Below are 120,703 nucleotides of genomic sequence, written 5' to 3'. Positions count from 1 at the left end.
TGATTTCATTCCAAAGGTAAAATCCTCCAGTTTCTGAAAATGTGCTTGTTTAGCAGCAAAGACTGCTTCATGCCAGAACTATGAAAATCACTACAAATCTCCTACATCTTGTCGACCAAACCTCTAGGAAATTGGTGACACCTTATGGCAGTTTGGAACTTTCTGTAAAATAAACTGAATTATTGAATTGTGCAGAATTTAACCAAACTAACCATGTGGGCCATATGGACAAGATTTAGGACATTTAAATGTTTATGCACAATGCTAAGCTACTTTAAACTAGCTCAGACAGGTTTGCTACTATTAAGAAGTTGGAAAATGTTACGCAGTATGTCTTTTGACAGGTGATAGTTTGGGCATTTCACTGTACAACTATAAATGAATGATGGTTAAATTCCATCTAGCTGCTTCAGTTTCAGGGTGTGAAACATTGCATTTAGGTGAGCCTTTTCATTAAACATGTCTTGAAAATTCTAAAGTTAAGGTAAAATTACTTATTTTACTTCATTAAAGAATGCAGAAATGCATTATTTATAATCCTGCTTTTAACTGCTGGACACATGACACCTATTTTTGCTGCAAAACTCACTCAATGTGCGTGTTTTTGTCGACATTACACTTATGTATGTTGTAAATTGCACCATTCCACCACAAAAATATGCTTGTAAGCTCACATTTCAGATTTAAGGTGAGCGCAAAACAACATTTTGCACATAAAAGTGAAACCAAACTCATATCCTTCTGCACAGTGCAGCTCAAACATCCAAGTGAAGCAGGAAAAACATTTTTCACTGCAGGGCCGACTTTAAAAAGAGCTGCAGTTGAGCTGGAGCCTCATTAGCTGTCTACAGAGAGTCATCCTGGCAGACATGTTGCCATTGCATTTTGGTACTGCAGTTCCACCAAAATAAAAGTAAATCTTCCTGTCCTCACATGACTGGCATCATTACAGGACAGGTTTCATCTTCTAACTTCAGCTCCTGCCTCGGCTGCTCTCTTGATCTTTCTGTCTCCGATGTTTTGCTCTTTGTCGCCATCTTTGTTGTGTTTTCACTGCTTCTCGACACTTTGTCTTCTGCTCTCTGTCTGTATAGATGTGGTATTTACATGGCACTGTGTGTGTGTGTGTGTGTGTGTGTGTGTGTGTGTGTGTGTGTGTGTGTGGAGTTGGGGTCCATTAATGTTATTGCAAACATGTGTGAGGCAGAAGAAAAAGAGCTAATGAGTATGTATATACAATAAATGTGAAAAATGTGCGTGACCATGAGAATGGAGCACAATGGCAGCATGAAACCCACCAGTCCAGACACTGACACAACATTTTCTCTGACAGGCCCGAAGACGGTGACGACTGTCGGTCATAAATCAACTGTTCCATCTGGGACACAGTGAATAGGCATGGAGAGGAAAATGACCGGGAAGTGACACAACAGCCACAATCAAATTCTTTTCACGTTTCCTGGAAAGTAGCTGAAGGCTACGAGCGGGAACTGCCCCCGGAACAAGAGTCCCCTCTGACAGAGGAGAAAGGGGGACATTGTGGTTCGGGACCCAAAGGTCACCACGGCTGTTAGGCTGCCTGGACTCCTGCTGAGTCACCAACCAGAGGAGGACGACCAGGACTAACTTGTCCACTTCCTCCGCCGTACATTAGTCAAATATTAGTCACAGCGTCCATTTAGATGATGAACATGAGGAGAGGTTCTGCCGTCCAGATACACTCCGGGGCCCAAATGTGTGTTTCTCAATCACAAAGCCACCTGATGTGATTGTATGCTAGACTCCTGCGTCAGAAAGACTCCCACTGAGATCCTGACTGGTTTCCACTGAACTGATACCAAACCTCCGCCTGAGGGCAACGCTTCCTCTGTGGAAAAAACAAGCTGCCCTTATAGTCTGTTTTTTGTTCTGAAGAATCTTATCTGAAACCTTATTGAATGCCGACTGGCCAAAATGATCTGATTGTAGTTTTTTTATTTTCTGAGAATCGGGCAGTGAATTCACATGTAACCATATCAGTGAAGTGGCTGCTTTCTGTTTTCCACATAACATTCTTCATTCATCAGAACTTAAAGTCAGATTGTTGCTAAATGACATAACATTACACAGAAAAAATCTTAAATTAGTGATTGTTATAGTTATAATTTTTGATGTTTTTTGATTGTACTGCTGCATGTATGTATTTTTCAATCTTGCAATGTGAAAAGTTTACGTTATTCCATGGAAGACTCCAAAATAAGTGCATTCAGTTAATGATAACAGCTATATATTCATATGTTTAGCATGTTTATACTGATGATCATTCTGTTTATACTGTAACATGCTGTAAATAATGTACTTCATGACAGCTTTTGCACCTTTACTTAGATGCTAATCTGCATTTTGTTGTCTTAGTACTTGTACTCACTGACACTAATGTAGAATCTTATAAACACTGGTCTGACTTCCTTTGCTGTTTCCTCTTGATTTCATCATAAACTTACACTTTTTTGCAAATTTACATTTTTTTTTTACACAGGATGGTAGCAGTTTCTGTTTTTGGATTTTTTTTGTTGCTGTCATTTTTAAAAATTCCTTTATTTTATAGGGCTTGCATGTCTTTAACCATATTTTTGTGCTGCTCACTCTTGCTGTGATATATGCTTTTAAACCAAATTCTCTTTGGGATACTAATAAAATTGAGGTTATGCAAATAATGCAGCACCATGGAATAAAAGTCCTTTTTAAAATATAATATAATCAAACAATTAAGAGTATCTTCAAGATGATTCATTTTGCAGTAGGTCTTTATTAGTGCATTTCACTGTACATCTATGACATGACAGCTGGAATCTGTATTGCTGCTTCAGTTTCAGGGTCCTGCTATGGCACATTGCATTTCTATCCACATATCTAACTGGGACACTTAAAGGAAATTGTTGTTTTCTCACTATGACGAGGCAAAACGTCTGCTCAGAAATAGGCCTGTTATTTTGACTTTGCGGTCTGATGATTGGATAATCCATCCAGAATTTATGTGCGTAATTAGACAGTTGGGTTTTCTGTTTACATATTCGATGAAGTAAATCTGGACTGAAAGGTCATATTGAATAAATATGAGGCATATCGGCAGTAAGTGAGGCGAGTTTGTGGGTGTTTTTTGGGGGTTTCGTGTTTTGACTCATGCTTAGTCAGGGTCTATTTAGAAACAGTGAGTGGTGCTTTCATTACAGTAGTTGCAGCAGACTTCATGCAAACCAAACAACATCTTAGCAGCCATTCAAAGGTATACTAGCTTGTTTTTCTATATTTCTTTCAAATAAATCCCCTTAGAATAAACTATAATAATTAAATATTAAGAATTTAATCACCTTTGAAGCCAGTTTTCACTTTAAAGCTCAACTATGTAACTTTCTACAGCTGCCAAAGTGCTCGTAATTGCAAATAAGTCTATTCTGCTTAGATTAATCTAATGCTAGTTACAAATAAAGGCTGATTTTAAGCTTAAAAAGTAAGCCTCCATTCTGCCTGGCTGAATTAAGAGCCATCCTTTGGTAGCAGTCGCTGGCACATCCAATACAAAAATACAGCACAGTAAAATATCTCAGGGATTGATTTAAGTGTAATAGGATTTAGGGATGCAATTATTCATCACATAATAGTACAAGTTTGACATAATCCAGCATATCTGAGGAGGAATTTAATGGGAAAATCTAGTAATTCAAGTGGAAACAAAGGGTGGCTTTATGTAAAAACAAGAAAAAGGGCCTGTCACATAGAAGAGATGAAAAAAAATAAGAATGAAAAGGACACTTTAGGTCTGTCAACCTTTCCTCAAAGTGACTCAACAGCCTCCAGTGGTTTAAAAAACTGCAAAGCAGAGACCTGTGGCATGGAAAGTAACAGAGACAGAGTGATTCAGTGAAAGTGGCTCTGACTCTCCTATCCATCACTGAAAGGGGGGAGAGACTTTTAAAAAAAGAAAAGGAAAGAAGAGCAGGGAAAGGACGGAAAGAGGGGGAAATGACTGGCGACTGTGTGGGAAGAGAGAGAGAGGAGGGGCTTAGAAAGTATGAACTTGTGTATGATTTAGCTGCAGGAAGCATTAAGAAGGGGAAAGACTGCAACCAGGACGCGGTATACTCACTCTTTGAAGGCTTCTAATGAGGACAAGTTGCTTCATGGCTTCTCTGACTTTTCACACTTCTTCTAGTGAGCTCCTTCCCTCCGGAGAGTTGTCTTTTTATTAAAAAAAGGGGAAAAAAAGAAAAAAAAATCCACGGACCTTGAACCCGTGCTGTTTTTCCTTCTTTCTTACTGTGCGTAATTTGGATCCAGGATCGAGGAGGAAAAACAGAGGCGACACCACAACAACACGAGGAAATCAACGCAGAAATTGGATCTAAAATGAAAGCCGTCTTGGATTTCTGCTTGCTTTTCCTCATGCTGCACACTCCCGGCGTGCTGTCCTTGTCCACACGTAAGTTGCACCCAGATGTGTCCATCGATGCGCAAAAGTCGTGGTCCTGCTTTTGGGGAAGGAGGTTCTGGCGAGGTTTTGGGTACAAGTGCTGCACTTTTTGGTCACCTCAGTCCAACGTGTCACCCAAAGATCTGAGTGTAAACTGCACTGGGTGACACCGTGCTGCTCTGCTAGGCTTGATTTTAAAGATTAAACTGTTTTCAGACAGTGCTGCAACACTTTTAAACCTTGCGTTAGTGAATGCACACACTACAGAAACCTTCATAAGGATGTCGTGCTGTTTTTGAAGATTACAAGCACTGGTGCTGTAGGATAGAAGTGTTATTCTAAAAGGATGTTAGACACTGCAGAATATAAAGAAACACTACTAGCCTTGGTAGGAAAACCTTGGCTAATATAGTGGTGTCATGTGGAATAAAAACAGACACCACAGGACCACAGATACAGGGTTTCCATATGATGAAGAATGGACATAATATTATGTTAACCCTATGCTGAGCTCCCATCGAGTGATACTGGATTTAAAGTATGTTTCCAATGCAAAATAACACCGATTCCTCAGATTCTTTCCTAAGTTGCCTTACATAATAGAAGCCCACTTGCTTGGGACACATCCTGGATCCTCTCTGCTTGACTTCTGGTTACATTAAAATAGGACAAATGCCACTTTGTCTGCTTGACAGCTCCTGTTATTGATGTGCTCCTGCTGTAGTATATTGGTTGTATCCCTGCAGAGAGAACTCGTCTCCCATGAGGCCGAATTTCAACAAGTCAGGCCATAATTCGTTTAACACATGGAGAGCGTGGGGCTTTATGAACCGCATCAAAACAGTGACATCATTTGCTCGGGTTTTGGAGAATGTTAACCACCAGCTTAATGCACAATAACGTAAATAAATCAAAGTTATGTCCGTTTCACCCGTTAAGTGGCTGGATTAGTTTTTATGGCCAGCTCACTGGCAAACAGCAGCTCCTCAGAGAGGATCTCCTGTTATTCATCCTGTTTGAAAGGCACTAATAAAAGAAAGTACAGTTTTAGGGGTTTAAAGCAGACAATGGGCCTTGATCATAAGCTTCCCCACTGTTTATTATAGGGCCTAATCGGTCATTACTGTTTTATTCACTGTAATAATGGCTGGTGCTTCCCTTTCACTTAGTGTTCTGTGGTTTGCAGATGCCACTAAAGTAAAACAGTTTTAATGTGGAATTTTCCTACTAACATATAATTAGTTTTTAGTGCTTCTCATGATGTCATAAAGTTCAGGTTTATATGTCCTTTTAGCAAATAATGAGATATTTATACTGGATATGATCATGTAAGGCCAAATTTTTGACTCCAAGATACATGAAAACTTTCCCAAAATAGTTTTTTAAACTGAAATTAACTTCTTACACACACATTTGCCACTTCTCCTGCCCGTACTTGCCCTATTTTGACTTCACGTAAGACAAGATAAGATAAGAGTGTCAGTTAAAAACCTAAAATGTAAATCTATGTGAAAAAACAAGAACACAAAAGCATCCGCTGCTGTTTCTTCGCTCTCTTTTCAGACGACGCTGCATGGCTCATTGTCACCAAATGTTGCGTGACTTCTTCCACTTAGCTCGCTGGCACCGGCCCCTCAAAAAGTTACAAATGCTCGTCTATTGTAAAGCAGACAGAGGAAAAGCATCGGCTTTCTTTGAACCGCTGCATGGGTGAGTGAAGAGTAAACAGTTCTTTAGTAAAAAGACGGGATGTCATGTACCTTTGAAGAATGACAGCGTTAAGTCCACATAAGTCAACCACAGACTTAAAAATCAGTCACTGGAGACTTCTTTGCATTACATTTTCCTCAGTTCAGCTCCATCCTCCTCTGTGCCGGGGTTAAACTCATACCTTGCCCTGATGAGAGCTGTGCTTCAAGCAGCCTCAGCCTCTCCAAACAAATAATATTTTACAAGCCATTTCCTCCAGTGAGCGTGTCGAGCAGAGACAATAAACAGCAGTGATTGTGTCTATCACTGTTGTGTTTGAACTGCACGAGAAGGGGTGTTAGAGGGCTTCGCACCCCGCTCCGGGGCAAAATCCCGTCCCCAGCGCCCAGAATACGTAAACACTGATTGTTATTCAGCTGGATCAGCATGTTATTGGCTAATCACAGCGCTCCTTTAGTCCACTGTATCCAGTGACAAAGACAAACTGCCTCCGTGCATGTGTTTGTTTGCGTTCATGCGTGTGCATAAATGTGTGGAGATGTTGTGTCAAAGCTGGGGACGGGGTTATGATATTAATGTTGGACTGCAGTTAGATGTTGAATTAACGTCTTCAAAGGCAGCTCCTCCACAAAGGACCACACATTGTCTGTCAGTGGAAGGTGGCTGGCAGCTGAATGGATGTAGCCTCGGGCGAAGATTTGTAGTGGTCCCACCAAGTGTTGACGTGCTCACTCACTGGCCTCTCAGTCATTTCTTCTCAGAAATCATCTCACTAACATGTTTTCATAGTCTTGGCTACATGGCAATGCTGTTTCCTGAAGAAAATAATCTCTTCTGTTCTTCTTTTTGTCCTCTAATCGTTTTGTTTGAGATCAAAAGCTCTGCTACTCTGTACCTGTAATCTGACATTCAGCTGTCAGATATGATCAAATGACGAATATTCTAACCAGTTATGTATTTTAAAACCTCCCTTTGCTTGTTTGCCAGCTGCTTTACATGACCAAAAACTGGAAATACGCAAAAAATTCATTACTTCAGTGGCAGGTATTTTAAAAAAAAAACCAAAACATTTGTAGCGCAAAATAATGCACATTTTACATTATTTCCTAACCTTTTCTATGGCAAATCCAGTGTTTTTACTTATATTTAGTAACACACACATTTTATTTTAATGCAACAGGTAAATTAACATGCAGAAACACAAAATTTGCTTGAGAAAAGTAATCCATTTTAGGCATTTTCTTACTTGTTGCCTGCACACTTATGCAATAGAATCATTGTATTTTTTTGCTCGATGATAGTTCCGGATTGCCTCAGCATCAGAAATTTTGGTGTGAGTGACACTGATATGTCCACTTTGTCCTTAATTGTTGTCTCCTGAATAAGAACAACCACATATTTTGGCTAAATCTTGAATGTTAGTATGAAAAAGGCAAACACTTAACTAGCCCTCTATAAAGCTGAAGACGTCACTGTAAGATAGTTTGGATTATTTTATCTGCTTCAGACGTAGAAAAGGCCCATTCAGAGCGACAGAAGACATTATGCTGGTGTTTTCACATGTTCTACATGGCAAGTGAAGTGCATTCATTATGTGAAATTCAGTATTTCAGTGTTTTCTCATGAAGGTAGTGTCGCTGTTTGTTAGCCGTAAGAGCAGGGGGAGACGGTACGTTTGCTATCAGAGGCTGATGACAGGCTCATATTGGCCTGTTGAGAGTCAATGGAAACAGCAGCCAAGGACGTAGCCGAGCTGTAGGAAGTGGTGGACGGACTTGTTAAAACATTGCAACCAGGGGCTCAGAGTAGCAAACTGCCTCCATGACCAATGGATGTTTCAAAGGTAACGTAAAATGCACCTGACTGCAGGGAGGCTAGTGTTGATGGTACAGACAAAACAAAGTGGCTACACTCACTTTCATCAGTCGAATCTCTGCTGAAGAACAAGGCCCTGGCAAATATATTTGATCTAAAACATTTTCACCAATATCTCCTTGTAAAACTACAGTAATATAACAAAAATTGCAGCTGGGACTTCTGGGAGAAAACAAGGGCATTGCACAACTTGCAGCAACCAGATTGAAGAATGACAGAGTGCATTCATTGTGACAGTTTATGAACACATCTCAGAATTTAAGGATCAAATATGGCAACTGAGCTGACTTCTACTGCAAGCCAGGCTCATTATGACTCCGTGGGAAGTGGAACACCTTTTTGAAATAAACATAGGACTGGACTCACTGTGATCTGGTTCTGTCTGGAGTTTATCAGTCTACCCTCACGTGATAGTTTGTGAAAAGACAACTAGAGGAAGTCTGCATACTATGGGGAAGACTACTGATAGTTCAGACAGCGATTAAGAAACTTCTTGAGGCCCATGCAAGGGTTTTGTGGAGGAAGATACCGACCTGCAGCCACATGTAGCGGCCAGACGTGGATGCACAGAGTCTGCAGTGAGACGATGTCAGGTGTGCCAAAGCAAACCATGCTGCCTGACCCTACCATAGATTAGACAACATGGACGTTTGTCAGTCTGTCTTAGAGGAAAAGTTTCTGATTGTTGTTAATTCTTACTGTCAGTGGATTGAAGCTTTCAGTGCAATCACAATCTTTATCTATGGCAATGGAAAAAATTGATTGCTATCTTTGCTACCCTTTGAATTCTATGTGTGTGAGCCATAATGGCCCAAGCCTAGGGAATGAAGCGTTTTTAAACTGGATCATCAAGAATGTATCAGCTGCATCCACTAGCTATGCAGGACGTGCATTGTGGGTGGTCAGTGATAGAATCAGAAAGATGGGAGTTGGAAGCCTTGAAAAAAAATGGTCAAGATTTCAGGTAAAATATCAGCGAACCCCTCAGAGACTCACTGGAAAAAGCAGTTGAGCTACTAATGAATCTGAGGGTCATGACCAAACTGGACGCTGTGAGTCCCTCACAAACAGAGAAGAATGAAAGGAATCAGGTCAAACAAAAACAAAACCATTAAAGGAGCAGGACGGAAATGGATTTACACCACTGAAAGAACCGAAACAGTGCCTTAAGTTGATGAAAAGAAACCAGGATGAAATGCTAATACAGGTCCAATAAAGACCAGAAACAGCCTCCTACAGAACCTACAGGATGAAGACTGTCCTGCAAATTCAGCTCCACCGGAGCCAAGAAACACCGAGCCCAAGACTCTGGCATAGGACACCATGGGTCTGGAATCTGAGGAACAGGGATTTGAAATAAAACCATGTTATATTCATGCTACAGAAAAACACTGTTGCATGGTCAGTAGCTAGAGTTGTTGACTGGGGAGAGAAGCTAGGCAGTTCCAAGAATAAGACTAGGAGTGGAGAGTTTTGTTATGTTGAAACTTTAAGGGAAAGATGAGATAACAGCATGTTACGTTGTCTTCAGTCACACATTAGAGCATCTGGATTTCTGCTTGAATGCAGGCAGGATCTTTTTTTAGTCACCAGCCTAAACTTTAGATCAATTTCCATCAACTGTCTTCCTCTAATATCCGTCTCCTCCCGCCCTCTTCCAGATGTAGCAATCATCTACCCCCAGGACCCTGTGCTTCGCATGGGGTCCAACCTGACAGCCAGCTGCTGGGTCCACCCCGACCTCGGCGTCCATGCCAGCTCTCTGTTCTGGACACTGAACGGTCAACAGCTGCCCAGCTCCCTCTACAGAGTGCTGAGCCCCACCAACCTCAGCGTGACGCTGGCCGGACTCAACGCCTCCAGGCAAACATCCGGCGACAACCTTGTCTGTCACAATCACAAGGGACACATATTGGCTGGCTCCTGTCTTTACGTTGGGAGTAAGTTCAGGTCTTGCATGTATAACCTTAAAATAATCTCTGAGAGTAATGTATTTACATTTGCCTCTGTGCTTCACTTGTGAGGAGATGTTTTCACATTACAAAACAGTGCAGGAGAGGGCTGAGAGGAGTAATACACCAAAGAGACGAGTGGAATGGAAAGGAAATGGGAATAAATGGAAACAACAAGGAAGTAGTGGGCAGATTTTTAAGTGTCCCTGCACAGTTGTAGCTCTATTTTATGTTTAGTATTCCTGCCTTCAGGCCCAGCGAGAGGCCTAAATGAGTGTGTCACTGTGAGATGCTTTGACCACCTGTGTGGTCCATTACTCGCACTATCACTCATAGGGTATGGACCTGACATTTTACACACATACAAACACACGTTTGTACTGCTATACTTATGAGGACTAGAATTACATGTAAAAAATGTTTTAAGTTTAAGGCAAACTCGATCCTGTGGGCCTTATAATAACCTTATGATAGTACTGTTTTCTCCATTGGGAATCCTTACCTTTAAGAAGCAGTTCGACATTTTGAAAAAAACATGCTTGTTTTGCTTTCTTGCCAAGATGTAGATAAGAAAATAAAAGTCACTGACCCATTTGTGAAGTAGCCTTGTTGGCTTATCTTAGCATAAGAAAACTTCCAAGAAGTCCAAAAAGTTGTCATCGCAGTTAGTCGACCCATCCAAGAAATATTCCAGTGCATAAACCTCCATAAAACCACAGTTTTTGTACAGATTAAACAATCAAGATTCAGAATATTAATTAGTGACTTTTAAAGGTGCAAGCCATTGGGCTACTCGCTTACTACTTTATCCAGTCTGTATGCTAAGCTAAGCTAGCCCGGGTACTGGCTTCAGGCAAACAAGCCCTGACCAGACATGAAAGCTGATTTATTTATTTTTTTTATAATCACAGGTGCTGAATTCAATATCTCACTGCCCTGAACACTAAAACCTTGCCTTAAAGGATAATTGTGCTTTTCGTTTTATGGCTTGGGTCTCATGTTTGTAGTTTTTGCCAGCGTCTCTGATCAGTTACACCAAGTTTGTACTCGTCAAAGTAAGAGTTAAGTTTGATAGGGCAAGAAACGTGAGTGGGCAGATGATCAGACAGATAAAAAAAACTGATTATAAAACCAACTGTATTTGGAGTTGCTATTGATGTCCTGCACTGCACAATTTTCCAGTACAAATAAGTCCATAAACTGCAACAGATCTTCAGTCTTGGTAATATTTTTAATGTTTGTACCATCATCTCACTGCTTTTTGTTTCTTGCCCCATCTAATTTCTTTTTTAGAGGTGATACTATGTTAACAGATTTTTAAGGGTACCATGTTATTATTACCGATAAGAATTATGACCAGAACTACAAAATAGGAGCCACAATGGGATAATTATCCTATTTGAAGAAGTAAGGAGTGGCCAAAATGTCCTCGTCTTTGTTGCTTCCTTTCTTGCTTTTCCCACAGAGAGAGAAATACATGTTGATTTTTAGGGCTGGAAGAGGTGATGACATGAAAAATGACTTTTAAGGAGACAAAAACTTAACCACAAAGAAACACGTCAATGCATTTTTCACAGACACACACACACACACACACACACACACACACACACACACACACACACACACACACACACACACACACACACACACACACACACACAGACAAGGAGATGTCAGGATCTTAATCTCTGTGTGACACTGGTGTTGAGCACCCAGTGTTCAGACAGACGAAGAATGTTGGCAGGGATCCCAAGTCTGACCAAATCAGACGGCACACATAGACACACAGCCCAATTAAGAAAAAAACTGCAATTTCTGAGGAACACTACTAGTGAGTGAATTACTCTCAGGAGGATAAGGCTGAAGTAATGACTGGAGGTAACTCTGTACCCTCACTGACCCTCATTTTCCATCCACCTTCCTTCTTTTCCCCTGCCTCTTCGACTCTATTTTTCTCAACCTCCTCTCTTTCTCTCTCTCCATTCTCCTCTGTCTTCTTCCCCCTGACTGTCTAACTTTCTACCACCTCCACCCTATTCTGTCCCAGTGCCTCCACAGAAGCCAGTCAATCTGACCTGCTGGTCCCGGAACACGAAGGACCTGACTTGCAGCTGGGCTCCGGGAGGAAAAGGAGAGACTAATATCAGCACACAGTACCGGCTCAAGTACAAACTCAGGTAGACACACGCTTACTAAAGCTACACTGCAGAAAATATTCAGGGAAATAAGTCACATATTGCGCTATGGTATTAGTTTTCTCATGTATTAATCTTTTGAGCACAACATGTTGTGAGTTAACTCCTTGAACCACAAAACCTGCCGGTACGTTTGAAAGACATGTTTTCTTAAAAAAAACAATCGCCAAAAATAGACCATTTGTGAGAGCCAGAAACTGTTAAAACATAAAGAATTGTCATATTTTTAACTTTCCAACAGAACTAATAATATGTGACGTGTTGTTCCGTTGGGAAACATAACCAACTTTATGCTTAAAATGAGGATAACTCATCAAAATCACTTAATTTTACGTGTCATCTCAAAATTCACAAAGTATAACATTTGCTCTAACCAGATTCTGTGAAAAACAGAAAAATGTGTGCTACATAGCACAACTTTGGAGTCATTAGTGACTCAGTTGCAACCTGCAGTCACATGACAAAAAAATCAAGTACATTTCAACTGAACTGCAGGCTGCGTTCACATAGAACAGATAGGACCCAAGTATATGAACAAATCAAAAATGTAAGTAGTTTAATATCTGTAGTATTTAGATTTACCACTTTTCCCAAGTATTTGTAACATCTGTGGACATTTGGGAAAAAAAATAGCAAGTCAAAGAAATTCAACTTTTTAAAAAAAAAAATGATTTCAGCATTATAACTTTGTTTCACCAAACAAACAGCATTTTTGAGTTCTGTCTACTTCTAGTCATGGTTGTGCTGTTTCCATAAAGGTGCAGGACTTTATATTCCAATGAAAATTAAACCCACGGTGAGTAAAAATGTGTTGGGAGCAAAAAAAAAAGGGTCATAAATTGCTCAGGGTTGAGAGGACTAATAAGGTGCTACTTCACATTTTGCACAAACATAATACTGGGCTGTTACTGTAGGTCAGTTTGCATCAAGTTGGATCAAGTGTAGCTTATGACAGAGCAGATAACCATACTGTTAAATGCAGTCTTTAACCTTTTATATTATAGTAACACTCTTACAACAGCCCTATGAACACCACTTTGACCACTGGAGAAAAACAGGACAGTCAAAAGGTCAGTTGACTGCATTTCTGATCAGCCTGTTTTATTCAGAAATTGAAACATGTAAAGACATGCAGTCACTACGTCTGAAAATGTAGTGAGAAAAATGAAAGGGTCCAAAAGGGTAAAACTTCCATCGAGGTGAGCCAATTGTTTCCTGCCAAAATCAACAGATTTCGATTTTTTTTAACAATCCCGACATGCCACAGAAAATCCACAGAAATAAGCTCAAGACATGTTGGAATCAAGACAAAATACTTGATCTTTTTGGCATACCTTATTTTTAAAAGAAGAATAACATCAGTGGTAGCCAGTGGGCACACCCCCCCCCCCCCAAAAAAAAAAAAAAAAAAAACACAACATAAAAAAAAGTTAAATTTCATGAGATTTCTGTTCATCTGGGAACAATACATTTTCCAAAATGAGTTTCAGATGGGGTGCGAGTTCTATTCACATTTTTAAATAATTAAATCAGCAATTTATAAACACCAAAAGGGAAATGACTTGAGATGCAGCGCCCACAGGCGTGCCAACTCCGTGGAGATTTCTTACTGCATTCAGATTAGTGTAAATAAAGACTTAATAAAAACCCCAGTGCCAGATAAACTCCTAACTACTAACACATTATACAGTGAGTTGTATATTACAGGCATTGTTTGAGGATGTTGAATGCTGTCCAGGGTTGTTTCAGTGCTTTTTGTGTTCCTCTCAGATGGTACGGTACGGAGAAGCAGTGTGAAGATTACACTCACACGCAGCCGTACTCCTGCAGCATCACTCAGGACCTGCACCTCTTCACGCCCTACGAGATCTGGGTGGAGGCCTCCAACCAGCTGGGCCGGGCTACTTCGGATGTCATCACCCTTGACATCTTAGACGTGGGTGAGTCGGAGAAGAAATGAACTTTGATCCTCTTGCTTTAACTGCTGCTCTCAGAGCTTAGATCTTGGTGTCAATGAGGCCTCAGGCTATAATCCAGGACAGTGGATTTCAATGTGAGTGAAGCAGCATGTACCTGCGAACCCTCAACCCATGCTACGTCAATGACTTGGGAGGAGTTAAACCCAGTGCGTGTCCCTTTCCTTTGCACTTAATTTGAATTTTCAGTAGCTTTTTTTCAAAATAATACAACGAACGACTATTTGAAACCACACAGTATCAGTGGAAGCACAACCAAACATCTGCAAATGAAAACAGAAAAATTAAAGAGTAAACATTAAAACACCAAAAAATAAAAGCAAAGAAATAAAGAGATAAAGAGCATGAACATCTATGTGACATATCTCGCTTTTATGTGGGTAAAAATGTTTTGATCTGTCTTATGTTGGTAAGCGCTGTCTGGTTTAGAGACATGGCTTACCTAGTCCAGGATGACATGATGTTAGCTAGCTAAATTCATCAGATTAATTCTCATCCAGTTAGCTTAACTGAATTTCCAGTGTGATTATAAATTGATAATAGAAAAGTCTATTACGCTTCACTTCACTGTAACAAGTTTATATTTGATTCCATCCAATATCAGGAACGGTAACGTGGCTGCGACTAGCCATCAGGGTTTAGAAAGTGATGTATTCTTAGGCTGGGTAGTGCATTGAAAAAGATGTAAACTTATAAATTATAATAAACAATAGCCCACATATTGAATATATGAGGCATTTTTGGATTTTGGGACACACCCATCTCTTGCAGTGCTTTAAGATTGCCAGACAACCAGTAATTTTAACAGCCATTTGAATAGATAAAACTACTGTGATTGTGACAAAACTACTGCCAAATGTCACCACAGAGATCAAATAAGACATTAAGCTGGAGTTTAGGCCACAGAATGGTCCGGCTGCACCTTATTATCACCAGCAGAGCTAAGCCCAGGATGCAGCAATGGTGTCCCTTCAGTGTAAGTGTCCAGGGGAATTGTTTTACAATAGAATATCCTTCATTAGTCCCACAAGGGGAATTTTGTTTTGGTGCAACATCTGCATGCAGGGAGGTAAGAAATGTCATTAAAATGGCAAATGTTTTGAAAAAAAACAATAGCATGATCGGTTGCTAGCCTCAAGGTGGTTGTTGCTGCTTCCCATAATAAAATGAGATTTTGCAAACAGTAATGCATAAAAAACAAAAAAGAGGAGACGGTACTGTCTAATGTAAGGCCAATTTCAGCCTTATACACATAGTCTACATCAGACCAGTCAGAATAAGTTTGGGGTAATGTGTATAAAATGATGCATAAAGCATGTAAAATATACACATCTGATGAGTTGTGGAGCCCTAAAATACAATGAGTAGACTAAAATACTTCTCCTAGTATAAATATTCATTATTTTTTATCATTCTGTGGAGCCCCTCAGGAGCTGTGTCCGTGGTAATGTTTAAATATACATAAGCATGAGGGAAAACTGGAAGCCAAATGGTTCATTCCTTGCTCCGTTCGTCATCTCATCGCCCCTCCAATTCATCTTGTGACCCCAGAGGTGGTGTTTATAATTTAATCTAGCTTTAAGATATCAAAGAAGTGTATCACAAGTTCTCACATCATCATCTCCTTGATTCTTGCAGACAAGACACTGGCTTGACTTCTGTGGCTTTTAGAGAAAATCGTTCACATGCGCTCATCTGGCTTCCCACTGATAGGAACTGAACGGTGTTGCCTTTTAAAGCTTTGTTTTGTGGTCTGTTGCCTAGCTTAATGCGGTTTAAGCAAACGGAGCATGCGACTCGACCGAATTCTTCCCTTCTCTCATTATCCCCAACACACGCGCTCCTGGAAACATGCATGCCCACACCTGGACAGGCGTAGGTGTGTGACGCCTGGAGACGCCCTCTCTTTAGATGAGCTCATTTTCTCTTTACTCATGCTCACTGGACACACACACTAACACAGAAACACACACACGCACATCCAGAAAAACACTCGCTTAACCCCCTTTTATGTAGCGTCAGAATGTTCCGGGCCGATCCTCGAAACTAATCCCGTCTCCGAGGCGGCTGCAGACCCCTGAGGCCCGAGAAGTTTGGGCTTTGAGGGCTTTAAGATTTGGACCTGAAATAATACAACTTGATTAGCTTGGAACTCTTCACCTGGGTCACTCCTAATGTAGTGAAAGAAGCCCATATAGAGGCGAACATCACTGGCAAGGAAACAAGTGTCCATCAAACTGCAATTCCTTTTCTTTTTCCTAATGTATGCTCGCACACACCTGTTTACACACCCCGAGGGCAGGGCAGTGCCTCGTAACAGTATAGAAACCGAGAGGCAGGCAGAGTGTGGGCGGTTTCTGGATTTGTGTGTGTGGTTTGTCTCGCTCAGGTTGCCCTGGTCGTCCTTTTCATTCAGTTTCCACAACAGTGGCAGGTCATAAAACACAGCAACCACACCTGCGTCGAGCCGCCGTGAGTCACTCGTAGCTACGGTCACGTCCAATCAGTGATGAAGGCGAGCTGGAAACACCTACAGCTTTTCTCTGCATTCCTTCAGTCAGAGGGAAGCCTGCGAACCGAGAGACTAGAGGAAACTTGCATCGTTGTTTAACTCTGACATGACGACTTGCTGAGGAATGACATGACATATGTTAACAGTGATTCATCAGTAATTTGTCATGTCTCATTGACTTTTATGGCAAAATGCATACGGTGTAATGCATAGGGAAACACATGCGCTCTTATTTGAGGACAAATAAAATTGCTTTAAACACAGACACTATTTTAAAACTATTTTCTTGTAACTTTTTTACGACAATTGATAGCATCTGTGTACCATCTCATTATCTTGGAATTTGTCACCTTTTTTTGTGGTTCTGGGATAATTATCATTAAAAAAGTATTACATGTTGAATTATCTTGTCTTTAAAAGATAAAAATATCCAAATGATAATTATTTTGACATCAATCAAACATTTAATAAAAACAACAAAATAAGTAAATAATAATAATCAAGATAATTATTATTGATCATATTAGTATTATTATTTATATGAGGCTCTGCAAATCAACAGTCGTCAAAAAAGTCATAGCTGATTGATAATAATAGTAATAAAATAATAATAATAATAATAAAAATTATTGTCTTACTATAATTTTGCGTTTAATTAATTTAAATATGATTATATTTTGTACATTTTTTAATTTAAAGACAAAATATTATAACATATTTTATTATTATAAATATTAATATTAACAATAATAATAACAATAATAATAAGCATCTTTAAATTATTACTTTTTGACTAGTGTTGATTTGGTAAGCTTTATATCAGTAATGATAATTGCTAATTATTGAGTCTCGCCAAACCAACAGTTGTCAAGAAAAGAAAACAAGAATTGGATAATGTTTACAAAAATATACATTTAGTTACTTTAATAAAAAAGCAATGAAAGTTTTTAAGTATTACTTCCATCCCTGAGTGAACAGTTTTACTCTCAGGCCACAGGTCCAAATATCAACCAATAGGAAGGCAGGGAAGTAAAGTCCCTGCAGCCGCAGAGGTTTAACACAAATCTGCAAAACATTCCCTGTTGCTTCCAAAACTTAGTCGCTGTTGAAAACAGTGGAAAACATCAGTTTTTTATTTAGCCTCTTTATACTGTCATCTGAAATTTGGACAACTCTGTTTAGAGAGAACTCAACAAGTAAATCAAAGTGAAAGTGGGAAAAACAGTAATGTTCAAAACATGATTCTAGAGAAAAAGAAAATAATGCCTTAAGATTAAACTTTTAAAAAATATATTGTTATTGTTTGAAGATAATTAAAAATGTACTCATGCCTCATTTACATAGGTGTTGAGATCTGGAGATACAATAAAAATCTGACATCTTTTTTCATTCATTAACCCTAAAATAATTTAAATAAATAAAGCCACTGTAGTTTAGTGTCTGATATTGATAAAGAAAAGGAGATAAAATCACCTGGCAAAACAAGTTCAAGTGCTTTGGTTATATCAGTGAATTATAGTTTAACTAGAGCTTTAAATGTGTAGTTTTCTTAGTTTTATTCTCCACTGCTGCTTAAAAAAGTAAATATTCTCCCAGATGAATGACAACCGTTACGTTTTTTAAGCTCTTGGCGATCAGAAACCAAACCTCTAAAACTATCGTGTCGTTCTCCACATTTTCAGCTCCTCTGAATCTTTTCCATCTTCCTCTTCCCTCCGGGTCTGAAGTTAATAATGAAATAATCTCAAAAGCTCCAAACAAAACGCAAGTCAAGCTAAAATAATGGTCTGTCGCCGCATGTTTGTTTGTCGAAAAGATAATTGTTGTCAGATGAAAAGGCCTCCTCCGGCTAACAGAGCAACTCTTCAGAGACGAGAAGGCACCCAGAGACCGCAAACCTCCGTCAGCGCTGAACAATCCTTCTACACATAAAGACATCATCCTACCGCTTTAAATTAACATCGAATGGGTTTCTTGACCCCGCAAACATGACCTTAGGATGTAGACCGAAGCCGCCGAGTTGTCACAGTCAAGGCTAAAAATGAAAATCCCTTTGTTGCAATAAATCACAAAAATGCAGAGTTTGTGCACCGCAGAATGTTTTAGCATCTTTCAGCTCATTGTTTTGTTTTTTTGCCGCTAAACTTTAGTGATCTAATCAACCTCAACTCAGCAGCAGCAGCAGCAGCAGGCAGATGGTTTCATTATTTGCCCTGCAACAGACAAACAGCAGACAGACAAAGCTGGTCACCAGAGAGGAGCATCTCTACTAAACCAAATCAATCAACCGATCTCTGTATATGTAGAAAGGTGTGTGTGTGTTCTTCACTTTTTTCGTCATCCGTTCATCTGATGTGCATCAAATTTTGCAGACGTGTTGCTGGGAATTTGAAGAAGTGCAGTGCAGTGTCAAATGTATCTGATGATTATATAAACTAGACCAGCGATGAAAGTAATCCATTGCTGTGGCAGACAGTGATTAAATTCATCTGTGTTCTTTTGAATTTGAGATTTTTCTGATCAGGAATCTGACAAATAGGGTGTTAATGTTATTTACATCATATTAGAGCAGTTACCTATAAATTAGATAATGGTGATTTGATGATTGAATAAATCATTACATGAGCATTAATCAGTAAAAATGGTAAAAAAAAAAAATGGTGTGTGCATAACCATGAAATCTTTGATTCCAACCAAGAGCTTCTCTGTGACACTCTACTGTCAATATCAAATACAATGACATAAAAGAAAACAACATCAAAGTCATTAAAAAAAAATTGGAGGCACAGAACACCGTCATAAACACATCGCTGCTCAGTAGTCAGAGCACTCATACAGCAAAGATGATTTTTAACGTCAGACTTCATTTCAAATGTTGAAGCATTGCCTCTGAATCCAAATCCATTATTTTTCATTTAAATTACTAAAAAAACTCACCATTTATCAGAACCAGAAAAAGAAAGAAGTGTTGGATTTTGACACACTTGTAATGTCCTGTTCTGTCAGAAATCTCAGCTATAAATTGTGATATTTCCTCAGTATCAATTTATTTACATTTAAAAATTTACTAAAAAATGAAGCGTTTGTTTTAACCGCATTCTGCCCAAAAAAAAAAAACAACTACTTTTTAAAAAATCTGAGCTCCTCGGAGCAACTGTGACCATTCAGCTGTGACAGTCATGTAGAGAGTTCTCAGATGAACTGCAGGCTGTGTTTATGCAGAGCAGAGAGGGGAGAAGTAAAATCTAAATAGTGAAATATTTATAACATGTAGAACCATCATTTCTTTTCACCTTGGACACGTAAAAAAATTATGCACATCTTGATTCTAGTTTTGTTTTAGTTTTTGTATAATAAATAATCAAATAATTTAAAAAAAAAAAGATTTATAGCATTATAAGTGTGTTTTACTGCAAAGAACAAATGTTTGAGTTCTGTCTACTTCTATTCCTGGTTGTGCTGTTCTCATAGAAATGCAGGACTTCTATGCATTGCTGTAATAAAATGAGCCCACAGTGAATGAAAATGTGACAAGTTTCTAGTAATATCTTACTGTCCCATTAACCCTAAATGGACTAAATCCACTTTTCCCAACCAACAGTGTGACAAACCTAAAGATATTCTTATGAGAAATAGAAAATTGTTGGACATTGATGTCTAAGAAGCTGGAATGAGTTGAAGTTCTTACGTAACAACCTGTTCTGTCTCGTCTTCCTCCAGTAACCACCGACCCTCCGTCAGGTGTGACTGTCAGCCGTGTCGGCCAGTTGGAGGACCAGCTGAGCGTCCGCTGGGAGGCCCCACCTGCCCTCAAAGACTTCTTATTTCAGGCCAAATACCAGATCCGCTACAGGCTGGAGGACAGCCAAGACTGGAAGGTAAAGGACAAGGACACATGGTTGTAAGGATGTAAATCTGCTCTCTTTGTCTCGATATATAACTGCAGCGCTGTCCCAGCTGTTTCTCATCCTAATGCTGTAATCACCCCTAATCTAGTCTGATTTGAGGCCTCCTCTGCCAGGAGAATTAATAGTCAGGCCGGTCAAAAAACTCTCATCACTCATAAATCTCCAAGTCAGGTTTTGATGTGGAAGAAGTCACCGTTAGTAGCTCTAATACAAGCCTGTAATGAATGAAAAACACAGTGCGAAACCTTCAGCCGTGCAAAGATGGTGCTTCCCAGAAATCATCTTCCTCTGGGTAAAGAGCGAAGATTCTCCTGTAATTAAGGGGGAATTACACTGACTGTAATATAAGCAAGTCCTGACTCGCAAAGTGGAAAAAGAAAAGGAGGGGAGTGGAGAGGCGGCGGACGGATGATACCGTCTCGAAGGAGGAGAGAGAGGAGACTTTAAATCCGAGTGGCTTTAAGGGCTCGGTGGTGAAAACAAAGCGCCATTTCCCTCTGAACCGGCCCTAATCATGAGGTCATGCTGAGGAATGGAGGGATACATCTCAGCTGTTAATGTCTTCAATATGGCTGTAAAAGACGCTCAGCTGTAACTTCTGCCTATTTGGCTTCCACACATCACGTCGTTAGCCTTCTGATGCCTGTAATTTCCAGGTTCTGTTTTCTGCTGGAGTCCTGCTTAACAAGTGTTTACAGACCGGATGCCAGAGAGAAAGTGAGGATTATTAGCAGAGATTATTTCTCTTCTGTCTCCCTGTTTTCGCTGTCTGTCTGTGACTACCTGTATGTGTGTTCCAGCATATCCAGCCCTGTAATAAATAACAGAGAGCAGATTTTACCCAGCAGGCACGGTTACATTAAAATAGTTTCATAAACATGCTAATCAGGAGCCACCAAACAATGTGGTGTTCATGCATGTTTGGGTCTGTGCATGGTTTGCGGTTGTGTTTTCTGCATCTTGATCCTGCCCTGTGTTTCAGTTTATGCCCATTGGTATTTAATACTGCGGTCGGACCTCCAGCGCTCAACTTCTTCTGTGTTTGTGTCTTTTCTTCGTAGGTGATGGATGATGTCGGGAATCAGACTTCGTGTAGGTTGGCCGGACTGCGACCTGGAACAGTGTATTTCGTCCAGGTATGGTGAATATATGTAGGTACTTGTGTCCACGTCTGTAATATTTACTAGCTGTTAATTAATGTCTTATTTTCTCCAGGTTCGCTGTAACCCTGTAGGCATCTACGGCTCTCGCAAAGCTGGGATCTGGAGCGAGTGGAGCCACCCGACTGCTGCTTCCACACCCCACAGTGGTGAGTACACTCTCATATGGACACTCAATCCTCCTTACGAGTGGTTTGTTTTGAGGAGTTCTTTAAGCATATTTGGCCCTTTAAGAAACAATTCGTAGCATTAAAATTTGTCTAATGTCATGCCGTGCATCCCACAGTTGCTGGAAACCAGCTGCCACACAGGAGGTGCTGTTTTACAATTCTTGTTTTTTAAGTTTTGCCAATTTCAAATAAGGCAGATTGATCAAATCAAATCAAGAATAAAAGCCCAAGCAAATTTAATCATTGCCAAACCAAACATTTCAAAATCAAACCTTGTTTTAGCAGCAGTAGGTTGCAACAGAAATTATTTCTGTATGAAGAACATCAGGAAGTTGTGCTGTTTGCCGCACTGGACATCGTAGAATTGCGGACTCTCGTGATTGCTGCCCCCCCAGACATAAGTGCTGTGTAAAATGTTATTGTAAGTGATGGGAATAAAGACCACAAGTATGAAAACAAAACCCAGTTCATAAAAACTTCATTTTTTTTTATTTTGCAAGGGGTTTCTGCAAGGGTGAGCTTTAAAAAAAGTACCACAGTGATCAGGGCAAGGAGGAAAACTCAGAACACTCAGTTCCTTTAAGTTTGTCTCTCTGTCTTCATTTTTTCCTGTAACTCTGGTAGGAGAATTTAACCAGTTACATTTGGGTTTTTACTTTATTTTTCAGTTTGCTAATATAAATATTCACACTCAGCAACCCAAATACAAGCTGTGAAAATCCAGCATTTTGATTTTGAATGGCATCAACCTTAATTATACAGTCTCACAATTTTAAGATGTATTACCACAGTTGCAATAGCAGCAACAGCAACAGCACTTTACTTTAAGTACAAATGCTTACAAAGTGAATCAATCGCTTCGTACCTTTCTTGATGTCTTTATCAGCAAATATTGAATACATGAGGCAAAATGTGCCAAATCTCCTTTTTGTCTTCTTGAAATAATATCATCTTCTTGTGGCATCTTTTCTGATTTAAAAAAAACAAAAATGGGGAATTAGCTTGAGCCCAACATCTAATAATAATTAATTTAAATTTTCTTGTGTAGATTTTTCTGGATTTTGGGTTAAAATTGTGCTTATATTGGATGAAAACCTGATTTAAGTTGATTTATTTATTTTTTTTGTGCATGAAGGCCGGAGAACTTGTCGCGAAAGCCAGTTACACTCATTACCCGTCTCCCTCCCTGTTTACCTTCCCGCAGAGCGCCTGATGTCCTGTGACTCCAAGTCGAGCGGAGATTCCAACTCCACCCTGCGCAGGGAGCTGAAGCAGTTCTTCGGCTGGGTGCGGAAACACGCCTACGGCTGCAGCAGCATGTCCATGAAGCTGTACGACCAGTGGCGAGTGCTGATGCAGAAATCCCACAAAGCTCGCAACCAGGTAGGTAAGCATCGCTAAGGCAGGGATGAAGCACATGCACGCACACATGATGATGATGATACAAAGTAAAAGCAGACTGTTTTGCAAAACGCTGATCTCTAACTGAATTTGTCTTTAATTTAGGTTCTCCAAGGGGATAAGTCATAGCACATGCCGGCTTTACGAGCAGAAAACAAGTCAAGAAAAAGAACTGAGTGAATGTGATCTGTTTTTTTGTCTGTGTGTGTATGACAAATGAGAAAAAGAGATTGTATTCGTATAGTGGAATTATAAAGACAATTTGCTGCAGACGTCTTGTGCGGATACCAGCTGTGGCTGCAAGAGGACGCCCAAAGGAAAAAAGAAACGATAAAAAAACGGTGGGATTTTCTGCCTGTCTGCATCTTTTGCAGTCAATACAAGCACTTGAAAAATGTGCGGCCTGGACGGACTGAGAAGGTGAACTCATCATGGACATCCTGGTATCATGGCATGGCAAGGAAGGGACCGTGTGGACTACTCTGCTCTCACAAATGATATTGTAGCATGAATAACCTACAAAAAAACAGATTCAAACTCACCAAAAGTGTTGCCCAGGCGTCTGAAAGTATCCTGAGATGCTTCGGGGTTTCTCCTGTGGATCCAAAGCACCATCTAGTGGCCGTTCAGCACCCGTGGCTTCACCGATCCTGCAACAAATTTATCATACAGTATTCCTCATTCATGCTTTTGTTACATAGGTGGATAATTTGCCAAACTGCTTCACTCAGGATGCGTCTGTTTCTGTGTGACAGTATGTGACTGATGCCATGGTGGTGTTTGGAAACATTTCACTGCGTTTATTTTTGTACTGAAATTGTACCAGCATATTTAAAAGTATAAAGTTATGTTTTAATTCTTAAATTATGTTTAGTTTAGTAAAGACTGTACAATGACTGAAGTTGTTATCGATCTCTGATGATGTTCTATATAAAAAATGTTGCCATAAACGGAGGGGTTTGGAAATCAGTTGTGTTACAGTAGCAAAGCAGAAGATTGGGGGGGGAGAACCAAAAAAAACACGACTCGGCTGTTTCTCATTTTGGTCCAAACTGAAGTTCTTTCCACACAGCGAGTGATGTGGACAAAAACAACAAATATCAGCATGTGGAACTGGAGCAGCACTTTATTTATATCTCACCCCAGAAATAAGCAGATGGTCATTTGTGTGACTTAGAGCATTAATATCATCTTGAAGAAGAGGAAAACCTTTAGAAGATCTGCTCCATTAAATATTTTCCATTAACTCTTTATGTTGTGTGATATGAGGTTCTACATTTAGGCATAAAAGCAACATTACAGTGAAATATCTCCATCTAAAAAACTTGGAAGAAAAGACATACTTTGAAACCAAAGATATCTCTATAAGATGTGTCACCGTCGCTCTCTACGGATTAGCACACACCCTGGCATTTAACAAACAAAGTCATTTAACAAACAAAGTCAACACAAGCAGTATAAAAGCCTACACACCCATTACAACAACTGTTATGTAACATGTCTGATCAGGATGACAGTTGATTGTCCTTCACTTTTTTATTAGGCTTTTTTCATCTGCAAAGTTGGATGAATTTCCAGCTTTTGTCATTCCTATTGGTAAGCCGACTTTGGAGGCATCTATATGAGTCTGCAGGGCCTTTCTTTTCTAGCACATTATGGGTTCAAATTTTTTTAAAAAATACACAATAGTGACAGGCAATCATGCAGAATATACCAAACACATAAGAGAATTATTGCAATAATAGAAATTGCAGGTCAAGCTTACAGTATTTCAACAACCACGTAAAAATGGAACCATATGGGGAACCAGAAATCTCCCTAAATGTCTACATGTAGGGAAAAACGGTTTAGTAAAAGCAGAAAATGTTTGTAGGTATTAATAGAAATATAAGGGCCAAGGAATCACTCTAAACCTCAACAAAGTGAAGCATAAAGATGTTGTCTGCCTCTAAATCTATTCATTCCAGTCTTCAGTTCTATTAAAACAATCTACTAAACACAATTTACTGTAGATCTGTGAATGAGCTTCTGCTAAAAAAAACTGAAAAATTCATTTTGGAGATAACAAAAAAAACTGACATCTCCCGAATAAATCCAAGCTGCATCTCTTCCCCACAACAATGAGTTCCACCTTCTAACACAGCTGCATTGTTTAAAAGTTTATATAGGAAACCTGAGCTATTAGTGGTGTTTCCTGTCAGGACCCACCTGAGTTCTTCTCTTTCTTGTGACACAGCAGACTCTTGTTACCGTACTTGTGACCAGTCAGTCATTAGTGCTCAATATTTAACCACTGTGGGCTTTTTATTGGTCATGGCTCTGCTCTAGAGGCTTTAGTTACCTTCAAGAATTGGGAGAATGGGAGAGCAAGAGGGGGAATTTCTACCCGATACTAGTTAATCCTCCTCAGAGCTTTTCTGACACTTTTCATATGATGTGTGGGTTCTAACAGACCAGTCCCATGTGGAATATGGAGGAGTTTTTTGGCTGCACACCCGATCTTAGGTTACAACATTTTCCTCAATCAAGAGATTATTTTTTCAAGAGCACTGAAGCAACTTTTCATGCATATATTTTAGACACTTCTATCTCTTTTTTTGGCCAAATATATGCATATTAGTTTAACAGTCTTAGTGATATTGTGGTCTATTTGTTTATCACTAAATTCCAGTATGTTTCAACCTCAAAGATGAGAAATACTGTTTTTAAGGTTCTGGCACTGGTGGAAGAAACATTTCATCATTTATGTGAATTAAATCAGCAAAACGACATAAAAGTGCTTACTTACAAGCAAAAATCCTGCATTTAGAATTCTACTTAGGCAAAGGACATGAGCAATTTCAGAAAGTAATCAGAAAAATGACTCCTGTGACTCATGTTTTTCTGGATTAGGGACTGCACTGAAATTATTAAGGGTCAAAAAAAAAAAACATCGTTGGTGATGGTTGCAAATTGTAGTCTTAGGGCAGAGTCTTTTATTTTTATCTGTTACTGCTTATATTTCCTTGGGGAATTTGTTGTATTAAAATAATCAAACAGGTGCATTAACAACCTGAGTTGTTCAACAGGTAATAAAGTTGTATTTGACCATATGGGGAGTCCTCTCTATCTATTTACTAAGAGGTGTGACTTTTGTTAGAGTTTTAAAAATTAGACAGCATATTTTACCCCATTCTTATTTCAATTTTTAAAATTAGTAATATTGAAGAAGATTTTGCTGTGTAATAAATGAAAAGGTAAGATTCAGCCTCTTATATGATTAGCATGATTGTTTAAATGGAAAAAGGTGACAAATTTAGAGAGGCTGCCTGACGTAAAATACAAAGAAGAAACAATGAAACACATGTAAAGTACTTAATTACTGTTCTTAAGTACCATCTAAATATCCATAATGCGGAAAATAACGGCTGATGTTTAATGCTTAATGCTATTCATTACAGTAATTTTCAGCTTGTCAGATATCCACTTTCAGCTTCAAACCATTGTAAGTCCTTTCATTTTTAATAGCATGTGTGCTAAGATGCTGTTACTTACAGCATGCGTACTGTAGTGGGAGGCTCTCCATGCATGTAGCAGTGTAGTAACCTAATGCCCTGGAATTGAATGACAAATTAACTTCATCACATGTTACTGATATGATTAGCGTTACAGCACTCTAAGATTCAACATCAACGGCGCACTTTCCCTTTGAATGTGCACCTGATGAGCAGATGCATCTACAGAGCAGAGTTGGTTCTTTATCAAACTTTCTTTAAGATAATCCCAAAGAATCAACGGTTCTCCTCGTTTGAACTTTGACTTTTTGTATCCTGGTGGAGGTGGAATGGAGAAAAGGAGGTGGAGAACAAGCTGGGGCATTCCAGGTCTTCGGTCAAGATAGGATTTCTTCACCTCACGGTCATGAATAATTCAGCCTGGGAGGCCGTGGCTCACCTGGAAAGAGCCACACAAGAAAGGGAAGCGTCTGAAGTGACAGCAGACCCCAAAAAGAAGAGCAGAGGAAGAAAGAAGTTGGCAGAGCATGGAGGAGGTGGTGAAAAAACGGCCGATTATCTCTGCAAGAGAAAGAGGTCAGTTTGAGAAATTTGTGTGCCTGCGTGAGGCTGTGTGTGTGTGTGTGTGTGTGTGTGTGTGTGTTATACATGTACATGGGTTGTATTATAGCCTAACTGTTTTTGCTCTGAAATCTCTCACAGCATTACACACTCGTTGCTCCATACTTGTTTGAGACTTCGACTTTTGTTTAGAATTCACTCCCAAACAAGCAGAGGAAGAACGTTAAAATGCATAACCATAGAAAATAAGTCAAAGAGCTCCATATGGAAATCATCAGAAGCAACGCAGCCAGAGCCAAAGAGCGGCGGGTGGTGTTATACTGCTGGTAGGAGCTGAATCTGTTGCATCATTTTCATCGATGTTCTCCTCCTGGTCGTCAGGCCCGGGCCCTGGACGCTACGCTCTGCCCCCTACAGTTGGATACATGAACCATGACTTTACAAAACCCAGCAGCCCTGCGTACTCCTTCCACAGCCGCATGAGCAGCGCCAGTGAGTTTTTACATCCTAATTTGTAAATCTCACAGAAAACTATGTGTTTTATTTGTTAAGCTGGTCGGTGGTGGCCTAATTTTGACCTTAAAAGAGTAATGTTAACTTTTTTGTGCAATAAACACTTACTACTAGACCTACTTACACCTACATTATAGTGTCTTATAAATGCTAAATTGTATTGTTTGTGGATTTTATTTTCTGTAGTGGTGTCTGTGGACTCTAGCCCAGGACCAAGGTACCTTATTGATGCCAAAGTCACCCGGTTTGGCCGCATGGAGACCCCATCCTACTCCATTTTGGGCAGAGGAAGGCTTATAGGGAATAAAGGTGAGATAAATGAAACACATTTTCCACTCTGATTTAGGTAACTAAAGAAAATTCTTGCTTTAACCCCTATAAACTAATCTCTGTGTCTAAAATGTATATATTTATTAGTTTTTCTATGAAAAAAAACCCTTAAATGTAATCCTACACTGTTGTTTTGTCTATAATATGTAGATCTACGAAGTCCTCCACCACTCACTATAGCTCAAACACACCAGCTAAACTTCAACTCTGCTCCAACACGGTAAAACTGCTCTTAGCTACACAGTGACAAGTTGTAACATTTTGGTAATTCAGTCATATGGTGACACATCTGGTGTTCGAACCAGAAATACTCGATACATTACAATATTCCGTGAATGATATGTCATCCAGCATAGAAACAAACAGCATGTGGACGTGTTAACAAGGCAAAAAAAATCTTCACCATAGGGGGTCTTTGAAGCATCATTTTATCAAAAGATGAGAAAAAGATTAGAAAACGTTTTCAAGCTGTGTTTTCACAAGAGTCACACAATCAGAGATTTTGCTTCTTTGCTCAATTGAACGATAAACAGAGAAAATAATTGTTTCCTAACCAGTTTCTGTTTATTTCTTAGGTGAGCCGTTCCAGACTCCTGGACCAGGGGCCTACAGCCCGGAGAAGGCTCCACCTCTCAACGCTCACCGCAGACCTCCGTCCTACACTATCGGCTCTCGGACCAGATATCGTTCTGTGGATGCCGTACCAGCACCAAACAGGTGAAGACACAGGGATCAAATAGATTGAAGATTGAATAAACCCGTTGAATCCAGAACCAGCTGAAAACTAGTGTGTGAAGCCAAAGTCTGCTAGCCTATAGCTTAATCCTCTGTGCCACTGAGCTGCATTGTTGTCAGGTGATTAAAAAGACAGTAGTGAGACAATAGCCCTCAATAGATTGAAGCACAGTGTTTTTCTTACTCAGTTCCACATGCACCATTCTGCTGTCATAAACTAATAATGTATTTGCTGTCAAATGTGTATTTACTCAGATTTTCCAGGCTACCATTTTATGAGTTCAATGTTCAGCGAGTCTCGCAGTGCAGAAGTATCCACTTCTAGTGACTACAACATTGCTAAATCTCTTTAAAGTCATATCCAGCACTCACTGTACTTGGTCAGGTTAGGAAGAGATTGTGGATTGGTTTAAAACAGAAAAAAATTTGCAGTGGCTATCGTGTATAAAGATGAATGAACTTTCTGTGATGTTAGACATAGATTTCCTGAGCAATGATTTTGAAGCTCACTGTGGTGGCTCCAGCTGTCACCATCTGGGCACTATTTAAATCCGAACTAATGTAAAAATGAGCAAAAAAAGTGAAGCACAAGTGGAGCTGAAGCAAGACATGCAGATGTCTCTGGGCCATGAACTGTCCTGTGAGGGTATCAAGCTGTCACTCAAAGCGGTCACACCCTCTATTATGTGTAATTTCACACCTTTATACAAGGTAAACAGGTGAATCAATAAAAATCCACCCTGCGTACATTTGTCATGAAAGGGAAACTAGCTACAGAGAGCAAAACTCTTTTTTGCACCAGGCTGTAAACATGTTTACTATTGCCGTGAAGTTTGACATTGTAACATGGAAGGCTATAGACAAGGTGTCACCAACCTTTTTGAACCTGAAAGCAACTTCAAGGGTACTGAGTAGTACGAAGGGCACCTTGTTTGATGCAAACTTCCTCAATAGCAAACTTGCGCCATCATCTTTAAACAATAATAATAATAATGAAAATAATATGTAAAAAGATTGTCTGATCACATTTATGTTAGTTATTCCTTACAATAATTATTAACAACAATTTCCACAACAATGACGGTAGGAAACACACACACACACACACGCACACACATACACACACACACACACACACACACACACACACACACACACACACATACACACACACACACACGCACACACACACACACATATATATGGAAATCTGTCCCAATATTTAAAAGTCAGAGGTATCCCATCTCTGAAACTTTGGTAAATATCTTTCTTGGCAGTTTTGTATAAATCTTCATATTTGCAGCATTTTGTTCAAAATCACACCAGTTACATTTCTGTGCAAATTATCACTTCTAACATTTTTAGGAAATCATTAACTGTCATCAAATCATGCTTCATTTGTGCAAACCACTACCTTTGTAACATTTTTGAACAATTCATGAACTCTGTCCCATGTTTGTACAAATTATCAGTTATGTAAGAAAAAAAGTCAACTCTTTCACATTTTGAAATGAATCCTATCACATTAGTACTAATCACCAGCATTTTTCACCAGCATTGCAACATTTTTAACAGATCATAACAACAAATTATTACATGTTTTCAACAAATTATTTTTCACATTTTTGTGTAATGGCAGTGTTTTGAATGACAACAGTGTTACCTCTTTCTTTGTCTATAAATGTGTGTTAGTGGGAAGCCTGGCATTGCAGAGCTTATCATGTCTTACCTTTACCTTGCAGCTCACAGTTCAGATGGTTCAGTTTCCCAGTGATGTCCGTTAAAAATGCCAGTGCAAGAATCCACTCAGTGTCCTCAAGCACCAAGGTGTCTTCCCCTTTGGATTGCATCAACTCTTTGATTTCGGCCAACAGTGACAAAAAACGCTGCAAAACTGTTCCCCTGCTGATCCATGGGGTTTCTGTGTGTAGTAACAGGTCACCATGTTTAGCTGACAGCTCCTCCAGCAGCATCTTCAATGTCCTGGTTGTTTGGCTTTGGAGCCATTTATGATCTTCACGACACAAGTCATCACATGATCAAATCCGGCCACTTTTGTACATACATATGTCCTGCTGGTGAATGATGCAGTGGTAATGTAGGAATGTTGGGAAGTCTGGATCACCTCTCCGCGCTACCAGGTGGCTAGTTAGCATGGAAGCTTTGTGGCGGCTAGTATCTCCACATTGTGCCGCTTTGCCGACGCAATAGTCGCCCTGCAAATAGGACACATACATTTATCTTTCACTGTCGTGAAAAAAAACTCTTCCTCCTAGTCATCGTGAAAATAGTGTTTTCTCTTTCGCTTCTCTGTCATGTTTTGGGGCTAAAAACCACATGTAGCTTCCCAAAGTGTCTGCGTCCGGATGCTTCTCCAGAATGACGTGGTGGTTTGACATGCGCAGTGAACTTTGACTCGGACAAGGTCAAAGTTCATTTACACCGAAGACATTTTTGTTTTTTGTTTTGTTTTTTTTTTTTTTTTAAATATAATAAATATTGTAATTTAAAATCTGCAATAATGTAAGTATTTTTGATTTAAAAAGAACGGCAACTATAATTTTTTATAAGGAATTTCATGGTGACTAGTGTTATTTTTAGAACATGTGTCAGGGGCAACTCACGTGGTCTCTGCAGGCAACCAGGCGCCCGCGGGCACCGTGTTGGCTACCCCTGCTGTACGCACTGACCTACTTTTGGAAACAGCCTCAAGTGGCCATCTGAGGAACTGCACTTATGTGTTGGCTTGATTTTTCTATCCTGGAGGTTGCATTTTGGCCACAACTTGTTTATTAATATTAATGCTATAGGACTTTTACATACAGATGAACCTTTGTTGCATTCATGTTTTGAATAGCATTCACACAATACTGATTAAAAGCTTATCAGCAACAGGCATAAAATATCCGTATCTTGCAATATACTGGAGTTCTAGATCAAAGGTCATTGCCGACATTGACACATTTGCACACCAGGGGTGATGCATTTTAACCAGCAACCAGCAATGCACTGGTTTGTCACAGCTAAACGGGGAAACAAAAGCAATGAAGTACACTACAGTAACTACAACCATAGGAAGCAACCAAGGAAAAGAAAAACTCAGAATTTAAAGGAAGGATTGCAGGTCTGAGAAGAAAATGCTTTGCAATGAGGATTACGTCATAAACATGTGTTGACAGTGTAAGTATAATTACTAGAAGGAGGATACAAAAGTTCTGCCCTGCAGGTTTAAACAAGAACCCCAGTCTTTCTGTATCTTTTACCAGACTGCTTTTATTGCCTAAACATAACCAGAGAGAGGAGACAGGATGCAAACTGTATTCACAATTCTGCATCTCGAACATCATGCTAAGTCCATTGTCAATAATGAATATATTTATCAGTTTTTTTTAATCTGTTCCTTCAAATCTACACATTTCTGTCTTCAATGTACCAGCTACAATCTCCCGAATGTCCTGGGCTATCAGGTTCCCCACAAACCCTCCAGCGCCAGCTATAGCTTCTCAGGCCGGAGGACGGTCGGAGCTCCCTCTGAGGATCTCTCCATGAGTCCTGGACCAGGAAAGTACAACAGCACCAACCCGGACATTTACCGCCAGCGCCAACCCTCCTTCTCCATGCAGAGCCGGACTAAGAGGCCCAATTATTCCTCTGCTATTCCCGGACCAGGAACCTACAGCCCAGAGAAGTTTTACACGCACCTCCCCAGACCACCATCTTTCACTCTGGGAGTCCGACACTCTGAGTTCGTCACACCACTTGTGGTGGATGTAACTGACTGACTACTGTGGATTTATTTCAAATGCCTTATTTTTATTCATTTTTTTTCACATAATATTACTCATACATCATTTTTTTTAAGATGAAAAACTCAACACAAACCCCCAGTAAAACAAAATACAATAACAATTTTATTTCAAATAGGCACAGTATACTGTACAGATCCATTTATTCCTTTATAAATAAAACCAAATAATAACTTTTGCTTTGCATTGATTGTGCAACTAAGAACGAAACTGCTTACTTCACTGCTAGCTTAACATGCAATGGGGAAATAAAAGAGGAAGTGAGTGGGAGTTCCTATGGTTTTGTTCTTGGTACTGTGATATTTACAGGTAAACTCCAGTCGCTGCACTCGCCCAGACCCAGCAGCTCTTTGGCACACACCTGGAACAGGTAGGTCCTCCCTGGGGTCAGACCCTTCAGCTCAATCTTGGTGTCTTCAATTGGACCCAGCTGGAGGAGGAGAAAATAAATAAAATCCATAAAACTTTAACATCTGGTGTTTAAAAATCAACAGGCTTGTGTGATGATGAAGCACATTGTCATCTGTAGAGAGAAGAAACTGCTTTCTAATCAGCATCTGTCTGGTGTAAATATCTGCAGTACCATCATCTGTTGAGTCACAGTTTGTAAGGGTTTATAAGAAGTAACTAAAGGATGTATGATTTATATTAATGGGAACTTCAAGCTTGCCAAGCTGAAAAATCCCTGCAGCTAGTTTATAGTCTCTGTTTGGGATTAGTGCAGTTATAAATGTTGACATTAGCTACAAATTAGCTAAATATTAATCTGCTATTAATATGTGGATTACAAAGATAAGACAAATGTTCTGGTGATGCATAAATTTGGTCTTATTCAGGGCTTACAATAAACCACTAAAGCCCTTTAAAACACTTATAACGTACTCATTTACAAAGGATGACTTTTTAGATTGTAATTATTAATTAAAATATAACACTTCTGAACAGATGTGTTAGCCATTTAATATTTTATAGCCAAAGGAAAAGCTACTGAGCCCATGATTGAATATTGTAATGCTTTAAATGAAAGTAGCATCAACCAAACTACCAACTGTGTTGGTAAAAATACAAAGATTCCACTGATGAAGGGAATTTTAAAAAAACATTTTCGAGGTGGCCTAAAAAATTTAGGTAATTTTGAGCTTCAATGTGTGAAATCTTTATACATTTTGTGCCAAATATGGGGTTTTTAAATCGCAAGCAGTTTTATCCAGTATGTTTTGATGAAATTTATACATACATCTGTGCTCCTGTTTTCCCACTGGTAGTGTATGTGGTATTTTAGGGGGAAGATGTCCAGGTTGGTCCACGTAGGAGGAGGAGACCACTGAACCAGCAAGTTTCTGATATTATGAGGGGAAACCCGGACATCTACCGGGGGATCTGGTTTCACTGCAGAGTAAGAGAGAGAACAGAAGTTTAGATTAACACAGGCTTGTCTTTTCAGGGTGCAATCAATCACAACAAGCCATGGGTAGATTGAATTGTGCATAATTTCATTTCTCACCTATGTCCTCCACCATAAAACTCATTAGATGGGAGCTGCTGCCACCAGAATGAACTGCTGTGATGTTAATGATGTAGTCTGTCAGAAGTTTCAGGTTGGGCAGGTGGCAGTGCCAGAGCTGGAAAAAAAGAGAATAATATGCAAAGATGAAAGTCATCTCAGGAACTTCACATTGATTATAATATCTTATTTTCATCACCTGGGAAATATTTTATATTCATTACTGACATGTTTTTTTTTTTTTTTTTTTTTAATTAAAGTTCTAAAATATTTTTAAAAAATGTTCAGAAAATAAAAATAATTTGCAGATTTTTGCACACTAACAGCTTCATTTTTAAAAAAAAAACAAATAAATTAAATTTACATGCCTGACATAAAATCCAGATTAAACATCTTATTTTTATCATTTGGCAATTTTTTTTAGTACTTACACATTTTTCATTATATTTTCAAAATATTAAAAAATGTTCAGAAATAAAAATAATTTGCAGCTTTTTACTCACGAATGGCTTTATTTTTTATTTTAGAAAAAAGAATTTAATTCCTATATCTCACATTGATTATAAAATGTTAATTTAACCATTTGACAAATATTGGATATGTATTACTTACATGTCTTTCATCAGGTTTCTAAAATTTTATAAAATCTTCAGAAAATACAATGAATTTCCAGATTTTCACTCACTGAAAAATAAAAATTAAGCCATAATTTTTATTTTTTATTTTTATATATAAATTAAACTCCTATACCTCACGCTAATTATAAAATCTTATTTTTACTTTTTGGCAAATATTTTATATTTATTACTCACATCTTTTCTCTTTTTTTTTTCTTTTTTTTTTGTCTGCATTTGTTCTCATTGTTTAACTCCACAAAAGGGGAGTCAACATTGTATGAGATCGATGCATATTTTAGTCTTGCAGCCAAATATTTTAATATTTAGTGCATGTGTGTGACCATCACCAGCCCTCCCTGAAAGCTAAGCAGATATTCTTTATTAGAATTCCCTATTATAAGCCAGGGAGGGCAGTGCTACACCTCAGTGATGTGTGGGGGAAACAAAGACTGGACAGGACGAACAGGACAAACAGGACGAACAGGGATAGAAATTAACAGGCGGTGCTATTGCAATTAAAGATTGTAAGGTGGTGTGTTATTCCCAACTACTAACTGTCAATCAATAAAAAAAAATAAATAAATAAAAAAATTTAAAAAAAATTTGAAAAAGAAAAGAAATCCAAACCAGCACAAAAGAAAAAGAGATATCTTTTCTTAAATATTAAAAAAGCACATCTGAAAATAAAACATTATTTGCAGATTTTTGCACACTAACAATTTCATTTATTTTTTAAAATAAATTACATTTCCACACCTCACACTGATTATAAAATCTTACTTTAACCATTTTGCAAATATTTAGTATTTATTACTTAGATGGTTTTACATCTATTACTAAAATATTTTTAAAAAAATATTCAGAAAATAAAAATTATTTGCAGATTTTTACTCACCAACAAATTCATTTGAAAAAAAATGAAATGAATTAAATTCACATAGTCAAAACGTAAAATAAGATATACAGCAACTGTATGAAGCAGAGTATTGGGGCTTATGCAGCAAATCTTGGGAGTTTCCACAAAATCTTCACGTGATTTGCATAATTAGTAACCAGTGCTGTTTAATTCGTGCTGACTTACTGTTCCTCAGACTCACAAGACAAAATTGAAACCAATCCACGGTCTTTTGCAAGTTTACCAAAAAACTCTAAGTAGGGATTTTCCAAAACGCAGTAAAATCCACTTTAAACTGGAGTTTTTGTGAATCAGCATTACAGCATGTAACCTCAGCACTTTAATATACTGTCATGCTCCCTGTAAATAAGTCCTGATTACTTTCATGTATGTGAAAGTCGGAGTCTGTGCTTTCTGTTGGCTCAAATGTAAATAAACTAGTACCTGCTCAGAGGCGGATGACGATGCTGAAATCGAAGCAGAGGATGAAGAGTCAGGTGGGATGAGATGACAGTGCTGGGTGCTCTCCTCTCGGTGTCTCTCACTGATAAATACAAACATTTACATACATATAAATGAGCTTTTTGGAGACACTTGGCAAACGGAGGCTTTTCTGATGAAAGGGGTCAGTGGGTTTTGGTCAACAGCACACAGGAAACAGACAGTTTTTAATGCACATTTACCTGTAGGTGGCAATGTAGTGCATTGGCGGGGAGTGGGAAGCTTTCGGCCAGGTGCAAAGAGTCACATTTGGGTAGCTCGAACACCAGCAATGCACTGTGGGAATGGAGGGAGCGTCTGGTGGGAGAAATGACATTTAGTCATCTACTGTGCAGCATGTAAAGGTATGTTTCATATTAGACCCTTGCTTTGACTGTCTTATTTATTGTCATTGATTTTTCTTGTCATTTAAAATTTAAAGGTAAAATAACGGTAAAACTCTAAAGACAGATCATAAACACACAGATTAGAATTAATTTTGCATGTTAATATAATATAATATAATCATTATCACTACTAATGCATTCAAAAAATTCTATTTCCAGAGGCAGGAAGATTAAAAAAAAAAAAAAACTGCAATGAAAGGACATGAGTAGTATTTAAAACAATGGCATGAAAAAAACAGCTGTCATGACAGAGCAGAAAAAGCTAAATTTAGTACAAAATAATGGTTAATTTTAGCATACAGGTTGCAAACACACACACATACGACCAACACCACAAACTGTGAGCTCATGTCCACTCAGCCTGGTACTCACTCCCTGATGTTGCAGTAGCTCTCAGCAGGTCCAGCGCTTGACTTCCCAGGACACACATGAGGACAGTAATGGTGACACACACACTGCTAGACATCGCAGCCATCACAAGAGGAATAATTATCTGATAATGATTTGTCTGAATAGCTGTATAAATGTTGACGTCAGCCCGTCACTTGCGCAGGATAAAAGTCCGTTGCTCCTTCGCTCTGTTTCTCTCAGTTATGGTCTCCTCCTTTTTTCTCAGTGTCAAAGTTCAGAGATAACAAACTGCATTTCAGCCTCGTCTGTGTGTGTCTGAGCTGAAGCCGATCGGCGCTTTAAAAGCAGCTGGGGTCAAAATGAAAGAGGAACAGCCAGTCAGTGTGGTGTATCACAGGAAAACCTCCTTCAAAAAGAACCGTTTTGCGTTGCGTCTGCTGATGCATCAGGTTTCCTTACGTCATAAACAAAAACTTTGCATCACACCTGCTTTAATATTACATTTAATTTAATTACAAATGAAAGATTTCTCCTCAGGGGACATGGATTAGATTTACAACTGTACAAAATAATACATCAGTGAATATAGTAATTGTAAAGTGGCAAACAGACAAGAAAGTCCCTGTGTGACATCACCTAGATGTGCTCTCAGGTACTCTCCTCTGATAGTTTCGTGCTCCACTCTGCCATCTAGTGCACATGTTAGGAAACAGCAGCTACAGGATTAAATTCAATCTTTACATAACAGTCTTCGAGTAGCTGTCAAAAGTTTGGACACACCTTCTCATCCAATGCTTTTTATTTATTTGTATTATTTTCTAAATTGTAGATTAATACTGAAGATTAACACTTTTTTGTATACAACATAATTCCATATGTATTCTTTTATAGTTTCGATGTCTTCAGTATTAATCTACAATGTACAAAATAATGAAATAAAATAACTGTCCAAACGTTTGACTGATAGTGTATGTCTTCTGCACCTTCACAGTCCAAGCTGTCAGACTTTTTCTTGATTGTCTCTGTGAGGCCATGACAGCTTCTTGGTGCTCCATCCAGAGAGGGAGGTACCATGGAGGATTCGACCCAGTGCCGGAGCCCCATCTCTGGGTAAGCTAACGCCGTGAAGCCCCCCGCTGGAGGTCCGCAGAGAGGTGAAGGCCTTACTGATCCAGCTGTTTTTTGATTCCTGGAGATCGTTGGACAGGATTCCCTTCTCGTGCTCCAGCTCCTGCGTGAGGACGACACGAGTATGAGGACAAATAGAGGGGGAAAAAAAAGGACTTTGCTGCAATGCATCCACATTTTGTCACGCTTTTGTATTTCTCACAAGCATGTTGTACTATTCTATTGAAAGATGTTTTTATATAGTATCAAGAAAACTCATTGTTTTTGTCCTTAGAATTAAACTTACATTTGATATTCACAAACAGCATACTAGTGTAATTTCTATTAGTTAGCCTCCAACTGATGTATTATAGGTCATTAGAATACTTATTTCAATATTGTAAATTAGTAAATAAATAGCAAATGTGTAATAAAAAGACATATTTAAAAAGATATGAATTGCTTTAGTCAATCTATTAAGCCTACTTTGCAATAGTGCATGAAAATCAGTTCTACGTCTTAATGCTTAAATTTAGACTGATCAAAGCATATGTATTGTTCTGTAGTGTATTCAGGAAAAAACATATAATAACGCATACTTTAAGTTCTCTTGCTCATATATACTTACTTTCATTACACCAAAATACTTCAATTTAGGATCAAAATGTGCTTGAAATGTATCTACAGGCATTCAAGTAGGTTTCACATTTTATTGTATACCATTGTAATATTCTTATACAAGCTGTCCTGATTTCAGACTTTTGTTTAAGGTGTCAATTCAAAAGTAGGATTAATCAGCAAAGAAGCTTTGGTGAAAGGAAAAGAGAAAGTCTTTGCTCTTACGTTTTTTCCTTTTTCCCTTTATGTGTGAATTTCTGCTATTTCTTCCCGCACTAATCCTCTTTGTCACTTCTGCTTTCCACTGCTGTCAAACACTCCTCACTAAAACACCGACTGGGGATCCTGTACTACTTTCTCTCTTCATGGGCTTATGCCTAATGAAAATGCAGCACATCGGTGGGGCCAAATGTCCTTGTTAGACACCTCAAATTGATCTCTACCAAATTAAATTAAAGGAGGGCAGGCAGGTACAATAATTAGGTTCTGAGGGTTAAACATACTGGAGAGTAGCCACTTTTACTGTTGTATACAGCTAAAAGGCTGATACCTATGCTGATATGTGGGAAAATTATAGTATAGAAGTATAACAGTACAGTATAGCACAATGTAGCATAGTATGGTATAATATAAAATAGTATAGCATAGCATAGCATAGCATAGTATAGTATAGAATAATGTAGCATAGCATAGCATAGTATGTCATAATATAATATAGTACAGTATATCATAGTATAGAATGGAATACCATAGTATATCATACCATAGTATAGAATAGTGTAGCATATCATACTATAATATACTATGATATAGTATAGTATATCATATCATAGCATTGCATAGCATAGTACATCATAGTATAGCATAGTATAGCATAGCATAGCATAGTATAATATAGAATAGTATAGCATAGCATAGCATAGCATAGCATAGCATAGCATAGCATAGCATAGCATAGCATAGTATAGTATGTACAGTACAGTACAGTATAATATAGCATAGTATTACAATACAGTACAGTACAGTACAGTACAGTACAGTATAGTATAGTATAGTATAGTATAGTATAGTATAGTATAGTTTAGCATAGTATAGCATAGCATACCATAGTATAATATAGAATAGTATAGCATAGCATAGCATAGCATAGCATAGCATAGTATAGTATGTACAGTACAGTACAGTATAATATAGCATAGTATTACAATACAGTATAGTATAGTATAGTATAGTATAGTATAGTATAGTATAGTATAGTATAGTATAGTATAGTTTAGCATAGTATAGCATAGCATACCATAGTATAATATAGAATAGTATAGCATAGCATAGCATAGCATAGCATAGCATAGCATAGCATAGTATAGTATGTACAGTACAGTACAGTATAATATAGCATAGTATTACAATACAGTACAGTATAGTATAGTATAGTATAGTATAGTATAGTATAGTATAGTATAGTATAGTATAGTATAGTATAGTATAGTATAGTATAGTATAGTATAGTTTAGCATAGTATAGCATAGCATACCATAGTATAATATAGAATAGTATAGCATAGCATAGCATAGCTTAGTATAGTACACACTAGTCTTGCATAGCATGGCATAGAATAGCATACCATAGTGTAGTTTAGAATGGTATAATATAGCATACCATAGCATAGCATAGAATAGTATAGCATAGCATAGAATAGTATAGCATAGCATAACATAGAATAGCATAGCATAGCATGTAATAGCACAGCATAGTATAGTATAGCATTGGATACCATGGCGTACCTGCAATATTGTCAATCATATGGCTATCATTTGCCTGGTGCATGTTTAATGATTTATTTTCATGCTTGTCGCTAGTAAAAGGTATGTTTGCAACAAAGGATAATTAGCTTCTGAGGTTTTACCTGGATTTGACTACTTAGATTCCCAATATGTTTGAGTGTGTTCCAGCAGTGGCCTGGTCTTACCTGGATCTTGCAATTGGCTTCCACCATCTGGAGCTTGGTCTGGACCAACTCCCGCTCCAGTGCCCTAATGTGAGCCCTGAGGGACTCCTTCTCTCGGTGCGCCCTCCTCTGCTCCTCCCTTCGAGAACAAGCATCGTTCTCCTGCATGCCTTGTTTAGCCATCCCTCGGCCTTCTGTCTCTCCTGCCGCTTCACAGCTCTGACCTGCATCGGACAGATCATCTGACTCGACAGTGTGTTGGCAGCAGGAGCAAGCCCTCATTACACTCTGCAAGGTGAGAGGTGGGAGAAGCACAAAATGAACCAGATGAAACTTTTCTGCCCCAACCATGATGAACCACCAACTACCTGCTGTTTTAGATGATTTCTAATGAGAAATTAAAGCAACTGAGGCATTAAGAATTGTTGTATTCAACACTAAACATGGCAGAGGTAAAAGGAAAGTGAAAGTAGGGCAGATGACAGCAGAGTTGCACAGGGAGAGCGCTACTCTCACCTTGAGTGAATCTAACTCCTCTCTGTGGGCAGCCTGCTGCTCCTCCAGACGATTTGTCAGCTGAGAGCAGATCTGAGGGAAAGAGCGTCTGATTTCAACAGCACTGAGCAAACCCTTCGCAGCAGCAATTCCTTATTAATGCATTATATCTGTCATTATATATTTATACACTGTTAGCAGCCTGTTTTTCAGTTTTCAGATTGAAGTCACAATGCCATCAATTCTTTGCACCTGCTTGTAGTCTGCAATGATACCCGACGACCTTTTGACCTCTAGCTCGGCCTTCTCCAGCTCTCTCCGAAACACTTCCTTTAGCTATCAAAAGAGAAAAATGATTTCATTCATCTGTGCTTACAACAGCTATAGTGACTTTAAGGTGCTATAGAACCATCAAACATAAGAAAATCTTCATTCTTACCATCGCAGTTTCTTCCTCTTTGCCTCGCTTCTCTTCTTCTGTGGCCTGCAGTCGACGTCTCGCCTGCAGCAGATCTTTTGCTAGTTCATCCACTCTGTCCTCCGCCTGCAAAAACACAGCAATCAGATCAGGTTGTTATTGTAATCGGGATTATGTTCAGCAACCACAACATGTCATGCATACAACTGCACTCTAAAAAATAGCTGAAGGAATATATTCATATGTAATGCAAGACAAAAATTCTAATTTACTGATTTAAATCAACCTTTTAAGCTGTAAACTTTATTTTGAAAGGTTTGATTGACATAATAATGTTGGCAATGACATCTGCAAGTACATTTTTTAAAATTTGCCAAATTAAAACCTTGTGCTCATAACATGAAAATAATTAACTCATAAACTTGTGTTTATTTAATCAATCATTGAGTGATAATTAGTAATATCTTTGATTTAAGGCTCTAGATAATTCTCCTAACTCACTGTAGTTTGCTGTTTGAACATATCATTAAAAGTGGCCTTAACTCAAAAAGATTGATATAAACTGTGTTAAATTAGATTTGTTAAGCCCAAACCTTATTTTTTAGAATGTATAACGACTCTGCTGTGGCATATATTATAAGTTAAACCCACATTCTTACATTTTTAAACAAGATGACAAAGAGCTATTGTAATGAAATGCAAATGAAATGCTGAACTGTAAAAGTTTTATGAGGGTCACAGTTTGGTCGTTCCCTGCGTGGCTTCTCCAGGCTTCTTACCCTTTCGTGAAGGGCAGTAATTAATTGTACCTTGTCCAGAGCGCTCCTCAGAGCGACCTTGCTGGTGATTAGTCTGTGGGCCAAGTTGTCATTTTCCTGCTCCAGACGGTGGCTGGTCTGTTGAAGCTCTCGGTTTTCTTTCTGCAAACCGCACAAAAAAATCTGTCAGGGGCTGTAAACTTAAACTCCAGCATTTCAAAAGCTAAAGAATCAATATCGGGTCATTTCAAAGGAGTCAGTGTTGCTTTCACAAGTTTTTCTGACCAGGTATTTTTCCAAAGGGTCGTCTTCATCTTCCATTATTTGAAGCCGACATTCCTTCAGTTTAGCTTTCTTTGTTGGCACCTGAGGGGAGAAAGTCATGGCTAATTAAACACAGCAATAAAAATAAAAATTAAAAAAAAATGTCACATTTGAATGAGCTGAAGAAAGCTATCTTCTTCAAACAGATATTGTGCCAGATGTAGGATAAGTGTGACAAATGGAGAACAGGCCCCAGAAAGAGATCCAGATAGGGATAAAAACCAAGATAAGATAGAGAGCACATGGGGAAATGAGGATTTAGGATGCATGAAGGAATAATAGCAGAGGGAAGGATTTTTTTCAAGCTTGAAATGACAATTTTACATATCTGAAATAGCTAAATTGAACAATCAGAATTCATTTCTTTATATCTGGAATCACAAATCAGTCCTGCAGAGGAATGCCTTTTGTGTTGCGCTCGTGCCCATGAGCCACAGTTTATGTAGAGAACGTAGGAAGACCTTTAAAATGTAAATTTTTGTATGTTAACGTCTTTAAATTGACACTGAACTCAATTTTTTTCATGTTTAGGTTACTCAAGCAAATCCAAGACAGCCGTTTAGAATAAGTGCTAGAATCACGTAATCGCTTTTAGTCAAAACAGGATGATCTGAAATATGTACTTGCAGGAAAAATGAGCCCAGTGAATGTTGCATGATAATTTGCATATCAAATCTTCTGCATTTTACTGTTGGAGCAACTCAAGGCAATGGTTTTTTTGAATTTCTGTAGTGTTAGGTAGTTTAAAGTATAACATCAGACCATGTTTTATATAAATCACCAGATTTTCTGCATGTAAAATCTTTTTCAGCTGCCAAACAAACACAGTGGAGCTAAAAATGCAACATAGTCCCACAAAATGCAGCCAACTAAGTGGCATGAAATGAAAATGCTCAAGTAAAGTAAAGGTAGTGCAACCCTACTTCACTAGTTGAATTTAATCCATGCAACAGTGATTCTTACTGTGTTTTTAGGTTCCGCTTCAGCCACCAGACAGGCGAGGATCTCCTCCTCGCTCATCTGGTCAAAAGCATGGACGTCATAGGGCATCGCCATGGACATCTCCTCCATCATTTTGCCCAGATTTATACACAGCTGCTTCCAGTTGTTGAGTGTAAAACCTCTGATTCCAAACAGAGAAAAATCCAGCTGGAGTGTCAAGTTTACCGTCAGGCCTGAATGGCAATTCTCGAGTGAATCAGAGATGCAGAATGAGCTCAGAAAGATGCCTTATTTATACTCGCAAAACAAGAGGTCAGTCCGGCATGTGAGTGGAAAAAGGAAACAACAGGATAAAGTCCAAGTCGTCCGTATACATACAAGGAAACTGTCCAAAGGTGAACAACGGAGAAAGATTGTAAAACAGGCAATGTGTTGATATAAACACACCTCATATGTAGAACCACTTGTGGTGTCAGGTGAAGTCGTGTGTGTCCCAGGTAAATGGGCAGCAACAGGTTCAACAGGGTTTATTTGAGACCTGAGAGTGTGTGAAAGAAAGACAGCCCCAAACACACCCACAACACTTGCCTTATCACCTAACCTGTTGACGCTTAAACAAACACAACAACACCTGTTTATGAGCCTGCACCTTTCAAATAAATCAAACCACCAACATGACTCTGATTTTTTTGGTGATAACGAGCACAAACAATGATTTTTTTTTTTTTTTTTTTAAATTCACACTCTAACCTGATTTAAAACAGTGTGAACCAGCCAGACTGCCAACTGCTTATGCATGTAAGGAGTTCATGATGTGGTATTTGTGATATTTCACCCGGGGCTGTTGGTGTAACACAGATCTGTCGTTCTATTATTATCATGGGCAGAGCAGCCTGACAGGGAAGGAAACGAGTCCAGCAGGTAAAGTGATAAATACCAAAGCATGAATGCAGAATAACAAAAAGGATTCTGCTCCTCCGCCTGTATATGACACCCACTTTTCCCTCCCCGCTTTACTCTAAGAGTCACTTTCATGTGACGATGCAGTTTCTCCATCAGTTCTGAGATTCCTCACTTAATTCTGACTCTGTCATCAGGAACGACAGAGAAACTCAAGCTTTACTTCCCCTTCTTCAAGCTTCAGCTCATAGCTCCTTTCCACTTCTGTCTTCAATTTTACTCAAGCTCCTATTCCGCTCCTCTTTGTGGTTTCTTTCAACACTTCCCACTATAATGTATGTCTGTGTTTTTTCTTTTCTTTAACCAGAAACTACGATTTCAACATCCTGTGTATCTACTATCTGAGTCACTGTCTAAGAAAAGACACACAACACTAAAAAAAAAAAAAGTCCAGGCAGATATACAAACATTTATTCCTCCTCAAAAAAAAAGGAACATTTTGTGAAACATGGTGGATTTTTCTCACTGTATCAGGGTATATCAAAACTATCAATGCAGTAAAATCTGAAAAATACCAATTTTTAACAATCAGGAACCTAAAAATAAAAACTTTTCAGTTCTGATACAGCAGTGGTGCTTTATGTGGTGCAACAAACCAGTGAGCACGAAAACTTAGCTTCCTTTACCAGTGAACACCAACGCCAAGTGGACATCAAATAAACCAAAAAAAAAAGAGCAGTTTTACACATATAACATAGCATTTCTGTACAACAAGAGGCTGTGAGGTAAAAAAAAGTCGGGAAATGTGATGAAGTCAAAGCAATGTGATCTGATAATATACTGAATAAATATCCTCTATATGTCTTTGAAATAAAAGTCTTTGATCGGTAATAGTCACTATCATTGTACTTTTTTTTTTTTTTTTTACAATTTTCCACACTTTTCACACAATTCATGGGCATTTTTGAAGTGAAATTTCCATTTCCACGTGTACATTCCCAGTCTCTTCTCAGTGTGTTCCTGTGTTGCATCATCACAAAGAATCTAAGATGAAAAAAAAAAATCTAATTCGCTAAAATACACCTAAACCCTGACATTCCTCACAAAAACTACAATACTCCTTAAAAAATATATAGATTCAGGCTTACATTGTGTAATGACACTGCATCTTATTACTATACTGTAGCAGATAGCTTATTGATACAAAACTGAAGCTTCAAGATCAAGAAAATATGGTACATGATTGGAATATTTTGTTTCTGCCTCTCTAAAACCTGCTTTTTACCACTCTGTAAACATGAAAAAGTTAAATACATCAACTTATATGGAAGACACAGCAGAGAAAACCTCCATGTAGTGGTCTAGTTTCGTTATCCAGAGGTGAGAACACAAGCAAACTAGACTCCTTAATGTAACTACAAGATACACAAAATAGCTTAAAAACTCGCAGTCCTTTGTGTATTTCCTCTGGACGGAGCTCCGTTTGTAGTTTCTACAGTTGGAAAACAAGTACTCCTAAAGGAAAACCTGTTAGCCCTCATGTACTGGAAGCTGAAGGGGACGGAGGTGGAGAGATTCACATTTGATCCTTTCACCAGAAAATGGCGGGGAAGAGTAACAGAAGCTAAAGAAGCTGTGATTTGGGTGGTGGTCCTTGTAGAATTCTTGGATTTTAACACCAGATGTGCACAAACTGTGGAGACCAAGGTGACTGCTAAACCCCATCTGTCTCAACTGTGAGCTGATATTCTAATATTTAGATTTTCTAGAGTAGAAAACTTTAATCGATACCAAAAATTTCCTTGGCTTTACAGCTAAGAAGAAGGGATTTCCGTGGCTACTCATAACCTTATTTCAGTTGGCTGAAAAATGCATAAAAGTGTCCAGTTGTGCTTTCGGATTTATACTCTCCAAAACCACTAATAACTAATCAGTGATCAAGACATTGTTTTGCTTCCAGGGAAAATGTAGTTTTTATTTCAAACGGGTATTTTCAGAAGGCAAGCAGAGTTTTTTTTTTAGTGCCTTGCTTGTCTAATTCAGTATAACTGAGGTTTTGTAAGTCATGTTGAAATGCTGTTTTGAAACATTTTAATGTATTAAAGTTCATCTGTGAATGTTAGGAGGTATGATTATGGCAGGAATGGCATTTACAGATCATTGTATACTAATTTCCCTTCAAATTTCTTTATAATTCAGTGCTTTAGGGAAACAGAAACTGTTCTGAATTACACTTATGAGCAACTCATTCAGGAAATTCCAGTGTCTTTTTTTCTTCTAAATTACATAACAACATGCACAAAACTTATCAGGAAATATTTTGGAAATTACTATTAATATTTAGAATATTTGTAATTATTTGGAAAACTAAATATTGTTGGATTAAAATATGCTTTCATAATGGGAAAAAATAGAGATATTATATACTCTGAATTTATATTTTTTAACCAGGAAATGATCAATAACATGGACTATGAGAATTCATACCACCTACACAGGAGCAGTTTTTCAGTTGGTCACTGTACTACATGCGTTGCCACATTTGTCCCTGACTAATTTCAGATGTGGCTTGAATGACTGCATTTATCCAGACGTGCTGACAACTAAACTCATACTGGATCACAAATATGATCCAGTTACAAAAAACCCCAAAACAAAACACATTAGCACCCCCTGTGACGTGGCCCTGTGTGACAGAAGTTGAGGTTGTACTTGAGGTATGCAGCATTTCCCTGCTGATCCAATGCTGTTCATGCTGCAGCTCCCAGAGGGCTGCTGCATGGATGTGTTGCCCACACAGGGGCTCCATCAGTGGGCTCAGCTTATGGGTCAGTTCCCTGGATGAATAAGTCTGGGTAAATCTGTGACATGTGCAGTAATGTGAGCGTATGTGTAATTGTGCTGTATCCTAATACCTGAATTTAGTCTGGAGCCAAAGGGGAATGTGCTGGATGGCGTTTACATGGGTGTGTTTACCGTGCAGCAGAGGTCAGACCTGGGTGCTGTAGGGGCGAGGCGGGGGAGGAAACATGTCCGAGGGGTTGTAGTAACTCAGAGGTGAGGAGCCCTGCGGCGTGACGGACAGGGGAAGGGAGACGGACGGGTTCTCGTAGTAGGTGTGGAAGCCCAGGCGCTCCCCTCCGTTACGCATGTCGTCGGTGAGTCCGGAGCGGACGGGATAAGGGGAACAGCTGGGGCAGTGGTTGTGGTGGGAACCCGAATCCAGCTGATCCAGAGAGACGGGGGTGATGGCGGCGCCGTCCATGGCCAGGGCATTGCAGGCGTTGCAGGGGAAGTGGGAGAGAGGGTCTGGTCCCACCACGGAGCCCACGTCCACCTCAGAGTCATTTTTCTTACAGCAGTAATACTATGGAAGGTTGACAAAGAAAACACCAGAGGGGGGATAGACAGAGCATTAGAGCTGAAGTGGTTTGGGTAATTACTGTCTTGTAAAGCATACTGTACTGTGAACCTCGACGATATTGAAGGAGTGGCTTGACACTGTGGGAATTGGGCTTATTTGTTTTGTTGCCAGGAGCTAGATGAGAAGATTGATACCATTCTTATGCTGGTGTGTTAAAGAGACAGTCCACATTAGGACCTGGAAGCTGAGAAGAGGTCTGTGCATTGGTTTGGAAGATACGTCTGCTGGATCACTGATCTCCCCTAATTTCAAGTCTGCTGTACTACTTAATGTGGTACTTTCACAGTACAACACTAATGTACATGGTGTGGAAAAAACACGGTCTCACCACTAGCTGAACCAGCTTATTCAAGGAATATGGTTATACTTTAATATAGCTGCAGGCAGAAGGAGATTAACCTTAAAGAACAGAGCCAGACTAATACATTATTCAGCCAATATTGACTTTTTACAGAAATATCAATATCAGTTATTTGTTGTCCACTGTTTTGCCAATGTGAAAATTTTAGTTTTTACAAAATATAATGCAAAAAAGATGCTTGGGTTCATTTGAAATTGTCATCATGACATAGTTTTTCCAGCAGAGCAAGCTCCGACTCCACTGTTTACAATCCTTCATGGTTTGTTGTTAAATTTGTGAAATACACTGCTGGAGGAAAGTTGATACACAATGACTCCATCTTTTTTTCCTTTTCAAACACAACTCTAAATTGTATCTACTGCATACCGGTATATATCAAAATATCAGGCAATATGTTGATTTTTTTTTTTGTTACACCCAAAAATTGCACCGGCTATAAACATCCAGTGTGGGTCAAGCTCTACCAAATAACAAGCCTCTCTCTAAAATTGTCTATAAATGGCTCCAAAGCTCACTAATTAACATTTTAATTTAGTTTTTTTAGTCAATACAGAACAGTAGTGAAAAAATATAGTCATCACAGCAAGGTTGCCAAGAAACCAATAAAGATCCTGCACAAAATGAAAAGAAAAAATGTTCCATCTAAAACAACAAATTGTTTAAGCATTTGTGTGTGTGTGTGTGTGTGTGTGTGTGTGTGTGTGTGTGTGTGTGTGTGTGTGTGTGTGTGTGTGTGTGTGTGTGTGTGTGTGTGTGTGTGTGTGTAAGATTTAAAATGGGATAAAACATGTTAATTGGAGAGTTGTTGCTTTAAGGTAGAACTTGGGAGAGAGACAGATTTGTCTGTTTTCCAATGCTTAATATTAAGCTAAGCTAATCCCTTCCTGGCTCTAACTGGCACCAGGAGGACGCCTAAGTAAGTATTATAATAAGCTGAAACAATAATACAATAAAAACTGAACAAAATGAAAAAGTCTCTCTGCTTGTAATGTCAAATTAAAGCAGATAGTACAGTTGATGTATGTGTTAAAGGAAAAACACTGCAATTCAAATTAAGCACACCTCAGGAAAACCTGAAAAACCTGAAACTAAAATTCAGTTTGAAAGTAAAACTAAGAAAAAAAATCCCAAAACCACTACATCAAAAGTGAACATGCATAGTCAGATTAGGATCAGTTCAGTTTTAATAACCTTGTTTTCATCTCACTGAGTTGTAAATGTTAAAAATATATCAAACTGGTAATGCAGTTGTTCCCAATGACAACAGATTAATGACCTTTTGAGACTGTTTCCATCCTCCATGCATTTTAAAATAAAAATGAAATTGTGCAAGACATTCCAACTTTTCTTCTAAACCAATTTGTCATTATATTCACACATCGCAAAGCTCAGTTACTGTTTTTGTACGTCATCTAGAGATGCTTATAGACCTTGAAAAAAAACCCTCCTTCCTTTGAATGACTGAAAAACATGGACACATGAAGCTACCTGGAGTCTACAGTAACAGAGAACTGCTACAATGCACAGCAGTATCACTCCGGCGAGAATTCCTCCGGTTATAACAATAGTTCCCGCTGACATCCGACCAGCTCTCCATCAAACCCTTCAGAGGAGACAATAGACAGCGAGAGAGACAAAAGAAACAATGAAGAACAGGCAGCAATGGAAATTTAAACACAGAGAAGAGAGCTGGATTTCAGACGAGATGAAATTTGCTGTAGAATATTCAATATACTCACATCCAAAAAAGGTTTCTATAATGCCTGAAAAGAAAACCAATGTAGGCTGAGTTAGTACGTTCATGTACCATCGTGATGTAACTGCAACTGATGAAACATGTTGTAATTAGTTGGCTATTGTGCAGCTGTTATTAAGCAGATGGGTTGTTTCAGGTCCCACAGAGGCGTCATGGTGTCTCAGTGAGTTGTCAAACCACCACAAGCCTACAGAACAGCTTTAAAACTCCATGGCGTCTATTCTGCAAGTCTGTGAGACTCTACCGGAGAGATGAACTCCATTCATCTAAAACAAATGCTCTCATTTACTGTTTGGATGATGCGGTGGAGACATGTTGCTTCAAATTCTCTTAATTGTGTTTGGTCGGTTGAGACCCGGCAACAAGCCATAGAGTATGATTCACACAACTGTTACACTCTTCAAACCATTTAGTGAGCGCTGGTGCACTGTATGGAAACATCTGAAGATGAGATGATTCATGCTAATCTTTTTTCTGCCATCATTTAGACTGTATTTCCCAGAAAACTATACCTAATTTGGAGCTATCGGGAAGTTCTGAGTGCTACAATATCTCCCACTGGGTAAAAGCAACTGAAGAAATGACCACTACTCATGTCAGTCACAATATGACTGAACAATACAAAAAAGACAAAACAAAAAAAATACTGTGATCTTCACATGCTGATTTTCGTGTGAATTTTCCACTGAAAAAAAAATCAAAATGAATATATGAGTTTTGCTGAACCAAAATTACATTTGAGAACATGATTTATAACGTAGGGCATCTCCGTGGCACAAAAAGGCTTCATTTCTAATTCTAATTCTAATTATATATGCTGTGACATTTCTTATCCTTATCAAAAAATTGCAGCTTCTGTGATTTGGATTTCTTGGATTTTTTTCTTATATAGTGATTATATTTCAATTCATTATTCAGCCAAACCTGGCAAAATGAGTGGAAAAAACACCACACATGGCAGTTACAGCTAAATAAAATGCAATATAAACAACAATAAAATCAATCTGGCAAATTTAAAAGCAACTATACACAGTAAGTCTGTATCTAATGTAATTTTTTTTAAACAGAAGAAGCTAATTTGGTTACCATATCTGGTGTAACTACAACACTGGCCAAAAGGGGGAAATATGTGGACAATATGTGTAAAGCAAAAACTTTGTTCTTGGGGAGGATGCAATTAGCTTAGCTTAGCATAAAACTGCAAGGATGGGGAAAGCAGCTGGCCTGATCTCTCTGTTTATACCTGAAGTACAGGGTTCTGTGCAGAAACGGGTCTCCATTCAACAGCAAGGAGATATAACTCCACTAAAACCACAGAGCATACATTTTACATTTCTGTTTACAAATGAAACGAACGATATACATCCACCATCGATTCTCCTATATGCTTGGAAGGGGAGGGGTGGGTTCATTCAGTTGGTTTTCAGCCTGCTTTGAACAGCCCATTGTGTGGAACATAATGGCCACCATTATTCTGCTGTAGAGAGGAAAAACACTCTGTCTTGTTTGTACGTCCCCAAACCAATCACTGCATAGCGAAGCAAGGACGCAGCTTCGGTGTTCCCTCAAAACAGTGATGGGTGAAACTGTTGCGGTGGAACATTTGCATGCAGGAAGGGGAGAACTGTGATTGAAGTGAATAATCCTGAATCCTTGAAGGCACAGTGAGGTCTGAACTCTAATAGGGAAGATGGACACTTACATTAAAAGACAGCAGGAGATGCAGAGATGGAAGAGTGTGAGAAGAAGGGAGGAAACCATGACAGGTCTGTGGAGTGTTACTGTCAAAACCACCTCTCACTGGAGCTCCTGCAGGAGGAGAAAGAGGTTGAGAAACATATTGCACAGCTGAGTTGATAAGTAAATTCAGTGGTGATTATTCAGTTTTATTTAGCCTATAAATTCTAAGCAGTCATATGTTACTAGAACATAAAGTAAGTCAGTTATAGTCTGAATGTTTAAGAGCAACAATAACGAGGTGTGCTGAATTCCAATAAGAGCGCTTTGGGTGGGAAACAAACACTCAGGATGCAGATGAATTAGCATGCTGAATGCAGCAGCACCTACCGTGAACAGCGGCCATATGGGCAGGATGTTGTATGCATATGTGCAGTACTGTTGCAGCATACTAAATCTGATATGTACGTGCATCTCATCCCGTCATTTGGATTCAAAAGCACCTCTCAAAGTTGCAGGGAAAGCCGTCACCGTGCAAACTGGATAGTATTTGCTTGCTAAGATGCACACGCTCGAAAAATACACACAATTTAAAGCCCTTGCAAGAGATGGCAAAAACATGGTTAAGTCAAGAAAATATACAGTGTAGGGTGTTGGTTTTTCTAAATTTCTCCAGCCTTGTCTCCACTATGCAGGAAAATAATCTCAAACAAATAGCTCTGATTGGCACAGAGTCGCATATAGAGCAAATATGGTGCAAATGAAAAGAAATCAAGACATCCACACACATAATTATCTCCAGTGCACACAGCAAATGCACTATCGAGCCTCAGATAGACCATCTTACAAACATGTCTCCCTCTGACAATGAGCACTAAATTAGCTGCGTGCAAGAGATATAGACTATGTCTCTGGGTGCCTGAATTTCTTTTTACTGGCAGTCACTTGAAAATGCCAAATAAACAACCCAAAACACCTAAATTAATGCACTCAGGGAGAATGACCTATTATACGGGCATGTAAAATGCATGAATTTGACATTAATTTAGACTAAATTTAAATGGCTGAGATATTCATTTTCAAGCACTGCCATTATAGTAATTACAACAGCAGACGATTATGTTTATCTACTGTTCAAGTTGATTAACTGAAACATCCGGATATTTCTCAGCAGAGGAACAACATTTAATCATGCCAATTAAATTGATTTAAAAAAAAATCCAGTTTGTTTCTCATTACTGGTGTTTTAATGTAATTTTCTGAAAGCTGTGCAACTCTCAAAGCTGTAATTTGTAGTGCATTTGAGTCTCATTGCCTAATCAAATGGTTTAAATGTTCTGGAATTTGATATGTTGACAAAAGTGGTAGCAAGAAGGTTCAAACAAATGCGAGTTTAGGGTTCAGTGGTTTGATCTGCTGCCTGCTTTGGAGTCGAATCCAACAAAAAGGTTGCTTTCCTGTGTCTCTTTGGCTTTTCAGTTGTCTGAATGGAAACAAAAATGCAAGGAGAGTGGAGGTAGGATCATAAATCTGATCATTTAACACTGAATGAACTGACTGTTCTAATGCACCGCAGTTGGTGTGTGTGTCGAAATGAGCATGTGAGCTTCACTTCCAGACAGCTCTGCCGGCTGCAGCATCTTCCATTGCGTCATCATACTAAATTATATACACCACGGGCCACGATAATGTCGTTAAAAGCAATGTGAAGTCTCTCATGCTCCTCGTATCGCCATCTCTTCCCTCTCCGGCTCACTATCTCATGTCTCCTCACTCCTACTTATGTTCTTTCTTTACTCTCTTCATTCACTCTTTCAACCGCATCCTCATTTTTCAACACTCTCTACTGTATACCAGTGGCACATTTATGGAAAAATAATGGCACTCTCTGATGTGAATCAGCCCAGACAAAGAAATGGAATCTTTCAAGAAACAAAAATAAGCGATTTTGACTAACATGCAGCCAAATTATGCAAGAAAGGGAGCGTTGAGGTAACGCCTCAGATTAGAGATTTTCCAACAGACTGGAGAGACAAAGACGCCAAGTGACAGAGGTTGGAAGATTCAACTCTAACGCTGTCAGAGTATCTTATCCAGCACGGTTTATGTATGACTCCCAGTGGGTTCAAAGCTGTCTGATTCAGCCGAGAAACACGCAAACACAAATCTGAAAAAGCGCACACACACACACACACGCACACACAGCGCCACACAAAAACCCTGAGAGTTAACTGTGGGCTGAAGGAAGTTAGAGGATCTACCAGAAAATCCCGTCAGTTGCTGAGTTGGACAACTGAAAGGGATGAAGTAGGATGAGAGAATCCCAGAGGAGCCAACAGGCATCTGATTTCCACAACAACAGAACCTCCTCTAAGTCATTAATCGTACCGAGTCCCAGGTGACCCGGAGACTCTAGTCGTACATCGTGTATCTGTCAAGTGAGCTTCAGTCGCAGTAAGTAAAGGATCCACTCCGTCACTGTACAAGAGAAGGGCTGAGGAAAATGTGTATCCCTGAGATTTGAGGGGATTTTGAGGTTTGCCAAAAGACGATGTGATGTGATGTGATGTGATGTGATGTGATGTGATGTGATGTGATGTGATGTGATGTGATGTGATGTGATGTGATGTGATGTGATGTGATGTGATGTGATGTGATGTGATGTGATGTGATGTGATGTGATGTGATGTGATGTGATGTGATGTGATGTGATGTGATGTGATGTGATGTGATGTGATGTGTGTGAGAAGGAGAGAGGCCTTCAGCTGTCAGCAACACTGCCACTCTTAACTGAGGACAATACTTCAATTTAGGCTGCTGTTGTATAATCACTCAATTATTTTCTTAATTAACTGATTTCTGAAGTCTAGAAATTGGTCAAACACTGACAGTAATACTGCTGAATGTCTTATTTTGCCCGACTAACAGTCCAAAAGCCAAAGAGATTTAATTTATTCACATAAAAGACTAAAAAAAAGCCCTAAAAATGCTTATTTAAGAAGCTGAAACCAGAAAAGTTCAATTTCAACACGATTGTTGAATGCCAACTGATTTCAAGCAAAAATTACAATATCATTTCCAGTCTCTCAAATTTGAGCTTTTTTCTGTGTTATTTCAAAGTCCATGAAATGTTTTTGAGCTTAGGCCGACTGACTGGACAAAACAAGCAACCTGAATGCATCACCTTCGGCCTCAGGAATTTTCCCTGGACATTTTTCACTATTTGCCTTATTTTGAAGGCAATAAGAAGGATTATCAATGGATTATTCGATTAATTCTAAAAAGCTAAAGCCTGTAGACATAAAAACACAACAAGAGAAGTTAGAACCTCCTGAAGGCATGTCCGTAATTAAGATCCAATCATGGCACAAATATCTGTTTTCTGGGAAAAGCAATGAATGAATTTACAATGAAACAGGATAAACCCCTCAGCAGCTTGAATTAGTTCACTTTTGGAGCCTTGTTTATGTTACAGCAGAAGAATTCAACAATTATTTCTTTGTGATAACTTCTAATTTAAACAAGCAAGCATTTGAAAAGTTTCCAATCTCTGAATGGCATCTTCTTCACAGGAATGCCCAGTAAAGCTTCAGAGCCATTCACGAAATTTGGTATTTCTCAGAAACAAACTTTTAACGATTAATCTTGCACCATTTATAAATGTAGAATAATTTTGATCTATCAATGAGGCTAGTGTTTCATGTGCAAGTGTTTCTATGTTACGGAACAGTGAGGACATTGTGTTGTACTGCCATACTGTGATATTTAGGGTTATGAAACAACATTATTCTTCATGTTTATCTTATTTTAAACCCTAACATCCTGCCTTAGTACACAGATAATATGTTCATTCTCTCCCTTGCTCTCTTTCCATCACATGCAAAATGCACATCAGTTGTGCAGCTGATTGTTGAAATGATTAAACTTTTGTTTAGGCCATCACAAAATCCTCTTCTTTCAACCTCCACAGAGTTCCAACTGTTAAGAGAGGTGGAGAGGTTTCACCTTCCACTTGCAGAACTATATTTAGCAGTTTTGTCATCTCTTGACAGGGTGAAAAGCAGCAGATGAGAGGCAGAAGAGAGAGGTGTCATATTTTAATTCGTTTTTCTCTGTGGGAAATGAAACGATCCTAGCAGTCAGCTAAATGCAAATGCATGAAAACACACGCAGCGCACACACACACGCTCCTCTGCCACCCAACATATCTATCCCCGATCGAACACTGAAGAGGTACAAACACTGCTTTCCTCAGAAGTTTCATGTGGGACGACGTGGCGATGGTTCGTGTTTTGAAATTAGGTACGTCTGCTCCCATGTGATGCCTGGGTGAACCGTGGAAATTAGAGAAGCTTTGAAATTAAAAATTTAATTGGAAAACCCAAAGCTGCATGTTAAAGAAATAGTTTGACATTTTGGGAAATATGCTTGTCTGAGAGATGAGAAGTGATATCAAATCTGTTAATTAAATATTAAGCCGTCAGCAGCAGCAGCATGAGTTTAGCTTTGCGCACAGACTGCAAATGGGGAAAAACCTGGTCTGACTGCATCTGAACACAGCAAAGTCTACCTACCACCACCTCTAAAACTCTCCAATTTAAACTTTTAAGCTTGTCTGATTAACCCGTAAAAACCTCAAGGCTAAAAACAACAAGTTAAAGTTTCACAGGGGGCCAATGATTTTTGGGCTGGGAGCTTGGAGCAGTGACTTCTTGGTGTATTACCATCACTGGGAGGTTTACTAGCAATCATCAGAGACTCCAGGAAGTGACTGAACCTGATAAAGAAACCGTAAAGCACAGAAACCTCCTGTGAACCTAAGATAGACTCAAGGATTGTATAAAGAACAATGATTTGCTTATCACTGTTTACAGGCTTTAAGCTAAACACCTCTTGACTCCAAATGTCCAAAAATTTTGAAAAACACCCCTGACAAGTGCCTTGTTTTGTCTAACCGGCACCCCAAAAACCAAATATATTCAAATTAATGACATGGAATTGGGGGGAAAAAACCCCAAACCAAAACAAAAAACAGCAGAAAATGTTCAAATGCTTGGAATTCTTGCTTGAAAAATGCCTTGTAATATGTATTATTTTCAGCACCTGTTCATCGGCTTGTATTGTTGCAACAACAGACTGAAGAAAACGATGGACGTTGCAACCATGAAGAAGTTTGGTTTTTGTCCATTGTCATCTTAATTTCTTGAAATCGGACATGATAAGCAAGAGATGCATCTGACTGAGAAGCCGAAGACACTATAATAGTGATTTACCAATCGCAAGGTAACCACACCCTGAAGCATATGCTACTTTATCATCTTTTTTACTTAAAATGGGACCATAGGTTTCAAAATAAACATCATTTTGTATTGAAAGAGACTTGGAACAACTGAAAGAGACCATAAACTATTCAGGAAAATGTTTACTGACGTAACGAATCACACATAGACTTCTATACAATTTGATTGTTCTGCATCAGAGAAGTCACCCCCTGCTGGATGTGAGAGATACTGCAGCTTTAAAATGCTTTCACTTTCCTTTTTCAGATCTAGAGGCTACAATACTATCCTTTACATACAGTCAGAGCTGGCAGCCCATTTGTATTCCTACTAGATTATCTTTTATTTACATATTTTCTATAATATCTCCTAAAAATCAATACACTTCAGTGCCCTTTATATTATAGAGCAGGTAAAAATAATAAAACTATGTGTGTGAGGTGCTACGTTATGTGTTCCAAACATCATTTTTAAAGCTGAAAATCATCACTCTTCATTTTAAATTCTCATTTAAGATAACACGATGACAAAAAGAAAGTTATTATGTGGATTAATTCCTGTCAAAGAGAATACACACAGAGATGATTCAACAACCAGCGATGGATGGGAAACTGAGCTCATGCAGGCAGAGCAGCAGAGGGTGCCAGTACCTGAGTGGTTGAGTGGCTCCCTTAAATCCATTCTTAAATAATGACATGAATATTTTGTTGAGGTGGCCTCCAACTTTGCGCTGGAAATCACAGCGAGTCCCTGCAATTTTAAAGCCCCGGGGCTTCAATTATTCAAGTATCATTCCTTTAACAATATTTTTCCATCACAGGGCAATTTAGCCAGATAGTAAAATCGGGACTTTTCTGCCTCGTCCGCCTCTGAAAAGCACTCATCTCGGCGTGTGAGGAGAGGAACACATCCACATCTAGGACAGAGACACCCACTACCAGAGCCGAGCAGAAGGGAACAAAGGCAGCGAGGAGGTGCAGGGGGAAAGATTTCATTTTCAAATACTCTAAACGGAATTCAGTCATCCGTTTTTTCCATATGACTGCGTACACTCAATCTGGTTTCTTTTGGTGTGGTTTCCATGTATCCCAATTACCTCAGTGTAAATTATTTTGGATCTTTTATGGTTGAATACGTGAGAACTGGAGTTGAAGTTTGGGCAGTCAAAAATAAGGAAATCCAATTGAGCTCTAGAGATCCCAGTTCAAGATATAAGAGCCGAAAACACTTTCCTTTAACACAGTTTGCCAAGAGCAAGATCCCTGTGGTGCAGAATAAAGATCAGACAACCTTGTGGCTAAAGCTATTTCTCTTTACACCTGAAACAAAGGCTGCACATGTGAAAGAGATATAGATTCCTAAAGAAGCACAGAACTTACCTGTAGCAGTCACCGTCTGGGGGATGGCATCCTGCTGCAAAACCCCTCCTAGGAAAGAAAAAAGACATCAGTTATAAGCAGGTTTTCAGGAGATGCTTGGGGCCCCAGCAGTGATGTGGTCAGCACTGCAGCTACAGTAAATGCGCCTGTTTGTCTCGAGGTGGGGGCAGAAAGTCAGCCAGATGCATCTGTCTCCATTCCCATCAGAAATCCATTCATTCATCATTCCCATGACACTCATCACTCCTGTTTCTGCTCATACATTGTCTATGTCAGTGCTCATACTGTCTCATGAAATCATGCAGGATAAAATGCATTTTCAGGGCAAAAAAAGTCTCTAAATGAAATCTTGCACATGGTTCCTCTTCTTCTTACTCCAAACCAAACGGCTCATAGTAAATTATTTTAAGAAAAGAACAGGATGGAGATTTTACGCACCTTGCCGATCCACATCTAATGCCCAAACTACTGCACATTCGATATTTTTGCAGGATAAATCACAAATCACTACTTTTCTGATACAGACACAGCTCGTGTTTTAACTGAATGTGCGGCTAGAGGTCAATTTAGCTGCTATTACATCACTGATTAGCTCCATTTTACTCAATTAAGCGGATAAATTGATGCGCAGAGGCAGTGAGAGGCGCACGGCTGATTGTCAATCCTCGATGTCTTACCTTTTGAAAATCTCTGCAACCTGTTAGAGAGACTCGATTCTTTTTTTTTTTCCTCCTCTTCTTCTTTTTGTTAGAACTGCGGTCGCTCCAGCTCCACAATACACAATGAAGTCCGGTGATCTCCTCTCCAGCACCGGTCATTAAAGGCGCCCGGAGCTCCCCCCCTCTACAGCCGGAACCGTGGCGTCATCCTCCGCCGTCGGTTATCCCCTCTGTCCCCCCGGTTCACTCGCAGCCAGGTGCCAGCAGTGAGGGCCTGCAGGGAATCTCATGGCATCCTCCTCCTCCTCTTCCTCCTACTCCTCCTCTTCCTCTGCGCAGCGCTGGATGAGACGAGGCGGCGGCGGTCCGGAGGCTGAGTGTCATCGCTCGGCTTGGATGCGTCCCCGGCGAGGCTCGCGTTAAGGGGGGGGGGGTCGGTTTGGCACCCGTCGTCACCGCCGCCAGGTCCCGGTGGGGCGGGGGGTGGTGAGAACCGCAACCTAAGGGGGGAGCAACAGTGTCAGCGGTGTGATATCACTTTGCTGGGAGGGTGGAAAGGGAAGGTGATGTTGATGGGAGAAGGGGGATGAAAGCGTAAAACTGGTCTGAGCTGTGGTGAGCACCTCTGTGGAAGTGATTTTTACAAAATTACACCCAAAACCTTGATGTCTTTCTAAACTTTGAAAAAAAAAAAGATGCCTCCCTACTTTCTCCAGCAAGTTTCACTAGGATGAGAGAGTGATGGCAACCTGTCACAACCCTGTGCACCAAAACCCCATGCAAGTTTTGGGGTATTCTGACAGGAAAACTTACCGGTTGAGGAAAAAGGCAATCTGAAGTGTCTGTGAAGATTCTCAGCCCTCCAGGTCAATTTAATTATACCAGCTTTAAAAGCAACTTCAGTAAAAAAGTAACTGAACTAGTGGTATCTTAAGTTCTCAGATGAGAGATGAAACATCTTCAAGAATCTGAAAAAGAAGACCAGTATGGCTGAAAACGGATGTAAATCATCAGTAAATGACTTAACAATTAATAAAGCTTTTTCTCACTCTATATAAACACTATATGATTGCGTGTGTTGGCTTTGGGTGTTATATTACTTAACAGATTTTACATTTTAAGCCTCATCCAAGAGGCTTTGTTAGTTCTGGGAACTGAACGGAACCAAATTGAGAGGGGAAAATCTCCTCAAAAATCCAAAATAGAAATCTAGAATCTAAAATCAGCTTCAAAATCAGACAAAATTTTTTTTATTTGAAATAATCTGTCCTAATCTTACTCCCTGCCCAGTTCCACCAACTAGTCTGATTTGAACAGCTTCATTGCAGCATTTATTCAAAGTGCTGCTCTTTTGTTTCCCCCATGAAGTTAATATTAAAGTAGCAAAGTAAACAGTACATAAAACAATGACTGTAGCAGCTGTAGTAGCAAAATGTACTAAGTGCTTCAATCCTTAAGTAAAAACAGGCTGCACATACTGAAGCAGATGCACTGAAATGTAAACACACACAACCATAAAAAAGGGTTTCAATGGTGTAAGTTATCTACTGACGCAGCCACACTTAAAGAAATGTGGGATTTGCTGGATTTACTGCTTATTCTCTTACAACAGGACACTTTTTGTCTTTAGGACCGATTCATTTAACCTCTGACCTCTTGGCTGAAGGGCTTCGTTGCATTTACATTAACAACTGCAGAATTGAGTTACTGTAAAATCCCTCATCAAAAAATCATCAAGATTTAAAAGCTACATACTTTAACTGATGAAAACTGCAAAAATCGAGACAGCGCAGAAAGCAAGAAATTTAGGAGGCGTTATGAATGATTTTTCATGTTTATCAATGGGGACCTGACACCAAAAAGCTGTTAATGTAAGTGTTTTATAATCTGTCTACACATTAATGAAGTCAAACACAGCTACAGACCTGTTTTTAAAGATGTCTTGTGAGAATACTCACACCGAGATTAATATATTGAATAAATTAGAGGAAATGATGTGAACTAAATGGTCTGCAATTAGAATAAGTTGGGGTCACTGACCTCAGGAAAAAAAAGGCAGAGAAACTCCATTTATACTGAAAAAAGAGCAATAAGTCTCAAGTGGAAACCGTTCGGTGGTGAATGAATGTTGCTGCTGTCCTTGGTGCTGACGTTTGCTGTGCAAAAAGCAAAAAGCAATAATCTCTTTACCTCCAATACATGTGACTGGAGGATTATTCCATAAATCTTTGCTACAACTATCTTCATCTCTGTAATTCCCTAAAGCAGCTGGAGCTAACCACATCAGACTGCTCCTGCAAACAAGGTCCATCTTGACCATAATACCCATATAATGAGGAGATTTAGCCGCGGCTACACTTGTTTAAGTGTAATCTTGATCCACAAAATGGCTCATCTCTTTTAGCATTTCTCTGCCTTCCTCCTGTGTGTCTCTGTGGCTAAGTTAAGCTAGCTTTGTGGCAGGGGGTTGATGAAGGGAGGCCAGTGGGGAGCTCTACGATTACTGCTGCAATTGAATAAAAGAATCGACACATTACAGCGGCTTAGATGATACACCCCAGTGCACTGATTAATTTAAAACCAGCACAGTGTTATACATGGCACATAAGAGCACACAATGTACACAAAGAACACACGTGAACTTATCCAGTGCTGCTTTTTCTTTTTTTTTTTTTTTTTTTTTTTTTAACACCATCTCCGTCTCCATTTACCTTCTCTGTGCTGCACACATGCACAGTAACATACAAGCTCTCAGCACGGCCTCGGCCTCATGACTTGAGTTCAATACAGCCTTTGCAGGGATCCTCAGATGAAATTAGAATGACAACAGGAATGACACAGAGTGTAGCATTGGAAAGTTTACACAGGGCGAGAGCATATGTGTGTGTGTGTGTGTGTGTCCAAATCTAATCTAATCTTCTCTGGTTCACAGGCAAGCTTGTCTGCATGCATTTGTGATACACTTCCTCTTTGCGTTTGTACTCGGTCTAAGAGATGGAGACAGAGAGCGAATGAGACAGAATGGCTTCTGACAGTGGAACACAGCATGAGCACGAGTCCCCGGGGCAAAGTCACAAAGCCTTTCTTAGCAGGACCACCAGTTACTGGCGACAGCACCGGCTGAGCTCATTTACTGGCAATACTACTAGTGACACAGTTACATACTCCAAAGGCTGAATCATGACTTTCTGATCTAAAGAAGGGCTGAGACGCCGCTGCTACTCTCGGCTGCACAGACAGACAACACAGAGAAGCAAACGCTCGTTTTCCTCAAAAGCACAGAAGGAAGCAGAGAATGTATGGAGGAGCTGTTCCATATCTTCTTTTATAAAGTGCACAGTTACCCAAAGCTCTATGGTTTGTTTAAAGAAAGTTTAAGGGAAGTTTATCTTCTTTCTAAGTAGCAAGCAGAGACAAAGGGATGGTAATTGTATGTTTTGCCAGACTACAGGTGAGACTCTATGGGCAGCATCCACCACTTGTGGCAGATTGAATTATCCAAACTATTTGATGATCTGTCATGAAGGTTTGCACAGATATTCATGTTCCCAAGAAGATGTATCCAGCTGGCTTTGCAAAGACAAAACCAGTCAGTCCAACATTTCAATTTGTTTTTTCTCAGTATGAGAAAACTCTCAATTATTCCAACCAACCTCAGCTGCATTTTGTCTTCAGTGCTAGCTTGAAATGGCATCACACCCAGAACAACGCAAAACCTGTCTATTCTACATCACAATTTAACACACGACAAGAGAGAAGTTTGGCAAAATAGGTGAACTGTTTCCAGATCTGATGAATCAGTCTAATCCGCTTGCAGAGTAATATTCACACGTTTTGCAGCTATAAATCCTCTTAAGTCTGCTGTAAAGGCCTTATACAGTACACCTCCACTACCCCAAAAGTCCAAAAGTGGGGTCCTTTGTAGCTCCCATGTGATCTATAGCCAGAAGGGTGTGCAAAAAACTCTAGCTGTTTCAAAATGTGATTGTGTGTGATAGCCTTATTGTGAGTTGATATTTGATGTTGTTTGGCATGGGGGTGTGCAAAATGATGCAGAAAAAAAAAACACAAAATGTCATGTCCAATAACATGCTGACATTCTAATGAGTCAGACTTCACCCACATTCTGACCCGGCCTTCATTTTGATCTCAACTACACACCTGTAGTTTGTAGCAGATGCCCAGATGTGACAGATCGTTTTAATAAGGGTGGTCAGGCTGAAACCTTTATCCACACCAGGGTGACATAGAAACTGATATCTTGTTTTCTAGTTTTTTGTTTGTTTTGTCTTGGAGCACGTGTGTGGCAAACCACAAAATTGATTTAAAAAATCCAGCATAGTTATTCAAAGTTTTGCTTTTTTCTTCCAACTGTTCACTTTATGGTTTAAATTAGATTGCGTCATTTAATCTCAAATCACCAATATTTTTAGAACAATTTGCAATTGATCATCTCTGATTTCCATGAAATATAGATATTTTATAAGGATAGCTGTGAAATTTTAGCTTGATATATTAAATGCATTCTTAATTTACTTTATTTTCAATAAATGTCTGTTGATCCACTTTTAGCACATTTTTTTTTGCACATTGAAATTTGAGGTTATGTTTGAATGACAATATCTCAGAAACTAACAAAGATAAAAGCCAGAAATTATCTTCTCATCATGTCATTGATTCAGAATAGAACAGAGAATGGGATCTTTTTTTGTTTTTAAATAATCGTAGAGAGCACTTGATATATCAGTCTGAAATTTCACAGATATCATTTTAAATATCTATAATATCTATGTAAATGCAGAAAACACAGTATCTGTAGATTTGACGTTATCAATATCCAATGCTTTTTTACAGGTCGTCTCTGTTCGTAAATCTGAAACCAAACCTTTTCCAAATAAAGAAGGTGGTCAAAGTGTCCCACTGCAAACACAACATAAATTATGGGATCTTTTATTGCCAGTGGGAGGCAATGTGTTCTGCTGCTATCCGCTGACAAGGAGAGTATAGCCACAGTAAATCTTGTTATGCTGCTAAAAACACGACCTGATTAATCGCTTAATAATCCCACTCTTTTGTATACAGTGTTGCTACAGGAGAGAACAAATGCTAAAAAATAGCAAAAAACTGAAAAAGACGAATATGTCAAGCTGCAGGCCTGGCCGCCTCACACCACATTTCAATGAGCACTAGCAACAGGCATTCATTCACAGGCCAAAAGGTCTTCCCACGCGTTTTTATCAACACCAAAATAAAGTCAAGTGATTTCAATGGCCTCTGAGTGCACCGGATTGAAACATCACTACACCGTTATGTGAAATCCTGGAGGGCCAGTGCGCCAAGTGTGAAAACAGATTTTCAAGTAGCTCAACCTTAAGGATGTTTTTGTGCTGCAGCGAACACAGCTCAGGAAAAGAACAGCAGCAATGAAGGAGGACTGAAGCTCTCCTCAAGCTAGCCTCTTTAGTATTAGTTCATATTCATAATGTGCTTCTTCCACGTTGCCCGTCGAAGCTGCAGTATCTCTGGGTTTGGTGTTTTGCAGCACAAGTAGCCTTTGCTTAATATCCTGTGTTCTCCATAGAGGAGATTATTGCAGCTGATCTACCAGGGAGGCACAGCTCGGATCACAATGAACTGAAATCTAATTAGATCTGTTTGTCATCACCAGGAATGCTCTGTGGGACTCTACAGTTCTGCATGCTGCTACCATATAAACCCAAAACTTGTCAAAACAATTCCACGTTGCATCATTAAAAGCAGCGCAGCGACACCATGTTTCCCCACAGGTAGATTTGACTTCATTTTTACTGGGTTTCCACATTACAGCCCACAGGACTGCACTCGAGTGTCATCCTGGACTAACATAATAAAAAATATACCTATAGCAGCAAAAACCTCAAGTGCCTATTATGAAGAATGCCTCATTTTACTGGATTATAATTACTGATGCATTCATGTGTCTTTTACTAGAAGCATGGAGCCACACTCTAAGAAATTTCTGTGTATTAACAGTTGTATGACTGTATATTGCAAAACAAATTTTGCACTGTGTATTTTCTTTCTCTACATTTTCCAATAGCAATACCATCAGTAGTTGGGATTGCAACTTTTTAAATTTACCAATAGGTGAACCATTAATTAACTGAAAAAAAATTATTACAAAAACAAGTCCAGGTAATAAACAGCCAGTTCTTTTTCTGTTAATTTATGGATCTATTTAAGTAACACAAAGTGTTATTTTTAAACTACAAACACCATCAATACAGAAAATCACTTTTTTTCTTTTGTCTTGTATTTCTATTTATTACCATGGACACATTGTTAACTGAGTATTTTTGTGTTTTAATAATAGGGTAAGGGGTTAGTAATTATTACTAAATTAGTAATTATTCTTTTGACTGTACTTACTGGTTATTTTATGGATATATTCAACATTTACACTTTTTATACTACAGATATGCCATAAAATGACACAAAATGTCCTGTTTTAAACCGTAAATACACCATTAATCAACAGCCATTGTATTTTTTAAATCATTCATTAACCATTAAATATTCATCTTTTTTTTAAAATGAAGCCATTATATAAATGCAGCACAGGTAAAAGTATATTTTCATATGAAAGAAATTTAAGAGGATATGAAGTAGCAGGAAATATCCAAGTACAGTATAAATACCTAGAAACTGTACTAAAGTACAAAGTCCTAAGCCCAACTATGCTACACACATATATTATTCATAGGAATAACAGATTTCAGAACTCAGCCTTCACTGTTGCTCCAGTGGTGCCTCACACTCCCCATTCTCAAGTTTTCTCAAGAAAAAATATTCCAGAACAGACCATGGTAGACCGGCCGAAGTCCTTATAGGCAAGTCTCACTGCTCAATAGTCATCTTGGTAACACTTTCTGTGCAGTTATCCTGAGTTAACAAGACCCCTGTTCCTGTACAAATGAATAGGGAGAGAGTTATAACTGCAATTTCAATAGTCATCCACACATAAAGACTGCATGTATAGAATCACCAGTCAAGTGTAATTTTAAAAAACTACACTAAGTTCAATAAGTTTGGCTCCAAATAAGGCTTAAAAAGTGTTTTTCCCTGCAGATGAAACTTCTGCTACTTCATGATGCTACAGTAGGGTCAGTGCTGCAATGTGATTGGCTGGATGTCTCCCAGTTTATCTATAACAGAGCAGGTGATTGGCTTTCATGGGGGAAAAGCAGAACAAGTGTCATAAAACTGCAATCTTTGATATTACGTAGCTGTTCCATAAATTTCTATAGATTTCAAATGTCTCCCTTATAAAATTGCCTTTATGTGCTGCTACCTACCCCAGAGTGAGTAGCTAGTACAGAATTCAGATAAATCATTCAAATCTAGCAAAAAAAGAGAAGCAATGTCGGAGTCACCAGGCAGTCAAAAACACCACAAAGGCTCCAAATGATTGACATTCCTCTGGGTGTCTGAACAGGCATCTGTTGGCCAGCGAGTTGCCATTTCAACTCAGGAGGTGACAGTCTTGCTGTGCTTGCAGCTTGTTTCCATTGACCTCAAGTGGCCAAATTGCAGGTTTAACACTGCAGCATAAAATGTATTTTAGACATGCTGACCTTTTGTGACCTCAACTCTGTCCGACACCTTTGGGGTGAACTGGAAATGTGACAGAAAACCAGCGTCAGCAGGCGATTTCACTAACGCTTTTGCAGCCAAGCTCTGAAACAAGGTGGAAAGCCTGAAAGCAGAACAGTGGAGTCTGTTAGAGCAGATAAGTTAAAGCTCAAGTTAAACAGCGCAGTGACGGTGAAACAACTGGATGTCCACACCTACTTTTAGTCATGTAGTGTATCTACTGTACTGCAGATGTATTATATGATGAGGTTTGTACATGAAGCTTATCCTGTTTATGCCAACAATCTGTTTTCTATCCATCGTACAGGTAACAGTTCTAGTTATGCGAGGCCACTGCAGACTGCAGGTGAAGACTTTGCTACAACATGAGATGCCCCTGTGGGCATATTAGTCAATTCTGTTAACACGCTCTGCTGGGCTGGGCTCCAGATTAGTTTTTAATTACATTCAATAGTGTCACCAACCACAAGCCTGACACAGTATCGCCTGCAACAACCTTTTCTTCGGGGATAAGGCAGGAAAGTCTCTGAATAATGTTTCATTTACACTTAATTTAAAGCTGTAAAAATTACACCACACTCAGTCAACAGCATACAAACACTGGTGACTTTAAAATGACCTCGTTGTTAGTTAGAGTGGATTGAAGCAATATTTGCTTGTTTTAATGTGACTGCATGTTAACAAATGTGCAGGTGAGCCATTTAAGTTGGCATTTACAGAGGAGTAAAATATCCAAAATGTCATATTCATGTAGATGTGAATTTGTTCCATTTTTAGTATGATGAGCTGGTGGAGAAAATGCCCCAAGAAAAACCACATGAACTCAACTTAAACTGCTTCATTGATCCACTCATCTCATCACAAACTGATTTATTTCTTTTCACATTTTCATACCACTGCACTATCCAAGCCATCCGACAACCGTAGCGCACACCAGAGCATGAAATCCAGCACACAATCACTCAAATTCACATAACTGGAGTTCAAACGACAACAATTCCACAGTGTTCACAGTTAACTTGTGTTTTAAATGGCATTAAAACGGCAATGCAAAAATCAGTGAGGACAGGGATTAAGTTGTAACAGCAGCAGAGCTCAGAGAACTCAATCAATGAGAGTTTGAGTCAAATATTCTGAGTCAATTTGGGGTAGAGGGAATGAGAGAGCGCTTTGCACTCTCCTGATCTGAGGATATAAAATAATTCAGTGTGAGATAGTGGAACAGACTAACACTTAGCTGCAAGAAAACTCTATAATCACTCCCAGGCGATGTGCTTATGCACACAGTGTCGGTAAAATCTACAGCTGGGCCCCCGAGACAGAATCAAGGTCCAGAAAGGAGCCAAAGCTGCTTTAACCTTCCATCAACACATATTAAGTGTCTGCATCTCTAATGAGGCTGAGTCTCTGAACGTGGCTCAGTAAAAGGCACAGCTCAGCCATGTGTCTGTCTCAAAGTCTGAGCACAAGTTTATTCGAGGATCTTGTGGTAGGGGAAGAGGGGCAGGTCTTTAGTGAAAGCAGGGATGTCCATGATGGCGACGGCTCCCGCCATCTTGGGTGAGGTGGGAAGGAAAGTGAGCTTAGACACTTCCCCATAAGTAGAGCCAGTTATATCCCCCTTTTCGCCTTCTTCTCCTTGTTTTTTACCGCCACCATCCTCATCATTCTCCTCAGCACCGAATCCCACCACCTTTAAGGAGACAGGGGTGTGTTAAGTTTATTGATATATGTGGATAAATGTAGAGAGAGAAGATTGAAGGAAAAAGAACAAAGCTCACATGCACACTGAGTTTGCGGCAATTTTGTCCACGATGTTCTTGGAACCAGGAGACGAGTTCTGCTCTGGTCATCTGCTTCAGAGCCTCGATCTTAAGAGACACAAATAAATGGGAACACACATACCATTCACTGGAAATGTGACATAATGTGGTTTATTGTTGACAATGTTTTTTAAAGTCTTCTGTACTTCTTCTATAATGCATTTTAGCCTTCTCAGTGATTTATTGCTTTGGTAGTGTCTCTCAAAAGAACTAAAAAATACAAAGGAAAGCAAAGACTAACTATAGAACTTTGGGAAGATGCTGCATTGTGTGTCATCAGAACATTCTGGATAATACTCCGTATTTTTTTATATTACACAATTTTTCAACTTTCTGTATGCTCTAATTTTTTGAATCTGTTTTTACTCATGCTCTTATTTTGTAGACTATATCATTGTAATTATGTGTTTGTGGACATTTTGCCCATCTGTTTATTTGTTAAAAAGCTAAAACAAAAGAGAAAGGTGTGCAGTTAAATCATCGAATTTAATTGCGCAGTTGAACAAATGCCCTCTCCTCAAACTAACATTAAACCTCTCTTTATACAGTGATTCAAGTCCACGCTACACAGAAAAGAAAGATTTCCTTATCTGTCTTTTATGGCTTTACACAGTGGGTTCAAGCTGATCCAGACAGAGTTAAAGTTTGACCTGACTGAAAGCAGCACTAATATGAACACCAGGCCCTCGACTGCATAATTGATAGAATTTTCAAACCAAATGCAATGTTAGCAGTCACCCGATATCCCCTGGTTTCCTTTAGCTTTTCTAAGATGGTTTTGGTGATGATGAAGATAGATAGACAGACAGACAGACAGAGAGACAGAGACACAGAAAGACAGAAAGACAGATAAAGAGACAGATCGACTTCTACGCTACAGAGCGTGACACGTGAGTACACAACAGCAGCAGACAAGGCAAAAAACTGTATACAAAAATAAAAGTACGCATAATTAAACACAACAATCAAAAGAGTAATAAATTAAAAACAGACTAATAATCAACTAAACGATCGGCCAGAGGCATCAATCAGTGTGTGTTTTTCTTCCTGCAGCACAATCTGTAACCTCTGAGTATTTCTGGCTGCTGTTTAATATTCTGGTTACAAAGGTCAAAAAGGTTACAAATGAATTTAATTTACACCACTGAACTCTGTATTGTCTACCTGACTTTACTGTCCATCCTGTGGTATATGTGTTAAATTTACTGCTTGCTACTTATGCCATTTTTTTCCTTATGCAATATTCTCATCTATTTTACTTTAGTTATTTGCAGCATTAGGAGCAAGTTATACAGAATGGTGGTCCACTGTATAGTGTGTATTCAACAAGAATGGCACTTAAAACTATTGTTTAGGTGTGATTTGTGTGTTTGATGAAACATAAATGACAAAGTTGGGGCGAATCGAAAAGAATAAGGTAGTGAGGGGAGTCAAAGTTTTAAAAGAAGATAAAGAATGTACTCATATCGAACAGAAACTGAATATCTCTACATGGAAGTCAGGAAATAAACGGGATAAAGAGGAAATATACACATTCTGTGTGTGTGTAAATGACTGTGTTGCTCTCACCTCTCTGTAGAGTCTGTCAAATACATACTGCTGCGTAACCACCTCAGCCCAGTTCCTGTGCACCTCCTCGCCGAGGTGTGTGTCCTCACACTCTTTCAGCTTCACTAAAGCGGTCACCTGTATAAAACACACACATGTTCAAAAATCAGGGTTTGAACACATTCTTCTTCTTATATAACAGTTATAAAATACAACAGGAGATCTATATGTGAATCTGTGTCTTACCAGGATTAGGGAATGTGTTACTAATGTACCAAGTAACTTTTTTCATTTTTAAAACTTTTTCAATATGTATCATTTGCTATAACTTCTTGGTGACAATAGGGAACTCACAACTACACAAAATAATACACATACCTGTGTATTAAAGGCCTCCTCAGTCAGTGCATTGAGCGTCTCCCCAAACGAAGCCAAGAACTCTTCAATCTTTAACTCCACCAGCTCGGTGCTGCGAGAGATGAGAGGTAAGAGATATATAATAGGCTTTGGGGCGTATTTGATTCCTTTAGTCATTTATCAGTTCCGCTCGCTTCTCTTTCCAGGGCCACATAGATAAATTGTAGCTTGGGTTTGGGCGAACAGTAAGACAGATTACACCTTGGTTTTGGGAAAGCGGCTAAGATAAATTGTATCTTGCTTTTGGCAAATTAAAGGTTACGATTGTGTTGCAGACTCACTTGAACTTGGTGGCCTGTGTTGCCACGGTGACAGAAAAACCCAGAACGCCTGAGGTGTTTCTGCAGGTGGGATAGACGTGGTATCTGCAGAGAGAGACATGAAAGAAGGCAGCAGAGATCAGAGGAAGAACAGAGAAAATAACTTAATTAAAAGGTACATTACATATGCTTTGCGCCAGTCTGGAAAGTACAAAATTAGAATTTAAATGTGCAGAGTACTGCTGCAGTGTAACAAGAGAAGGTATGTACAAGTTTAAACATTACTAGCTCGTACATTATAGACAGACCAAACAAAAATCCTCCAGTTCTCTTAACAAGATCTGCACAGGTTTGTTCTTTTGGAAAACGATATAATAATACATTGTAGTGACAGAGACTTGATGAATAAAATAAATAAAGATAACACAAAGTAAATGCTAATTAATACCGTAGGTTTCTAAGTAGAAAGCAAATTTTTATGTAAAACCTGCAACTGTAAGCTCAACACAAACATACAGTGATTCATTGTTGTTACAAATTTGGTTGTATACGATGTGTTAATGGAAACATAACTCCAAAAAAAAAAAATCACCCCAGAGTCTCTTTGGTCCTGAGGAAATCAAAGCAGGGTTCCTCCATGTACATCTGAAAAACAGCAACAACTCAGTCAGAGGTGGAGGTGGACTGACAGGATGAAAACGCAAATATATGAAGAAAAAGAAGCTACACATGTACACACTCACCACCAACAGTTCCATCAGTGTGTGCTCCCTTAAAGCCTTAAGGCCAGACTAGATTAATATTTAGAGAGAGAGAGAAATGGGAGTGAATTAGTGAGAATAAAAAATATACTCTGCAAAATTGGTGGGTATTAAAGTAATACCATTAAACAAATGAAAGATTTGATGTTCTGTAGATGTGTACCTGGTAGTAAACAGTGACTTCAGAGTTGGCGTCTCCCTTATTCAGTGATTTAACTTTACAGATATGATGTTTCAGAGGCAGCTCGACCACTCTGAATATCACTGGCACCTCCGCTGGCAGCTTAGAGAACTGCAACTTACTGCCAGAGGAGACACAAAGGCGAGAATGGAGGATGAAGGAAAAGGTAAAAAGGAGAGGCAGAGAGAGAAAAGAGGAAGAAAGTTTGAAAGCAGGAGGTGGAGAGGGTGAAAAGGGAATCATGAACTGAACAACTGAAGATAATTCGAATTACTATGCATGGTGGCAAACAAATTTATTTCATTGTATAGTAATGGTGTTCTCATTAGGAAGTGCATTCAGGGTAATAGCCGACTTACTCCGTGACATACTGGAGGAACTGCACCGACTCCTGTGGGGGGAACACAATAAAGAGTAATGAATAGGTGGAGAAGGGAGAGAAAGAGGGTGAGGAGGGGGAATCAGCAACACACGAGGGCAATGTCAAATACACTCAGCATCAAACGCTGCAAGTGCAGACATGTAAATCTGCTGATTCATTCCAATTAGCTAATATTATTGCCAATCAGTCTGCTTGTCTGTGAGCCGACTGCTGTCCACTCACTGCGCTGCTGAAGTTTCCCTGCACCAGTCCCTCGGTGTACAGCTCAGTCCTGAAGCTCCGGCAGAACTCCATCAGCTTGTCGATGGTCAAACCGGCTGTCAGAGCCTGATACTTCTCCACCATGGACCAGCGACTGTGCTCCAGGATTAACAAACGCACATCCCTGAGAAAGACAAGAGATGGCCAAGAGAGAAAATGAAGGAGACAGAGAGAATTTCTAGTTAGGGCTGTCACACATTTCACCACTAGAAGGCAACACAGACTTGGTAATGACTCAGATGGCAAGAGGGAAAAACAGAAAGAGACAAAAGGGTAAACAACTCACTTGCAGAGTTTCTCAGGTTTAATAAGGATGTTGAAGTAGGTTTTTTTGAGCTGCTCTGCGAACATGCTGAAGACATTGGGGGAGGCCGAGAAATCAGCCAGGTGGTCAATGATCAGGTGAAACAGCAACTACAGAGAGAAAGGTGATCGAAAGAGAGCCATACCGTACTAATTGCATGTAAACCTATTACACAAATGTCTCTTCGTATGTGTGTGTGTGCAATTTTCCAAGGATGAGTTCACTCACAGGCAGCTTGTGGTTGAATCCTTTAACCTTGATGGCCAGGCCGTGTTCACCGGCCGCCAGTTTATATCCCAGCTGGGCCACTTCAGCCTCATAGGCCGGCTCTGCCAGGTTGTGACCCAGAATGTTGACCAGCAGATCAAACAAGACCACACTAGTAAGAGAAAGATCAAAAGGAAAAATGAAATTAGGTGTGGGAGGGGGAGGCAGTGGAGAAGGATGTGATATGTAGGGGGAAAAGGAGGATAGACAGCAAGAAACAAGACAGCAGGAGACAGGCAAGATAGAAAGGAAGTAGAATGGCAAAAAAATAAAAGCAAGGATATAGAATAGGAGTTGAGCAAAGAAAGATAAAGGTGCATTGAAGAGATGAAACAGACAAAGAGGTGCATGTAATTGGAGGCAGAGTGAATGAGAGAAGAAAAAAGGATGGTAGAAAAGCAGATGTTAAGAAAGGTGACATCAGAAAACAAACATTGCTTTCACTAGGTCATATCTGAGCTTGAACTTACTTTGTAGCAGATTGTTGGATTACTGGAGAGATTATGTGGAATCTGATGTAGGCTGCAGCAGTAGAAAGGACAAACTGATGTCAGCACCACCCTGATGATACTAAATATCCTCACGGAAACATCTTGCATGTTAATTGATGCATACAGTACAAGAGGACACTCTCACACACAGCTTACCTTTTGGGATTTTGAATTTGTTGTCCTTCTTGTACCACAGGCAGCCCCTGTCGCTGTCGGCTATCCGGACCGGGAACTCGGTGTCTGGACAGTCAGAGGGCTTCAGGGTGAAGTCAGTGGCTAAACAAATGCACATACACAATGACTCATCATCCTTGCACTTGGTACAGTTTCATAAATAATATGTGAGTTTCAACAATTCAATATGTCCACTTTGGGGATAAACATGCAGCAGCCTGTCAACACAGAGAAAGATGTTGCCCCCCAATAAATGATTCAAGAACCCTTGGGCCAATAAGTGAAGCCGCCAACTTTTAGCAAAGCTGGCCGTGTGGGTTTGTCGCTGTCCAAAGTTTGATAAGCAGAACACAATGGCAAAAAGTGTCAGCCCTGGAAGTTTAGGCTGAATTGGCTGACACGTGTTTTAATTTCCAGTTAAAATCTTGACCTTTAATTAATCTACTCTTCTTAATCACTGCAATCTACAAATGTAACTGGGTTTGCTTAACAATGTTTGTGTCAGCCAGAGTGAGTTTTAAACAACATTTTGGTCATTGGTGTAATACAGGAGCTAGAATATAATATCTTTAAACAGGCAGTGCACTGTTTTTGTCCGTTCACAGATCTCTATTACTACAGCACATGGGGGGAAAAAAAGCTAGAGAAGGCTCCCGAGGGTGCTGCACAAATCTGATTAAATGCTTCACTTGAGTCAGCATTGGCTGAAGACCACAAGTTTGACAAAGAAAAAAAAACAAAGTTAGAAATAAGTGAGTTGAACAGATGTCTTTAGTCGGCTACTCATCTCTGCCTAAGGCTACAGACTTCAGACTGCATTAGCTGCGGCTAGTATAACACACCTGAACCCCAGACAAAACTGTTGGGGCTGGAGTTGCATTGTGGATAATGTAGCTACCACGTTTTCACAAGAGTGTGAAACAAGGAGATAACCAATGTCTAATTCTGCTTCATCAATTCTGTCATTTTTGTTTGTAGTTATCCATTGAAAGTGCGTCAGTTATAGAAGTACAACGCTATCAGTTGAGTATTAATACTAGTGTCATTTACTTGCAATTATTTAGCTATGATTTAATTACTAACACAAACTTTTAAACTACTTAATCCTCTGATCCCCAAGCAGCTTCTGGGCAATTTTTACTGCCATCACATTTTTACTCACCAGGCTTATTTTTCACTGCAATATAAAGTCCTGCACCTCTATGGAAACAGCACAACCATGGCTAGAAGTAGCAACGACTCCAAAATGTCATTTGAATTGCATGATACAGTTGTAGGTATAACGCCATAAATCATGAAAATAAAAAAAAAATACTGAAGTTTTGCTTCTTAGATTATTAATTCTACCAAAATTGAAATTAAGAAAAAGCTGGAATATACATCTACAACATTTATCCAAAGGTGCTACCAATACTGGAAAACAATGCATACTATAGATATGTAACAATTTAAAATTTGTTTCTGTACTTGTCTGTAATCACAGCCTGCAGATCAACCAAATGGTTTTTGTCACATGACTGTTGGGTCACAGCTTAGTTTTTCACAATATCTTGTTAGTGAAAATGTTGAAATGAGACTTATAGAATAAAGTGATTTTTGAAGAAATATAATGATTGTAAACTTGCAGATGGAACAGCACTGCAGATGAGCAGTTCATTCGGTGTCAGAAGGACAATTCTTCACAAATTTACAGTTTCTGACTCTTGATAAATGGTGGAATTTTGACGATTTTTTTTTAAAGATTACAAGCCTTTCAAGCCTGCATGCAGGTTTTGGGGTCTGGAAGATTAAATGGGTTTTTCTAAATGTCAGTTCAGCTACCGCAAGAAGAGGAGTATTATCTAAAATTATGTTAAATACATAACTCACCAAGCATAAAATCAGTTTAAATATAGAAAGGTAGAGGAGCAAAATCAAAAAGGCATCTATCAGGTTAAAAACATATTCTTCTACTTTTCCTCTTGTTAAAACGCCAGGCTGAGCCAATGAAACTCAGGAACAAAGATGCAGTACAAAATGTTAAAATGCAAAGTGTCTCTCCACTAGAGTTAAATTATGGGATAACTGGCAAATTTGCTGGAAAACAGCATGCAATTGCGGCTGTAATTATTATCTAGGTTAGGGGTGAAGAACATAGTGTATGAGCTGTAAACGGGTTTAAAATCACTCGACCTCCCCCAGAGGAATAAATCCTGTCTAAATGGTGAGATACAAGCAGATAAGTTCACAAACTTGAGCTTGAATTATAACACCTCTGTTAGAGCAGTGACTAACAAGGGAGCATTGCCAAAATACACTGTTCTTCTGAGTTTGGTCAATATATCTGATTACTGTATTTGCTGGATGGATGAATGGAGAGTAAAAGTCCAAACTGTTGGACCACATCTTGTTCATGATCATCTCATTAGGCACTTTTCAGATACTGTACTTGCAGGAGTTTTGGCTCAAAACCACTTACTTTTTTTTGGTGCACAAAGAAACTGATTCACCTACCGATGAACTTGTTCTCTGCAGGAAGGTGGAGGTCACTGTTCAGCTCCAGGCTTCCAGTCCACCGCTCCATCCACTCCTGCTGGATGTCTGTGTGAAAGGTTAAACATCTATTAGCACACAAAAAATATTTGCCGTGTTGAATGGAGTGACCTGAACGCTTTATCGCAACAAAAATGAGGTATTGGTTTTGTACATTCTTTATTTAAATTCTGTCCCAACACTATTGTTCAGCATCTAAAAGACAGAGATAAATGCTGGCATTTCTGCCGCTGGCTCTGCATTATATCAGGCTGAATATCACCACACAAGGGAGAAAAAAGACAATGCTTTCACTGGATGCCTACATTGTAAGAAGGAACTGTTACACTGACAGTAAACAAATGCACACACACACCCTCTACGCTGTATTGTGTGTCAAACCACTTCTCCCTGAGGGGACACTGGCCCTCATGTTCTGGTGACAACAGCATCAGGTTGGCTTTCTCTGGGGTGAGGAGGGACAGGGCTGCACTGATCACCTACACAAACAGAAAGACACACACAGCCAAAAAAAAAAGTCACGTTTGCAGCAAAGACAGAGGCAGCATTTCCCCCCCCCCCCACCTCATTTTCTAAATTACTTGTTTCTGTGAGAACGATTTTAGCTGTCAGTCACAATAAAATGCAGAAAACCTGAAGAGAAGTTATTGTCATCACAGAAAATATGCAAAGCCGTAATTAGACTGATACAAAATAGCATCCGCCGGTAGAAGACAGGACTGTAAGAAATATATTTTTGGCACATAAAGGTGTTAGCTACAAAATCATTAACACATCCGACAGGAGAAAAAAAAAATCTATATTTTTTCCACTTTTGAGTGACCCGTTTCACTAACATGTTTCTCTAAAAAAGGAAATACTGCATTTTAGAATAAAACACGGAAAGTGGTTCACTCCCAGAACTACTGAACTACTTACTTCTGGACTGAACTCAAACATCAGCTGATCTCCTGTCAGGAAGTCTTCTTTAGGGAAACGTTGCATGTTTTCGCAGATGTCATCTACATACTCTATAGGGTCAACCTGACAAGGAGAAAATCAGATGCAGGTTTTATCCCACAGAATCTGACTGGCAAAAACATAATACTAAAATACAATTTGTCCAAAATGCCTGTAAAACAGGCAGCTCATGGATATTTCAGTTCTTACCTGCTCCTGATAGTGAAACTCATTCGCCTCAATCCTCTGAATCTCCTCATATATTCTGAATGTATGAACAAACAGAGAGAAATAATGTTTTTAGTCATCCCAGACGAAAGCTCTAATGTCAAAGCACCAATACTCCTCAAGACAGATTGAAGCTGCCAACAATAACAAAAATAATAAAGCTATAAATATCTAAATGAGCAAACAAACAGCCGACCAAACACATTAGTCTGTCAGCATCCTGTATAATGCAATATTTACTTCCTCCTCCACAGTATAAATAAAGCCAGGAAGACAAAAGATAGAAATTATGTTTGATGAAAAAAAAGAAAATTACTTCTGTGCAGCTAAAGCTACCCCGTTGTTTTGTTTTGTGAAACTGTGTGCTTGTTTGTGAGACAATACCTTTGCTGTGGTCCGAGTGTCTGCAGCATCTTCAGGTATTGAAACACCAGGTGAGTCACCTGTTAAAAACCACAGAGAAGCTTATTAGACATCAAACTTGAAGGAGTTTTAATATTAATAAAAAAATAACAAAATGCTTAGAGAGTAGAATTTCAATAAAGTTTCCCTTTTTCTACAAATTAAGCGACATGCACTGTTACGTATCCTGAACTCGAAGCTGCCAATCATGTTGACACATTATAGTTATTTGATTACAGTCATTAGAACAAGCTATGGAAAGCAGTTGAGAAAGGTGGCTTGATTTAGATATCAAACAGACCAATGTTCTACTTAATCCCCCCACATTTATAGGTTGAAATGTGCAAATGAAAATATCCTCTTCACCTTGGAGTGAATAATGCTAATTAACTGTAAACAAGTGTGATCTGTTTGTAGGAGGAAAACACACAAGTGGAGCTTTTATAACTGGTATGGATGAAATGGATTTGTGCAACAGCATCCAGAAAACTATACTTCACATGTGCCAAATTTGAAGGGCGTATATTTGCTGTCTCTTGTATTGTAAAACTTTATTTTGTTTCTAGGTTATTGGACTGTAAGTTTCAACTTTAATGCCAGAAGTTCATGAGAGGTTGACGCCATGTACTCTAACATCAGTACACTGAATATGAAGCCGCAGCCAGCAGCCGATTTGCTTAGCTAGCACAATAGCTGGAAATACTCCAGTCTCACTAATTAACACATTATATCTTGTTTACAGTGGGGTTATGTACCAGGCTATTTCTTGGCCAAGACTAGTTGCCAGGCAACCAGTGAAGAATACAGAAAAGGTTATTGGTCTTGGCTTCAAGTCCAACTCTGTTCCTTCTTTAAATACTGTCTGACCAAAACAGGTATATAAGCCCATGATTTTGCACTGACTAACCAAGCAAGATAGGGCATGCTTAGTAACGAGTATCTCAGGCAAAGATAGGTGGATTTTGTCACCTTTGGACAGAACCCTGTTAGCTGTTTTCCAGTTCCCTGTCTTTATGCAAAGATAAGTTAGTGAGCTGCTGGCACTAACTCCATAATTATCGCACCTGCTCTGTGTTTAGCATATATTTATGGTATTCAAATGTGTTTCATTTATGTGACAGAGTTGTTTTATGGTGCTGTACTGCACAATGAGCTCACAAACGAAAGCTCTGAGCAAAGCTAACCCATTGTAGAAATGATAACAGCCAGCAGGGGGCGTCTCCTCTAGCTGCAAAAAGAAGTCAGATTATATAGAAGTCTATGTTAAAATGATCCTACTTTTCCCTTGATCTGTTACCTCAGTAAACATTCTCCTACCAAGTTTATAGTCTCAATCTCCAGTTTTAATTCTCTTGCAACACAGCATGATGTTCATTCTGTAAATTATGGCCCCATTTATACTAAAATAGACAATGCAGTAGCGTATGGTTTTATGATACAGAAGGATTGGCAAGCTGCTACCAAATAGTGCCTTTATTTGCCACATCCAGTTTTCACGACCAAAATGTCGATTGCCAAATTCAAAATCTGACGGTTAATAAATAGTAGTTCACAAACAAATGAGTGCCGTCATGGTTGCTTGGCCTGTCTTTTATACACAGTCGATGGTGAGGGAGCAATTTTATGAACTGCAGTGGAGTTTCTTTTGTTGCGTGCACCAGTTTTTAAGCCTGGTGGTCTCTCTGCTCAAATCAATATATTTAAAGCTGAGGTAGGCAGAATTTTTGCCGTAGTTGGGCAAAAAAAAATAAAAAATCCATAATTGTTCAGCATTGTATTTCAAGTACTATGAGATTAAACTAGACTTCTGTTCCTCCTTCTGCCTCCATTTTCAGGCTGTAGAAAATGTAGCCTGTGATGGGGAGACTGTAGCCTATAGCTTTTCATCAAGGACAGATGAGATGAAGCCACAATTGAATGGTGACTTTTAGCTTGAATATTTTTGCATGTATATTTTCACACAAGCACTTTGTCTTTCCCAGATTTCTGCCTACTGTAGCTTTGAAAAGCACATTTAAAAACAGCAAAAGTTTGATCCAAACAATCGTGAATACACTAAAATGATTCACTATGATGGTTACAACCCTGAACACAACCACATATCTACTACTCTGATGCATCTGATCTGCATTGTTACTAGCTGAGCCTTGCGCTGTACACTTCTAGCAAGCAAATTACCAAAGGTATGTCATTAACTTCGCTTGCACTTGACTGCCCAAGTGACTATAATTCAAAAAACGGTAGTGTCCTCTGATCCAGGTTCCTTTCAGAATGGACAGGACAATGAAGAGTTCTTCATTAAAGCAAACAACATTCACAAGGCTATTTTTACATTTATAGGCTGCAGCTGATAACAATATGAGTTTGTGGACTGAAACATGTTTCCATTAAGCACTTAGGAGTAGAAAACAGTGAATGATCGCCCACTCCATCAATGATTAAAACAAGAGTCGTCATAGTAACTGATAAGGCAGATTGCTTCCTTGAAATTACCTGTTGTATTAGTGAAAAAAAAACACACAGGCCAGTGGAGTCCTACTTTCAGCTTCTGCTGTGTGCCTGATATTAATTCTTATAAATGAACAGCATGTCAGCATTTCAACATCTGTGTTGTACAATCAAACAAAACAAAGAAAAAGGTTATTTGATGATTGTTTACGATCTGACAACAAATGATCAACCACAAACTTCACACGATCTGACAACAAATGATCAACCACAAACTTCACGAGTGTGTAAACCACGGATTGATTTGATGTGCTCAGTCCGGAATCACAGTGTTTGCATTTGTCTAGAATGAAAAGAAATAAAAGAGAACTGAGAGAGTTTTCTTTACCTCGTAGAAGTTTTGGAAACCTTCATCAGTGAGCGTGATGGAGATCGAGAAGATGGAGTAAGTGGTGTTTTGGTCAAAGCCGCTTTCACTGTTTCCTCCAAACAAAGTCAGGGCCCAGCACCTACAGAAACAAACACAGACATGAACTCACACACACACCAGCTAATTAACACTGATATTAAAACAGGTGTGTGGATAAAGACTCATTTGCTGCCATAAACTGGAACCAAATGCACATTAAGAGCTGAAATATGTGCAGGGCATTAAGTAGGAGGTCACGCCAGCAGACAATTTACCAAACACTTCTGTGCTCCTGCTCAGTCAGTGAGCAGAGCTGTAAAAATCCCCAAATGAGGAAATTACATGTATTGTTCTATTATGTGTCCGCCCGTCCTTGTAGACAGCCTTTTTTCATTTAAAATTACAAGCTGCTTGCAGACACTTGAATCTTAGGGCAGTCTTTCAAAATGAAATGTTTGCATTTATTTGCATAAAGGCACACTGCATTTGAAATAATCATTTCAATGGATCACACTAAGCGAGTTTTAAATCTCTGAAAGTTTTCCAAAGGAACTGAGAGTAGCAGCAGCAGAAAAAATACACATGGAAATTTGAAAAAAAAAAAAAAAACAAAAAAAATGCAAGATGTACCTTTTAAACTCTATGGATTACAAATGTTCAAAAAACTGCAAAAACATTGATATGGTCATACAGGGCTTCCAAACAGTAGCAATGCATCATAAGTAATCACTGCAATGGATCACACCAAGCCAGTTTTACATATCTGAAAGCTTTCATACAGCATGAAAAGGAACTGAAAGCAGTGTGACAAAAAATACATATCAAATTTAGAAAAAATAAAATACCTTTTGAATTGGTTTCTATAGAGCATAAATGTACAAAAGTCTGCAAAAACGCTGGTATGGTCATTTAGAGCATCTAAACAGTAGCATTCTAAACAGCAAATATGATTGACAGAAAAACTAAAAGACCATTCTCCGATTTCACAGAGTGGGACAACAACTGCCCAATTTCAAACCAGCCTTTTGGCCCTTGATGTCGAGATTGTTTGAACTCAATAAAAACAACCACTCTATTGCCTCTGCAGTTTGTTTCAACTGGGAATTGAGCCTGAGTACACTCAAATTTCACTGCTGTCATTTATCAACAATTGAAAACGGCACACAGAGCAAATAGGAATATTTTATCAAACGCTCCAAGTGGTGCTGATGGTAAAGGGACTACTGGATGGGCTCTTGGTGTCATGGGACCGCACAAGGTTTGGCAAATCACTTTGCCACTTAGCAACAAGAGGCTGAAATGCTCTTGTACAACCACATCCAGAGATGAGAACGTACGAATCACAAGCTGAATGGCAAAGTGTACAGTTTGAAGACTGGGTTCAAACACTCAGGGCTCGCACAGAGCTAGAAAAAGCTCATGTATACCCAGCAAACTGAAGAGCTTTTAATTGGGATTTGGAGTGCCCTCAAATCAGAAAAACAAACAGACAGAAGCAAGAACACTCACTTCTTCCTAAGCACTGAGAGGATGCTTCCTGTGCCTTCATGGCCAATCAACCAAGAGATGTAGTGGAGAGGCTTCACTCTGAAAAGAGGAGGGAAGAACATGAAAAAGAGAAACAAAAAAACATTGATGCAATCCATCCACAATCAGGGCAAAGTGTGGTGTCTTTTGGCTGGTCTAAGTCGATGTTTATATGAAGAGACATCACTCTCCAGGAAGGAGACAGGGGCAGGGGAAAAAAGACAAAAGCATTTGATGCAATTTCTCTCAAGTGAAACAAAAGCATCAACTGTTATCAATTCTTCACTTATGCGGTTCACAACACGTGCTGTGTATCTACTGCATGTCGCTCACCTGTAGTGTTTCTCCTGCGGAGGAAGAGCCCAGGTGATATTCAAAGCATGAACTTTCCTAACAGGAACAACTGCAAATGCACAGAGACACAGAGAAAACGCCGTGTCGTTGCATCTTGTCGCTGCAACATCTCATCAGTTTGCATCTCTTAACCCATTCTAAGCAGATCAACCAAACAACACATTTTCCATCTAAGATTGTTCTATATGAATGCTTTTTAGAGACTTGAAGAGGTGCAGGCATCCCGTAATTGACAAGAAAAAAGCTAAGATGAGAAGAGAATCTAAAAAAATACATGATTTTTTTTCTGCTTTACTGTCCTTTAAACAGTCTCACAACCCCTCAAACTTATTAAAGGGCAGGGAGCTGCAGTATAACAGATGTGCTCAGACATACGAATGCTTTTTAGAGGCCTGAAGAGGTGCAGGCATCCAGTAATTGACAGGGAAAAAGCAAAGATTCGAAGAAAGTCTAAAAAAAAAAAAAGATTTTTCTACTTTACTGTTCTTTGAACAGTTTCACAAAGCCCTCATACTTATTTATAGGCTGTGAACTGCAGCACACCAGATGTGTTCTGACACAAAGCAGTAAGGTGGATCAGTACCTCGATAAAGCTTGTTGAAGGCTGGTGTTTCAAAGGGATCCGGCATATCAGAGAAATCTGGCTTGGGCAGACCACTGCATAGACAAAAACAGAATTAGGAGAATGACTGTCAATTAAACATTAGCAATATGTGAGCAGATGTCACTAAATGTGATTTAAACTGAGGCTAATTCTTCGCATATTTGTAAAAATCTACGTTGTTGTGTTATTCACAAAATGAGGGTGAAAACATTTGTTGTACTGTAGCTGAACTTAGTATTTTTAATAAGAGCTAATGAAAAAAGTTCCAAGAAGTAGTAGTTGGGGCTGTCTTCACTTATTGTTTACACTTCACAGAAGGAGCACATTATTACTGTCAGGCTTAATATGTTCACATTTCATCTATTTTGAGCTTGATGAAAATGAATGTAGCTAATCTGAAAGAGTTAAAATCACTCAAGATGATTTCATAAGCAGAGATGCAAGGAATTTCATCAGCCCATACATATGCATGTAATCCCTTAATTGAAATGAAATCCGTTATGTGGTTTTCATGTAACAGTGACATGCATGTTGATTTTCTGAAAGAAATGCTGCACTGACTCATAAAGCAAACAGAAGTGCAGCTCTGTAAGAAAACACTAATTCAGCTCGACTTTGGGGACAAATGATCCTTTTCAGGTGTATCATTTTGGAGAGAAAAAACAATATGTCAGAGATGAAGAGAGCAGGGAACGAGGTGGAGGAAGGCTTGACATTTACATTTGAGCAAAAGATATTGAGACTCAATCTATATAGCGGCAGCACCTCATCACAGTGACTGAGAGACTCTTCTGCGATACTCACTTGTTAGGCACCTTGCTGAAGATCTCTCTCACCCACTCCTCCAGAGTGTCCAGCTTCTCTAAAGGACAGACCGAGTGAAGGAGGATAAATTAGACCTTGAGTGTGTCTCAGTAATTCTGACTGAAAACTCATATTTCTGGGGTGAATTCAGTGCAAATGCAGAACACTTGGTTCAACGCATCTACAGCAGTGACTACATTTTTCCCTTAAATACCCTTTGCATAAAATGTGCTACTCTACAGATTCACTTCTATTACTATGATTCAACATTAATTGAAAATACAGGAAGTTTTACACATTGCTAATAATGTACACAAACAATAAAGCTGTATAAATAAACATTATTTTGCTCTTTAAGGCCAGTTTGTATTTCTAAGGTGGCAGACGTCCGTTTACAAGCATTTGTTCTGCAATAACTATTCAAAGTATTGCATGATATTCTGCAATTTGACATTTAATTGTAAGTGGAATTTCTATTAAATTCACACAAAATGGTGCATGCATATTTTTGAGCATTATTCTTTGCACAATAATTTATCCCAATGGGAACTGACATTCTTCTTTAAAGCTGGGGTAGGCAGAATTGTTCTGGTGTCACTGGGCAGAAATACTACAATAACTTTTCAGAATATTGTAATTACAGTGGGTGGAAAGGAAACTAACTTTCTGTGCCTGTTTTTAGGCTTTAGAAAATGCAGCCCCTAATGACAGACTTTTGCCAATCACAGGTGTTTGAAAAGAATGAGATTCTTCCTATTGGCTGTTTTACAAATGCAGATGAGCATGCATGAATCAACAGAAAATCCGGCAGGAAAAGTTGCTATTCCAGAATTTGCAACTGCCATCTACACAGCAAAGTAGCTCAAAAGAGACTTATTAAAAAGAGTCTGAAAGATACTCTTAAAATAAATGCAATGAAACAGGTCAGTATTGGCGGGATGGCAAGAATACTAAAGGAAATAGAGTGAACTTTGCAACTGCATCAGCCTTAAGTTAGATTCTGAGTCTGCTGTTTTTCTCTTGGACAGATAAGCTGCTTTCATTTCAAAGGGCTTTACGGGCCCACAGGTTTGTGACAAATATTGCCAACTCAGTTTCTGCTAAGTTTCTACTAAATGATGCTTATACATACACTACTGTTCAAAAGTTTGGGGTCACTTAGAAATGTCCTTATTTTTTTGCCAAATGCAGCTTTAATAAAGCAATGTGACATAATGATGAGGCCGGTTTGGTTGATCATGCTGTAAAAGAAAAAAAAAAGGTTTCTCTTTTTGTGAGTTTTCTGGCCCACAGTGATTGAGTCATTTGAAACAGGCAGGTGCTTTTAAAATGCATTGCCTTTGGAATCAGAAGTCACAGTTATCGCCATATCGACAGCCAAAAACCTACAACTTACAACTTAATAAGGAAAGTTTTGCTGCCCTTTCTAAGCATTTCAGGTCTGCTTTACCTTTGAAAGAAAAGCTTTTTTTTTTACCAATTAATATACCCAGCAGTGGTTTCAGGGGTGTTAGAGCTGCACAGTGAAGCCACATTTTTGTGCATCTGAAGCGTGCGTTTGTCCAGTGGGAATTTTTTTTTCGAGATTTCTGCCTACCCTTGCTTTTAACCAAAGGCATTTTCATGACAATTATAAAATCTTACATGAAAGAAAACATTTACATGCCATTATTTTTTCCTTTTTCTTGTTCATTAATGTTTTATTGCACATCGTTCACACTGAGATGCTGGTTATATATCTATACACAGATATTTTTGTTGTTTTACTGCGATGTGTTATCACTGTTACATCTTTGCATCACTGTTTACTAAAAGAGTTTTCATCAAATAGTAGAGGTTGAAACAAGGAAGAATCCGACTTAAACAGAGGACCAATAATTCAGCTCTTTCACAAGGATGTTTCTCAGCACAAATGCCAACACTTGTCATCATTTTACTTGTGTGCGGTACTTAATTAGCTGTGTGATATTTTCTGTGAAAACTCTGAAAATGTGTTAGATATTTTGTGTCTGACTTTGTTTTGGGTGATACAGCAATTTGAGCTGGTTTGAGAATGATTATCTACAGTTGGCTGAACATAGATGAAGTAGATCCTTATTAGAGCTAATGATAGTTTTAATTTTTGATTAATCTACAGATTGCTTTTTCAGTGAATCAGTTCATTTCCGTGTATGAAATTACTGAAATCAATTACATTTCTGTCTATCTGTTAATCAGCTGGTTCTTGATGTCTAATAAATTGGATAGATTTTTCTGACCTTTTGACTGCACAGCCAGCGTCATGTAGTGGGCAGAGTAGTGTTTTTTCCAGAAGGCACGCAGCCGCTTATAGACATTGATCTTCTTCTTCTTGGGCTCCTGCTTCAGTGTCTGTGCATTCCCTGGTGTTGACACAAGTGAACAATCAATTCAGCACGATTATTAAACACCACAGAAGAAAGAGGGTTTACAAATGGAAGGATATCAGCAAGAAAAGTAACTTGGCGTCGGTTTCAGCACTCCTGTTTGTTATTGTTGAACATAGGCCAAGGAGGCCCTGTGTGTATTATGTGTCCCAGCGGTTGTGTTTACCAACTCACCCCAGCAGAAGTTGCCCATAGGGTGTCCAGGTTTGGCCAGACTGCCAAACAACATCTCCTTCCTGGAGGAGTCAGATGGCTTAGCCAGCTGGTACTCTGACAGACCAAGGGAGAGACAGGAAAAAGGTAAGATGGCAGAAAACGATGAGGATCGATGGCGTGCAAAAGAGCTGCGTGAGGAAAATGCAGCAGCTGATAAAAGGTTTGACTCGAAATGCAGCAGCTGATATTTAACTTCACAGAATGCAGCAGTGACGCACAAAAGGCGCCGAGACCCACCGCTGTCAACGGCCTCCACCTCCCTGTCGATGGCGTCTCGGATCATCAGGGGGCAGATGAAGAACTGCGCCCACCTAAGAGGGAGAGAAGACGGAGAGGACATAATCAGAGGCCACATGCCGTAATCAGATGGACACTGATACACATCAGACAAGAGCAGAACAGTGACTGACTGACTGTAATATTTGTCTGAGTCTGCTGATACACATCATTGGTACAAGACCTACACTATAATCTCCAGAATCTGAGACCCGAATATGAATTTCAGCTGTTTTGCATCTGTAATCATTTTATCATACCTCAGTTCACATCACCTACTTTATGCACACACAGAATTCATACAGAGTCACAGATTATACAGTAAACCAAATGCATTCAAATGCGATGCAAGCATTAAGTTGTTCAAAACAAAGCATGCATTTGTGTCTGTATGAAATAAGCAGTGAGCATAAGTATAGCTGAAATTCCTAATCATGTCACAGAATCTGACGGAGCACAGAATGTGGTGTAACCCCAGCTGTGCCAGCGGTTTTTAGGTTTAAAATTAGCTCAGTTATAATTGCTCAGTAAGGAGAGAATTCTGCATCCGACAAAGCTTATGCTGCTAATATATGAGGCTTTAGAACTGAAAGTAAGATTGTTGTTTTCCTGACAGAAAAAGATACATGGATTTGTTTTACATCATAATGTGAACATTTCAAAGTCATGTCAAGATCTTTTTCTAATTATAAAAAGATATTTTCAGATTATAACACAAAATCTTTCATATTATATCAGGATGCTTTCACATTATAACAACATCTTTTCCTGTAATAACATATTTTCAAGCTGTAACATTACTCTTTTACCAATATAAGACATTTTCAGTTTGTAGCACAGTTTTTGGACCTTATATAAAGACATTTTTGTGTTATAACATCGCTTTTCATGGTATCACACAATATTTTTATGTTACATCATGATGTTTGTTATAGTGCAACAAGATATTTCACCTTATGACATGTTGTTTTTTCACATTATAACAACATACTTTCATGTTATAACTTTAAGACATCTTCACATTATTACCACATACGAGCTTTTTATGTTAAAACAGCTAAATTTCTTGTTGAATTAATATACTATTTATCTTGCTATATCAAAAAATGTTCCAAGTTACAACACAATTTGATATTTGACACTATAACATGGCGTTTGACATGCTACAGCAAGATATTTTCACATGAAAATACTGATTTTCATGTTATTACAAGATATTTTTACAATATAACAGCATGCAAACTTATGGCATAGCAATGAATCTTACTGGTTATAACAATATACTATTTATCTTTTCATATGGTGAAACATTTCTTGTTATATCGTAATAACTTTATTTCTTATAACGTGAAAAATAGAAAGAATGGGTAAATTGAGGAATATGGCTCATCTACGCAATCTGAAAACACTCTACTTCAGGTCTGAGTTGAGACAAAACAAGATTCTATTGTTATTGAACACATTTTTATTTGGAACACAATATAATGTACATCTAATTACAAAACTGCATGCCAATAAGATGAGGCTAAATAAGTTAGCTTGATCAGATACTTCTCACTTACTCTTACATCTATGAATGCCAACAAGTGTGAATAAAAACAAAGTGATACTAACATTTACACACTGGCATCATTAGCTGCTCTAAAACAGTAATTTGATAAGTTGTGTTGCAGCTTGTGAGTGAGTGTCTGCTTACAGAGCCGATGGCTATGGATTGGACTGGATTTAATTTTAACCAATTCTTCTTTTAAGTTTATTTTCTCTGTTTTCTACTTCTCTGTTTTGCCTCTGTGACTCATGTGACAGCTCTTACGAATTCAATTCAGCTTTATTTATATAGTGCAAAAACAATCAAAACTGTCTCAAGATGCCTTAAAGAATCTACAGTCTAAACCCCCTAGATCAGGCACTAAGGCGACAATGGCAAGGAAATACTCCCTTTTACCAGGAGGAAACCTGGCAGGTAGAAAAAAAAGAAGAGACAAAAGAGAAGGGAGGAGGAGAAGAAAGAAACAACCACATGAAGAAGAAGCAGAAGAAGAAGTCTCTCTCTCAAAGGCAAATTCTCCAAAAACAACAACAACAAAAAAAAAACCACCTCTGAGCCTTTCTCACCTGTCAAGAGCCTCTTTGAAGCTTTTCCTCTGAACGTCAAACTGGAAGATGGTCCTCTCACAGTCAGTGGTGGCGTTGTTGCTCCCGCCATGCTTCTTGAGGAAAGAATCAAAGCCATTTTCTGAGGGGTACTTCTCACTGCCCAGGAACACCACTGGGACACAACGGGGAAAACAGTGAGCGAGAAGAGAAGAGGAGAGGAGAGGAGAGGAGAGGAGAGGAGAGGAGAGGAGAGGAGAGGAGAGGAGAAGAGAAGAGAAGAGAAGAGAAGAGAAGAGAAGAGAAGAGAAGAGAACTGTGCATCAAAAATATCAAGGAATATATAAGGAGAAATCCATTACAGCAGCACAGCTTGCGTTTGTGATTTTCTTATCTGTGTGGACAATGAGCCAAACACAGACAGTTTGGCATCATATTTCTAGCGCAGTCATAACAGAACTTGATAGCTTAGTCTCAGATAAAGTTGTAAAAAATAGCTCTAAATAGTCCTGTGAGCATTTGGTGAGGGTTTCGATGACAGACTATGAGAATGAACAAGGGTTTCCTTTCCGGCTGATCATTTAGGAGCAATGTTCAACAATCACATCGGCAGAGGAGACAGCTAACAATTTCTCTGCTGAGAGTAGCATCAATACAGCAGTCTGCAATTCAGAAGATATGAGGCACTTTGTGCAAGTTTAGCGTTTTTGTGATTGGAAAATGTGTTGTTGTCTTGCAGTGAGCTCATGCCTAACTTCTCTCAGAGAGGAGCAGGTCTGAATTATCAGCGAGGCCAAGTGGACACCAGCCGCAGACTCCCACAGGCTCCCAAAGTCTCACATTAAATCTGTGTTATTAGGTTGGAGTAATTAATTATCTGGAAGTTTGTTTTCCTGCCTCATTTCAACATCCTGAGGCTCTCTCTTACATAGGGATCTTGATTTAAAACATGAAAATCATTTTCTTATTTCATTGTTTATCTGTTTTTAGCTGTGAATGATCGAAATGAACTGCGGTAAAACAAACTATAGTTGTTTACTGTGCCTAGAGATTACTTAGTGTTATCTGCCGTGTGAACTAAATAGCGAGTTAGACGCACAGAGAACAGGAGGAAAAATGGGTCAAAAGGAGCCCAAAAGCTCATTTTTGTGGCCCCACAGTGAGTAAATCAGGCCCTTAGAGAGCGATATTCTGGGACATGTCACATATTATTAAAATGATACGAAACTAGACAAAACAGGCTAAGGGGGCACACTAAATAATTAAAACACACTACACCTGAAATGCATTCAAAAATGGGCATCGGAGTGATGAGCAAACCACAGAAAGACGCTGAATACTTTTCCAAAGAACGTCTTGACTCTCTTGAAATAATTACTTACTGTGCTCCAGAAAGTGAGCAAGGCCAGGGAGGTCGCTGGGGTCACTGAAGCTGCCCACACCTACACACAGCGCTGCTGCAGACTGAAACACAGGATATCAAGTCATTTCTGAGTCTGATGATGCACTGCAAGAACAAGTTTCAACAAAGTCTAATGTTGAGGATTCCTTAATAACAATGAACATGGACACTATAGATTTGGAGCAATTCCATTTGAACACACTAGAGCACCTAATCCATGGCAAAGTTTAAATAATATATGTTAAAAAATTAGAGAATTATCCTGTTTTGTAGAATTACATGCACTTTTTTATAGACAAAAAATGACTGCAGGAACAACTGAGAACCAAGCGGAAGGTTTGCAGAGAGGTTTAGGAATTCAGAAAGTATTGAGACTTGGACAAACAAATCCTGCTATGCATTTCTATTTTTCTGTATCTTCATTATCATGGATCATGCGTAAAATTAGGCTATTATTGATGCATGATTCATGCATGAGGGCGATTAATCACCGACTCGGTTCAATAAAGATAGCAGCATGCATGCTGTTCTTGCCATCACCATCCAAGCGTGGCGGCACAATATCATAAATGTCAGTCATTTTAACTAAAAGATAAAGGGAAAAAAAAATAACTTTCCCCGATGCCAGCAGGCATAAAGCAAAACAGAAGAACAATCTTAGCCCTCTGGGGTACTGAAAGCAGGCAGCAGGGGCTATTTTTCATCTGTCTTCTTAGTCAGATGATTCATTTTTCTTATCAGTCGGAATAATGATAATTGAAAGTTAAGTCATGTGATGTTAAAATGCTGTGTCTGTCACTTGTGATCATGAAAAAGTAAAAGAGTTCCACTGAATGTTGTTCACTGAGGTGTTTAAAAGTCTATTTATATAGTTCCCAGTTTGTGCTGTCATGTGTTAATTTGGTTTTGTATCTGATTTCAGCATAAATTTATGTAGTTTCAACATGACTCAAGTATTGGTGCCTTCTTTTGTGACATTAGTTAAGACATCAATGGAGCTCTATATTAGAACTTCTTTGCAGTACCTGTTTCTCTGCATTTCCTTTCTTATTTTTTCCGTCATGATCATAATCTTCATCATCATCGCTGCCTCTGTCTTCGTCGTCTTCCTCAGTTTCCTCTCCAGACTCATCTTCCTCCTCTTCTTCTTCACCTTCATCGTCTTCATCTGAATCTTCACCTTCTGCTGGTCCACTGTAGTCTGAGATGAGCAGAGCTCGCAGCCCGTTGTCTAACTCGATATACCTGAAAGGTGAGACGGCATGTTAGACTTTGAGAAACTCCACTGTATCTTTGTAGTTTCACAACTTTCATTGCTTTTTCTTATTTTGAAAAGGCTGTTAAATCAAGTATCATTTTGCAGACTGCATCTTATACCCTTTGAGCCTCCCTTCTTCTAAGCTTTTTCACAGCAAATTTTCTTTCTATGCCCAAAGAGGCCTGAGGCACTGGGGTGTGCTTTAAGCACGAAATCATCCCATCAGACTACAATAATATTGTTCTGATCCAGCTGGAAGAGAGGCATGATATCATCTTTGGATTTGGGTTAGTGGATCTGGGTCATTTTCTCAGCACTTCATGAGAAAAGAGGAAACAACATTCCAAGATGCGTTTCATAGTAATAAAAAAAATCCTATTAATAACTATGACTGAGAATAATCTACACAATAGAGAAGATAAATCAGCTCTACAGTATAATGCATAATTTAAATTAGAGATAGACCTATTATAAGCCTGGTCAATTATCGTGGCAGATATTTGGCATTTTTCCGATTATCTATATTGTTATTTTTATTGGTCGATGATTGATAAATTAAATGCACTACTTCAGATCTGATACAGCCTCCTCTCTCTGTCTGTAATCACACTGTGGTCTCAGAAATGTCTCTCAAGCAGAGATGGCAAAAACTGAACAAGAAACACAGGCTGTTGCCAGAAACCAGGACACTAGCTACTCTCACGGTGTGTAAGGCCATGTTAACAGCTAAGAGCTAAGTTAAAAAGCAGCCACAGATTACCCTGAAACACAGTCTGGAAAACAATAATTATTAATGCTCGAAGATGTGGACTTCAGTGGACAATAAAAGTGACAGATCAGTGCAATATTAAGAAAATAGAGAAGAACAGCAGATGTGACTGCAGTAACATTGCAATTGATGTACAATGGACCCAAATATCGGTCATCAGCCTTTCCTGAGTAAAAATAATTGGCATCTGCATCAGCTCTGGAAACCCCATGTCAGTCTAGTTAGAAGGCAGCTACAAAATACCCTGAAATAGAGTCTGGAAAACAAGAATATTAATATTAAGATATGGACCTTAGTGGGCAATACAGATAGATCAATAAAAGATTAAGAAAATAGAGAAGCACTCCAGGGGACAAACTGATCAATCTCAGTCGATCTCATATGAACAGAGGAGAGCATCCTAATTTAATCACTCTGTTTCTAGTTTACATAGTCAGTGATAGTCACCCTTATTAATGAAGATGTCAAGTCATGAATGACAGTTTCCCTGCTTTCACATGGTATTCAAACATTACATTAAATGTACATCAGTTTCAAATATTAGTTACCAGCCTTCTTGATCAACAATAATCGGTGTCTGAAAAATCAGAATCAGAAATACTTTATTGATCCCAGAGGGTAAACTGCTTCTGTTACAGCTATTTCCATTCAAAGTCTTAGAAATATAAACAGTACAAAATATATAGGCAAACAAAAGTAGAAAAATTTCCTACAAATATAAACAAAAATAGAAACAGTATAAGCATAAATGTAAAATGTGCACTTAACCATCATATCTGTTGATGTCTAACGTAAACATTCCTGAGAATAGCAGCAGCTTGTTGGATTTGAGCTGTGCAGTGGAGGAGATCTTTACCTGTACTGTTTGGGGTCACTGGGTGACTTGATGATCTCGCTGTCTCCCACGTTGTCCTCTCCCTCACCTCCTCCTTCCTCCCCCGCAGTCTCCCGCCGTGACACCGGCTCCGTGTCCTTCGCCGAGGCTCCGCCTTGCACAGAGGAGCCCCAGGAGTCAGAAGTCGGGGCGTTTCTGGACTTGTTTGTTTGCGGCATCCTCGGCGCTGATGATGACACGTTGGCACCGCGGGCTGACAGCAAGGCGCGACCGTAAACAAGAGGACAGCTCGCTGTCACCGGTAATTTACTCCTCAGCACGGCGACACACCGTGTCAGCCCGAGCAGAGCAATGACGAAGACCCTGCCTGACAGACGAGTGTGGTGAAAATGAAAGCTCAGGACCTGGTGGGACCAAAGCAACACACATTAGCCAAGACTCTGTGGCCTATAGGTGTGAACTCTCTCTCTCTCTCTCTCTCACACACACACACACACACGTACACATACACACACAACCAGCGCTCACAATGCAGCTATTCACACAGACTGTCTGGTGGTTTCGCCCCATTCAAGTGGATGTCAGCTAAAATGCGACCTAGCTTGACCACCCCCCAAAAAACCCAAACAGAAACCTCTCATAGACACAGCTACTTAAACCAACAAAAACAAGCAAAAAATAAATGTTACATTTAAACTCATACACACACGGTAACAGGAAGCTTTAATGCTTTAAGTTCGAGAAAAAATTATTTCATGAGGACAACAATGTGTTCATACCTTCTTCCTGCCTGCTGACAGCACAAAGGCCTCCGCATCCGTTGGCAGGAGGGTCGCCCGAACAAGCAGCGCTCTGATTGGCTGACAAGACCAAGGGCTGCACCAAGACGTCGGCTGATTGGCTGTAGTTTCCAGGGGGCGTGGTTAGAGCGTTAACACCTGCAGTCAGGAGCAGTTACACTGATGAGCTACAGGGGAGGACGGGACAGGCAGCGACAAGTAGCCACCTGGATGCAACCAGCTGCGAGCCATCTGTTTATGATTATGACTGCTAGATTGAGAATGTCCAACCGGCCACTTGTCATAGCCGGTAAATGTCATAATTGGTCGCTTTTTTTAATTTCCTTAGCGAATGTAGCCGGTCAGAGTTGAATTTGATGTAAATTGTGTTGTCAGCTAGCCGCATAAAAAAGCCATTGCACTCCATGGAAATTGCCACCCCTGCATCTCTTAATCCGACCAGGCACTCAGACACAGGGGTGGTTGGTTTAGGGGCCGCTAGGTGGCAGGCACAGGCCACTAGGGATGGGAATAATTTAGTCCTGTTTTTTCAGTATGATCTAACCTTTAAATGTCTCTTAGGAGTCATGTTCAAGAGGTAGTTATTATTAAAGAATTTTAAGACATCCAAAATGCACTGTGCAACATTTGCAGGTGTAAAAGCAACAGCAGGAAATAAAGTGGTTTATTTTGCAAAAAAAAGAAAAGAAAAGAAATTACTTGAATTAGAGCCAAAGAAACATTCATGTGGGTAAACAAAAAAGATCTGAAGTAAATTGGACTGACTAATAAACTGTAGCTTGAAGCTCAAATCGCTGTGAAATGGGTAAAAAACAAAATCTTATCATGAATAAGCCACGTTGACATTTGTCCAGTGCTCTTCCTCAGTCTTCACTCTGCAGCGTGTTGGCATTTCACCCCTCTGCTGTGCCAATATGTCCTCCCCCTCACTCACCAGCTCTCTCTCCCTTCTCTGTCTGAATCCAATCTGATTTGCCCCTGGGCTTCTGTCGGCAGAAAGAGGTGATAAACACCGCAACCATGACAACCGGTAAGCCAGACACACGCCTGAGTTCCTGTATCCTAATGGCTTCACTTGGCATCCTCTCCTCCTTTTAATTCATCGAGTCCAGCCTTCACCTGAGCTGGGACAGACGAAGGCAGGCGTCAGCTGCACCCTGAGCTCGTCCTCATCCGGTCTCATCAGATACCAAGCTGATGGTACGTTTATCAGCACGTGAGATGAAACACTTAACACACACACAAAAAAAACCTTGCTTAAAATAGAGCTCAGGAATTAGTCACTGAATAAATATTTCCTCTGTGTGATTAATATCAACACAAATGTTGGAATATGCTGATTCTTCCAGCAGAAAAGTGAAAGCACTGAGCTGGCACTTTAATAAGAGATTTTCACCAACGTATCCTATTGATCACTAATGGAGCCCCTGTGAAAACACTGTGAAAGATTTTTTTTTCTTCCAAAGTTCTGGGACAAGGCATACGAGCACAAAGCTATTGCTCAGCTGAAATTGCAAGGCTGTGGTAATAGCGAGGATAAACAGGCTATTAGAACTGCGTGAAAGTGCTTTTACGTGCGTCGCCACGTGAAAACTTTCAGAGGCAAAAAATGGCAGGCTGGTGCCGGTGATCGATTGGCCAGGCTTCTGCAAGCCATGAACCTCCCCTTTGACGCCGACACATATGGCCTTTTCATGGTGGGGTATATTGTATTAGCGCGGCTGTGACATGAGCCGTCATAATTCCACATTTTTTCCACTTTTGTTCCCCTCTCTATGACTCGAGCCCAAATTGAAGTTCAGATCGGGCACCTCCGGCCTCCCCAGAAAAATGTGTCTGCGTGGAAATGCAATGTAGAACGCAGCCGGCTGAATCATGGTGGGTATTATGAATTTGTCCCCTCCTCGGACAGCTTCCTGTGGAGTCATTGGAGGAGAGCCTTTACCTTAAGACTCCAAGGGGGCAAGGTTCCCATGGCAACTGATTTGAATCCTAATTAAAACAGGAGATTCGATTAATTAGTTCAGTGTGTGTGTGTGTGTGTGTGTGTGTGTGTGTGTGTGTGTGTGTGTGTGTGTGTGTGTGTTGCATGGCTGTCTGTATGTGGCATGTGTGTGGGAGTCAGCATGTTCTCGTGAGTCACGCTGGATTTAGTGCGTAGTTATGCTAAATGAGGAGGGGGTGTTATATGCCTATACGTGTGCATGTGTGTTTATGTGTGTGTTCAGGAGCCTGTGGGTAATCGTGTGAATCACTGCTGTGTCTTTTCAGCTTGTGTATGCTCCTGTGTGTGTGTGTGTGTGTGTGTTTCATGTCTCCCGGGAGGCTTGTCCTTGCCTGCAGTACCACTGTGTGAATCAGAGGTGAGTCCTCTGGAGTTGCCCTCTGCTTTAATCTGGAGCTAATGACAGACCCACCTGCCCTCCTGGCCATCCTCTCCCCTCCATGTCTATCTGTTGGGGCCCCCACCCCGCCTCGCTCTTCACCATACACCTCAGCAACCTCCAAATTCCCACTGCTCATTGTCTCCTGTTCACTCTCTCCCACAGCTGGCCTGTTTTTTTTTTCCTTTTTGTTCCTTCTGCCCCCTTCTCCACTTCCACTTGCTTTCTCCTCCATCCTACAGAGTACAGGGTGCCCTTGCCTGCCTCTCTGATTGCCTCATCCCACTGAGTAACCAGGGACTTGAGGCAGTGCAGGCCCCAAAGAAAGCAAAACACGTGTTCAGGGACGGCACAACAGTATGTGAACAACATGTAGCTTTGAGGATGTTGCCTGACCCATGGATTGGCAGGGGAGAGGAATAATCCACGTTCTTACTCTTGTCAGCGTGACTGCTTGTCCTCGAGTCTTCACTGTGTCTGCAGTCACGCATGCAAGCTGGTCCCCGTGGATGCCTTGTGAACAAAAGCATAATTGGAGAGAGCTACCAAACCGGGATGACCGCTCGGTGCAAAGAAAAAGAAATACAGCGGAAGGAGGCGAAGCAGTGAGCAGCGAGAGGGAAAACTAAAGGGAAGAAATCAAAGAAAGAATGGCATGTAAACCAGCCTGAATTGACAAGAGCCCACAGGAGAATCAAAGTACGAAAGTAAAGAAGGGAAAACAAAAAGGAGAGAGAGAAGGAAAGGAAGGAAGAGAGGGGTGGGGAATATGAGGAATCTAAGTGTGATCTGACAGAAATAATTCAGATGGGAGAAAGGGAAAGACTTTGGAGAAGGAGAAAGCGGAGGAGGAAGAAAGGAGAAGTGGCTGAAATGAAACAGAATGAATCCCCATCCATTTCAGCACTGGACAGCTCCACAGACAGCACTAGGCCAGTATAAATAGATCCCCTACTTTACAGGCCCCATCAACACTCCAAAAAAGTACTTTATGTGCTCAGAGCGACTCCTGCCCCGAGAGAACAGACACGTAGGTATCTGATGGTGTCCGATAACCATCTTCTCTCAGTTCCTCACTGTTTGTTTTCTTAATTTAGGGAGCCTCCACGGTTCAACGACGACACTACTGTGAGAAAACCGAGTGTTTTTTCTCCCAGATTTCTCCGTCACGGGCATTGTTGCACTGCGAGGTAGTAGACGGTGCAACCTCAGGTCTGGGATCACTTTGCTTCTGCCACAGATTTGGCACTAGCACTCACAAAGGTGGAAATAATATGTCAACTGGAAAAAAAAACCCAAAACATATGGAGCTTATTTATATACAGGCCTCGTATTATGGAAGAATTAAATGCATGCACGTGTCTGTAAGCAATCTCCAACCAAATGCATGTGTTCATGTGGCTGTGCATACATGCCCCTGTGTCTGCCAGCCTGTTTCCATTGCAAGCGAGCATTAAGTAGCCTTGTGGGGAAGCTGTAATACAGACTAATGCACCTGAGAGCCCTGAAATCTATAACCATCATCTACATCTCCCTGATATTACTGGAACCGTCTCTGTTACTGTTTCTGATAGGAATCTCCAGGGAGAGCTTTCCCCCTCCACTGCTGTAGGGAGAGGTATAGAGAGAGGGAGGAAGGAAGGAGGAAGGAGAGAGGAGGGTGTGCATGAGGGAGAGATGCCCCTCTCCATTTCCTCAAGGTGATTCACCTTAATGCACGCTGGAATCAATGTGAAATTGAACTGAAAATTGAACTTTCAGCTCAGTAATGTGGAAGACATGTTGTTATTAAATCTTTTCCTATGGCCATGAAACCGGCTGACTGATATTTGAACGCTTTGGAATGCACGTTTTTCATCACCGTGGCCTCGCCATAGTGTCCTCGATGGAAGACCCCAGACCCCACTCCACTTGGGGAAGGGGGGGACTTCACAAGTGGCCCTATAGCTGCCACTGAGAGGCTGTATGGATAGAGGCAGCAGCCGCACAGCAGGCTGTGATTAGCCGATGTGGGAAGCTAAATCCAGTCCTGATGGTGGTGATGGTGGTCAGGGGAGAGGAGGAGGGGGACTTCACTGCATCCCCGCGGCATCTGTTGCGCCCACCGCCTCCATTTGGCAGGACAGGTGTTTTGACGCACACTTCCAGGCCTCGCTGTAATCTCCGCTAGTTCCCCCTCATAGAAAAAGTCACCACAGCCCCCCCCCCCCCCCCCCCCCACACACACACACACACACTAGTGGTTCGCTGTGTTGCGTGCCCGTGTGCGCGCGTTTGCATGCGTGCGTGTGTGTGCGCGACGAAAAAGCCAGCTGGCACGAGTCGCCATGGTAACACACACCGGTTTTACGAAATCCGTGGGTGCTTAAGGGCAAGAGGAGGGATGAATAAACTAATGAGATTATAAATTATTGTCGGTATAGCTGAACAGTCGGGGTGTTTTATTTATTTTATTTATATATTTATTATTATTTTTTGTTAAGGCTGCACACGCGGGCAACGTGAGGAGAAAGTTTATCTGTAACTCTGTTGTGCCTTTTCCTGGTGATCTGTTAATGATGAAGAAGTGAACCGGCTTCCTCTAACCGGTTGGATAAGGAGGAGGAAGAGGAACCCACCCTGCGCGCTTTTACGCCTCATATCCAAACTAGCAGTTGCGCGCCGCCTTATTGCATGATTAATTCCGGCGCCTGCGTCCGTCCCTCCGTCCGTCTCGTCCCCCCTCCTCCTCCTCCTCCTCGTACCCCCCTCCATCCCCGCTTCTCTCCCTCTATGAATTACCCAGTTGTGTTGCGAGATGTGGAGAGGATTCTCCATCATTACGCAGGGCTACAACTCCGCGCATTGCACGCCTGCTCGGCGGTCCAGTTGCCGCAGCTCCCACGGGCTGCACTGTGGAGACGCGGACCTGCATCCTAAAGCCAATCGGTGTTTTCTCTCTCTTTCTCCCCCCCCTCTCCCTCCCTCTCTCTCTCTCTCTCCCGGTTTTTATCCTCCACCTCATTGCAGTCTTATCACGTCCCCCCCTCTCCCTCCCTCCCTCCCTCTCCTCTTTGCTCTGGTCCCCCCTCCCTCCCCATCCGCCTCAGCCGCTACAGGAGAGGGAGAGAGAGAAGAGAGTGCGGCTGAATGTGAACGACATGTCGACAGTCAGCCTCTAAAGTGTTTTCTCGGTCGTTCCCTAATTCTTTGGCGGCGGTCTGAGTGAGTATTACCCGCATCCCTGCTCTGCTAAGCGTCGCTGTGTGGATCAGAGGAGGCTGGTGGGGAAGAGACAGACAATGAGGAATGCAATTGGATTGCGTTACTCTGCCAAGGATTTTCATACCATAGCCTGGTAAATGTCTTAATAGGTTCTGTTAATGACTAGGCTGTTTAATTGGTCATGCTTTATTTCTACTAACTATTACAATTTGCTTGCTGTAATGTGAGAGTACTAATTGATTTTCTTGGAGGGCTGTGAGCTATCCAGCCTGATAGTCCTCTCTATACATTTGATCAGTGATGCTGCTGCTTGCCTGATAGTGCAGGTCTGTGCTGGGAGCAGGGGCCCATGTAAAAGCCTGTGTGAAGCTGGGGCGAAAGTGTGTGTGTGTGTGTGTGTGTGTGTGTGTGTGTGTGTGTGTGTGTGTTCTGACGGACAGAGAGGACAGAGAGGTAGACACTGGAATTATGTGACATGAATAATATGGTGAAGAATAAGCAGTGACCGTCATCTCTGGTTCGCTTGCGTCAGTGTGCAGGTCTAGAGGAGAGAGGACGGAGAAAGAGAGGAGAAAAAAACTCAGTCAGAGAGACTCAAGAAAGACAGGGAGGGAAGCCACACCTGTGTCAGGCCTGTGTTTAGATGGACACGGAGACATGGACAGATAGATGGAGAGAGTTTTCTGCTGCGCTTGTCACCAGTCAACGCATAAGTCTTTCTTGTTACCATAATGATGCAGAGCTATGCCGACTGCTGACTAGTCCGCTTGGCTGATCGGAGAAAGAGGCTTGAGTGTTGATTGTGTTTCTACTCATTAAGCAGAGATGGCCATCCACCAAAGCAGAATCTAACAGGAGGGATCCCAGTGGTCCATCTGGACTCAGTATTGATCTCCTCCATACAGGGGGGCTTCAGGCCCAGCGATAAACAATGCATTTCTTGGATGAAAACGAAGGCCTACTGGGACTGTGAATGGCTTGCATTTCGTATTGTTTTCCAATTTGTCAAACACTATTGAGCATGTCCCGTGAAGCATAGATGCTGCATACACTGGGTGAATTTTCCTCATTCAATCCAGAGAAATGATATTTTCTCACTTGTCTCTGTTATTTTTTTAATGTAAGAATGCCCAACAAGTATTGCAGCAGTTTGTTATGAAAGCTCACATTCATCTACACGTGTCTAGCTACCTGTTTCTGTACTTGGCAGGCTATAAAAGCATACTTTTTGGATATGGTTTGACCTTTCTAACATTGTTTTCAGCACAAACACACACACAGGCATGAAACTTGGCTCCAGCTCTGTTTCTCTGTGAGGCGGGCGTACATTGTGTGCAGGGCGAGAGGAGGGCTTTGATGTAATCAATATCAGATTTCAGCTGTTTCACTGTGAGCTCTCATCCTGAGTGGCAGCCGTGACTGACTTCTTACTGCTTATGCAATCCCACTCCTCTCTCCCACCTCACCCATTTCCTCTCCCTTTGTACCTACTCTCTGCCCATTACTCTTCCTTTATCCATCTGTCGCTCCTTTACTCCATTCCTTCACCTTGTTCCTATTTTTCCTCCTCCTCCTCCTCCTCCTCCTCCCCGTCTTCTCTTTTCCACCTCTCCCTTCATCTTTTTCCCCCCGTCATAATCATCTCTGTGATTGCTCTTCCTCTCCCGGGCGGTGATGTTTTCACTGCTGCCTCCTTGTCTAACTCGCTGATGCTAGATTATTGCTGTATGATTACAGCTACCATACCATCATGATCATTATTGCATTTTGCATGGCAGTGTTCAACACTGTATGAGCAGATCGAGATGCTTTATCCAATTTAGATCTCATTAAGACTTGAGAGGAAATATCCCCACGCAAGCCTCTGAATCTCAGCTGTTTTTCTTTTCTTTCTTTCTTTTTTTCTGTGCGTGTGTGTGTCTTTTTGTTGGCCAGGACTGCTGCAACTCTGTTCTCATTCTGTTGTTATTACAGTGCCATTCTCATCATCATCACCGCCACCATCACTATCACCATCAGTTCATGCTCCTGTCTGTCACTGCGCTGCCTTCACATCAGCCCTTTTGAAAATTTTGAAGAGTTTTGATTCGCCGCGATGCTTTCACTCCACTGTCATTATCACAATAATGATTATGACAGGATTCGATGGCTGTTGATAGCCTAACGTATTTTGCTGATTGATAATATGGGGTATTTGGTGTCTCATCCTCCTCTGATTGCCATTCATCTTATTAAATGAAGCAGTTCATTAGACAGAGGCATTATGAATCTGATTTGCATTCGCCCATATTCATATCGCATGCATTAAAACAACACATCCGTGACATTTCAGCTTCACCGGGCATTTGAGAATACAGATGAATATATTCATCACAAGCTTTACTTTTTTTTTTTACCCCCATTTGTCCAGAAAGCCACTCTGAAAATGATAAAATGTGATTCGCAGGTGAACTAGCCCACGTGTGCCTTTGTTGTGCATTTTCAATGTCAGTATTTGAATTTTTAATTCAACGTTGGAGAAGCGAAGGGAGTGTTAAGCTTGTTGTTTTTGAATTCATCTGTCCTGTTTTTTGTTGTAAACCCTCTGTATCTAAAGCCTTGTTTTGCTGTACTGAGGATGGTACATCTGACACATGTTTACCACTATTCGGCTCATATCATGGCATACTGTGGCCCCCGGTTGGCCTATACATCATTATTCCAATATAATGTAATTCTTTCCTCTCGGCACTGCAGTCAGTGTGATTTAACATTTATTTCCTGACTGCTTTAATATGCTTGTGATGTATCATCAATCTGATTCATCCTGAACTGACTTTTTTGCTGCTGCCTCCCTGGCTGTTTGCCCTCTTTTAACCATGCATGTGTGTGTGTGTGTGTGTGTGTGTGTGTGTGTGTGTGTTTTCTGTCTGAATGTGTGCATGTTTTGCGCTGTGCAGTGCGGTGAGGGGCCGATGCCGGGCTGTAGCCCCAGGCTGCTGAGCTGAGAGGGAGAAGCAGCAGGATGCAGTGGGTCACTCTAGCACTGGCCCTCGGGTGTGTGTGTCTGTCCCGGGCATCGCACACCCCGACCCCCACCCCCACCTCCACACACACCCCTCTGGTGGACAACTCCGAGGAGGAAGTGGACGAGCCGTGCTTTGAGCCGTGCACGTGCGAGGTCAAAGAAGGCGTGCTGCACGTGCACTGTGATGGGCGGGGCTTCACCAACGTCAGCCAGGTATCGCTCTTCTTCACCCTTCTCCGGCCGTGTCTGTGGAAACTGCACTGCACTTTACTGCAGTGTCTTTTAACTTATTAAAACGCCATCTAATATCTGGTCTGTAATGTGGCTTGTGGGTGTTTCGGACTCTTAAATTCATGTGATTAATAAGATAACTAATCAGACCTTTAATTAATCATTCAGGTGTCACAGTCATGGGTCCGCCCTTTCAAACTCAACCTCCAGAGGAACTCTCTGAGGCGTCTCTATAGCAACGGGTTTCAGCACCTTGGCAACGCAGTGTCGATAAACCTTGGCAACAATGCGCTCCAGGACATCCGAGTGGGAGCCTTCCACGGGCTGGCCAAGTTGAGACGTCTGTATCTCCACGAGAACAAGCTGGAGGTCTTCAGAAATGACACCTTCGCCGGCTTAGAGGCTTTGGAATACCTCCAGGTAGGCCTGAGGCGATGATCCATATTGATGATCAATGACTGATTTATTTACGAATTTGCCCGAGATTCCAATAGATAGCTGTGACAGAAATAGTCAGTGGGTAGCAGGTGGCCGAGGTGACAGAATGTCCTCAACATCTCTGTGCATTTTTCAAATGAGAGTGCCTCAGCGTTCGGTTCAGTCTATTTTCCAATTTGAGCAATTACATGTTCATCACATTTTCTCTTTCCTACCTGCAGGCCGACTACAATGTGATCAAACGAATCGACAGCGGTGCTCTGAGGTTCCTCTACAAGCTCCGAGTTCTCATCCTAAATGACAACCTGATCCCAGTCTTGCCTGCTCATCTGTTCAGGTTAGATTCTGATTATTTTACTGCAAAGCTTCTGAATTACACCAGGACTGATCTGCAGAAATATCAGTGTCAGACACAATTAGTCACTCTGTACTATTGAATTAATGTTTCTGTGGCATCCTATTTCACATCACAAAAGACAGCTTAATCATCAGATAAAAAGCAGATTTCTGTGCAATGGAATGTGTGAACCTTTATTTTATCTTGCTATCACATTGTCCTTTCATCTAACCTAGCTAACTATTTCCCTCCTCCTCCTCCTGCACCAGATCTGTGTCTCTGACTCATCTGGACCTGCGGGGAAACCGTCTGAAGAGCCTGGCATATGCTGGGACCCTGGAGTACGTTGGCCGCTCCCTGATGGAGCTGCAGCTGGAGGAGAATCCCTGGATCTGTGGCTGCGAGGCAGTGCAGCTACAGCAGTGGCTGGGTCAGATCCCCTACACGGCTGTAGTTGGGGAGGTTACCTGCGAATATCCCTTCCACCTTCATGGCAAGGACCTGAGGGAAATCCCCCGCAAAGAGCTGTGTGCTGACCTCCCGGATAAAGAGCTACAAGGAGAGGGGGGTGGTCCAGCAGCAGGATCACAGCCTCAGCATTGGCCCCCTAACTCCAAACCCAACCCGCATCCTGGGCGAGCTAGGCCAACTAAACCTTCCTCTATGGTGAACGGCTCCCGCCAGAACACTCATACTTCCTCCACTTCGTCGTCCTCTTCCTCAGCAGAGCGTAACAACAGGGAGAGGCAGCCGAGGCCGACTAAAAGGCCCCGACCCTCCAGGACATCCCCCACACCTCGCAGTCTGATGCCTAACCAGAATCCCCCTGTGGCCGGTTACCAAACACGGCCCCCCATCCCTATTATCTGTCCGCTGGGCTGCACTTGCAACCTACACATCACGGATCTGGGCCTCACCGTCAACTGCAAGGACAACGGCTTCCTCAATGTGTCCCAGCTCACTCCTCGGCCTCTCAACGGCCGCAAGCTTTACCTGAGTGGAAATTTAATCCAGAGGATCTACCGCACAGACTTCTGGAATTTCTCCAGTCTTGACCTGCTTCACCTGGGGGACAACCGCATTTCCTACCTCCAGGAAGGGGCCTTTTCAAGCCTAACAAGCCTGAGGAGTCTCTACCTGAATGGAAACAACCTGGAGAGACTGAGCCCCCACATGTTTCTGGGGCTGCAGAATCTAAGGTAGGATGTGTTTTGTTTTGTTTTTTCCAGCATTTCAAGCACGTTCCCTTCACTGTACTTGAGAGAAATGTACTGAAACCACATGTCAGCTTAGGTATTTAGAGATTTGTTTAGGAGTATGTGGAAATTAATTTCACTGTAATACTGGCATAGCACGGAGCAGAACATTTTGATTACCATTATGCTCGAGTTTGATTGAAATGAAAGGTGCCCATTCTCTTCCAGGAGTGTCATTTGTTAGTCACGCTGCCTAATGGCATGCTTCAGTTGAGGTGTGAGCCTGGTATGAGTGACAACATGAAAATTAATGTTTTTTTGCATTTGCATACAGAGGTGTTGATAAGGCAGTGAGACGTCTGGGTGATGCCAGGAATTTGTGTTTTGGAAGAAGGCTTATAATAGAAAAAAAAAACACGTTGTCAGAGTGATGCATATGTGCATCATTGTCAGATTAAGCTTTAAAAATAACAATTCCTCTGTAAATAATGCATATCTACAGTCGGTATTTATTCAGTGAATTAAACACTGATAAAGACAACAGATCAGTTCATGCTCTGCTGTCAAAAGAATGAGCAGCTTTGTGTCATGACACCTTCATATTCACAGCGTCATTCCGCCTTTTCAGCTCCTCTGTCTCTATATTTCAAGATAAGGTTCAGAAAATCTGCAGAGCCATTAATCTGACTATTAATCAATAATAAAGATCCTCTCTGGACATTCAAAATGTCTACCTCTTAACCTCTCGTTAGCCTTTGTTAGTGACTTAATGGTGGGAGAGCGGGATAAGTAATTCAAACCAGCTCTACTTCAGCAGTGGAAGTATATTCAGCGACCAGCATGCAGGGAAAAGTCTCCATTCAGACTCCACGCTGATTTCTATTATTTAAAAAGAAAAACTTAAAAATTCAGAGTTTGCTTAATATGATTTAACAAGATATTAAGGCGTGCCAAGGCCAATGTAAGTAGTCATCAGAGTAAAATTACACAATATCATTTGATACTGATCAGTTTATAAGCTGTGAACAGGGAATGAGAAGATTAAATTAAATTTCTGTTATGACTTTGTGACTTGAATATTAACTGGTGTGGGGTGGAGGGAGAGCCAAAATACCCTCAGATTACCTCAAAATTAAATGTGTGCAAATGGCATACTGTGCTAAGGGAGAAGCCTGCTTCAATTATTTGTCTTTTTCCATGGTCGTTTTAGTCTCTTTGCATGCAAACACCGTGACACTGCCTTCTCGTTTCCTGTCTTTAGATCTTTTTATTTTGAGTACAACGAGATCCGCGAAGTCGATCCTGGCACTTTCGACTCCATGCCGTCCCTCCAGCTGTTGTTCCTCAACGCCAACCTACTGCGGAGCCTCCCTCTCGGCGTGTTCTCCAGAGTTAATCTGGCTCGCCTCAACCTAAGAAACAATCACCTCCTGCAGCTTCCCATGGAGGGCGTGCTGGAACACCTCACCGGCCTCGTGCAGGTTGGTGTAACCCTCTATTACTACATTACTGCCAATGATTGCGGCGGGTTTCATTGCAGGTGGATGCTTGGATAAACAATTCTGATCCGCTAACCTGTGAGTGTGTAAATGAGTCAGATACCTGGCAGGAGGCTTTTAGCAAATTTAGGCCAAATAAAATGCATTTTCGCTGAGTGACAGTAGCAGGGTGAGAAAAAAAAAAAAAAGCCTGGAGATGATTAAATTTGATCACTCCCTGTTGATTTACTAAACAAAATTGTGCCTAATTACACAAAGTATATTTATTTCAAATGTCAGACAATAAGATTAAAGAGAACTAATAGATTGCCAAGACATGTTATATTATCGCAGCTTGATGACGATAAACAAAACAAGCTGAAATCTTGGATCAAGCCATAGCCACATATTTACAAAAAACTTCTGGCAGCCCCTGATCTCCTGTCCTGTGGCACAGCTGCAGTTTCCTCTGTCATCTGCATCGTCTGTTGTTTTGAGAGCTCTGCTGTGGCATGTGGGACTATGGTTGCGCCTCAGGTATTCTAATTGGAAAATTGCAATTGACTTCATTTGCATAAGTGGTCTTAATAAATCGGGAGCTAAACTGGAGAAAGCTGAACTCCTCAAGTTTTCGTTCACGGTGGTAATTATTGCACCTTTTCAGGAAGCAGACTGTACTGTACGTGTCATATTCGTCTTTTTTTTCCCTTTTCCTTACACCTTACCTCGCATATTTGACTGCAGCATTATGTGACTGGCTTGCTGTACACAATGCGCCGATAAGGACAGCACCACTGGCGTTGACTTTCTTTTTTCTATCCTGCCTCCTCTCACTTCAGCAAATTTAGTGTACCAGGCTTTTCTTAGACAGCCAGAGTAGAATGAGGTAAGGTGGGTGTAGATTAGCCTGAATGTCATTGTGAATTTCTGTTTTACTTTGCTCCATGAAAAATTCCTGATCCAAGGTAGTGTGGGTGAGGCTGGCAGTTCAGAGGCTGTTTCTAAATGTTTGCTTCGGGAGGGGGGGGAGAAGGACGACGTTTACGGAGCTTAGCGGAAACCATGCAGAAGTGTATTATGTTTTCTGTGCCGTTATACACCTCTGATGTCCGAGAGCGTTAAAGCATTCACCAAATGGAGGGACACAGTGGGCTATATTCATAAAGCCCAGCGGTATCACTATTGTGGTGCTCCAAATCTGTGCCACAGTAATTGAATTCATTCATTTACCAGGGTTGTTATTACTCTGACAAAGCCACATTAGCGCTGCCCGTGGTCTGCAAAAAATAATGTGACAATGATATCACCTGTTGACTTAACACTGGTCTGTTTGAAGCTCGGGAAACTGGGATTTTCTGGGCGCCGGCGTGTGTTTTCGGAGCCAGAGTTTGCACAGTAAAAAATCAAAGGGGTGACGCAGATGGCAGCAGGGTTTAGCTCACAGCTGCTGTAAAAAGCAGTCCATTTTGATAATCATAAAGCAGCAGCATGTATAGCTTAGAGTCATTGTCACCATCAAGAACAGGATTACACAGTTACGCCCACTTGCATACGCTGATATGAAAAATAGCTCCCTGATATGGCTGTTATTCGAAAAAAAATAACAATTAGTCTGACATTAAAGACAAAATTAAAATTGCTATGGTGTGTATCATTTTGTAACTAGAAAATTAATGGCAACACAAGAGCAACTGAGCCTTAAAACCAGTGGGGGGGAATAGAAAATTATCATGTGGTGATTCAGCATCTGAGTGGATGCCAGAAATAGGTGCAGTTCAGGAATACATATGCCGCTTTCAGTACAGAACACGTTGTGCATTAGAGCGCCACTTTGTCGTCACTGGCAGCTGTAATGAACAAAGTCGCCCCTGGCCACATTTCACCTTATTCTGATCAGACAGAAAAACAGTTGTCGGTCAGGAAAGTCATGGTGAAAATAACATAATAGGTGCTTAACAGAAACGCTTGCATGTAGCGTTTAACATAACTTCGCCAGAGTCTTCATTTAAACTACGTGCGCTACACATTCAGTCATATTCCTCAGCACATGAATCTTTTAAAGGGAAAAATGCTTCTTCCCTTTGGTCCAGCACATTAGATAATAAAATCAGTAGCACTCTAATATCTGCATGCTTGATGTGAAGCTAGAATCAGCAGCTGATTGGGTTTGTTTGGCAGAAACCTACATATATATGTATATGCATACATCTTGCATCTTGAGACAATTTGACCTGTAATTGGTGCTATATAAATACAATTGAATTGAAAAATTGAATATATATATTTATTTATAGCTTGGTAAGCTGAGCCACCCTATTTATCAGAGGAAGCTTCCTAATGCATGAGGCAGGAGGTTTATCCACAATAAAATTATTATAATTTGCATAACTTTTAGAAGATTCATTATACGGGATAATTGCTTAGAATCTGTGGTAGAAAAAGCCTTTTATTACACTAAAAATCTGAGCATGTCTTCCGCAGAATACAAAACCAATTATTGTACAAAATATACTAAGGTTTTATTATGGAAAGATCTCCTCCTTACTTCTTCTTAGACACTTCTGTTTCTGTTATTTCCCACCAATGGGGATTTTCCTGCTGTTTTTGACATCTGTTATTGATAAACAGTATCAACTAATAATACGTCCCTCAGTTGCCTATCTTTATCCTATTTGGCGACCTAGACGTTCTTACTCAACAAAGCGGGATGTCTTTGCCAAGTTTGGAGTTTTGGGAGTCAAAACAGGATGTTCTCATAATTTTCTGACAATCTGATAGCTCTGTTTAGTCCTTATTAAGACTTGTAGGGAGTCTGGACGAGGTATTGCTCAGTTTTTCTCAGAACGCAGTTTCAGGTTAGGAGGACAGAGAGTACCTTCAAAGCAGCCAGTGTTTGAGGCGCTACTTTTGTTGATTACAAGCTCGAGATGCCTCATATGAATCTTCATATAAATATATATAGGAATGATCACATGGGGAGCGGCGTTTTTCCACCACGAATGAAAAATGCAGGTCTTCACACCAAAAACACTTTATTTTATGTAGATACTAATAAGGGGTTTACCCAAGTAATTAGTTGCGAAGTATAGTCTTTTTCAGTTTTGTTTGTAGTCTAGGAATAAATGCTAATTTACACTTTAAGTCACACAAGAATAATTTTGTGCAACTCCACATGCTTTTGTACTAGCTTAACTTAAACACATAATATAGATAGATAGATAGATAGATAGATAGATAGATAGATAGATAGATAGATAGATAGATAGATAGATAGATAGATAGATAGATAGATAGATAGATAGATAGATAGATAGATAGATAGATAGATAGATAGATAGATAGATAGATAGACAAATGTTACATTTAACAGAAAAATTTAAGAACAATAAGGAAACTACTGTACAAATCCTACTGGTGGAATAAATAAGGTGCAAAATTTCTGGTGAAGTGATTATAACACTAAAATTAACTTCTCACCTGTGAAATATCACTTGCTGTCTCTTACTTCTGGCTTTTCTTTCTTTCCACTTTCCAAAAGCAGCACAAAAATCTAGTGTTTTCTATGGAAATAGGTTAGAACACAGTGTTTACATCCTCACAGGCCTGGATGTGACATCTATGTTTATATATTTCTATGTGGCACAAAGTCTGAAAACAGTGAGCCCAGATCTGTCCAAACGCAGTAACAGAATCCACCGTTAATACCTTTAAAGCTCAATAATTAATAATTATACCTTGTTTGTTGAATATGTGCAAAAAAATAGAAAGAAAGAAAGTCACAGTGCAGTGTTATAGTCCACTCACTCTTTCATGGCCACGACTTCCTGAATTATCGCTGCCGCTGACCGACTCAGCAGCTCTTAGCAGTCGAGATCCTTCACTGGTTTCAGATCAGTCCTGATAAACACTACATGATGCTTCCTGGGTGGAATCTCACTGACAGACAGGGGGAAGCTACAAAAACAATCATGATGTGATAACCCTGTTGCAAAAAGGTGTTTGCGAAGCTATTAGAGGAAGATGAGGAGATTGATACCACCCCCATATCTATTCCTCAAATATTAGAGTAAGAGTCAGCAGCTGGTTAGCATTGCTCGGTACAAAGGGTGGAAACGAGGCAAACAGCTAGTCTGGTTGTGTATGAGGATAACTGTAAAATGTTGCTTTTACAGTTTGGTTTAACTGTAGATGGATTAATAAAAAAAGACAAGGTCTTAGTGAGATGTAGTGATGGCAGGAGGTGAATTTTCTTTGTAATTCTGCACTAGAATAATGTTTTCAACAAAATATTTGATAGAAAATAAAATCTTATCAGCGGTGATGTGCTGTGCGATTAGTTCGCATAAAAACGAACTAATATAAGCTGAACAGAATAATCCTAATCATTAAAGTAATACTTAATTTCATGATTAAAGCTAATATTCAGGGTTTTGTTGTGGTTCATGGTTCTAGGTGACTTCCACGTGAGCAATAAGTGGGTTTTAATAGCATGATCCAACTCTAGAAGTCCACCGATAGCCATTATTTCCACCCAGGCTCCACATTCTGTGCATTGAATCTTCTCAACACAATAAAAAGCAGTTAATATGTTTATGCAGTGAAAACAAGTTCTATCTATTTTTTATATATATAAAACAGCATTTTAGGCAAAATTGCACTGCGCAGCAAAAAAACACCCCACCACAGGTGTTTTAAGCATAAATACAGTAGCTCAGTAAAAGCCTCTGAAATTACCAGGCTTTTAGCAGCAGTTGCAGAGTTTGCAGTCTCCTGGCAAGCATGTTTTCTGTTCCAGCTCAGAAGATGGACTCATTGACTGTCAGTCTCATTTAGCATTAAATGCCAATAAAGTCAGTTTAGCTCATGTTGCTGGACTGTTAGATGAATTTCCCTGCAAAATAAAGCCAGCATATTCTTGCTATTAAGATAAGAGTAATGTAGTGTTAATAACCACTTGTATTCAATTATGTGTAGGGGTGGATAATATGCCATGACTTAATTAGTATCAGACCTATTATTGCAGGATTATTTCAAGATCAATAGCCTGTGTTTTTGTATTTAGTCAGTGTTGATGTGGTTCAAATTAAAATGGCTTTTCGACCTCAATGTTTGCTATATTTAGTTTTTTAAAAAGCAAAATGTAATGTAAATTTTCCACAATTTTGCTATATTCAGTTTCTACAACTAAATACAGCAACCATTTAGGTGAAAAGGCATTTAATATACATGCCTTTAAATCATGCTTACATCAAAGGACAGGACTCTGCATTTTGAAAATAATAATATTTCAATAATACATTAACATATGAAGAGGTTATAAACTACATTGCTGGATTCTCTGTTAGCTATATATAGCAGCCATGAAAAGTAGATTATTTCTTCTAGAATGTTTCTTTTGATACAAAAACCTCCATTTCTGGTTGCTGTTCAGTATTATATTTGTCTGTAAGTAGTGGACCAAACATTCTCCTTGTGTCATGTCTACAGACTAACAGTTTGCAGCACATTTCAAACACAGAAGAAAATCCAGATCCCTACTATGGCAGCATTAAAAGTCAGTGTTTGTTTTCCTTCCGAATAAAAGATCAAGGGCTTCTTTCTAGACTCACCATGTTGTGCTGATGTTCAGCAATCACACAGAGGCAGAGATGCCAATTTCTTCACTGACAGTAGCCTCGATGGACCAGAAACTCTTGCTCTTTGCTATTACTACCACTCTCTCTCCACCTACATGAAACACAAACCACTGGATAGAACAAGTTCATGCCCCTTCTCGAGGGGTTGCCGAAGTCGCTCTGGGAAATATGGGAAATCGCTATCCGAGGTAGAAGTCTACGATGCAGGCAAAGGGAGTGCAAGTGCACTATGAAAGTAAATTACAATGCTTCAGAAAGTAAAAAAATATCTCCTGGAATGCACTCAGCATCATATACTCATGAGATCCAACAGTGCAAGTACAAAGAATCCATGTGTAAACTGCTTTGACGGCATTCCTTGGCTTTGTATGTATAACATACTTTAGTCATGAAGACAGGTTTCCAATAGACACATTTTTCAGCCAAAGTAAATTTTGCATATACTGCAGATTCTTCTTCAAAAGCACTCCTTTTATGTTCTCTCTGTGTATTATTCAAAAGACAATGAAGCACATTCATCAGTATGGAGAGGGCTTGGCAAGCCGAGGCTCAGGGGCGGCTCGTCACCAGAGACTACAGCAAAAATCTCCTGCACCAGAACCTCCAAAAACCTGCTTATATTGACTATATTTCTGTGAACTAACTGGAGCAATTCTAATGACTGACAGGTTATTGCTGTTTGGGCAAAGTGATCAATTAGAAGAGACGCAGCTCAGTGAGAACGTTCTGAATGTCTCCCCTGATGTGAATTTTTTATAGCTCCTGAAGTAAATTTTGGACCATTATTGCTTGATCTTTGATCTCTGCCATCATGATAAAAACCCACAAGAGAAAATAAAGCGTGGCACTAACTATTTAAGTCAAGTTGAATGCATTTTCTCACAAAAGAGGGTTTCTGACACCTCACTGCAGGAAGGTTCTCGGTTCAAACCTGCCGCTAAGGTGGAGGCTTTCTGTGTGGAGTCTGCATGTTCTTCCTGCAACAGTCTGCACAAAATTACATTCCTCTACAGCTAAAGTGCATTTTAAATCACGTATTGAGGGAAATGCTTGTTTGTCATGTTTCAAAAAACACATTTATAATCAATGTTTCTCTCAGTCAGCCAATCATATATTAGATGAGGTGAGACTTGACACCCTGGTAACCCAGTAAATGGAAAATACGCTCCTAACATGTAGTGAAAGGATGTATTGTGACCCAAACTGTGATATTTTCTTTAACGCTAACCAAGTATTTATGAAGCCTCACCTTAACCAGGCTTCTAACATGTAAAAGTGTCCAACAAAGTGTGATATTTAAACCTACCCATATTAGTTTTGTGCCTAAACGTACCAGAAACTAAATGAAAACTGAAAGTAAATAATATAAAACTTTCAGAAATTCTAAGACTGATGCAAACCCTGGTCTTCTGGGTGAAGGTCTAGTCGCTGCTTTATGCCTCCATCCACCTCTTCTGCCTCCCAATTCGTGCTTTGTCACTCTTTCAAACACAGGTGACAAATTGCATTTAAATGCATAACAAAATTATGTTCCTTTCAAAAATTTAATTTAGAATGCAGTTTAGATGTATAGGAATGTAATTTTGGGTTGCTCCCTGTGTTTGCATATCCTTCCTCTGGATGCTCTGGTGTCCTCCCACAGTCAAATCAAGTTAATGTATACAGCACATTTAACAAAAAAAATAAAAATAAAAAAACGCTTAATTGAACAAAGTGCTGTCTAAATTACCAGTCAGGAAGAAACAAAATAAGTGCAAAAAGCAATCAATTTGTAAAAGAGAATGAAAAAAGATTAGAATATCAAAACAAGGCAAAATCAAAATGAGAATCAAAACAGGATAGCAATTTATAAGACACACTTACAGTTAGAACCATTAAGAATTATCACTTGAGATTTTTCTTATGAACGTCAATGAATATATTTTTTTTTTTAGCTTGCAATGAACAGAAAAAGACTTAATTAGCCAAAAAAAGGTGAAGCACATGGAATGATTCTGGAGAGACATTATTGAGTTTTAGCTACATATTTAGATACAGTTTCTATCACTTCCTCTTTTTGCTCATGTCCTGTGTCGGGCATGACTGAGCACAAGCTTGAATTGATGTAGGAATCAGTCAGGGACACTGTTTGTTTTCAATTTCCAGAGCCAGAGCTGTGCAGAAACACACTAAAATGGTACTGGATTAGAATTACAGACTCCACCTTTAACTGCAGGACTCAAAATTGGCATAAATGTGAGAATGAAAGGTTGTCTGTCTGCCTGTTTTGGCCCTGTGATGGACTGACAACCGGTCCAGGGTGAACCCAGCATCAATGGATAGAAAAGGGTTCCCTGAATGTATCAAAACACCGAATGCTACACTCATAACTGTAACATTTGAAAAAAAAATGTTCGCCGTTGGTTTGATCGGTGTGTCCCACTTCATCATTAACATACTGTACTTGACTTTGTGGATGAGTTTACTGCCAGCCTCACACGCTCGTATTTTCCGTGCACCTGTCGGGCTAACTGAGGGTCTATAATTTTCCGTCACAACAGAGTTTTGATTGACGAGCTGACAGCAAATCACACACTAGGTGACCAGGCGTATAAATCGTAAACAGTGTTGGATGCGTTGGACAGATGCTTGCAAAAGAGATGGGGAAAGAGCCCTTGGGATCTGCGTGTAGGCAAACAATAAAATGCTTCAGGAATTTCAACCAGATGTAGGATTGTTTTTATGAAACAGCAAAAACAAGATGACATTTTGCTCATGCAGTGTTTATTTCCAATGTCTCTCTGCTCAATCATGCTACATTACAGCCCCAGATGCGTCACAATAGCGCAGAAACCTTCAAAATTGCACTCGTCAGTGGAAGTTTACTATTGTGGAAGTGCACTGACTGAGCTCAAACTGCAGCTGAGTGTTGTTTTTATTCACCCTCCAGTCGCAATTATGTCATTATGAAAGCCACACAAAAGCCCACAGTGGGCTAACTTCAATAAAGTGAAGGAGCATCCGGTTGTTCAGCGTGAGGCATGGGGAAGTAGCTGCACCACGGCTCCCACAGCAGCAATGCTGAATCATCTCGAAAAGCATCCATCTATTTTCTGCAAGCCGGGGAGATGGCCTAACCGAATTAGCATGACAACATTTGTGCGAGCTTCTTGGAAGTGTGACAGAGAGAATATCAGCTTTCATTGCCAATGTCATTGCTAAAGATACGGAGCAGATCAGTTCTGCAGACAATACAACATGATGTGATTCCCTTTGTGCATAATCTGCTTTAGCCGTTTTCAAAGTGTGGCAAAGTGAATATTTGAGTTTGTTTTAGGATACGCAATCAATAGATGACAATGAGAAAATGGATTTGCGCGCATACCTATTGGATTATAGCACAGGGGAGACTTGCATCGCATCCCGTCAGTTGTTAAAAGCAAAGTGCTGTGATGCTCCTGCATGCTTGTCACACTGAAAAACTGCCGGTGAGTTTTTGGAGTTACCACTTGTGTAAACTCTGAGTGGTCTTTATTGTAAACTAAAATTTTCCTATAACCTGCTATAGTGCATTTGTGAACAGGTTTTTGAGAGGGCACTTGTGTGGTGCAAGTTGAATATTGAGAACGTATCAAGCCTGTGCACAGCCTTTCAGTAAATGTGAACACTTAAATGTGCTGTTGACCCTACAATGACATTTTTACATTAATTAGAGCTATTTATAACCTGCATATTTTGAAAGTCATCATTCCGGAGAGCTGTATTCTATTATGTAAATGCTGAAAAACTCACTTTCCATATATTCTTGCTGCTGAAAGGTAACAGATATAACATCGTTTTTCTTGGTGTCATCTCATAAGAGTGCCTGCTACTGGCTTATTCCTCAGCATAACATATATTTACAAATTTACTAATAAATATCGCAAGGGCATCTGCAAAATGATCTATTTTTGTTTACCTTCCACAAAATGATTCAAGCATTTACATTGCAACGACAGGCCAGTAATTAGTGTACTATTACACAGTGACAATGCGCTGTATTTCTCCAGGTGGACCTGCAGCAGAACCCGTGGGAGTGCAACTGTGAAGCAGCTCCACTGAAGCGTTGGCTGGAGGGGCTCAGCGCAGTGGTTGTGGTGGGAGAGGTGGTGTGCCATTCCCCGGATAAGACCAAAGGTGTAGACCTGCGCTCGCTCTCCATGGAGCTGCTCTGCCCCGAGCTGGAGCCACAGGAGGACCAGGAGCGCGAGGAGCAGACAGCCACCTCCACAGCGGCAGACAGCGGCGTATCGGTTGGCTACCCCGGGTCAGGGCTGGGACCCCCGATCCCTCCAGGGAAGGATTCAATCCCTCTGTCGGTGTTAGTGCTCAGCCTGCTGGTGTTGTTTGTCTCCGCATTCTTCGCGGCAGCGGCACTAATCGCCTACGCCCTGAGGAGGAGGGACAAGCTGCCGTTCCGTCGCCAGGGAGAGGTAGACTTGGCCGGCATCCAGATGGAGTGTGGAATCTTCACCGAGCAGTCGCACCACCACCACCATCACCATCACCACGGCCTCCCGGAGATGCCGCCTCTACCTCCAGCCGAACACAACCACGTCTACGACACCATCTTGCCCCCGGAGGCTAAAGGCACCAATCCGGCCGCAGCCTCGCACATGTGTAGCAACCCCATCTACAAAGAAGAGCAGGACGCGGCGGTGAAGCAGCGGCCACCGCAGCAGCAACAGACATTCCCAGCTTCAAGCGAGTGCGAGGGGGGATACAGCTCCTCGGCGGAGAAGGAGAGGGAGTGGGGGCTGGAGGTGTCCTCGTCACCCATCAACACCGTGACGGGGGCGATGGGGCCGCTCGCTGGCCTCCACGGGAATGGAATCCTGTGCCCCACGGTCATCGACAGCCAGGGCCCCACCCCTAAGGTGGAACTAGTGGACTGCCTCTTCAGACTCCCCACCCCCGAGTTCAGAGATCTGCCGGACAGGTACGCGAGGCCCCCGCCCCGCTACCCCCACCCTCAAGACTCCAAACAGGAAGCGAGGCCCGACCAAACGCTTGTGGTCACCACCGCCAGCTCCACGGCGGGCGGTGGCCACGGCAGCCAGACCGAGCAGGGGGCAGGAGAGCAGAGAGCCAGACTGAGGACCACACCGGACTACATGGAGGTGCTGGACCGCTCGTACCAGTTTTAACACGCCTCCTCTTCCTCACCCTCCTCCTCCTATTTCTCCTCTTCCTGCTACCCCTCTTCTCTTGTCTCCTCATCATCTCCCTCTCTGGAGATGAATCATCCAGTAACAATGACTCCTGTACAGAGGTTGGCGGGGCTTTGAGAGGAGCCTGTGGGGGAGCGGGACTACACCACACACACTATGTTTATTCCTGGATAACGAGCTGAGGTCAGTTTTTTGTATTTTCCCCACTACTGGCATATAGGTTGGTATTTGGCAAAGAATTAGCTGATCCCAGATCTGTGCCTGGAGGCAGCTGCAGCTACTACAGTATTTTTTCCCCTCCACGGTCATAAAGTTACAAGGGCGCAGTTTTTCTACTCAGTACCACAATTAACGGGAGACGGCGTGGTGGTGGTGGTGGGGAGTGGGCGTTATTGTTCATATTATCACTCTGGAAAGGCCTGCGTGGAGGTGAAACACACCAGCTCTTTGCAACATCAAGCGCAGAGTCATACAGTATGACAGTCAGAAGGTGAAGGTGTGGAGCGAGTTTAAGATGGAGGAATGATGGAGACGAAGCAAAGGAGGAAGAGAAGTAACCGAAAATAGCCAAGTGCCTTAGCAATGAACAGCCAGCAGTGTGGTCAATGCTTATTTTTCTATGAATACAGATCTATTTATCTAAACAAAGAGGTTTGACTACCAATGGATGGGACGCTGATGGACGACTGAGACTAAAACCAATCAAAAACCCGCCGAATAATTGCATTCCCTGGATGAGCCAAAAATAATAATATACCCAAGTCGATACTGGAGTTGTCTGTATGCAGTTCTGTTTCACTTTCATCATCTCATCCAGTTAACTTAATTTGCTTATCCAGTTGATTTTTTTTACAGGGCTATGATATGATGAGGGACTTATCCAGGAATAGTTGATTGCTGTGTGAAATTCTAAAAAGGTTTTATGGAGGAAAGGATACAATTACTTTTATTTTTTGAATGCAACAGGAAACAAAGGATCCACAGAAGGACATTGCAGGAAATGGATGCATTTTGGATTTCTTAATCAGACAGACTTAATGGGCCCACAAGGACCTCTGCTCCACGTTTTTCTTTCATCGGACAAAGGCACAGAGGTTATTGTATTGATTTTTAAGTATTTCTCAGAGGAAAATTGAATGGCAAAAAAAGAACAATGGACAAAAAAACCGGGACGTAAAGGCATTTTTTTTTGACGATAAAAAAAAAGACAGACACTTCTATCAACTATCGATTATTATCTTTTACGGAGGTACCTTTTTATGCTTTCATCTCCTACCAATAGTAGAGGCAGTTGTGAATATATTTATTCTTAGTTTTTGCGTGTTGAAGCTCTCCTGTAAGGGATCATGTTATATTAATGTATAGGATGATTCTGCATCTGGTTCAGCCTTCTTACCGCCGACCCACAAAATACAATAAAGGGTGCTACATAAAAAAAAAACCTTTTGCTTGCAGCTACTGTGTGACGGATCCACACACACAACCATATGCCCTGACCCCATAAATGCACACTCACTCTCTTGCCGTAATAGTGCATTAAAGGAACGGCTCGAGGTACGCTAAGCCTGTAAGCTTGTCCATGCAGCGTGTTGGAGAGATCAGATGAGAGTCGAGCAAAGCTTGAGTGCCTGCAGGGTTCCTCACACACTAAAGGGTGGAGATAGAAGCTAATAGTGTAAAATGTACCACATTAATGGTATAAAATCTATACAATCTATTTGCGAAATAAGGACATGTAAGGCTGGAGGCCCCGAGGCCAAGGTTACGGATTGTTCCATCTTTCTCCAGCTTGTGTTTCTTTTTGTAATGATTTTCCCCTTTTCTCTTCTACTTTCATCTCTCGATCTGTTTCGTTCCCCTCTTCCCTTTCTCCTCAGCTGTTTTTTTATTCCTCCGCTCTCACCTTTTTCTTTTGTTCTTTCTTCTCTCCTCTATTTCCCCTTCTCTCTCTCTTCCTGGCTCTCTCTCATTGCTCTGGCTGTCAGCTCAGCCTCACAGGACGGACACGGAAAGATGCTGTTCTATATGCTGCTCAACACACAGGTAGCTCACACTGAAGTGTGTGTGTGTGTGTGTGTGTGCGTGTGTGTGTGTGTGTGTGTGTGTGTGTGTGTGTTTTTACTGCTGTGCTCTTTCCATCCTTCGGTGATGAGTGCAGTTCTTCAGACGCCTCCTCACTCTCAGTGTTCAGAACTCTGTTGCACAGATAATCCCCCTGTGGGTGCGTTTGTGTGTGTGCACACTCGGGACTCTCTCTCTGCGTATGTGTGCGTGCATTCAAAGGGGTGTGCCTTTGTTTGTAGGTATGTGTGTGTGTTTAAGAAAGCGTGTTGAGCGCGCGTCTTGTTTGTGTGTGCGTGACGGAAAAGAGCGAGTGCAGCGGCACAGCCTCAGTCCAGCCTTAATCCTCTAAGCTGTGTAGTTCACTCATGCCACATCAGCCCCATTGTGTCTACAGACAAAGAAGCCCAGTTAAAACTAAATGCCAGTTAAGGCAACAAACGACTAATTATAGCATCATTCTCTCGGTCCTATTCACTCTCTTTTTCCTCACTTTTAACGCTTCCTTCTCACTTCCTCACCCGTGAATGTGGTGATTTTTGCAACACTCTCTGGCTCTGGACCGGTTCCAAGTGTGTGTATTTGTATGTATTTTGCCCTTGTGTTTCCCCACAGTGTGCCCGTGTGTGTGTGCGTGTGTGTGTGTCTGTGTATGTGTGTTTGACTATCTGACAGCTTTGCTATGGTTCATGTGTTTGGGTCCTGTCAGAGCTGTCCTGTCACTGTGTGAAAAAAATCATTCATTTCCCAGAGTCGAGGATGAAAGAGTCTTTAGACTTCAAACGCCTGTGGGCCTCTGTGGCTTAGATTGCCTCTCGCTCTTCCTCCACCACCGTGTCATTTATTCCTTTAAAAAAAAGGAGAAGAAGAAGGAAAAACAGTGCGGCTGTGGCATCGGTTAAGTAGAGATGGCAGAGACATGGTGAGGAGCTGGACAATTAGCCTGATTAAAACACTGTCATTTTGCATAATAAATTTAGCCTGAGCTGCGATAGGCGGCTCTTTTCTGAGTGAGCGCCTGTGTGTGTGTGTGTGTGTGTGTGTGTGTGTGTGTGTGTGTGTGTGTGTGTGTGTGTGTGTGTGTGTGTGTGTGTGTGTGTGTGTGTGTGTGTGTGTGTGTGTGTGTGTGTGTGTGTGTGAAGGCATGGAACCATATTCTTCTCTGCATAAACATGCAGGGTATTAAAAATGCACAGTTGGGCATGGTTTGATGTCAGTGAAAAGAGATCTGTTTAAAAGTCATGGTGCATAGCTGCAGAAGCTTTGGTGTTTGGCCATGACAAATAGTTGTGGTTGAGCTGGTCATCGCTGGCAAACACACACGCGCACACACCTAAACATTTACATCGCTGTGTCCGATGTGTGCACACTTTGCACGTACAAATGCACGAGTAAACAAAGTCAATTTAAATATGTACACAAACTGTACATACGAGCGCACATGCAAACACGCGGCGTCTACTGCGGCGCCGTGATGTTGTTTGGTTGCTCTGCATTGCAGCAATCGGCTCCACTCTTCTCCTCTGCTCTCACCCACAGACAATCACTGGCTCTCAATGGACAACATCAGCAAGGGAAATATCTACAAAGGGAGCGAGAGCCATAGAGAGAGTATGTGTGAGGGAGAGAGAGGTGAGGAGTGAGGAGGATGCTGGAAGGGAGAGGATGATGAGAAGGAAGGGAGGGAAA

General features: G+C 40.3%; 7 protein-coding genes across 10 annotated transcripts; 3 read left to right on the top strand and 4 right to left on the bottom strand.

Moving 5' to 3' along the window:
• Positions 1 to 4,061: 4,061 nt before the first annotated feature.
• Positions 4,062 to 24,565, top strand: crlf1a (cytokine receptor-like factor 1a). Of its 2 annotated transcripts, none has more exons than XM_023291772.3 (9): positions 4,062 to 4,459; positions 9,697 to 9,975; positions 12,038 to 12,167; positions 13,956 to 14,125; positions 20,394 to 20,551; positions 21,643 to 21,717; positions 21,797 to 21,890; positions 23,116 to 23,298; positions 23,418 to 24,565. In XM_023291772.3, exons 1-9 carry the CDS (start codon positions 4,387 to 4,389, stop codon positions 23,432 to 23,434), a joined length of 1,179 nt encoding a protein of 392 aa, XP_023147540.1. In that variant the 5' UTR covers positions 4,062 to 4,386; the 3' UTR covers positions 23,435 to 24,565. The 2 variants fall into 2 exon arrangements, with proteins under 2 accessions (XP_023147540.1, XP_023147539.1); XM_023291771.3 differs by having other exon boundaries at positions 4,063 to 4,459; positions 23,116 to 23,294.
• Positions 24,566 to 27,157: 2,592 nt separating this feature from the next.
• odf3l2a (outer dense fiber of sperm tails 3-like 2a) lies at positions 27,158 to 32,840 on the top strand. Its single transcript, XM_023291776.3, has 5 exons — positions 27,158 to 27,382; positions 27,749 to 27,859; positions 28,067 to 28,189; positions 28,786 to 28,927; positions 32,382 to 32,840. The coding sequence occupies exons 1-5, from the start codon at positions 27,334 to 27,336 to the stop codon at positions 32,725 to 32,727; spliced, it is 771 nt and encodes a 256-aa protein (XP_023147544.1). The 5' UTR covers positions 27,158 to 27,333; the 3' UTR covers positions 32,728 to 32,840.
• Positions 32,834 to 37,337, bottom strand: ebi3 (Epstein-Barr virus induced 3). The gene is made up of 6 exons (XM_023291775.3): positions 37,027 to 37,337; positions 36,451 to 36,565; positions 36,212 to 36,311; positions 34,256 to 34,373; positions 33,989 to 34,140; positions 32,834 to 33,181 (listed from the first exon to the last, which is right to left on the bottom strand). The coding sequence occupies exons 1-6, from the start codon at positions 37,127 to 37,129 to the stop codon at positions 33,026 to 33,028; spliced, it is 744 nt and encodes a 247-aa protein (XP_023147543.1). The 5' UTR covers positions 37,130 to 37,337; the 3' UTR covers positions 32,834 to 33,025.
• A 142-nt stretch (positions 37,338 to 37,479) lies between these two features.
• Positions 37,480 to 44,134, bottom strand: LOC111567728 (rab GTPase-activating protein 1-like). Its single transcript, XM_055005921.1, has 8 exons — positions 43,637 to 44,134; positions 42,635 to 42,715; positions 42,401 to 42,511; positions 41,613 to 41,717; positions 41,426 to 41,509; positions 41,195 to 41,266; positions 40,700 to 40,966; positions 37,480 to 38,236 (listed from the first exon to the last, which is right to left on the bottom strand). The coding sequence occupies exons 1-8, from the start codon at positions 43,745 to 43,747 to the stop codon at positions 38,006 to 38,008; spliced, it is 1,062 nt and encodes a 353-aa protein (XP_054861896.1). The 5' UTR covers positions 43,748 to 44,134; the 3' UTR covers positions 37,480 to 38,005.
• An 830-nt stretch (positions 44,135 to 44,964) lies between these two features.
• Positions 44,965 to 67,389, bottom strand: LOC111567730 (protein FAM163A-like). 2 transcript variants are annotated; one of them, XM_023269020.3, is made up of 6 exons: positions 59,069 to 67,389; positions 58,392 to 58,439; positions 51,759 to 51,865; positions 50,040 to 50,063; positions 49,789 to 49,903; positions 44,965 to 47,882 (listed from the first exon to the last, which is right to left on the bottom strand). In XM_023269020.3, exons 5-6 carry the CDS (start codon positions 49,879 to 49,881, stop codon positions 47,505 to 47,507), a joined length of 471 nt encoding a protein of 156 aa, XP_023124788.1. In that variant the 5' UTR covers positions 49,882 to 49,903; positions 50,040 to 50,063; positions 51,759 to 51,865; positions 58,392 to 58,439; positions 59,069 to 67,389; the 3' UTR covers positions 44,965 to 47,504. The 2 variants fall into 2 exon arrangements, with proteins under 2 accessions (XP_023124788.1, XP_054861897.1); XM_055005922.1 differs by lacking the exon at positions 50,040 to 50,063.
• A 146-nt stretch (positions 67,390 to 67,535) lies between these two features.
• On the bottom strand, positions 67,536 to 93,271 carry LOC111567705 (nardilysin-like). The gene is made up of 31 exons (XM_023268981.3): positions 93,075 to 93,271; positions 91,217 to 91,436; positions 90,172 to 90,253; positions 88,811 to 88,964; positions 86,657 to 86,730; positions 86,378 to 86,473; positions 86,057 to 86,179; positions 83,799 to 83,856; positions 82,974 to 83,047; positions 82,370 to 82,439; positions 82,019 to 82,096; positions 80,489 to 80,609; positions 77,635 to 77,693; positions 77,233 to 77,287; positions 77,002 to 77,106; positions 76,439 to 76,562; positions 76,045 to 76,131; positions 73,534 to 73,653; positions 73,357 to 73,408; positions 72,848 to 72,998; positions 72,602 to 72,729; positions 72,277 to 72,439; positions 72,032 to 72,063; positions 71,655 to 71,793; positions 71,474 to 71,521; positions 71,323 to 71,375; positions 70,752 to 70,835; positions 70,432 to 70,522; positions 70,075 to 70,191; positions 68,464 to 68,553; positions 67,536 to 68,375 (listed from the first exon to the last, which is right to left on the bottom strand). Exons 1-31 carry the CDS (start codon positions 93,269 to 93,271, stop codon positions 68,154 to 68,156), a joined length of 3,267 nt encoding a protein of 1,088 aa, XP_023124749.2. The 3' UTR covers positions 67,536 to 68,153.
• A 5,809-nt stretch (positions 93,272 to 99,080) lies between these two features.
• Positions 99,081 to 118,387, top strand: LOC111567709 (SLIT and NTRK-like protein 3). 2 transcript variants are annotated; one of them, XM_023268991.3, is made up of 7 exons: positions 99,081 to 99,441; positions 102,381 to 102,661; positions 102,848 to 103,099; positions 103,339 to 103,454; positions 103,724 to 104,653; positions 105,912 to 106,131; positions 115,793 to 118,387. In XM_023268991.3, the coding sequence occupies exons 2-7, from the start codon at positions 102,446 to 102,448 to the stop codon at positions 116,927 to 116,929; spliced, it is 2,871 nt and encodes a 956-aa protein (XP_023124759.2). In that variant the 5' UTR covers positions 99,081 to 99,441; positions 102,381 to 102,445; the 3' UTR covers positions 116,930 to 118,387. The 2 variants fall into 2 exon arrangements, with proteins under 2 accessions (XP_023124759.2, XP_023124758.2); XM_023268990.3 differs by having other exon boundaries at positions 99,082 to 99,574.
• Positions 118,388 to 120,703: the final 2,316 nt, after the last annotated feature.

This window comes from Amphiprion ocellaris, chromosome 20 (genome assembly GCF_022539595.1).
Source record: "Amphiprion ocellaris isolate individual 3 ecotype Okinawa chromosome 20, ASM2253959v1, whole genome shotgun sequence".
NCBI lineage: Eukaryota > Metazoa > Chordata > Actinopteri > Pomacentridae > Amphiprion > Amphiprion ocellaris.
This window is presented reverse-complemented; position numbering and strand designations above follow the sequence as displayed.

Coding starts and splice junctions, on each gene's coding strand:
- odf3l2a (XM_023291776.3), top strand. CDS start 27,334: ATGGAGGAGGTGGTGAAAAAACGGCCGATTATCTCTGCAAGAGAAAGA. Junction 27,383..27,748: donor TATCTCTGCAAGAGAAAGAG/GTCAGTTTGAGA, acceptor CCTGGTCGTCAG/GCCCGGGCCCTGGACGCTAC. Junction 28,190..28,785: donor AAGGCTTATAGGGAATAAAG/GTGAGATAAATG, acceptor TTTATTTCTTAG/GTGAGCCGTTCCAGACTCCT.
- LOC111567728 (XM_055005921.1), bottom strand. CDS start 43,747: ATGATGGAGGAGATGTCCATGGCGATGCCCTATGACGTCCATGCTTTT. Junction 41,718..42,400: donor TGAGGAGCGCTCTGGACAAG/GTACAATTAATT, acceptor GTGTTTTTGCAG/GCGGAGGACAGAGTGGATGA. Junction 40,967..41,194: donor AGGAGTTAGATTCACTCAAG/GTGAGAGTAGCG, acceptor CTCACCTTGCAG/AGTGTAATGAGGGCTTGCTC.
- LOC111567709 (XM_023268991.3), top strand. CDS start 102,446: ATGCAGTGGGTCACTCTAGCACTGGCCCTCGGGTGTGTGTGTCTGTCC. Junction 103,100..103,338: donor AGGCTTTGGAATACCTCCAG/GTAGGCCTGAGG, acceptor TCCTACCTGCAG/GCCGACTACAATGTGATCAA. Junction 104,654..105,911: donor CTGGGGCTGCAGAATCTAAG/GTAGGATGTGTT, acceptor TCCTGTCTTTAG/ATCTTTTTATTTTGAGTACA.
- LOC111567705 (XM_023268981.3), bottom strand. CDS start 93,271: ATGCCGCAAACAAACAAGTCCAGAAACGCCCCGACTTCTGACTCCTGG. Junction 88,965..90,171: donor TGCTCACTTTCTGGAGCACA/GTAAGTAATTAT, acceptor GTTGTGTCCCAG/TGGTGTTCCTGGGCAGTGAG. Junction 68,376..68,463: donor GCCGCAAACTCAGTGTGCAT/GTGAGCTTTGTT, acceptor GTCTCCTTAAAG/GTGGTGGGATTCGGTGCTGA.
- LOC111567730 (XM_023269020.3), bottom strand. CDS start 49,881: ATGTCAGCGGGAACTATTGTTATAACCGGAGGAATTCTCGCCGGAGTG. Junction 47,883..49,788: donor TCTGTTACTGTAGACTCCAG/GTAGCTTCATGT, acceptor AACCTTCCATAG/TATTACTGCTGTAAGAAAAA.
- crlf1a (XM_023291771.3), top strand. CDS start 4,387: ATGAAAGCCGTCTTGGATTTCTGCTTGCTTTTCCTCATGCTGCACACT. Junction 4,460..9,696: donor CGTGCTGTCCTTGTCCACAC/GTAAGTTGCACC, acceptor GCCCTCTTCCAG/ATGTAGCAATCATCTACCCC. Junction 21,718..21,796: donor GAACAGTGTATTTCGTCCAG/GTATGGTGAATA, acceptor TATTTTCTCCAG/GTTCGCTGTAACCCTGTAGG.
- ebi3 (XM_023291775.3), bottom strand. CDS start 37,129: ATGGCTGCGATGTCTAGCAGTGTGTGTGTCACCATTACTGTCCTCATG. Junction 36,312..36,450: donor CACTACATTGCCACCTACAG/GTAAATGTGCAT, acceptor TGTATTTATCAG/TGAGAGACACCGAGAGGAGA. Junction 34,141..34,255: donor TTTTATGGTGGAGGACATAG/GTGAGAAATGAA, acceptor CTTACTCTGCAG/TGAAACCAGATCCCCCGGTA.